General features: G+C 41.3%; 1 long non-coding RNA gene across 3 annotated transcripts; it reads left to right on the top strand.

Moving 5' to 3' along the window:
* The first annotated feature begins 30647 nt into the window (after positions 1–30647).
* LOC110148591 (uncharacterized) lies at positions 30648–134147 on the top strand. 3 transcript variants are annotated; one of them, XR_011482667.1, is made up of 7 exons: positions 30648–30822; positions 34133–34295; positions 40841–40904; positions 120874–120953; positions 126628–126717; positions 127482–127587; positions 130302–134147. It is a non-coding gene; the product is annotated as an uncharacterized lncRNA (long non-coding RNA). The 3 variants fall into 3 exon arrangements; XR_011482666.1 differs by lacking the exons at positions 30648–30822; positions 34133–34295; positions 40841–40904 and adding an exon at positions 116570–116957 and having other exon boundaries at positions 126628–127587; XR_011482665.1 differs by lacking the exons at positions 30648–30822; positions 34133–34295; positions 40841–40904 and adding an exon at positions 118109–118404 and having other exon boundaries at positions 126628–127587.
* The last annotated feature ends 10032 nt before the right edge of the window (positions 134148–144179 follow it).

The following is a 144179-nucleotide window of genomic DNA, read 5'->3' as shown; positions in this document are numbered from 1 at the left end:
CTTGACTCAGTTAAGCTGACATCAATGTTCTTCTTTTACACTTTCATAACAACCTGGGCATAACTTTTATTTAATATATACTGCTCTATGCTCCCAGTTTAAAAACCCCGATTAGGCCATTAGACTGTTTCCCTTGAAAGCAAGGTCTGACTGGCATTTCTATTCCCTACACCTTGAATGCTACCTGGGAGGCTTCTATTTCTTGAATGAATGAATGGCAACTTAAAAAGTTTTTATTTATTTTTTTATGGCCATGCTGCATGACTTGTGGGATCTTAGTTCCCTAACCAGAGATTGAACCCATGCCTCCTGCAGTGGACATGTGGAGTCTTAACCACTGGACCACCACGGAAGACCCCGAATGTCACCTTTTTGAGTGGCACGTTCGCATCTGATTCATGGGTCCTTCTTCCACGCTTTCCCAATTTTTCCTCCTCCTTCTTCTAACAGGGAGTACTTCCAGCTGCCCCATGATAAATAATCTGTTATGAATGAGTAGTGTCTTTGGATGCTTTGGGTAACAGTGAGTAGCATCTTACTTTCGTCTGCTTCCATGTCTGCCGGCCCTGGGAATCAGATCCCTTTCCTGTTGGGCCACCCACTAAGAGCTACACGTCACTCCAGAAGTGGTGAACGGTGACCCGATCTGAGGCTTGGGGAATATGGCTCCGTTGTAAGCCACAACACTGAATCATGTACTGGCCTTCAGCAGTTGCTACCCCGTCCATGAAATGAGGGCAGAGACCACTCCCTCTTCCTTTCTCAAAGATGTTATGGAGATGGATGAGGTAATGTCTGCAAAGCTAGCACATGGGCTAGAAGGAAAGGACTATTTCAAATCCTGAGTGTGATGGTCACAGGGCTTTCATCTGTGTTACCCATCGGTCTGAGTTCATCCGAGAAAGATGGGCAGGTACAGAGCTGCAGGAGAAGTTGAACTTGAGTGCAAAGTCCAAGGCAGATTACCAGTCCTGGGTGTTCTTCTGCTCCTATTTCTTCTGTTCACAAAAGGTTAGAACATGGCACTTACCCACAATCCATAGGGTGTATGGAAAATGAATGAATTCTTTTTGCTGAAGGGGATGGGTCCTGGGATAAAAAGCTTTGTCAAGCTACAGGATATTATTTCAATTCCAAGTTTCTGTTTCTCTTTCACTCTCTTGAAAGGATATCCCCTGAGGTTATCATTTTCTCAGAGTTTTTTTTTTTTTTTAATTACCCTTACCATAGTTTTTTACATACAGCTGCAGACTTCTGTTGAACTGCTGTGCTTCCCTCCAGAGAGGTTACTGTTTGGAATCTCCCACTGCGGTTTATCTGTTTATTGGCTTATAAACCAATAGCCCAACAAAAGGCTTTTGGACATAGTCTTTATTTATTTATTTATTTTAGCAAGGCATTATTTTTATAAGTCACCATCCCTTTGAACTGTATTTATTTATGAACTTATAAATGGCTCCCATCACACATTGCACCTGTGTGACATATTAATTTGAATAACAACGTGATGAGAAATGAATAGGCTTTTTGACTTGTGTGGTAATCTGAGGAAACCTAGTATATAGTTTGCAAGAACTGGCTGGTTTACTGCAGCTCAGAAGAGTTCACTAGAATGAAAACAGTCTACAGTATCCTGTGTCTAGGAAGATTTTAGAATTTTATGGGATAAATATCATTCAGAATTTATTAATACATTTTAAAGAAATAACTTTATATCAATTATAATTATAACTAGTGTATATATATATGTGTGTGTGTGTGTGTATGTATATAATTCTTCCTATGCAGTTTTTTCTCTTATAAGCAAGACAGTCAAGAGGCAAGGTCTGGGACTTCCCTAGTGGTCCAGGGGTTAAGACTCTGCACTTTCATTGCTGGGGGCATAGGTTCCATTCCTGATTGGGGAACTAAGATCCTGCATGCTATGTGGTGCAGCCAAAAAATAAATTAAAAAAAGAAAAATTCGTTTTAAACATGCTTACTTCACAACCAAAAGGAAACTAATATTATATTTGAAAAAGGCAAGGTCTGTCTATGACAATAAATGTTTTTAGTAATTTGGAATTTTGAGAATCTTAAGCAATAAGAGATAGTTGAATGCTTATTTTGTGCCTATGGATTAGCTATACTACAAATCACCAGACAATTACTCCACCAAGACTCCAGTGTTTCAGTGGAAAGGTGAGAACAATAGGACAAAGAAAGAATTAATTTGTCTGAAATTGACATGTTAAAGGTCTTCATTGATCAAAGCTGGATTCTACTTTATCCCTGTAGATGCAGACTTGTTCTGTACTCACAAGGGAAAGATTGCTCTTTTTAAGAATAAAATTATGTCTCTAACCCTGAAAACATATCAGTGTACTATTGATTATCTAAAGCAAGCCTAGCATTTTATAGAAAGGAAAACTGAAGTGCTGTAGTATTGTGAGGTTAAGTGATTGCCCAAGGTCTCATGACTAGTTAGTAACACAACTGGGACCCAAAGTGTCCTGGTTTCTGATTAGTAATAATAGATTTCAGGTGGAAATACCTGACTGCTATCTCATGCTTATGAGATGACCGTGTAGTAGAGATGACTGTGCTAGAGAACAGAGAGTAGGCACTGGATCAAGAGTGGTAACTTGGTTCCATCATGGAATGTTGGAATAAATGCTGAACTTGAATTGTTATCTATCGCTTTAGTTTTTCATCTTTCAAATTCAGGAATTTTACCAGTTAATCTCTAACTTCCCTCTTCACTCTGTAATTCTCTGCTTTTATGAAGGAAACAGAACTAGCAAAATGACATCCCAGGCATGTTTGCAAAAGAACTCATCTATCTACTGCCTTCTAATGTATTTTTTAAAAAATCAGTAGGTGTAAAAACGAATACAAGTCAAGTATTTCATGTCCCCTGAGCTGAGCTGTCCTTCCCAGAATCACATGGTATTCTGTTACAGAATTTGGTTATCAGATGCCCACCAGAAGACACATTCACCATTTGTAGGAGTTTTCCCAATGACTTAGCCAGTAAAGAATCTACCTGCAATGCAGGAGACATAAGAGATGTGGGTTAGATCCCTGGGTCAGGAAGATCCCTTGGAGGAGGAAATGGCAACCCACTTCAGAGAAGCCTGTAGAGAGGAGCCTGGTGGACTCCTCTGAAAAATCCCATGGACAGAGGAGCCTGGTGGGCTATAGTTCAAAGCGTCTCAAAGCGTCAGACATGACTGAGCACACACACCGTAAAACTAGCAAATACCCAGTAACTGTTATGTCCAAGATACCTTGCTAAGGGTAAAACTAATGCAACTGAATCAGATGCAATCACATCAACACTATTTTTACGGTCTTTCCATCTTGGATGTTTTTACATCGTCAAGCTGCAGTGTTTTAGAATAAGAAGAGACTTTTGTGATCTTCTATTCCACACCGTTCATTTTACAGTTGAAGAAACTGAAGTCTTTTATCTGACAACTCAGCTTTACTCCTAGCAGGATGTGTGTTAGAGTTATGATGTGTAAAGAGACACATTTCATAGTAACTGTTAAAAAGAGAGATCGTCTTTTCCGTCTGCGGTCCACACAACTGTATTTCATCCTAGATCTAGGTCTCCGTATTTGTGTCTTCTTTCAAAAATGCTTCTTATCTCTTGTGGCTGCCATTTTGATGAAACTCATGGCTGATAGAGGAAAATATGTAGAGGTCACTAATCTGTTTTGTTAAAAGAAATCAAAGGAAATTGTGTTCAAGAGGTTTCATCAAATATCTTCCATAAAATCAGTAGAATTTAAAAAACTGGTGATCTGATATGCACTTTGGTTGGAAAGAGTTCCCTGTTTGGAATATTTAACAAAGCATTAAGTACTTGGGGGTGTTCTGGTCTCAGGTACAGACAGTCCCCAATGTCCTCATACTGCGTTTGTATGCACAAACAAAATATGGCTTCTGAATTTTCTCCTGAGTAAGCTGTTTCTTTCCCCTTTAGTACTCAGTTCTATGGGGTCTCAGGAAACTTACACTTGTTCATTAAATAGCTCAGTGTCTTCTGGTTTTAACAGCTTCCTCTTAGTTCAAATTTCAATGCCCTGTGTTTAAATAGTCCCTGTATTTCATCTCTCGGGGAAGATGGCCAGACCTCCAGAAATCTGCCCCATTCACTGTCTTCAGCAGGATGGCACCAGAAAAACAGCGTGCGTGGTAGTGATGGAGGGGCCGACCCTCGCACTTCCTCGTTTCGGAGAGGCTGGACTTGGGCCCCTTGGCTGGTTGGGGCTGGCTCCCTGGGGACTGAGTGGGGCCCCGATGGTGGAGAGGTGGCTGCTGCCATTTGCATCTGGTCTCTGCACACTTTGCAGCCTCATGCCCTCATTCCGGGCATGAAGGCGGGTCCTTGGGAGCTCTCTGCACCTCGGGACCCTTGACGGCAGCAGGGAGAATGTCCGTCTTTCCATCTGCTCTGTCTCAGGGGCATTTATCTGTGCCTCCTCCCACCATCACCGCCCACACTGAACAACATGTCCAGACAAAAGCATTTCCAGGAGCCTGTCGTTTCCACCAACCCTGATGTTTTCAGGCTTCTTTATACCCGTCTTCATGTTTCTATGGCTGTCTCCGTAGTTCAAGACTTGGCGAGGGATATAGGACGTTTCTTTCTTCTTTTTTTTTAAAATTACTTATTTATGTTTTGGCTGCCCTGGATCTTGGTTTCTGCACGCAGGCTTTCTCTCGTCACGGCAGTCGGGAGCTTCTCTCTAGTTACGGGGCACAGGCTTCTCACTGTGCTGGCTCCTCTTGTCCTGGAGCGTGGGCTGTAGGCACGTGGGCCCCGTGGTTGCAGCTCTCGGGCTCCAGAGTTCAGGCCCAGTAGTGGTGGGGCACGGGCTTAACTGCCCTGCATCGTGGGGAAACTTGCCAAACCTGGGATCAAACCCACGTTTCCTGCATTGGCAGGTGATCTCAGACTCTTAACCAGTGGACCACCGAGAAGTCCTGTGGGCCATTGCTTTTACCTCTCCTTCCTGGCTGTTGACCTTTATATGATTGTCCCCAAGTCATAGCCTTCTGCTTCTGACTTTAATATTCTCATGGCTCTGTCCTAAAGGACAAATCATAGACCGAGAAGGAAGCCAGCACCTTTACCAGGTAACACAGTTGCACACTAGGCTTAGAAGATTAGTAGGAAAAAAGTGTGTAACATATCTCACTAATGGATTTTATTGATTTCGTGTTGAAAAGAAAATGTTTTGGATAGACTGTGTTAAATAAACTATGGTATTTAAATTAATTTTACTTGTAGCTATGGACTAAACATTGGTGTCTCCCCAAATCCACATACTGAAGCCCTAACCTCCAATGTGATGGTGCTTGGAAGTGGGCCTTGGGAGGTCATTCGATGAGGTCATGAGGGTGGGGCCCTAATGATGGGATTAGTACCCTTATAGGAAGAGACCAGAGCCTTCTCTCTCTCTACCACTTAAGGCTGCAGGAAGAACACTGCTATCTGCAAACCAGGAAGAAGCTTCTCAACAGACACCAAAACTCCAGAATTGTGAAAAATAAATGTCTGTTATTAAAACCACCCCATCTGTGGTATTTTGTTATGGCAGCCTAAGTTAAGACACTGTTTGTTTCGTTTTTTTTTTAATATGTGGCTGCTAGTAAATTTTACTTTGTTGTGTGGCTCACATTTGTGGCTTGCATTATATATTTCTTTTGGACAGTGCCAAGGTAGCACAGAGTAAACACTCAAAAATGTTCAGCTATTATTCTTAGGCATTTCTCACTGTAAACAAAAAAAAATACTGGTTTTACATGTGTCTTTATGGGCCAGCTGTCACTTTGACCACATTAAAAAAAAAATAGCAAAAAACTCATTGTGTTAGCATTATCAGTGGTGAAATCGAGAGTTCATTTGGTTTAGGGGGGAAGACGTCCTGAATTTTGCTCAGTGATAGGAATGCTTTTGGTGTGATCAAATTAAGGTTTTTCTCCAACAGTGGACTGAGTAATGATTGCAGACTAATTACAGCATGCATATTGCACTTTGCTTTGCAGTAACAGCTTTCTGCCAGCTGTTTCCTTTAGCAGTTGTTCATTTCAAGTAGGTACCAATGTTGTTGGAAGTGTACGAGGAAGAAAGCAATTTCAGTTCTTTGCTTCAGACTGAAATCTGTATATTTCCTTGCATTTTTTTTTCTTCCTTAAGGGCCCTTCAAAATCTACATAGCTCTAAGGCTAATTTCTTAGCACCTTTTCTGGTTCTTTTTCAGGAAAAAAAAATTGTTTGAAGATTATACACAGAATGATAGAAAATCTCAAGTTTAATTAAGCCTTAGCAAAAATATCCTTTAACTATTGCATTTGTTTCTTGCTTTATTCCCTCATAGCCTGCAACTCTTCTGAAGTATACTTTCAAGTAGAAATTCAATAGAACCATTTAGAGTCGTCATTACTGTGGATTAAATAACTATTCCCATCTGGCCCATGAAACATATAATCTGTATTCTTCTCTGGATAATAAATACAGTAAGTAACTACTTACCACCCCCTAGGCCATCACTTTTGTCTGTCCTGGTGGAAATTTTTCTTTGTTATCTATTGGTAACAACTTGAAATTATTAACTCTTTGCTTGCATAGAAACATGTCCTTGTGACATACAGGCTTTTTTTTTTTAAGATATGATGCTTTATTTTTTTTAATTTAAAAAATAATATATTTACTTATTTATTTGTGGCTGTGCTGGATCTTCGCTGCTGTGCTCAGGCATTTTCTAATTCCAATGCTTGGACTTCTCATTGCGGTGGCTTCTCTCCTTGTGGGGAACAGGCTCTAGAGCTTGGGCTTAGCAGCTGTGGCACACGGCCTTAGTTGCTCCACGGCATGTGGAGCAGTCTTCTTGGACCAGGGGTCAAATCTGTGTCCTCTGCACTGTCAGATAGGTTCTCAGCCGCTCCACCACCTCGGAAGTCCTATTAAAAAAAAAAAAAAAAAAATATATATATATATATATGTGTGTGTGTGTGTGTGTATGTCTGTATGTATATATAGGCTCTGCAGAGTGTTAGTCGTGATGATTGGGAGCTTCAGTTTTCATCGTGGGTTGGGAGATCTTCAGTTGCATCACGGGAGGTCTAGTTCCCTGACCAGGGATCAAACCCAGGCCTGCTACACTGGGAGCATGGAGCCTTAGCCTCTGGACCACCAGGGCAGCCCCTGGTCTCATGCTGACTGTAACTCAAGCCCCACCTTCAGACTCTGCCTTGGACAGTTTCTCGTGTCATCATTCCTAGATGCCTTTGGCCAATTGGTCACTGCAGCCTGATCCTGCTACCTGTTCTCAGGTCACCTCGGCTCTCTGCTGGTTTTCCTGCTGAGTTCCTTCGTGGAACTCTGAGATAGATAATCACCCAGGACACAGTGAGCGCTGTGAAGGTTCTGACTGAGGCAGAGAAGGCTGTGGTAACTTTTATTGCCTTGGGCTCTAGCTATCTCCATGCAACCAGCACAAAGTTGCTTTTTGTATAACAGCCTTTGTTAAAGGTTGGTGACTGAGGAGAAGACTAACGAGAGGCAGTAATACTGTAGGAAAAACCTGGCTTCTGAATCTATCTCCGGAAACGTTTTGCCTCCTTGTCTCACAAATCTCACCGTTTCCAGCCTCCTCTCCATTTCTCCCCTTTCCGCTTCCTTCAGAGGGGAATCCTTCATGAATCCCTTCCACCCCCTTGGAAAGCGTTGTCTTCCACTCGCTGGAATGGCCTCACATCTTCCCACTGTTAGGATAACCCATGTGCACAATAATTCACAGTCACAGATGTCCACATACTTGAGTCATTCAATCGAGAATTGAACGGAACAGTTCAAAGTGGGATTTATATTCTAACTCTGATTCTTTCAGCATCCTTCCATGAGTAGGAGGCAAAAGTTTGTGCCTGCCCTTCTTCCTGTGACATTTTGGTGTCCAGTAGAGAACTCATGGCTGCAACACACACACACACACACACACACACACAGAGACACACACACAGAGACACACACACACATATACACAGAGACACACACACACACACACACACACACATAGACACAGACACACATACACACACACAGACACACACACACACACACAGAGACACACACAGAGACACACACATACAGAGACACACACACACACACACATACACACACAGACACAGACACACACACACACAGACACACACAGACATGCACACATACACACAGACACACACATACACACACACACACAGAGACACACACACACATACACAGAGACACATAAACACACAGACACACAGACACATACACACACACAGAGACACACACACACATACACACAGACACACACACACACACAAGACACACACACAGAGACACACACACACATACACACACAGAGACACATAGACACATACACACACACAGACACACACAGACACACACAGACATACACACACAGAGACAAATACACACAGACACACACACACATAGATACACACAGACACACAGTCACATACAGACACACACAGAGACACACACACATACACAGAGACACACACACATACACAGAGACACACACACACATACACACACAGACACAGACACACACACATACACACACATACACACAGAAAGACACACACATACATACACACACACATACACACACACACACACACACACACACTCCTTCAGAGGACAAACGGTAATTCTCCAAGACAGTAGAATTTAAATAAACACTAAGGAATATACAGAGTTATTTGAAAACCATATACTCTGCAAAGATTATCCCAATAGATTGTTACTGTAAAAGTCACTCAGTCATATCCGACTCTTTGTGAACCCATGGACTATATAGTCCATGGAATTCTCCAAGTCAGAATACCAGAGTGGGTAGCTGTTCCCTTCTCCAGGGGATCTTCCCAACCCAGGGATTGAACCCAGGTCTCCTGTATTGCAGGTGGATTCTTTACCAGCTGAGTCACAAGGGAAGCCCAATACTTTGTGTTAGGATATTGTACTTTGCATTACTTGAAAAGCTGCTGAAGTCTCATTTTTTTTAATCCTCCAACTCTAAACCACACCTATTTCAATGGGGTCCATTTCAATTTTACCAAATTCAACACTATTAAGTTTTATTTTTTATTGAAGAATAGTTGATTTATAATGTGTTAGTTTCAGGTGTACAGCAAAGTGATTCAGTTATATATATGTATATGTATGTGTATATGTGTGTGTGTGTGTGTGTGTGTGTGTGTGTGTGAGATTCTTCTCCCTTATAGTTTATTACAAAATATTGAGTAGAGGTCCCTGTGCTATGCAGTAGGTCCTCTTTGGATATTTTATATTTAGTCATCTGTATACATTAATCTCCATTTCCTAATTTATCCCCCTCCCCTTTCTCCTTCATTTGTTCTCTATGTCTGTGGGTCCATTTCTATTTTGAAAATAAGTTCATTTGTACCATTGTTTTTTATTCCACATATAGGTGATATCATAAGTTACTTGTCTTTCTTTTTCCGATTTACTTCACTTCGTGGGATAATCTCTAGGTCCATCCATGTTGTTGTAAAAGGTAGTATTTCATTCTTTTTTAGGATTGAGTAATATCCCATTGTATAAATATCAGACATCTTCTTTACTCATTCATCCATGGGGGGACATTTAAGTTGCTTCCACATCTTGTCTAATGATTTTTTTTTTTGATACCTGGTTTGAGCCAAATGCAGAGATACTAAGTAAGCACATAGGTCAAGAAAGCAGTGCTTGTCCTCAAAAACCCAATAAACTAGGACAAGGATATAGACACATATAGTTACCTAAACATAACGTAAACAGTTATATGTGTGTTGTGTTAGTTGTTCCGTGTCTGACTCTTTGTGACTCCATGGACTGTACCCCACCAGGCTCGTTTATCGATGGAATTCTCCAAACAGGAATACTGGAGTGGGTAGCCATTCCCTTCTCTTGGGGAATCTCCCTGATCCAGGAATTGAAATTGGGTCTCCTGCATTGCAGACAGTTTCTTTACTAGCCACCGGGGAAGTCCAAAAAGTTGTATATTTACATGCAAAAGACTTTGAAAATATAGAAAAGGAGCAAGGAATTTTTCTTAGAGGAGGAGGAGATGACTTAAAGAGGAGAGAATAGTGGTGTGAGGCTTTAAGAACTAGGAGGATTTCATTAGGCAGAGGAGATAGTGCAGAGAACACGAATCAAGGGAAAGCTTGTTCATTGCTCGCATGCCCAACGCTTAAAATATCCATTTTCTTGGGACTTCCTTGGTGGTCCAGTGGCTCAAGCTTCACCCTCCCAATGCAGCGACCCTGGGTTCAGTCCCTGGTCAGGGAACTAGATCCCGCATGCCTCAACAGAGAGTTCACGTGCTATAACTAAGAGTTTGCATGCTGTGATTCAAGATCCCATGTGCTGCAGTTAAGACCTAATACAGCCCCCAAATATATATATTCCATGTTCTTTACCTTATGAGGCACAAATGACACCATCATGTGACTATAATTACAAATGGGGGGACAAAATGCTTTCTCCTTAATCTCTTCTTTAACATGTTTAACATAGTACAGAAAAGAAATACCCCGAGAGTTTTCTTACAATCTCATTTTCTATCCACTTGTCCAAAGTTAACCCGTTGAAAATGGCACTTTCAAACTGGAGCTTCTTTCTTAACCATACTGTTTGATAACTATGACTGTTTCATTCATTAGGAAGTTTTCCTATTTTCCCTAGCCTTAAAGTTGTGTTTCAATGTATATATCTATTTATCTCTCCAAGAGAAAAGATTATATGTAGATTTACACATTCATATGCATAATGACAGGTGACTCAGTGGTAAAAGAAACCACATGCCAATTTAGGAGATGCAGGTTTGATCCCAGGTTGGGAAGATCCCCTGGAGAAGAAAATGGCAACCCACTCCAGTGATCTTGCTTGGGAAATTCCATGAACAGAGGAGCCTGGCGGCCTACCATCCATGGGGGTCGCAAAAGAGTCAGACACAATCTAGCAACTAAACAACAACAACAACAACATACATATTGGCAAACAGTTCTCTCTGACCCGTCAGTTCCAGCACATGGATTTGCGTATGGTAGACGATGTTTAAACAGAATCTGTCGGCTACAATAAAGCCCGAGTCCCAGTTTGTGCAGAAAGTTGCATGCAGCATTGGAGAACCCTGAGGTTGGTGCCGTGTTTAGAAAGTACAAATGTAGAAGAGAGCCGCGTAACACACATGGAAATATTCCCCGTGTATGCTCACCATCAGCCTTCCTCTCTCAGGAATTTTGTAGGAACCACTGACTCTCACGTCTTTCATTTCAAGGCCGTAAAGATGCAAGCCATTGCTTCCTCCTCCTTCCTAAGGAGTTTGTCATGGACTTGAAGGGGATGCTGCGAATAGGGACAGGAGCTGTCATAGACCAGGAAACTAGCATGAGGCACTAATACGTGTTGGTCTTCTAGGGCTGCCGTAAAAGAGGACCACAGAGGAGGTGGCTGAAACCACAAAGACTTACTTCCTCGTGGTTCAGGAGGCTGGACGATCAAGATGTTAGCAGGGTCGTTTCTAGTGAGGCCTCCCAGCTTGGCCTGTAGACGGCCGTCTTCTCCCTTCTCCCCATCTTGTCCTCACACGATCTTCCCTCTGTGTGTGTCTGTGTCCTAACCTCCTCTTGTTCTAAGGACACTGTTCCTACAGGATTAGGATCCATTCCAGGGGTCCCACTGAAGTCAGTGATCCCTGTAACGAGCTTCTGATTCAGTGGGTCTGGAGCAAAGCCCGAGAGTCTGAATCTCTGACGTGCTCCTAAGTAACACTGATGCTCCTGGTCCAGGGAACACACTTTGAGAACCACTGTTGAAACACATGATTTTTCAACCCTAGAGGCACGTTAGAATTATCTGGGAAGTCAAAAAACAAACAAACAAACAAACAGCTCCATGCCCAGGGTGCATTCCAGACCAGTTAAACCTAAATTACTAGAGGCTGGTGCCCTGACATCAGAACTCTTTAAAGCTACCCAGATCGTTCTAATGCAGCCATGTTTGAGAACAAGTTCTTTGCAAGCTTTCTTAGTCCATGTCCTGAGTTACTGGGAATGGATTACATTGTCTTCCCTTAGCTACATGCATGCGTGCATGTGTGAGTGTGTGTGCAGAGTCACTTCAGTCATGTCCGACTCTTTGTGATCATATGGACTGTAGTCCACCAGGCTCCTCTGTCCATGGGATTCTCCAGACAAGAACACTGGAATGGGTTGCTATGTCCTCCAGGGGATCTTCCCGACTCAGGGATTGAACTTGTGTCTCCTGCGGCTCCTGCATTGGCAGGCGGGTTCTTTTTCCATTGAACCACTGGGGATGTGCTCTCCCCCTTAGCTACATTCACATTTTATAGCTGAGGAAACTGGATATGATTTTACCATCTTAATTGCTCAACCACAGAGATAAAGGTATTTTAATGGTCTGAAGCTAAGAGTTGTGCTAAGTTTGGTTAAGAAATATTTAGGCTGGGATGTTGATAATAATGGAGTAGGTAATACTGCTTTCAAGGGTAAAAATTAGATGGAGTGGACTAACTTGCATATTAATTCAAACTGCAATCTACTGCCAACATTCATTCACAGTGTGTGATGCAACTTCATCTGAGGGTGGGAATTTTACAAGTTTGCTTTCTGTGTGTGCAAAAGTGACGTCGTATTGGTGGAAGGCATTTTGGCTCATGGAAAAGTAATAAGTCAGAGTACAACACATCCTGCTAGACGAAGACTGTTTGGACATTGGCTTAGCAGTGATTATTACGTAGAGAAAATGCTACTAAGTTTAGTATCTTACACTATCATGTAAAGTTGACTGTGAGATGGAAAGAGCCGCCCATCCCCCATCCTACACATCAAGGCAATTAGAAGTGGAGGAAAAGCCCATGGCCATTTACCAGCATTGAACGGTCATGTAATATGCTCCGCAGAGAGTAAAATCACGACCAATTTCAGCGATGAGGAAGTTATTTGCTGCCTGGCACTTACTCTACAATCACTGTGCTGCAAACCAAGAAATAAATACGGGTTAGTGATGTAGAGAGCAGTAAATAGCCACATAAGGAGTGAGAATTGCTTTAATTTCCTCTGTGCTGAAAAGTCAGCAAATGTTCTTGAGCCCCTTAAAGGGGGCAGAGGATTTCAAAGACTGGCTTTGGCGGCTGGAGTTTTTCAGTTTGATTTGCCTTTCCTGGTAGAAAAGGCCCCTAGAGACAGGTATTCATGTGAAGGTAACACAAAAACTTAATAGAACTTAGGGAGAGAGTTTCTTTTTTGCCTGGTGTCGCACTCACTTTTGGCTTTCTGCTGAACTTCCCTTCCCTCCTGGTCCTTCCTCCTTCCCAAGAGAACCAGCTTACTTCACATCTCTACACTTTTCTTGGCCACCTGCTAACAAGAGCTGGTTTAGGTCCACTATGTTGTTCTCATTTCTCCTGTGAATGAATTATATAGATGTGGGCAAATGAGGGGAGTCTGGCTTGAGAAACGTGAGAAGTGTGATGGGAAAGAACGCTTGACATAAAGGAGACAGTCAGAAAGAAATGGGAGCTTCTCCCCTGGATGGGGTCACAGTGCCACACTCATGATCTCAGAGTTTTGTCGGGTGCTGTTCTGAGGACAGATGCCTGATGGGAAGAAGATGATATTGAGCCAAGGAATGAACAATGTCTGGAGAACTTCTTGTTACTTGAGATAATATAAGCACCTTCTTGTTTAAGTCAGCAGAAGCAGGGTTTCCTGTTCCTTGCTGTTGAAGGCACAACTGGTGCGTTAGGTCGTTGAGCATATTCGTGAAAGTTAAGCCTTCCCTAGCATTTGCCAAGATGGAAAGATATAGAAAAACCAATGTATCATATCGCCACGCTGCTTTATAACTCCTTATAGAAACTGCTCTTAATTTAAAAATAACTTCTCACATTTTACTTTTATTTTCCTTTCCATTTAGCTTAATCTTAGCAATTATCTTGACAGATTTAAGGTAAAGTACCTCATTCATGTTATAAAAGTTGATTGACAGTTTTAATGCATGGAAGAGGTTAAGATGTGACTTTAGCATTAATAAGCTTTTAAGCTTTACATAGTTCAGCCAAACACACATTTAGAGAGAAAAATGGTTGCAAAACCAATAAATGCTCCCTAATATCACTGAGAAAAATGGCCCGCCAAATTAGTTTTAGTTGCTGTTGGTGTTTATTTAAAATTTTTTTCTTATTTATGCATCAGTAAATACTTTTTCCAATGATAGTCATTTTATCTTCAGCAAAATAATTTTTTGAATCTTTTTTAAGGTGTTGTTTTTATACAATGAAGCATTGTAAGCATGAAGCATTGTAAGCATGATGTATATAGTTTGATAAATTTTGTTTTAAGTATATATTCATATAACCACCAACCCGATCAAATCATCTCAGAAAATTCACTTTTGCTTCTTTGAGGCCGGTTTCTCTGCTCCACTCCCCACACAGCAAATAAACAGTGTAATCTATCACTGTAGATTAATTTAGCTGGTTCCATGACTTCATGTAATCAGAAAGCACTATTTTATGTCTGGTTTATGTCTGGGCTTCCCTTGTGGCTCAGCTGGTAAAGAATCTGCCTGCAATGCAGGAGACGTGGGTTCAATTCCTGGGTTGGGTAGATCCCCTGCAGATCCCTGGGTTCGATCCCTGGGTTGGGAGATTCCCTGGAGAAGGGAAAAACTACCCACTCCAGTATTCTGGCCTGGAGAATTCCATGGACAGTATAGTCCTTGGGGTCGCAAAGAGTCGGACACCACGGAGCGACCTTCACTTATTTCTCTTAGCATAACTTTGCTGAGATTTTTCCATATTGTTGAGTGTATTGTTAGTTTGTTCCTTTTAATTGCTGGTTAGTAGTCTATTGTATGAATATGCCAGAGTTTACTTATTCATTCACCTTTGAAAAACAGTGTGAGTTGATCCCAGTATTTGGTTATTATGGAAAAAGTCCTATACATTAATGTAATAGTTTTTATGGGCATTTTTTTTTCTGGGTCACATGCTGAGTCTATGTCTGACTTTGTAAGAAACTACCACACTGTTTTCCAATGTGATCCTCCCGTTTTGTATTCTCCGTGAGTTCTGACCAACATTTGGTGTGGTCCACTTTTTAACTTTAAGCTGTTCTAATGAGTGTGGTATGCTATCTCATTGTTTTAATTTGCATTTTACGGAGTGATGCACATCTTTCATGTTTTTATTAGCCATTCATGTATCATTTTTGCAGTCTTTGTTAAACTCTTTTGCCTTTTAAAAATTGACTTTCTTCTGACACTGAGTTGTAGCAATGCTTTATGTTAGATAGAAGCTCTTTTTTAAATATATGTGTTGCAAATATTTCTTCCAGCATGTGGCTTATTTTTTAATCTATTTTCTCACTGATGTCTTTTGAAGAGCATAAGGTCTAAATTTATATAAAGTCCAACTTGTAAGTTGAAAAAACAAAAATTATCACCTTTTGTGTTCTAAGAACATGTCTTTGCCTACTACAGTACTAAAGCCTACTACTTTGTTCCTAGAAGCTTTCTTTTAGAAGTTTTATAGGTTAGCTTTTACCTTTAAGTCTATTATCCATATCACATTAAATTTTGTGTATGTGATGATGTTAAGGTTTATTTTTTAAAATAGAAATATCCAGTTGTTTCATTACCCTTTGTTGACAGGGTCATCATTTCCCCATTGAATTATGTTGGCACCTTTGTCAAAATTCAACTGAGCATATGTATGTGGATCTATTTCTGGATTTTCTACTCTGTTCCATTAATCTATTAGTCTATGCTTATGCTATTACCACTCTGCCTTGATTAGACTATTTATAATAAATATTGAAATCAGGTGGTTCAATTCTTCCAATTTTGTTTTGGCTATTTTAGGCTCTGTACAGTTCCATTTCACAGAGCCTAAAATAGCCAAAACAAAATTAGAAGAATTGAACCACCTGAGCCTGGTGGGCTGCCGTCTGTGGGGTCGCACAGAGTCGGGCACGACTGAAGTGACTTAGCAGCAGCAGTTCCATTTAAGTCTTGGGATCATCTTGTTAATTAAAAAAATAAAAGCCTGCCGGACTTTGGATTGGGAATTCATTGAACCTATAAATCAATATGGGGAGAACTGATATCTTAATAATATTGTCTTTTAATTCATGATTGTGGTATATTTCTCCATTCATTTACATCTTTAAAAATTCTCTCATCAATATTTTTCTACTCCACAGTATATAAATTTATATACCTCTCATTAAATTTATTAAGTATTTTAAGTTTTTATGCCATTATAAAAATATTTCCAATTGTTTTTCTGCTTATATACAGAGATACATTGTTTTTTATATTGATCTAGTGTTCTACAACTTTGCTAAATTCATATTTTAATATGAAAAATTTTAGAAGGAAAAATGGAAATAAAGCTACATTACTCCCAAGTACTCACTACATAGTTGCTATAGTTAACATTTTGCTGTATTTCCTTTATCACATTTATATCCATCTACTCTTCTATTTTATCTTACTTTTTGATGTATTTCTAAGCTGCAGACATTAGTATACTTCACCCTAAACATTTCAGCCTGTATATCATTAACTGGAATTCAATTACTGTCTATATTTTCTGTAACTAAAATCTACTTTCAGTGAAATATGCAAATCTTAACTGTACAGTTGGATACCTTTTGACAAATGTGTAACACCTGTGTTGCCTTATGTTCCTTCCAAGCCAATCCCTGCTCCCATAACCTTAGAGGCAACTGCTATTCTGATTTTTTTTTTAAGTGATAGATTAGTTTAGCTTATTTTAGAACTTTATACAAATACAAGGGTGCAGTATATATTCCTTTGGGGGAAGATTTCTTTCAATCAGCATGATGTTTTAGAGTTTTATCCATGTTGTTACAGACATATGTATTTCTAAATTGTTGGTGTTATTTCATTGTATGAACATACTAGTTTGTTAATCCCTTCTCCAATTGATGGATATTGTGCTGTTTTCAATTCTTGTTACTTGAGTAAAACCATAAGCATTTCTGTGCAAACCTTTTTGTGAAATATGCTTTCATATCTTGTAGGTAAATACCTATGAGTAAAATTACTGGAATATGTGTATTTTGGTTATGTGATAAACAACCAGGCCTATTTTCTAAAAAAGTTTTAACACTGTACACTCCCATCAACAATGTGTGGAATTTGAGATTGCACTACATCCTTGCCAACATTTGGTATTTTCAGTCTCTAATTTTAGCCATTTCAGTGACTCTGTAGTGGTATGTAATTGAGGTTTTTTTTTTTTTTTCTTCCATTTATTTTTATTTGTTGGAGGCTAATTACTTTACAACATTGCAGTGGTTTTTGTCATACATTGAAATGAATTAGCCATGGATTTACATGTATTCCCCATCCCGGTCCCCCCTCCCACCTCCCTCTCCACCCCATCCCTCTGGGTCTTCCCAGTGCACCAGGCCTGAGCACTTGTCTCATGCATCCAACCTGGGCTGGTGATCTGTTTCACCCTAGATATACATGTTTCGATGCTGTTCTCTTGAAACATCCCGCCCTCGCCTTCTCCCACAGAGTCCACAAGTCTGTTCTATACATCTGAGTCTCTTTTTTCTTTTTTTGGTAATTGAGGTTTTAACTTACATTTTCTTGGTGACTAATGCTATTGAGCTCCTTTTCATATGCTCTTCTTTGTGAAGTGTCTATTCAAGTTTTCGCTATTTGAAAAAAATTTTGGTTGTCATTTTGTTATTGATTGTATAAATTCAGTATATTCTCTGGGTACCAGTACATTGTTGGAGATTTATTTTATAAATATCTTCTCCTGGTTTTGGGCTTATCTGTTATTTCCTTAATGGTATTATTTAATAAGCTGTTTTAAAAAATTTTGATGTCTGGTTTATCAGTTTTTTTTCTTTTATAGTTACTGGTTTTTGTGTTCAGTCTAAACCCTTGTCAGATCCCAAGTCCCAATATTCTCCTGTGTGTTCTTCTGGAAGAATATACATTTAGATTTTTATTTGGATCTGTGATGTCTAAAATATTTTGGTGTTCAGTTTGAGGTAAGGTTAGAATTTAATTGGGCTTTGCAGGTGGCGCTAGTAGTAAAGAACCCACCTGCCTGCAGGAGATGCAAGAGATGCAGGTTCAATCCCTGGGTCAGGAAGATCTCTTGATGGAGGGCAGGGCAACCTACTCCAATATTCTTGCCTTGAGAATCCCATAGACAGAGGAGCCTAGTGGGGTATAATTCAAAGAGTCGAACTTGAATGAAGCAACTTAGCAAGCAAGTATGTAGAATTTCAGTACTTTCCCCCCATATATGTGTATATATATATATACACACACACACACACGCACACATATATATATATATACATGGAATATATATATATATGAAATATATATATGGGATATATATATACATGGAATATATATATATGAAATATATATATGGGATATATATATTTCAGTTCAGCTTTATACTGGCACCAAGCCAGTGCAATAAGGCTGTGTAATTGTGGGTCCATGGGTCCATTCGGGGCTCTATATTCTGTTTGATTAATCTATTTATCTGTTGTTTATGCCTGTACTACACTTTTGATCACTGTTAATTTATAAGTTGTAAAGTTGAGTAGTATAAGTCCTCATATTTTAAAGAATGTTTTATATTTCTGGGTCCTTACCATTTTTGTACGAATTTTAGGATCAACTTGTTAATGTCTACAAAGTAGACTGATGAGACTGTGATTTAGATTGCTTTGACTATCAGATCACTATGAGGAAAACTGGTATCTTGATATCATATCTTTTCATTTACTTAGGTGGGTTTAAATTTGGTTGTTGTTATTCAGTCGCCACGTTGTGTCCGACTCTTTGTGACCCCGTGGAATGCAGGATGCCAGGGCTGTCCTGTCCCTCACCGTCTTCAGGAATTTTCCCAAGTTCATGCCCATTGAATCAGTGATATCATACAACCATCTCATCTTCTGTTGCCCTCTTCTTCTGCCTTTAGTCTTTCCGAGCATCAGGGCCTTTTCCAATGAGTCAGCTTTTCATATCAGGCGTCCAAAAAAGTATTGGAGTTTCAGCTTCAGCATCAGTCCTTCCAAACAGTATTCAGGGTTGATTTCCTTTAAGTTTGACCAGTTTGATCTCTTTGCTTTCCCAGCGACTCTCAAGAATCTTCTCCAGCACCATAGTTCAAAAGCATCAATTCTTCAGTGCCTCTGCCTTCTTTATGGTCCAGCTTTCACAGCCATATGTGACTACTGGAAAGACCATAGCCTTAACTGTACAAATCTTTGTCGGCAAAGTGATATCTTCGATTTTTAACACATTGTTTAGGTTTGTCATAGCTTTCCTGCCAAAGAAGCAATGGTCTTCTAATTTCCTGACTGCAGTCACCATCCACAGTGATTTTAGAGCCCAAGAAAAGGAAATCTGTCACTGCTTCCAGCTTTTCCCCTTCTATTTGCCATGAAGTGATGGGACCAGATGCCATGATCTTAGTTTTTTAATACTGAGTTTTAAGCCAGCTGTTTCACTCTCCTCATTCATGTCATCAAGAGGCTCTTTAGTTCCTCCTTGCTTTCTACCATAAGGGTGGTATCACCCACATATCTAAGGTTGTTGATATTTCTCTTGGCAATCTTGATTCCAGCTTTCAGTAGAGGTCTTATTGCTCTTTTGTGGAAACACTTATTTCTAAGTGTTTTGTGTTTTTCATGCATTGTATATGGTTTTAGAAAGATAATTTTGCTTTCAAATTGATGGTAGTCAGTACATAGAGATATAACTGATTTTTGTACATTGGCCTTACATTTATTTACTAGTTCTAGTTTTTTGTTTTTCGATAGATTTACTGGTTTTCTTCAGACATCCTTGTCATCTGCAAGTAAATACAATTTTGCTTATTATTTTCCATTCTGTATATCTTTTATTTCTTTTTCTTGCCTTATTGCTGTGGCTTGGATGCCAGTACAAAGCTGAATTGAAGTGGTAAGAGTGAGTATCTTTGCCTGCCTTTTCTTGATGTTAGCAAGAACTGTTTTATCTATTAGTAGTTAATTATGTTAGCAGTAGGATTTTTTTGTTTTGTTTTGTGTTTTGTTTGTTTATTGGAGAGTTATTTTTATCAGTGTGAAGAGTTCTCTTTTGCTCTTAGTTTGATTAGTTTTTATCATGAAGAGATGTTTCATTTATAAAATTGTTCTTTCTGGGATGATCGTAAGATCATATTTGTCTTTACTTGTTTGAATGTATTTTCTTTTAGGTCTTTGAATGTGTTTAAAATAGCTACTTTAATACATTTATCTGCCAAGTCAAACATCTGAGCCATGTTAGGTTTGATTTCTGTTGACTCTGTTTTCTTGACTGTGGGTTACATTTTCCTCTATCTTGACATATCACAGCAATTTTGATTCCATTGTGGACATCACACATGGAACTGGATTTTGTTGTCTTCCTCTGAAAGGTGATGATCGTTGTTCTAGGAGCAACTTCAATCATTGGCTGGTCAGCTTGGTTTTATACTTTGTCAGGCTTAATCTGTGAAAAGCCCAAGACATTTCCTAAGCCTTTATTAACTGATGGGACTCTCTCCGATGCAGCTCCTGCCAGGATTTTCTGTTATCCCGTGGTGGGAAGATCGAAAGTGGGACTTACTCTAGGGCATGCTTTTTACTCATTTGCTGATGTTTCAAATGGATACCAAAGAATACTCCGTGTGTGTGTGTTTAGTTGCTCAGTTGTATCCAACTCTTTGTGAGCCCGAGGACTGTAGCCCACCAGGCTCCACATGGGATTCTCCAGGCAAAAATACTGGAGTGAGCAGTCCTTCCCCACCCAGGGATCAAACTGGGCCATTGTGTAGTGTTAAACATATCTCTTGACTCTGATTGGGAAGGAACTTCAGCTTCCTAAGCATTACTCAACTTCAAGTGTGTCTGTTCTTCTCTTAGCCCTGCAGCAGCTGCTCTCTGGCAGGCGTCAAGTAATTCATCCTGTGCCCTTGACCAGCGACTTTTAGGGAAAGGCAGACCTTCGGAACCTCTCACTGGGCCATTGATCTCCTGTCTCTCACATTCTAGTTACTCCATGCTAGGCTGTCTCAGCTGTGTCTGTCTGTCTGGAGGTCCCTGCTCGTGGAGGCAATAAATACCCTAAAAACCATGCCATGGTAATGAGTGGAAGCTACCTTATCTTTGCACTATATATGAAAAAGAAAAGGATTCCAACAGGAAGCATTTTCAAAGTATAAAGATTGCAAAAGGAACATTTAGCCTGGCTAACTGCTTTCAAGTTTTAAAAATCCCTTTAGGCCACACTCTTTTGCAGTGTCAAATGTGCTAATTAGAAAAGATTTAGATTTACTAATCAAAAGATCTCTACTTGGCAAAATCACAAGTCATAAAGTTCCTCAAAAACTTCTGCTTTTTTTCATTCTCTTCCCCTAAGAAGGAGTAAGTACTGTTCTTTTGACAATTTCATCTGAATTTGACATAAAAATCTGTATCATTTTATAAATTAGTATTTCAGTGTTTTCCATCAGTATCTAAATAAGCACAATAAGGAGATGATAAAGTTTAGTTTCTAGACCAGTATATATGTTTAAACTGTTTTCTGATTCCTGTTTTGTTGTTTTTCTTTGTTAAACTGTGTTAGAGAAGATTTCTTGATGTTTCAATATGCCCTGTTGTTAACTATGCTTTTATTAGGATGATATGTATTACGTCATCTAAGTGCCCTATGCATGCGTGCTCAGCCGCGTGAGTTGTGTCCAACTCTCGGCAACTCCATGGACTGTAGCCCGCCAGGCTCCTCTGTCCATGGGGATTCCCCAGGCAAGAATACTGGAGTGGGCTGCCATGCCCTTTTCCAGGGGCTCTTCCCCACCCAGGGATTGTACCCACGTTTCCTGCATTGCAGGCGGATTCTTACTGCTGAGCCACCTGGGTGGAAAATGCAGAAAGGAAAGAATGTGAATTGGAACGATTTCTTAAAATGCCACCCATAGAGCCACAGCTAATGTAATTTCAAAGCCTTGAGACTTAAAGAACAACTGCACATCAGTTATCATTTTAAAAATACCCGCCATGTGCAGAGGACTTGGTATTTTTTAGAATTAAAGAATCTTATAAAGGAGAGAGAACATTAGGGAAAAAAAAACAGTTCCCAAGATCAATGAAAAATAAATCCTGTTCTTAAAAATATTTTAAAGCTAGGAATTAGGATCCCCTGGTGGCTCAGATGGTAAAGAATCTCCCTGGAATTCAGCAGACCTATGTTTGATCTCTGAATTGGGAAGATCCTGGAGAAGGGAATGGCAACACACTCTAGTATTTTTGTCTGAAGTCCATGGACAGAGGGGTCTGATGGGTCCATAGCGTTTCAAAGAGTCGGACTCGACTGAGCAACTAACATACGTGGTCCTTTATGAAGAAGACAGCTTTACTGAAGGACAGTTAGAATAAAAAAAAGGACAAGTACTTTTAGATGGGAAAGCTCATTCTTATACCATTGCCAGTTCCCTCACAATCAATTTTCAGGTGTAATGCAACTCAGAACGGAATTTAAAAAAAAAAATTATGTCCTGAATTAAAATCAAAAGACATCATCAACAATTAAAAGAAATGAAATTTGAAGAAAAGAATTACATTATCTTTGATGAACAACTGCAGTTTTTTAATTCTGAAGAGTCTTTGCAAATTTTGATGGAAAAAAATGAATCATTCAATAGAAGAAAATGACAAAGAACATGTACTACAGGCACCTTACAAAATGAGCAAAAAAGGAATTAAGAAAAATCTTTGATCTCAAAATTCAAAATAGACAAATTAAATAATAATGTAATAAAAAATGTCCAATGTTAATGTTGCTGAAAGTGAGAACAAACAACTGAATGTTGGCAGAAGTTTGGGGTAAGGAGTACTTTTCTCCTCTCTGTTGGAAGTGTAATTTAATTTGATATTATGACAATAAACCAGCTATTCCCTTTTACTTGGTAACTCAACTTGAGAATTTACATTAAAGAAATAGTCAGAGAAATGTCTTTGAAGATTTCAATACAAATGTGTTCATGACAGTTATTTGTAAGGAACTTGGAGAATTTTAAAGTAAGATGTGATATATTTATATATGCAATGTATTTATTTAATGGAATGCTAGATAGTCTTTAAAGTTATGTGAAGATATTTAAAAGATTAGAAAATGCTACTTATAAAGTTTTGTAATTAAATATTGCTAATTTTATTAAAAATATAAAAATTAATATGCATTAACTCCTAAGAAGTGCATCAAGCTTTTAACTGTGACTATCTCTAAGGAGTGTTTATGAATTTCCTTTTCCAAATTTTCTTCAAAGACATATATTAATTTTGCAATATTAATTTTTATGTGGAAAGAAAAGTTGCCTGATAAAAATGTGTATACAGATAAGGAGACCATAAAAAATACTTGTCTCACCATAATGGTCAGGATATAATATACATTCTTGGAGTGATTCAGTGCAGGCAGACTCATTGAGTGTAGTGATTCTGAACTGAGGTATGGTTTTTGTCCTCTGAGGACATTTTTTCTACGTCTGGAGATATTTTTGGTTGGAGGTAGCGGGTTGCTGGGCTTCCCTGGTAGCAAAGCTGATAAAGAATCCGCCTGCAGTGCAGGAGACCCCAGTTTAATTCCTGGGTCGGGAAGATCCCCCGGAGAAGGGATAGGCTATTCACTCCAGTATGCCTGGGTTCGATCCCTGGATGGGGAAGATCCCTGGGAGGGGGGCATGGCAACCCACTCCAGTATTCTTGCCTGGAGAATCCCGTGGACAGAGGAGCCCCGGGGGGTCCCTGGGGTCACAAAGAGTCGGACACGATCAAGCGAGTAAGACAGTGCAAGGGGTTGCTGCTGGTGCATTTCGTGGGTAGGAATCAGGGATGCTGCTGAACATTCTGTAATACCCAGGACAAACATTCATCAGCCTGGTATTTCAATAATGCTGAGACTGAGAAAGCCCAGTGGAAAGGTCAGAGGTCAGGGTTCTGAGATCTGTCTCTATCTTAAATCCATTATAGCTTGTTGATCTTGGGAAAATCCTGTACAGTATTTTTATTTTTTTATTTTTGATTGAAGTATAAGTTGGTTTAAAAAAAATTTTTTTTAGAGTATAGTTGCTTTCCAATGTTGTGTTAGTTTCTGCTGCCCAGCAAAGTGAATCAGCTGTATGTGTACATATGTCCCCTCTTCTGGGGATTTCCTTCCCGTTTAGGCCACCACACAGTAGAGTTCTCTGTGCTAAACTAGGGGTTTTCATTATCCTGTGCAGTCTTGTGTCTCTGTTTTCTCATCCACAGAATGGCACTAACGGTATCCTAAAATGGTGAAATGACTGAAAAGGAGGTTGTGAGACTAAGTAGGTAACAGATGTGTGAAAGTGCTTTGGAACTAAATCCTACTGGAGAGTAAGGAGCACTTACTTGTTTCTCTTTGCACTGAAGCAGCCTTTACGGCGGGGCTAAGTGTCCCATAAAGGTTTTGAGGATTGTGCATCTGACCGATTCAGCTGTATCTCCTGCTGTATGCATCACACACGTGAAAAAAAGAATTTCCAGCAGTGCTTTACAATGATCGTTCAAAATCTACGAAGAACTTCAAGCACAGACTGCCCTACTTTTCTCATTGTCGACTTGGAATATTTCTCTTGAAATTACAGAAAGAGAATTTCTATTCTACTTGGGTACATGGATCTCAGTTTTCTTCTCCTTCTCATTAAAAAATTATAAACTTCTGAAAAGAAAAACTGTTATCACATTATAATGGGAAATTTCTAGATGTTTTTTAAAAAAGGATTTTTGTGATTAAGTTATTTAGAAAATATGGAGCCAGAATTTTATGGCTCCATATTTTAGCTTATGATACTTTGAGCATTTGCTAATTCCACCTAAAAACCCTTAATCTCCGTTTAAGAAAATGGTGGTAATAATATTTACCTTGTGGTCATCAGGATTAAATCTAATAGCACAAATAGAATGTGTTAGACAGGATCCTGGTTTATAACCTGCTTCCCCTTGCCTTTAGGATCAGACTCTTCTTCAAAAAAACCTTTAATCATCTCTTTCACTCTGTTTTGTTTCAAGAGTTGTTCTTTCCTTTCTATCCGGAAATTCCTACTCATCTCAGTTACCACCTGGAGGTCACTCCTGAAAAGAGATCTCTTCCATTCTCAGGATTAAGTTAGTGTTTCTTATAAATGAGAACTTACAGGGAACTCTAATCAATGCTTTGTGGTAACCTAAATGGAAAGGAAATTTTTAAGACAGAGGGGATGCATGTATACATATATTGGATTAACTGTGTTGTACAGCAGAAACTAATACAACATTGAAAAGCAACTCTACTCCAATAAAATTTTTGTGAAATTAAGTTAGTCTTCTGCTCAAAGTGACCAAAATATCCTATTCTTCCCAATAATTGATTATTTGTTCAATACTTGTCCTCACTTCCTGACCATAAGCTAAGATGGAGAAAAAGGAAAAATGGGGTCAAATACAACTCACGTATAAGTTTAAATATAATTTAACTTCAGTGCTGTACACTCAGTCTTTTGATCCATGCCTAGTGCATAATAGGCTTCCCTGGTGGTTCAGATGGTAAAGAATCTGCCTGAGTGCAGGAGGCTGGGGTTTGATTCCTGGGTTGGGAAGATCCCCTGGAGAAAGGCATGGCAACCCACTCCAGTATTCTTGCCTGGAGAATCCCACGGACAGAGTAGTCTGGAGAGCTACAGTCCATGGGGTTGCAGAGTTGGACACAACTGAACGACTAACACACACACAGGTACCCCATGTAAGTGGAATCAAACAGTGTTTGTTGGCACCTGCTATATATTAGAATGCATTTTTAATTTAACTTAATATATATCCTGCAAACAGATTGTACCTTTCTCTTCCTGTGCTATATAGGAGGTTCTCGTTAGCTATTCAGTATAGTATTTTAAATTTTGTAGCAAATGTTTTTTCTTGGTTTATAAAAAGTGTAGGTGAACATTTTAAAGCTCAAGTGTACATATGCACTATTTGAGTAATCTGACATCTTAAAAATCTTTTGTTTCAGGTTATATCACAGGCACAAGAGCTGTTTCAACTGTGAAATCTAAACCCTAGAGTCTGAGGACTAAAGGGTGTTGACTGTTCTCCAACAAAACAGATATTGGTATTTAAAGATCACCCTATGTTCCCATCTAATGTATCATTCTTACAGTTCTGCCTATTAACAATTAAACCCAGCTAATACGAAAGGGTTATTGATGGTATAAACCACATCCTTTGATAAAATTTGATAGTAAAGAGTCAGTCTCTAGAGTTTTTATTTAAATCTTGATTCCATCTTTATCAGCTCTGTAACCTGGGGCAAGGGATTTGTAGTGAAAGAGTCTCACTCTTCAAATAAGGGAGAATGATAGTTATTATTAGGTTAAGTGAGATCGGTGTGTAGAGCATATTACTGTCACTATTAGTAATCATGATGGATTGAATTGTGTCCTCCCCTCCTTCCCCAAGGACATATTGAAGTCCTAACTTCCAGTACCTCAGAATATAACTCATTTGGAAACAGAGTCATAGTAGAGATCATTAAGATGAGGTCATAGTGAAGTAGGTTGCAACCTAGAGCCCGTTATACAGAGTGAAGTCAGTCAAAAAGAGAAAAACAAATATCATATATTAACACATATAAATGGCATCTAGAAGAATGGTACTGATGCACCCATCTGCAGAGCAGGAATAGAGACCCAGATTGGAGAATGGACTTGTGGATAAAGCTGGAGAAGGAGAGAGCGGCTTGAACTGAGAGTAGCATTGACGTATACCACGAGCGTGTGTGCAATAGACCGCTGAGCAGAAAGCAGCCATACGCCCAGGGAGCCCCGCTCAGTGCCCCGTGATGACCTGGGCGGGGAGCAAGGCTTAGGAGGGAGCGGGTGTATGTGTTCGTGATAGCTGATTCATACTGTAATACAGCAGAAACCAGAGCAACATCGTAAAGCAACTCTCCTCCAATTAAAAAAAGAATTAAAAAAAGAAGGAAGAGGATGTGGAGGCAGACCCACAGGGAGAAGGCCGTGTGATCAGAGAGGTAGAGATCGGGGTAGTGGAGCCCGAGGCAAAGGATGCCAAGGATTGGTGGCCTCCACCAGAAGCTGGAAGAGGCAAGGAATTATCCTTCCCAGAGTTTTAGAGGGTGAATGGCCCAGCTGACAACTTGATTTTGGATCTCTCGCCTCCAAAACTACGATAGAATACATTTCTGTTATTTTAAGAATTCTAGTTTGTAGTTCTTTGGTACAATAGCCATAGGAAACTAATACAGTAATGCAAAAATATAGATTTTATAAAACAGAAATCACATACCGTCTTTCTTTTTTTTCTGTGGAAGTCCAGTTCCCTAAAACTTCCTTGGCTTCCCATGTTCCTCTTGGTACTAGTTTATTTTTCTCCTTCCCTTCCTTGGTTTATGTTGAAAATAAAACATTGGCTTGGAAATATGGTTAAAAAAAGCAGTCAAACAACAACAGGACCAAAATGCAAAAATGATTATGTGAGAGGTAACAAGAATGAGTTTGTTAAGCCCAAAGGGATGAAGCCCAAAGGGATGGGGAAAAGCCTAGATGAAGATAAATAGAAGTTGGACATAAGAGCCGTTATTTAGATGAGTACAGAAATGAAACCTTCCCTGTCCAATTCCAGCAACCCTATGTTTAGAAAGGGAATTTTTATATTATAATTTCTACATGCAGAGTATAGTATAGAAACTAAATTTCTAATTTGTTTTTCAAGATAAGTTCCTAAATTTTGGTCACTTTGTTCACTTTGGAAACAGGTCAGTTTTTGCAGGACAAGTCTTAACCCTCTCATGAATGAACACATGAAGATAGACAGGCATTTTTTTTGGTCTGTCTCCCCAAGAAAAAGGACCACAAAGTCTTCTTACAAGGAGAAAGGACAAGTTGAAGCCCTCAAGCAAATGCTTCACACTCGCCCTCATGCTCCACCCAGGTCCTGAAGGGCGTCCCGGGGTCAGACTGAGGACTGGATTCCTTTGGTGTCTCAGAATGAATTCCAGGTGGATCCAGCTCTCCTCCAGCAACGAAATACAAAGAAACTATATGGGATTAAAAATAACTGCCTGCTTGCAGCAGTGAGGGCACATTCTGGGCCAAAGACACAAAAAAGACCAAAAACCCCACTGCCACTTTTGAAGAACCTGGAGCAAAGGCCAGGTCCTGCTTGTGCCCAGGCATGCAACTCACCTAAGGGGTGGGCAAACCGCCTAAGCCACCCCTCTGGCCCAACCCTTGAGCCCACCCCTACCTTCACCCTATGTAAGGAACACGCACACTGCCCACCCCCGCAGGGGTTGAGCAAGCTAGGGAAACTGTTGTTTGTTCTCCACCCTACCCCACCTCCATCTCCAGGATGTAGCAGTGGACCCAGTAAAGCCTCGCCGGGAAAAAAAAAATGAGTTCCGGAGATATGTTATTTAAATAAATAAAACGTATTTGCTTAAATTTTATTTTTCTGGTCATGGTAATATTTAGTCCAGTGCTAATACCAATTTATTGGAAACTATGTGTTTGGTTTCCCTTCTTCTTTTCTTTCCCTGCCCCTCCCTTCCATCCTTATGTTTCAAGTAATGATGGGAAAGGTTGAGGAAGTGGTTGGACAGACAAGGAAGCCCGGCTTGCAAACAAAATAAACGAATCCAACTCTGTGTTGTCACTAAAGCAAGCACCATTGTGCTGGGAGCCATGGGAAAACATGCTGCAATCCTTAAATATAAATATTTGTAGGAGTGTTACCTGTCATTGCTTATAGCAGACATGCTTAGAGTAGAAATCACCTGGAGTGCAGAAGGAATATTGTTACTGCTAGTGAGGTACCTTTTGAAAAACTGAAATATGGGGGCAGGTTTGAGAATATAAAAGATATATTCCCACGTTGAATCTTAACACAAACTCATGTAATTTACAAGTTTTTCCTAATTTCTGAAATAGATGTGTTAATTGAGCTTCACTTCACAAGCCGTTGTATGGAGCTTCCTGTGTATCAGGTACTGTTTAAGGGCTTTACAATTATGTGCTTATTTAATCCTTCCAACAATTCTAAGAGTTAGGCATTGCTACCCTAAACTCTCTTTTAATTGAGGAAACTGAGGGATAACCGAGGTCAGACACCATTATCTGTTCCACTGCTGTGGTATACTGTGTTTCACAAATCCCATTTTTGTTAGATCAAGCCTTTTATTTGTACTTTTTCAGTAGAAGAAATCCCATGGTAAATTTGAAATATGAAAACCCATTTTGTTAAGTGCAGTTTTATCCATCAAATTTGTCTTGTATGGAAATTTCTTTTTCATAAGCTGTTTTCCTTAAAATAAGATCTATGTGTAATTTCAAATGTTCTTTGTAATAAATATAAAATGTAAACGTATGGAATTTTTCCCTTTGAGGAAAAAAGGATTTGGGTAAATGTGCCTACTACACACCTTTCTGCCATAAAAATTCAGTCTTCTATCTGAAACTTGTGTAAGAAAATTCTAAAATTTCTTTCATATTTCTGTGCTTCATTTGAATCAAGCAATAGGTTATAAGAAGTGCTGGCTCTTGGTCTGGCCTTTCTTTATGAAAGGCAACCTTATCCACAGTTTTCTTTCTCCGCCCCTGCCCCTCCCGGATTATTTTCCAGAGGAGTAAGGAGGATGTGATGGAATATTGCCATATGGTAAGAGTGAGTGATGCCAAACACACCCATCCTCCATGACTAGGTGAGTTTCCACGCATGACCTGATCAGGACAAGTGCATAGGTTCAAGCAATGCATGTTGTAAATACAAATCGAGACCTTACTTTTGAATCCAGGGCAATTTTGACAGGTTTTTAAGTCTAAGACCTGAGTAGATAGATTTGCAGCAAGATGACAGAGATGATACACGTCCAGTCAGTCATATCCCTGTATGAAAATCCTTGTCCGGATAATTTGAAGAAATCACCCGAATTTTCCCACCATTTCCAGGTATTTTCTATGGGAAAACACGCAGATCCGTTTTGTTGTTCTTGGACCTAAAAAAAGTACATGCGATGAGAATAGGCGTGCTACTTTTGTTTCATTCACATGCTATTTTAATGATAAATTTAGTCAGAATTGCTAAGGATTGGTTTGTTGCTGAAAGTCTTCCAGAGTAAAAGGGGAAGGTGTTGCACGCAGAGATGGAGGAGTCGGTTTTTTTCATCCAGCCCCAAACTTTTCAAAACCTATTACCTGCTCCTCTCCACCTCAAATAAACAGCAGCCAACAACCACAAACTCTCATCTGCACTCCCCTAGGACTGTGGGTGTTTGATGACTCAGGTCATCTCAAAGACAACACAGCATCGCAGAGAGCAAGCTGTTTCTTTTTGCCGGGACAGCAGCACACTTGCAAGCAATAATATGTAATAATAGCACAGGTAATGAATGACATGAGCTCATGACCTCACTCCCAATTGTGACTTTTTTCCTTCAGGGCTTTCCGAGAGGGTCCCAAGAGCAGAGTTTTTGAGGAGCTGTGCACTGTTCTGCAGAAAGACCCATGTCCTTTACCCGCTCCTCTTTCATGAATGGCTCAGTCTTGGGAGGGGAACAATGGAGTGAGTGTATCATCTCCAGCAATCACAAACCTTTCACCATAGATTTCAAAGGCATATTCCAACCACAGTACGCTCTGAAATGTGAGTACTAAGGCACATTTATTGGATTTTTGAAAGGGCAGTTGTAGTTCTATGTGAAGCCGTGGCTTTGTCAGCATATGAAGCAAGTCAGTTCTCTAGGGATTTTAGCTATGACCTGCTCCTTCTCACTTCAGCAATCGCCCACTAGGAAACTCGGTTCAGTAGGAGGTTTGGGCTGAGTGGTTGATTGCATTGGTTAGATAAATTGATTAGAGAATGAGAGTGGACAATTCCAACTGCTGAAAAGATGCAACCTGGCCCGGAATAGACAAATTTCTTCCCTTTCCCCAGGAGACTGGTTATCGGGTCAGCTGTGGCTGAGAAGTAGAAGATGATCATCTCTGATGAGCCCTAGGGACCCCAGTAACATCCGGACCTCTTGGATAACCTAGGCCTTCCCACCCCAGGGCCTCTAATATGATGGGCAATGTGACAATGTCTGCATTCCTGGGGTGGCTGATGAAGGGAAGTCACACGGGTCAAAATAGCCTGGAGTTAAAACTCCCCCTGGGTCCTCCCCACCGTTCTATGCAAAACAAATAACTGTCTCACCCAGAGAAAAAAGTGGACATTAAGGTTGATTACGCCCAGTTCCCAGCTGGTCCCAGCCTCTGGCCGATCTCCAGAATTCCTTGCCCCAGCCATTTAAGAGATAACTAATCCGAACAACCTTGGAGAAGAACAGGCCCCCTTAAGACAGTAGATTTCCACATATATGCCTATATATACTTACTCTTTTCTTGGGTTAGTGCAGCAGCTTGCTAATCTGACTGCTGCCCCTTCCTGCCTCATTAAAGATGATCTGTTCCTGGAAAGTGCGGGTCTCATTCTTTCTCCAAACTCACTTTCTCTAATTCCCTTACCCTACAGGTGAGAGTCAGGGTTCTATAACTGGTCCCAGTCTGCTGATTAGGGGATTCCTGTGAATTCTCATCCAGGAAATAAATATAGATATTTTCTAGGTCAAAGATAACCCTCCTATCTGGAAAATCTGGCATAGTTATCTTCCTTAGCTATAGGGTCCCATTTCACAAAAAATGACCGTGTGAATTGTTCTGGATGATGCAGATTGGTTTTACGCTTCTTTTTCTAGTCTTTTTAAGGGGGAAGCATAGGTTATTTACTTGAGATCTTTATTCTTTTCTGTATGGGTGTTTCAGTGATAAATATATAGTATTTTCCAAGTCTTTTATTTCCTTGATTATCTTTAGTATAGTTTTTCTATCTGTTGTTAAATGTGGGCTGTTAAAATCTCAAATCATTATTGCTGAATCATCTGTTTCTTATCTCAATTATGTCTCAAATATGTTTCACATATTTCAATTTATGTGTGTCCTTAAATCTAAATTGTGTCTCTTATAGGTATCATATAGCTTGATTATTAAAAATCAATTTTGCCAGTTTCTGCTTTTTGGCTGGAGTGTTTAATCCATGTATATTTAATGTAATTATTGATAAGTTAGGGTTATGTCTGCCATTTTGCTATTTTCTTTTTTTATTATGCATTTTTGTTAATTTATTCTTTTATTACTGACTTATGTTAAATGCATATTTTCTAGTGTACCATTTTAATTCCCTTGTTTCTTGTTTTGGTCGCCTTGGAGATTAACATCTGTTAACAGTCTATACTGGATTAGTAAATACCTATTTTATTTCAGTAGTATACAAAATCTTTGCAGTTGTATAGAGTCTGTTCCCTCCATCCTTCTTTGTGTTAACATTGTCATACAAGGGATGGTTTAGCATGGTACTTAATATTGTCAATATTGTCAAATACAATATGAATTATATTCTTATATATTATATGCTATCAACATAGATTTATTATTACTGCTTTATGCAGTTGTTTTTTAAATCACATAGTAGAAAAATAGTTGCAAGCAAAAAGTATCTCAATATTGTTTTTCATATTTACCTATGCAGTTATCTTTACCAGTGTTCTTTAATTATTTCCTTTGAATGTAAGTTCCTGCATATGGGCCATACTTTCCTATTTCTTTACATGTCTTATAATTTTTTGTTGAAACTTGGATATATAAAATACTGTGGCAACTCTGGAAATCATATTAACACCCAGTCCAGTATGTTTTGTTCTTGGTGTTTGTTTTTGTTACCTTTTTAAAGTAGGTTTCCTGAATTAATTCCGTAAGTCTGTATTCTTTTTTATTTTATTTTATTTTTTAAAGTCTGTATTCTTTTACACTGTGGCCACTGAAGTCTCTGCTTGATAAAATTAGTAGTCAACTGATGTCTGTATAGAGATTCCTTAAATGCCTGGTTCTAGTAAGTTTTTCAGACTTTATTGAGCAGCTCCGTATGAGTGTTGGGTGTGCCTTATAATGTTCAGGCAGGCAGTTTACAACTCTGCCTGAGCCTTTACTTCCAGCTTGCACAGAGCCTCAAGGTTAGCAAGAGGTGAGAGTTTAGGCTGTGTCAAGCCTTTCATGGGCACCACACAGCCCTGGACATATACACAGTCTTGGATACTCGTATTGCATATTGATTCTCACGGATATGTTAGGGCTTTGCAAAGCATCTTATGAACATATTATTTTCTAGATCTTCATTAAAAAATTTTGGTCAAGTTTTGTTTGCCTCAGTCATTAATGCTGCCTTAGGCAGATGTGCTATTAAACAACTGCCAACTAATTGGTTTCAGCAAACATTCCTTGTTTCCATTGCTCAAGCTGCGAACTCCTGCATGTGGAGCTTTTTATAGATGGAGAGACGAAAGCAATGCTAGTCCATGGTAAAACCTGGGTACTCTGTGAGACGGTGGATGACTTGAGCTCATGGCAGGTGTATTCTTTCTCCTGATGCAGCTTGACCTTGGCTTTCACCTGTGCTCTTCAGGGTTACAAGTGAGCGGGGTGGGTCAAGGCCGGAGCGGGCTAGCAACACCTTTGAACAACAGTGTACAGAAGTAGAACAATGAGTGAGATTGGGGCAGAGAGAGTACCTGGTGTTGAAAGAAAAAGGATCTCATGGTGCTAAAAAGGATGAGATCCAAGGCACTAAGGGATTAACTCTAGCAAGGAGAAGGGATAAGACACTTGTTGAGTGCAAATGAAAATGTATCTTGTCTTTCAAGAACCCAAGTGATACTCATTTCTTCTGCTTATGTACCCATCACTTCCATTCATAATTAGAAGATTATCTGCTGAACAAAAATCTCTTGGATAAATTCTCACAAGTGAGATTTCTGAGTCAGTATGCACATTTTTAATATTAATTCATATTGCTAAATTGCCTTTTATAAAAGTTATTTTTTTCTTCAGCTAAACATATACATATATCTATTCTTTTTCAGATTCTTTAGAAAAGTTATTTTTTAGGATCAGTGCTATCTTTGACTATGGAATTTAACAAGATGGGAAGAAGGGTACTGGCTGCCTGAGGAAGTAGTGAGCTTCCTGTCATTAGGAATACTCACAAATAGGCTATTTTGTCTCTTAGCCACGACATTGTAAGAGGTGAGTCAAACATCAGAACGGTGGTTCGACTAGGTAACTTTTATGATCCCTCCCAACCCTGAGAGTGGAGGAGTTTGTGAGTGAGACAGATGTTTAATTTCTTGAAAGGCAAGCTACTGCATGGGTGAAAAACAAGTGAGGAATTATTTTCGGTCTCACACACACACACACACACACACACACACACCCTTGTGGGAGTGGAATAGCCTAAGCTCAGATGCCAACAAAAGGCAAGTGTGTGTATGTGTGTGCATGTGTGTGCGTGCATGTGTGTGTGCCTTTATGTGTCTTTATATATGTGAATGTGAGGAAGGGAGATAAAGGAGAAAGGTATGTGAATGAGTAAATAATTACATTTCAGTTTGTTGTAACATTTTTTAAACTGGGGTATAATTACTTTACAGTGTTGTGTGAGTTTCTGCTGTCCAGCGAAGGGAATTAGTTATAATATACATATATCCCCTCTTTTTTAGATTTCCTTCCCACTTAGGTCACTGTTGAGCATTGAACAGAGTTCCCTGTGTGATACAGCAGGTTCTCATGAGTTATCTATTTTATACACATTACTGTATATGTTAACATTTTTTTTTTCGGTGTAAAGAGCACTCTAGAGTGGAAAGTCAAAAGAAGTCTATTCACAAGGCAAAAAGGGAGATAGATGTACTTCCAGAAAAAGGAAAAACAGAAGAAAAAAACAAAGACAGTAAAACAAGTAAACAGTGTTCTCATATCTTTCTCCTCTTCCTTACATGTAATTTTTGAGTCATTGGGTAATTGTTCAGGTCTCCTTTGTCTAGTTTCAGAGACAGCAGTTACCATGGACATAAAATTGTTAATAGGTATAGAAATTGACCCAAGTGTACACAGAAATACATATATACACATGAATATTTTATTTCCCCAACTCTATGAAATAGAGGCTATAATTAACCCCACATACAGATAAAGAATGAGGCACAGAGAAGTTAAGTAACTTATCCAAAGTCACACAGCTAGCATGTAGCAGGGTCAAGATTCAAACTCAGGTAGCCAGGTTCTACAAGCCAGTATCCAACCGCCACGTGACACTGCCTCTTAGCAAGCAAGTGTGGAAAGCTGGCTTTGAACACCTGCCTTCAAATTCATGCGTCAGCGCCTAAAGGCTGTGTGATTTTGGAGGAACCGTTTCCCTGCCCTGAGCCACAGATTCCTCATTATAAGACGGCAAGGCTCTCTTTCTCACAGGGCAGTTGTGAAGATGAAATGAAGTCTTGTTGGAGTCTGAAACATAGGAAACCCTGATGAAATCACAGCGATTGGTATTTACTTGCTTCAGACTCAAAGGCCATAGAATTTTGAGGCAAGAAGCTTCCTAACTGCAATTAAACTGTGTTCTAAAGCCAGGCCTTTTAGAAAAGTTGCGAGCCGATCAGCAAAAATACCAGGGTGAAAATGAAACCTCCCCCAAGCCTTCCAGTGCTGTGAAGGTGATAAGACCACTTGCTACCAGAAGGTCCTGTTATCCTCCTCAGAGATCCCTAAGCTCTGGTCGGACTGGGTAATCTTAGGTGATAAGAGAGATGTAAGGAATTACAACTCCTGATAAAGCACCGTGGTTTTGTTTGCCCGTGCTTGGGTGAGATATGGGTGACAGAGATAAAGTGCTGGCAGAAGCCCCAGGTGGGTTGAAAATGACTCCTCATGCCTGGGAGGCTTGGTTGGGGGGGGGGGGGCGGGGGCGGGTGACCTGCTACTGTATTTATTCTGCTTATCTCAGAGTGTGGGCAGAGTCTTCCAGGGTGGATGCTCTTGAAAGACTGGAGGGGGAGCTTGAGGGCGTGTTAGTCAGCTAGGCTCTCTGCAGGGAGCTCGGCTCCCTCTGGCCTCAAATGCCAAACCATGTCATCATTTGACGGCATTCCTGTATGGAGGCTTTACAAGATATGACCTTCTTCCAACATACAAGGATCAGATAGTCATGTGGAAGGGTCAGGCATACTCCCAACTGGCCGGACCTCAATGCAGGGTAAATCAGACCAGATAGGGTGACTGGTGACATGTTGTGAGAATGCTGAAAAGGGGTGGTTAATCCTGCCTGGGTGAGATGCAGGCTGGGGAAGAGGGATGGGGAACGCCTTCTGGAGGAAAATGGCCTCTGAGCAGGTCCGTGAGTGAAGAATGTGTGGGATGTTGATAGGAGAGGAGGAGGAGGGATTCTCTAGGCTCCAGGGACAGCCACCCCACAAGTGTGGCGGCGTTAAATACCCGGATCCCTTCAGTAGTTCATGGAGAATTCATTCAGTGCTAAGGAAGCTGGTAATTTTACCAGATTTTTCTGGTCTCCTTTATCTGCTTCTTTCCAAACTACATACAACAGAAAACTACCCCTGCATATTAGTATATATCTTACTTAAAGAAGTGCAGATAATACAACTTGCTGAAAATTGAAAAATATTTCTAAAAATGATGCCGGCAAGAGCGAGAGGAAACAGGAATCTTAGTGGAAATATGTTATTGTTTAGTCGCTAAGGTGTGTCCGACTGTTTCGTGACGCTATGGACTGTACAGTCCATCCGGTTCCTTCTGTCCATGGAATTTTCCAGGCAAGAATACTGGAGTGGGTTGCCATTTCCTTCTCCAGGGCCTCTTCTTGATCCAAGGATCAAACCCTCATTTCCTACATTGCAGGGAGTTCTTTGCTGCTGAGCCACCAGGGAAGACCCATCAGGCGCTCAGTCATGTCCCACCCTTTGCCACCCCGTGGACCGCAGCACGCCAGGCCTCCCTGTCCGTCACCAACTCCCGGAGCTTGCTCAGACTCATGTCCATAGAGTCGGTGATGCCATCCAGCCATCTCATCCTCTGTCGTCCCCTTCTCCTCCTGCCTTCAATCTTGCCCAGCATCAGGGTCTTTTCCAGTGAGTCAGTTCTTCAAATAAGGTGGCAAATACACATCCAATACAAAGTATTGGAGTTTCAGATTCAGCATCAGTCCTTCCAATGAATATTCAGGACTGATTTTCTTTAGGATTGACTGGTTGGATCTTCTTGCAGCCCAAGGGACTCTCAAGAGTTCAAAATTTTAAAAGCATCCATTCCATTTGCTTTAATGCTCTGTTGTCCTCTTGAAATTCTTAATAATTTTTGAATAAGAAGCATTTACATTTTGCATTGGGGTCCTGCAATTATGTGGCTGCATTTACTTAGGGCACTGGGCCGTCTTTGGATACCTGAGGGTTGGGATAAACTTCACTGATTATTCCTGACCCAGTAGCACATGTGAATAGCTGGAATCAGCAGTCACACAGTCTGGAAAGATTAGTAGAGAGCTGCTACCCTGCCTGAGCAGAAGTGCCCTCCCCTCACATGATAAGGTTGGAGGAAAGAGTTGGGCTCAAGTATACAATCCTGAGGTGGTGCTAGTGGTAAAGAACCTGCCTGCTGATGCAGGGGACACAGAGATGTGGGTTTGATCCCTGGGTTGGGAAGATCCCCTGGAGAAGGGCATGGCAACCCACTTCAGTATTCTTGCCTGGAGAATCCCATGAACAGGGGAGCCTGGCAGGCTACAGTCTGTAGAGTTGCAAAGAGTTGGACATGACTGAAGTGGCTTAGCATGCATGCATCAAATCTTCTAATTTTTCAAGAAAAGCTGGAAATCTGTTTGTTAATTAGTTTTTATTGGAGTACAGTTGCTTTACAATGCTGTCCTAGTTTCTACTGTACCGTAAAGTGAATCAGCCTGATGTATACATATATCCCCCATTTTTTGGACTTCCTTCCCATTTAAGTCACCACACATCATTGAGTAGAGTTCCCTGTGCTGTACAGTAGGTTCTGTAAATCCAGCTTTTAAAAAATATTTATTTACTTGGTTGGTAAAGACCAGCCAAGTAAATAATTACTTACTTACTTAATTAATTGCAACATGCAGGGTCTTTTGTTGCAGCATGTGGGATCTTAGTTCCCTGATCAAGGATTGAACCTGGGACCCCTGCATTGGGACCTCTGAGTCTTAGCCACTGGACCACCAGGGAAGTCCCTGGAAATCCAGTTTTTAGTGCAGAAGTTCCAACTTTTAAATGTTGTCAAAAAATTTACAAGTAATAACTAAATGGAATATGTCCATACCAAATTTGTTTTCCAAGTTTCTAGATTTCAACTTGTGTTTTCTTTCCTCCAAACACTTGGCAACAATGACTGTGAAAGGGGGGGGATCTGTTGTCTAGGACTTTGTTTTCACATGAGCCAGACACAATGCTTGCCCCCACAAAAGGTGTGGGGGTGAACTAGCAAAAACTAGAGCAGTTGCTACAATCCACATGGGTGCCATGTTGACTTGTTTGGAAGGCCCAAGTCCACATGTGTCTTCTAGGAAATTCAGCATCTTACACTTACTTTTTAAGTTCTTTGCCTTTGTTTTGAGTGTTTCAGCACTATTGTTACAGGGGAACCTGGAGAATTTTGTAATTGCTTCCTATTTTCAGAAGGTTTTTCATTCATGATGTGAAAGCCAACCAAACAACAACAAACAAATGCTGGTGTTAGTTTGGGAGGTTGTATTTTTTGAGCAGTTTCATTAGAGAATTTCACAAAATGAGAACCAGTCCTTGGACGTTCTCCCATCATGTAATGTACTTTGCAACTCCAAACACTCAAAGAGTCTTTTTAGAATCAGAGGATTTGAAAGTAATTCTAAAATGAAGACCCACTTAGAACAAATAATTTAATCCATTTTCAATTCCTGAAATTTTAAATGAGCCTCATACATTTAAATCGTCTCTGAATGGGTTTCCCCTCCCCAACCCCAAGTTTTTCTGTTTTAAATCAGATCTTTCCTGGATTTGAGATTGTTTCTATTTTTTTTCAGGATTTAAAAAAAAATAAAAAAGCTTTAGTATCTCAAGATTGAAGACAGGACTTAGGGCCAGCAAGATGCTGTTGGTCTGTAAACTCCTTACCTGTCGGTGGCAGATGATACACATACATGTGCCTTGTACAAGTTCCATGTCTCTTTCCAACCCCAGTGTACCATGACCACCTTTACAGGGGACTCATAAAGATGGTCTTGGGACTCAGTGGTTGGTGGTTTGTTGAAATTTCCTTAGTCATCACTATGAACTCATTAAGTCCTCAGTGGTTGCCATAAACTTTAACTCTTTACGACCAGCAGTTCAAGTCAATCAGTTTCCAATGATTGTAACAGTGAAAGGATTAAGAAAACCATCTAAGGAAATTAGCTGGAGGATTATGGAGTTTCTTCTGCATTTAAAGAGGAAATGCTAGAGGTGTGGGGACGTTCTTTTCACTTGCACCCACATTATTGGCTAATGTTGCCTGTCTCAGGTCTGGGAACAAGTTCAGTGGATGGACTTACTGCCTTTGTGCCAGATACTGAGATTTTCCCAGATGCTTCCAGGATATGAAAGAAGAATCTTGCTTTCCTCCCCTTTTCTAGGGTTACATTTCACTGTTTGCAATAAAAGTGAGTGGTTAGCAGATCCATTTCTCTGCCTCCAGATCTGCTGATATCTTTCATTTTATGCGAGCTGGATTGCTTATGAGTTACCATACCTGAAATATTTGCAGTCACCATTCACATAGGACTGCGATGACTTGATTGCAATAAGCAACTTCTTTAGGTTCTTATCAGCATTATATTGAGGCTCAAGAGTTGTTAGACGAGAATGTGTAGTTTGATATTTTCCTTTTATGCCTATGTACACACAAGTAATCATTCTAGGGGCAACGCCATTATCTTGATTTTCCAGAACAAAAACAACCTTGCATGGAAAAAGCCAAATAACTGAATACAACGCAAACCTAACTTTCCTGAAGCAATCATGGCTTTTTGCACATTTGTTATTCTCTTTGACATACACAATAAATCGTAATAGTTACCAAATTACTGTTTGGTTTCAAATGATGTGCACACATCTATAATCTTAGTTAGCTGCTTGCTGGCCTGCTTCAGGAATGTCATTGCATCCTCCAGGGTAATTCTATATCAATGACTTTTCCAAATAAATCTAGTTGCTGGTTTATATTAATGAACTGTCACAGTTCCTATTGTTTTCCCATGGCCTTGCAGCTGTATTCCTTCACAGGTGCTTGGCAAATTAAAATGATGCTGGTTTGGGGTTTCAGCTTGATACAAAATCACTCCTTCAGCAGATTGTTCAGAAGTTATTCATGCAAGAAACACATCTTTACTCTAGACACTCAGCTTTTCTGCTTATCCAATATCCATGCTTTCATTGACACTTTGCATTTCAGTTTTCCTTACCAAATAAGTACAAAGAGATTGTCTTTCTTACTTAGAACATTTCTATTAAAGAGTTGCAAGCATTGGAAGCATTTTTTTTTTTAAGATGTGTTCTTTTCAGTCTATCCTAACACTGTGTTCACAGATCACAAACATCAATTACTGATGTTTGCAGATTATATATCTTTGGGGGTTGTTTTTGTTAACATCCATTACCCGAGGGATTACCAGGCAGAAAGAAAATTATTACATGCTAACTATCCAAAACCACATTAAATATTCCCTTTTGAATCTATTACAGGCTTTATTTAAAAATACTCTACTCATGACTAACTCCTACCAGTGCGAATGAGAACGTTTAGCATGTGAGTAACTACCCAATTAAATTATCCAGCCTTCTTGATTGTGCTTTCGTCCTGCGATGCACCTCCCTAAGTTTCAGTTTTCTTTTATCATCCTGAATTTCTGAGTTCCTCTTTTGACCTCTTGTTGGCTGCTCCCAGAGCATCTTAGCTCTGACCACTGGGATGTCCTGGGTTGCCCCTCCAGGGACCACAACGCTGCTAACTGCTTGGCTGCTCCAGCGCTGTATTTCCACACACCCACCCACCTCCCAGGGGGATTCTCTCTACACGTTTATATTTACCTTTTCCTTATGACTCAGAGGGTAAAGAATCTGCCTGCAGTGCAGGAGATCTGGGTTCAACCCCTGAGTTGAGAAGATCCCCTGGAGAAGGAAATGGCAACCCACTCCAGTATTCTTGCTTGGAAAATCCCATGAATAGAGGAGCCTGGCGGGCTACAGTGCATGGGGTCTCAAGAGTCAGACACAGCTTAGCGACTAAACCACCACCACCATGGTAGGGATGCCATAATGATAAACTGCAAATATGAAAACTGAAGGGACTTCCCTAGTGGTCCAGTGGTTAAGAATCTGCCTGCCATTGCAGCAGACTCAGTTTCCTTCCCAGGTAGCACTAGTGGTAAAGAACCTGCCTGCCAGTGTAGGAGACATAAGAGACGCAGGTTCGATTCCTGAGTTGGGAAGATCCCCTGGAGGAGGGCATGGCAACCCACTCCAGTGTTCTTGCCTGGAGAATCCCATGGACAGAGGAGCCTGGCTAGCAATGGTCCAGAGGGCTGCAAAGAGTTGGACATGCCTGAAACAACTTAGCATGTATGCACGTGTGGTAGGGGTGCACCACATGTTACTATTTTGGGGATGAAGCAAAGACATTTTTCTTTCCAGCCACCCTTGTAAACTAGGGTAGACTGCTGGTCGTCTACCCAATATTTAGTATTCAATCTGTTCATCCTCCAGTATAGAGAGGAAGAGAGGGAATTACATTCCCCAACCTCCCTTGTGAATGCAGTGGTCAAGGAGCTGTGAATGAAAGTGAGAACACATAAGCTGGCCCCTAACATTCGGAGGGACGGGCGCAAAAACACACGTGGAGGTTCACATGCCAGGTGTCTAAATATTTTAAAATTATAATCTAAGTTACCAAGCTCTTATATAAAATAGCTTCCAAAAAAAATAAAATAAAATAAAATAGCTTCCATACTGCTTCCTTGATCAGTGAACCTTCATAACATCTGGAAGGCTTGAGATAATTGGCTTCTTTAGAGATCCAAGCCATGGGGGGTCAGTCCAGGTGGTCTGCTTTCTCTCTTTCTACCCTCGGCTCCAACCCCCAGAGAAAGGGGACCGAAGCACACGCATGTGGACGTTCCAATCTTCGCATCCAAGCTCTCCGCACCTCCCTGCCTTCCCACCTCCTGTGTTCAGGTCTCTGGGTATAGAGACCAGTTGTATATTCTGCCTCCAGGAGGACAGCCTCATGGAAGAGGCCTAGAAGTATGATCAGGGCCTTTTGAGATGGAATTCCAGAGCTCTTAGAGCATTGTCTAGAAAGAGTGGGTGGTTTCTTGGTGAGCACTTTCCTTTGGCCTAGTGGGTTAGAGAATTCTTGATGCAGAGAGCACAGTTAGAGAGGGGTCAGAGCAGACCCTGTAAAGCCTGGGCCCGAGACTAATTCTATCACTTGGGGCTTCTTAACTCAGCATTCAGAAAACTAAGATCATGGCATAGAATCCCATCACTTCATGGAAGATAGATGGGGAAACAATGGAAACAGTGACAGACTTTATTTTTGGGGGCTCCAAAATCACTGCAGATGGTGACTGCAGCCATGAAATTAAAAGACGCTTACTCCTTGGAAGAAAAGCTATGACCAACCTAGAAAGCATAGTAAAAAGCAGAGACATTACTTTGATGACAAAGGTCCCTCTAGTCAAAGCTATGGTTTTTCCAGTAGTCACGTATGGTTGTGAGAGTTGGACCATAAAGAAAGATGAGCGCTGAAGAATTGATGCTTTTGAACTGTGGTTTTGGAGAAGACTCTTGAGAGTTCCTTGGACTACAAGGAGATCCAACTAGTCCATCCTAAAGGAGATCAGTCCTGGGTGTTCATTGGAAGGACTGATGTTGAAGCTGAAGCTCCAATACTTTAGCCACCTGATGCAAAGAACTGACTCATTGGAAAAGACTCTGATGCTGGGAAAGATTGAAGGCGGGAGGAGAAGGGGATGAGAGAGGATGAGATGGTTGGATGGCATCACCGACTCCATGGAGATGAGTTTGAGTAAGCTCCAGAAGTTGGTGATGGACAGGGAGGCCTGGAGTGCTGCAGTCCATGGGGTTGCAAAGGGTCAGACACGACTGAGCGACTGAACTGAACCTTATCAGTAGCGTTGAAAGAGTCAGCTGCTTCTAACAACTATTCTGCTAAAAGCTTGACATCAGTTATTTATTCCTCTAATTGCATGATGCTACAGCTCCATCACATCTATGTTTCTCTACTCAGAGCTCTCCCTTGTTGGCCTGGCCAGCTGCCTCTGTATTTTGCCCTCTGCAGTGTATTCTGTTCACTACAGAAGTGATAAAAATGGGCATCTGATATTGTTTTTATTTTTGACAAGAAAAGTGGCTTTCAGACTGAGTTTGAGATGGAAATGGATTTCTCATTTCAGGGGGAAAAAAAAAACATCAACATAGCCCGCTTGTGTTTATTAAACATTCTTCTTAACTTTAGCAGCTTGACCTATCCTTCTTTCAGTGTTTTCCTACCATTTCCATGTGGATGAGGTCAGAGTCTAGGATGGTCACTCCCATCCTTCCTTAGCCCCATCTCAGATGAGCAGCCCTGCAGAAAGCATGAGCTTCTGGTCCCAGGGCAGGTGGATCGCTCTACAAGAGGAAATGTGGGGCCGTTAAACGCTCAGTCATACCTTGAGCCCTGAGTGGTACCAGAGACCCAAAGTGGTGCCCACAGGAGTGTGGTAGGTAGTTAGAATTTAGGGCAAATGAGCTGGGAAGGGGAGGACTGGATGACTGGATGTGATTGAGAGGAAAGTGGGGGAGAGATGGAAAAGAGAAGGAAAGGAAGGAGAGAGGGAAGAAGAGAGGGAGGGGAGGAGGGTAACCGAGGAAGGGAGGGAGGGAGGTGGGTAGGGGAGGGGAAGAAAAGAGGGGGCGGAGAGCCAGGACAGGGTTCCAGGAATCATCCCCATGGCCTCTGGGGTTGTTTAACTTCATCTCCTGGCTTAACCTTTCTCCAGACATCAAACAGATCACATCAGCGTAAGTCATCTCTCTTCTTCTTTGAAAGATGATGATCGATAACAACTTTGTGAATCGTGGTGATGGAGTTAAGTGAGAGCAATCTGTGATTGACTAGAGTTCAGATAATAGACACCTATTCACCCAATTTTTTGAGAAAAAGCAAAGGTCAAGTTTTCGTTCTAATAATAATACAGTATCTCATGAACTTATGGAGAAGACTTTGAGGTTACCAGTTCAACTATGGCCTGCCTTTTTTCAACTTGTCAAATGGAAAGATGTCTATAGAGTCTTTTATGACTTGGATGAAGCCTTTCCCATGGACTTAATTGCTGGGGCTCTTTCATCAAGCTTCTTGCTGATATTCCTTGGAATATTCCCACCTGTTTTGAGGTCAGTCTGGCTCATCCATTACCCGTCAGGGATGCTGTTGAAAACAGGGCCACATTCGGCATTGTGGCAACCACTCTAAGGCAGCTGGAGATTTATGATCTGCCTCTGATTCTATTGTCTCAGGCCAGGCTAGTCCAGGCCTTTGACTCATTCACTATACATCTTGATAGTTTAATTGTATTTAAAAGTTTTCCTCCATCCCTGGTGGAGTCTAATTCCAAACAATGGAGAAGGGAACCATGAGGCCCGGAACAGACGCATCTACTATGGATCCTCCCAAGCAATTGGAACTCTGAGTGAACATGGAGCAAATTTCAGGAACAGATGAAACATGTGTGTGTATGTATGCGCATGCACATGCACATACATACACACACACACACACACACACACACTCCCTCCTCTTGTGTCTGTCTCTCTTTCTCTCTGTGTCACTTTCTCATCTCATACTTTGCCCAGATTTTAAAATAAATTCTGTTTTTTCCTTACTTCTTTCACACAACTTGAATCCTCAGATGCTATGAACTTATATTTCTCATTCTATTATCTACCAAGTCACTGATGTCAATAAGAATGTTGGTGTTTCATTGGGATTAACTCCTTAAATATATGCCACATAATTAATACAATCTTCCTATGAGTTAGACTTGGCGTCTTCCCAAAATGCTGCACATTCCTATGTTCTCAATGAAAAGAGATGGGCTGATCTTTTAAGCAAGGGTACGAAACGGCTTTTTAGTGTCTTCTATTTATCTTAGAGGACTGAGATTCAGTTATCCCTTACAAAATAGATACTTACAGTATTTTTTGTAAAATTGAGGTCCAGTTGATTTACAACGTTGTGTTAGTTTCAGATGTACAGCAAAGTGATTCATGTACAGGTTCCTCTGTCCATAGGATTTCCCAGGCAAGAATACTGGAATGGGTTGCTGTTTCCATAGGGCGTCTTCCTGACCCAGGGATCGAAACCATTGTCTCTTGCATTACAGGGGGGATTTTTTTAACCACTGAGCCACCAGGAAAGTCTCTCTCTATATTTTCTTTTTTGGATCTTCTTTTTCCATTATAGGTTAGTGCAGGATATTGAGTATAGTTCCTGTGCTAGATAGTAGTCTTCGTTGTTTATCTGTTTATGTGCGATAATGTGTGTCTGTTCATCCCACACTCCTCTAATTTATCCCTCTCTTCCCCCTTCGCCTTTGGTAAGCATAAGTTTGTGCTCTATGTCTGTGAGTCACTTCCATTCTAAGTTCAAACTCAGTTTTCAAGTCATTTCTTCGCCAGTGTAGCCATGCAAGGCTCTACCTGCTTTGTACAGAACCCGCATCACTTGTGTCTGAGCAGGCCGGGTGGAGGACTGCGCCCGTGTTAGACCCTCCGTATGTTTTGTTTCGATGTAGCTCCTCAAGAACGCGTTCCATCCGGGTGATGGTCTGCTGGCTGTTGACTCGGTCTCAGCTTCCCCCACTGACAGCCTGTCTCAACACTGTCAATACCCCTTCGCTGTTGACGGTGAGCAGGCGTGATGGCAGGCTGCTCTTGTCTGCTCACTTAATGACTTTGCTGATGACATGCAGGTGTGCACTGGTGTTGTACCTAGCCTTGAAGCTTCCGTGTTCTCCTGGGTAGAAGGAGGGCTGGCTCCATTAGCTTCTAGCCCTGTGAGAATATAGAAAACTGTTCTGGGCAGTTGCCAGCTCGAGATGAGCCATGTATGGTCATTATGAATCCCCGACATATAATTTTCAAGCTAGCATTATGAAAATGTTAGGTCACTTCATCTAACAGACTGAAATGCATCGAGAGTGTGCTTTCACTTGGAGGCATTTGAGGAAGCTATTCTACACCTGACACATGACAAGTATAACATTGTTCAGCCTTTAAAGCAAGGTATCTGAACATGATTCCAAACATTCAGTAATACATTGGCTTCAGTTTTACTCATCCTTCTAGAGCGAGAGAGACAATAAACCTGAGGGTTTATGCATATGAGCCCTACAAATAAGCTGTCCTGATTTCAAACCTAGCTTCGAGCAAGGTCCTTAACTTCCCTGTGACTCAGTTCCCTCATATATACCATTGGAACACTTAATATTACCTCCCTTTGAGAGCTAACATTAAAATCAAACCATGTCTGGCACATAGTAAGTGTTCAGTAATGGTGAGCTGTTATTAATGGGGATGAAAGCAAAAAGGAGGTGAAATCATTTTTCTTTAGACTAGAGAAAGGGTCTGAGACTGACCTGGGAATTCAAAACAGGCCTTGAGCTCACCTCTTCACAGCTGCATCCAACAGATAATATCCCCCGACAGTGCCAGCTATCGGTGGTGATTGAGTGATTGATCCTTTATAGCCACTTGCTTGTTTATGCTGCTGCTCACCACTTTTAGGGACCCCTTTCCCCTGGAGTTGTTTCTTCTTGTTCCTAACTGTCATCTTGGGTGTCTAGTGCTGACATTGCTGCTCAAGTCTTGCACTGATTGTGCAGACTGTGCGTCTGTCAACACAAAGCTTGATGTTGCCTCTGATGCATCAGTTACCAATTGCTCCAGAATGATAGGTGATGAAGGGACATTGGTGAATATATTAAATGCTATTTCGTTAACTGAGCCTACAGGACTATGCACACTTAAATATGACTAGACTTAACTTGTCCAACCATCAGATATTTATCATATGTCTATTATATGCAGGTTGAAAAGATTGTGGGGTTGGGGGGAGACAGAAGGATGACCAAAGATAGGAAATAGACATTTTTCAGGCCCTTGGGTGTTCTGGGCACAGTGCTAGACCCTTCAAATGAATTGTTTTATTCAATTCTTCTTCCATTTTACAAATGAAGAAGTTGAATCTTGGAGAAGTTGTGCCAGAAATAATCAAACCTAGCATGGCTGACTATAGAATTGACCAAGAACAACTTCAAAATATAAGATTGGTGAGCAATCATCCAGACAGAAAATCATTAAGGAAACATTAACCTTAAGTGATATGTTAGACCAGATGGATTGATGCTTTTGAACTGTGGTGTTGGAGAAGACTCTTGGAGAGTCCCTTGGACTGCAAGGAGATCCAACCAGTTCATCCTAAAGGAGATCAGTCCGGTGTTCACTGGAAGGACTGATGTTGAAGCTGAAACTCCAATACCTTGGCCACCTCATGCAAAGAGCTGACTCACTGAAAAAGACCCTGATGCTGGGAAAGATTGAGGGCAGGGGGAGAAGGGGACGACAGAGGATGAGATGGTTGGATGGCATCACCGACTCAATGGACATGGGTTTGGGTGGACTCTGGGAGTGGGTGATGGACAGGGAGGCCTGGCGTGCTGCAGTTCATGGGGGCACAAAGAGTCGGACACGACTGAGTGGCTGAACTGAACTGAACTGAGACCAGATGGACTAAACAGATAAATATAGAATATTGCATTCAAAAGCAACAGAACACATATTCTTCTCAAATGCACATAGAACATTTTGCATGATAAATCATATGTTAGGCCACAAGACAATTCTTAATAAATTTAAGAGGATTAAAATCATATCAAGGTTCTTTTCTGACCACAGTGGTATGAAACTAGAAGTTAATTACCTGAACAAAATTGCAAAGTCCACAAATTTCGGAGGTAAACAACATGCTACTAAATGTTTTAAAAGAGAAATAAAAAATATCTTGAGACAAAAATGAAAATATGACATGCCGAAACTTGTGGGATGCAGCAAAGGCAGTTCTAAGAGGGAAGTTCATAGCAACGAATGCCTTCCTCAAAAAGGAAGAAAGAAAAGAAAAGTCTCAAGTAAACAACCTAACTTCATACACCTCAAGAAACTAGAAAAAGAAGAAGAAACACAGCCTAAAGTTAATGTAAAAGGAAATAAGATAGAGTAAAAATAAAAGAAATAAAGATGAAAAAGCAAAAGCAACAAAAGCAAAAATCAACAAGTGGGACTGTAGCAAACCAGTCTCTGCACAGCAAAGGGAACCATCAAAGGAGAGGAAGTGGCCAGCAGGCACATGAAAAGGTGCTCAGCGTCACTAATCAGCAGGGAGATGCAAATTGAAACCACAATAAGATATAACCTTACGTCTGTTAGATGGCTATTATCGAAAAGACAAGAAATAGCGAGTATTGGCAAGGATATGAATAAACGGAAACCCTGGTGCACTGTTGGTGGGGGTGTAAATTGGTACAGTCACTATGCAGAACAGTATGAAGGTTCCTCAAAGAATTAAAAATAGAGCTACTATATGAACTACCCACTGTTTGATATTTATCCAAAGAAAACGAAAGCGCCAACTTGAAAAGATACGTGGACCGCCATTTTTAATTGCAGCATTATTTACTATAGTGACAATGTGGAAGTGTCCATGATGGATGGGTAGATAGAGATTGTTGCATATAAATATACAGTGGAATATTTCTCAGCCATAAAAAGATTGAAATCTTGACATTTACAACATGGATGGACCTCAAGGGCATTGTGCTAAGTGAAAAAAGTCAGAAAGACAAAACCATGTAATCTCTCTTACATGTGGGACCTAAAAAAGGAAAAGAGGCTCCTAGATACTGAGAACAGATTGGTAATTGCTGCAGGCAGCGGGTAAGGGATGGAAGAAATGAGTGAAGGGGGTCAAAAGGTGAAAAGAAAAAATCAAACAACAAATACGGTGTGTTTTTGTGTAATAAAAATAATGACAGATCTCACTGGTAGAAATTTATCTAGGAGATTCTTTCCTGAACAGATAATCAATGAAATGTACACAGAATATATTTGTGGGCATGTATTTATGTGTATATTCACACACATGTGTGTGTATCCATTACTGTGTTGTTATAGTACTGAAACACTGGGAATGATTTAAATGCATAAGTAAGCAAGGTAAGATTACACAATAGTATACTGCAGAGATATTTTAAATGATGTTTTATATATATGATGGTTTATATTTGATGTTTTATACATATATATAATATTTTATATATCTTTATATCTGTATCTATATATATTCATCAACAGGGAAAGATATCCAAGACATATTTTTGAGTGAAATGAAATGCCATGTTACAAAAAAGGGTGACTAGTATAGTCTCATTTCCATCAAATTATATGTATAAATATATCTTAATCCCTAAGATATTTCTTTCAAATATGAAAGAAATAATCATATGTATATATATGTATGTGCATATGTCTCACAGAATTGTTGAGTTGTAGTTCACATATCAGAGAGTTAATCATTGTAAGGTGTCTGACTCAGTGTTTCTAATATATTCACAGGATTGTACAATTGCCACTATTTGATTTTAGGACACTTTCTAAAAGAAACTGATCCCATTAATCCTGAAAGAAGCTCTGTGCCCATTAACAGCTGCTCCGCACCCTGCGAGTCTCAGCCTCTGGCAGCCATCAATCTATTTCCTATCTCTTAGGATTTGTCAATTCTGGACATTTCTTGTGAAGGGACTCATAGAGCGTGACTAACTTCTCTCTTAGTTTAATGTTTTCAAGTTTTCTCTATGCTGTATCATGGATCAATACCTCATTCCTTTCTATGGCTGAGTAACGTTCCATAATATGTATTTACCACATTTGGTTTATCCGTTCATCAGTTGGGCATTTGGGTTGTTTGCAGTTTGAGGCTATTGTGAACAATGGTGCTATGAATATTCAGGTACGACGTGTGGTGTGGACATATGTTTTCCATTCTCTTGAGTATATAGTTGGGAGTGTAGATGTTGAATCAAATGGTAACTCTATGTTTAAGATTTTGAGACTCTTCCAGTCTATTTTCCAAAGTGGCTGCACCATTTTATCTTCCCCACCAACAATGAACGAGAGTTCCAATTTTTCCACATCCTCTGTAGCTGTTATTGTGCGCCTTTTTGATTATGGTCACCTTAGTGAATGTGAAGTGGTTACATATAAATTTTTTTAATCAACACAAATCCAAGTCCAAGCCTCTGTCCTTCTGTGTTTGGGATGAAATTCAAACTCTTTAATTCTTGGGGCCACAGAGTTGTGTCAAGAGGAAAAGAATGAGAGAATTTGGATTAGGGTTGCAATGACCAGGAGAGAATACTGAAGAAATGTTAGAGTGAACCAGAACCAGAAAGGGTCTCTTTTGATTCTAGGTCAAAATACCCCAAATCAGTTTGCTCCGTGATCAAATTGCTGAACTTAAGATATTTAGCAAAAATATTTCATTTAACTCATTTATAGCAGCTCACGGAGAAGGCAATGGCACCCCACTCCAGTACTCTTGCCTGGAAAATCCCATGGACCGAGGAGCCTGGTGGGCTGCAGTCCATGGGGTTGAGAAGAGTCGAACATGACTGAGCGACTTCACTTTCACTTTTTACTTTTACGCATTGGATAAGGAAACGGAAACCCACTCCAGTGTTCTTGCCTGGAGAATCCCAGGGATGGAGTCGCACAGAGTCGGACACGACTGAAGTGACTTAGCAGCAGCAGTAGCAGTTCATGTTGAATGGGATGGTTTTAACAGATTCTGTTAAATTTCAGTTGTCATTCCATCTTCATAGCAGTAGTTCAAGGAATATTCTAAGTGTAGATTGCTAATAGACATAGGGTGGTTTAATGTTCTTGTGAATTATTTTGTATTCATAAAATATATTTATTAGGAACCAAATTTCTGTATTTCAAATATATAGTCATTCAGTTAGCATGGACTCCTTTGCGTGAAGGCAAGCTCAGTCATTCAGTTATGTCCGACTCCTTGTGACCCTATGGACTGCAACCCACCAAGCTCCTTTGTCCATGGAATTTTCCAGGCAGGAATATTGGAGTGGGCGCTCATTTCCTTCTCCAGGGGATCTTCCTGACTCAGGCATTGAACCTGCATCTCCTGTGTTGGCAGATGTATTCTTTACCACTGCGCCACCTGGGAAATCCATTGACTCCTTTAGGATCTTCAAAAAATATGTTTTTACTGTGCCAACACTTTTGCCTTTTTTTAGGTTTCTTTTGTCAACTTTTCAAACAATATGCTCCAATGCCTTTTTAGTTTATTTTTTAATTTTTAAAGTTTGGATTTTGTTTGTTTTACACATTGTTTAACACTTTTTGGATTTTAAAGCAATTTACTTTTAATCTTTTTTCTGTTAATTCTACAATCATTAATGTGTATCAAAATTTGAAATAATATTATATGAATCTTTATAGTAAAAGGAGCTTCAATTCCTTTGAACAGATTCAATTTCTTTCAAGTCGTATTTCCTTATATATTCTTAGTAAGTCATTGTATCCCAACTATTCCTTATTAGAGACCATTTTTTTTTTTGCATTTTATAAAATTCAAGAAAATCACAGGATTTGGTGGAATTTTTAAAAAATGTTTTATTTTTATTCATTTATTTGGCTGCCCCAGGACTTAGCCGAGGCCAGCAGCATCTTTAGTTGCAGAATGCAGGATCTGGTTCCCAGACTGGGGCTTGAATCGGGCCCCCTTCACTGAGAGCCCAGACTCTCAGCCACTGGACCACCAGGAAAGTCCCTGGTGGGATTTTGTTCTTTAAGCTTTAGGTTTAATTTGGCTTATTTTGGATTGAGTTTAAGTTCAGCATAATAATTTTACCAAGTGATTTTACCATAGATTTGTCAGACACCTTAGCAAATTTCAGACACAGGCCATTCCTCAAATGCTTGAAATATATGCAAAATATCCACTTTCTTAATCAGATTTATGTAACCATAAATTTTAAAAGGCACAAAAGGCAATGTGCCACGCATTACTTTGTAAAATAACTTGACTCCTGAACACCTCAAATTTGTTGTTCTTTAGTTGCTAAGTCCAGCTGTTTGCAACCCTGTGGCCTGTAGCCTGCTAGGCTCCTCTGTCCATGGGATTTTCCAGGCAAGAAGACTGGAGTGGGTTGCCATGTCCTCCTCCAGGGGATAGACCTCACCCAGGGATCAAACCTGCAATCTCCTGCATTGCAGGTGGATTCTTTACCACTGAGCCACCTAGGAAGCCTCAATACTTCAAATAGTTAAGAGTTAATGATTAAGTGTCTACCCTATGAATTGCCCCCAGTCTATTAAGAAAAATAGTAAACATTTTTGAAGAAAATTACAACTTGATGTATGGTACTGTAGGGGATTCCCGGGCTGTAAAGGGTCTGCCAGCAATTCAGGAGATACAGGAGACATGGGTTGGATTCTTGTGTCAGGAAGTTCTCCTGGAGGAGGGCATGGCAACCCACTCCAGTATTCTTGCCTGGAGAATCCCATGGACAGAGGAGCCTGGTGAGCTACAGTCTATAGGGGTCACAAAGAGTCGGACACGACTAAGCACGCATGCATGCATCTCCTAATTTAGCACATCTTTCTTTGGGATCTATTCTCCCCAGATTCTCTTCCTGACTTTTCACTTTTGTTTCCTTATACATCTTTTTGGCCCTTTCTCTGCGTTGTTTTCTTTCTTCCAAATCTAGAACTAGCTATGTTTTTCCAGCTCTGACCTCAGCACAAACATCTGACTTGGGGTCTGCCGAAATCAGAATGTTTCAGAGCCTGTCTGAACAAATGAAATCCCCTATGCTTCTAACTTAGAGGAAGATGACACTCATATAAAGAAATAACAGCACTTCACGGGTTATTTCAAAACCTAAAATATAATAAATCTGTAATTCTGCGCTTCAAATTGATGGTATCCACATCTCATCCAAGGTAGCTGATGTGTTTGGCTTGAGTTCCTGGCAACTGCCAGACTGAATCTTTGATATCCAGGTTATTTCTGGTTGATTCAGGAGTCTTATATCTTTTCAGAGACTGCAGGAAAGCTTTCAATCATTCCGTAAGAGTGCAAGTGGCCAGGCTTAGGGACAGAAAGGTTGGGAGTATCAGCTTTCAGCCTTTTTCCTTATGAAGAATGTAGAAAATCAACAAACCTTACAGCATCAATTTTCCCCCAGATTTCTTACCCTGAGTGAGACTTCAGTGACCAGAACCCTGCCGTACCATCAACACTCATGACATTCCAACTGTAGGGCTCGGTCCTAAGAGAAGAGCCAGCAGCTGGGAATGTGTGAAGTACCTGGAATTTTGCCTCCGCATCAGCACTGTGCCTCTTGTCTAGGTGGTTGCTGTCCTCTGGAATTGGGCAGTGTGCAACCTACACAACCATACATAGCAGCTGTCCTCCGCCTGCAGTTTCTGTGCCCCAGATGCTCTCTGAGCATCTTCCACTGACTTCCTCGGCCCTCCTCTTGCTTCCTGGTGGCCCAGACCCTGTCTTAGGGAACTTCCCGTGGCTTCTTAGCCCTCTGGGCAGGGATCTGAAATCAACTCTTTGTGTGATCCTTAACCCTGTCTTGTTTCATACACCCTTATCTGTCCTTTAGCTGTTGGCTTTATAAAAGGTTGAGCTATCATGAAAAATCAATTTCTCTGAAGTGGGAAATTCCTGCTGCTGACATTTTATTTATTATATATTTATTTGTTATTTGTTATATATGTATGTGTGTATATATATATACACATGTATATATGTGTGTGTGTGTGTGTATATATATGTATATCCATTGTGTGTGGTCTGGGTCTTTTTTTTTTTTAATTTGGACTTGTTGAGTCTCAGTTACAGCATGAGGGATCTTTACTTACAGCATGTGAACTCTTAGTTGGGGAATGCAGGATCTAGTTCCCTGACCAAGAATCGATCCCAGGCCCTCTGCATTGGGAATATGGAATCTCAACCACTGAGCCACCAGGGAAGTCCCTGGCCTGGCTCTTGCTAAGAATTCAGTAACAGTTGTTATTTTTATTTTATTGATTCTCAAATTATAAATTTTTACTGCTTACTGCCTTACTAATGACTTTAAACAGAAAATTTTAGAGTAACCTATTTTAACTAAAGAAATTATTCTCTAAGTGTAGAAATCCCAGTGTCAAAGAAATTAGTGTTGCGGGAAATTTTTAACATAAGGATGATATTAAAAGAACTGCTTAAGCTAAAACAATCACATCTATTTGGTCAGTTACAGTATCAGGAATTCCATTATCAGGCAGTCGGTTCTTTTAAGAGTGGGAAGCTTATGCAATGCAGTCATTCTTAAACTGGAGGAAGCATCAGGATGAATCCTGAGCTGCACCCCTAAGTTTTTGCTGAAGGGCATTTGAGATGGGGAGAGAATTTGCATTTCTAACACTTTCCCAGGGGACATTGATGGTACTGGTCTGGGGGCCGCTTTGAGGACCTCAGGCCGGGGAAATAATAGTGAGTCAGGCAGAAGAGTTATGGTTTCGCTGGTCTTGGACTCCCGAACATGTGAGATCTTGAGCAAGTTTCTTAAATGTCCTGGCCTGGGTCTTCTCACCTGTAAAACAGGGGGGTGGCCTGGATAGTCTCTAAAGTTTCCCTCCAGCTCAAATGCCTTTCGAGCCGAATTCTAAGCTGATCACATCAGATGCCTGATGTCTCTCCAAAAGGGAGTGGGGACCAGTCATGGCCTCGCTGGGGGTCGGCTTTCTCTCTTTGCAGGGACCCCTGCTTCATCCTCAGGCACAGCTCCCACTTTTTGGTTCAGAGGAGACATTTCTCAAACCCTCAGACTGAATGGGTCCTGGGAGCACAGAGACAAGAACTCAGGAGCACTAGATGCCTCACTGCCAGCTTCTCAGCTCGCCCTGCTCACGAGTCCTGTCCTGTCCCTTCTTTACGGCAGAAGCAGTGCCCCCCGACCTGAAGGAAGGGTGGGGACCCCCCCCCCCCCAAGCACATTGCTTGCAAAATAGAAAAGATGCAGAGCCTGGAATCTTCCCTCCTGAGAGTGATGTGGCCACTATGCTTTGTCCAGCTGATTCACATATTCCTGTGCAGATTGAACTTGAGAATCTTTGCTTTATTCCAGGAACTTTGTTTATCTGCTCCGAAATAGAACCAGGTTTTCAGGGGACCTGAAGCTTACAGAAAGTTGGGAGCACCTTCTTTTAGAAAAATAATACAAAGTACGAATATCATGTAGGTTATAGGATCTTAGAAGGAATTGCTACAAGTGAGAGACCTTGAAGTTTAAGTTTTATCTACTTGGCTGTAAATCCTCCCTTTTGAGGATGCTATTGCTTTGTCCAGCTGATTCAAATATTCTCATATAGATTGATTTTGAGAATCTTTTGGTTTATTGAAGAAATTTTGTTCATCTACCCGGCACCGGGACCAGGTTTTAGGGGACCTGAAACTTACAGAAAGTTGCGAGCACCTTCTTTGAGAAAAATAACCCAAAGTGCAAACATAATGTAGGTTATAGGACCTTAGAAGGAATTGCTCCAAGTGAGAGACCCGAAGTTTTCAGCTTCGTCTGCTCTGCTGCCTCCACCCGCTCATTCATTTTCCTTCACTGTGTCCAAGCACTTACTGGGCGTCTACTCGGCGCCAGGCTGTGATGTTGCTGCAGAACCCTTGGTCCTTCTCAGCAGTGAGGAGCGTGGGAATGAGAAAGACAGTTCAGGGGCACTGGCAGCGAACTCAGTGGGCAGACTGCAACAAAGTGAGGACATCTGGGATGTGAAAGGGGGAAGGAAACGGAAAACAACAAGAATGGGTGTGGATCAGATAAGAGATCAGTTTGGTTCAGTTCAGTCGCTCAGTCGTGTCCCACTCTTTGCGAGCCCATGGACTGCAGCACGCCAGGCCTCCCTGTCCATCACCAACTCCCGGAGTTTACTCAAACCCATGTCCATCGAGTCAGTGATGCCATCCAACCATCTCCTCCTCTGTCGTCCCCTTCTCCTCCTGTATTCAATCTTTCCCAGCATCAGGGTCTTTTCCAGTGAGTTAGGTCTTTGTATCAGGTGGCCAAAGTATTGGAGATTCAGCTTCAGCATCAGTCCTTCCAATGAACACCCAGGACTGATCTCCTTTAGGATGGACTGGTTGGATCTCCTTGCAGTCCAAGGGACTCTCAAGAGTCTTCTTCCACACCACAGTTCAAAAGCATCAATTCTTCGGTGCTCAGCTTTATAGTCCAATTCTCACATCCACACATGACTACTGGAAAAACCATAGCTTTGACTAGACAGACCTTTGTTGGCAAAGTCATGTCTCTGCTTTTTAATATGCTGTCTAGGTTGGTCATAACTTTCCTTCCAAGGAGCAAGCATCTTTTAATTTTATGGCTGCAGTCACCATCTACAGTGATTTTGGAGCCCCCCAAAATAAAGTCTGTCACTGTTTCTACTGTTTCCCCATCTATTTGCCATGAAGTGATGGGACCAGATGCCATGATCTTAGTTTTCTGAATGTTGAGTTTTAAGCCAACTTTTTCACTCTCCTCTTTCACTTTTATCAAGAGGCTCTTTAGTTCTTCTTCACTTTCTGAAGATAAGAGTATAGCGTTGGATAATGTTTTCAGTTTTGCCTGTAATCTATATCAGGAAATAATTTTTGCACCATTAAGGCACAGCCCACAACCTGCATGTAAGTAACTGAAACAGTCTTCCATGGAATGGTATTTACTTCTTGTGACATACTCTGATGCTTTTTTTTCCATTTCTATTCCTTTATATTATATGCTACTTTTTTTTTTAATTTGAAGTGATGCTGGTTGAGACCAACTGAACTGACTTTGCCTCCCATTTGTAACAAGTACAGGATGGAGAGTATCTGGGCACGGGGTGGATTGCCTGTTATCGCAGGGTCCAAGAGGAGAGGGCGATAGGAATGAGAACAGGACAACTCGCCCCACAGATTGGAAGCTAGAGGGCCAAGGGGAGAAGGAACGATAGAAAAACCAGGTATGGATAGCATTGTATTGGCTTTTTGCCTTTCATGACCTATTTTGGAACTGTGACAAAAAATGCCAAAATTCAGATCAGAACCAAAGATGTGAGCAAGAGGAGGTGGGAGAAAGGTTAAATGCAAAGAAGCAATATGTAGACAGTCGGATATCCTCTGCCTGGGGACTGAGTAAATAAACACATGGGTGGTTTTGGTGGTTTAGTTGCTAAGTTGTGTCCGACTCTTGCGACTCCATAGACTGTAGCCCGACTCTTGCAACTCCATAGACTGTAGCTCGCCAGGCTCCTCTGTCCATGGGATTTTCCAAGTAAGATAACTGGAGTGGGTTGTCATTTCCTATTGCAGTGGATCTTCCCCACACAGGGACTGAACCTGTGTCTCTTGTCTCCTTCATTGGCAGCCAGATTCTTCACCACTGCGCCACCTGGGAAGCCCAAAGCCCCTATACCTTTTCTCAACTTTAGACTTTTGAGCAATATGAATGCATTACCCCCTGAAAAATTTAAGCTGAATTGTAACTGGACATTATTTTCTCTATGAATTATTTAAAAATAAACCTCTTTATGCCATGAAAAAAAAAGAAGTAACATGTGCCAGGAAATAACATTTTTTAGATGACTTTTGGCAGGGTTAGGGATAAATGAGGGAAGGAAAAATTATTGTTTCTTAAAAAGAAGACTGAAACATAAGAGATGTGGCAGAAATCACGGAGTAGAGAGTGTGGAAGAGAAGGAGCACAGTCAGAGAGAATGGATGTGGCTGCAGGAAAGCACTGGTTCTCAAGCCAGAGTTCTGCCAACCATGGATGATGGAGGTAAGGAGAACACAGATGATGAGTCTTGTCTTTTACATAAACACGTGGGTGCGTTTATGCAGTGTAGCTAAGAGAAGAGAAAATGCATGAACCTGGAACGTCACAGCAGGAGGCCATCTGTTGTTAGGGTGCATGCAGATAAACAGCGAGAGGGAGTTTACAGAGGAGAAGAGAGACCTAACGCACAGGCACCGTCACATGCACACAGCATAGAAAATCTACAAATTAAAGGTAAGAATTAAGCAGAAGAAAACAAAAAAAACCAGAGAGCAAAGAAAAGCTGAGGGAAGACACCCTGTTCTTGCCCTTCTTTCTTTCTCTCTTCTTGAACTCTTTTCCTCTCCTCTTTCCCTGTGTTCACTATACACTCCTTCCTTCTTTCACTTTCTTTTTTAGAGCAGTTTTAGGTTCACAGCAAGATTGAGAGGAAAGTACAGAGTATGGGAACTCCTCCCCTGCCCCCCCACCTACACACACAGGCTCCCCCATTATGCACACCCCTACTAGAGTGGTACATCTGTGATAGTGAACCCACATTGTCACATCAGGATCACTCTAAGTCCATCGTTTACATGAGGATCCACTCTTGTTGTACATCCTATGGGTTTGGAGAAAGGTGTAACGACATGTCTCCACCTTTATCATATCATGCAGGGTGGTTTCACTGTCTGAAAAAATCATCTGTGTTCTACCTTATTTTGGGCTCCCCTGGTGGCTCAGCTGGTAAAGACTCCGCCTGCGATGCAGGAGACCTGGGTTAGATCCCTGGGTTGGGAAGATCCCCTGGAGAAAGGAAAGGCCACCCACTCCAGTACTCTGGCCTGGAGAATTCCATGGACTGTATAGTCCATGGGGGTCTCAAAGAGTTGGACAGGACTGAGCGGCTTTCACTTCACTTCTGCTTATTTGTCTCTCCCCTTCCTCCATCCCTGGAAACCACTTATCTTTTTATCATCTCCATAGTTTTGCCTTTTCCAGAATGCCCCGGCGTTAGAATCAAACCATGTGTGGCGTTTTCAGATAGGCTCGTTTCACATTTAAAGTCCCTTTGAGTCTTTTCATGGCTTCTTGGCTCGTTTCTTTTTAGTGCTGAATAATATTCCCCTCTCTGGATGTTCCAGGGATTATTTACCCATTCACCTACTCTGGGAGATCTTGGTGGCTTCCTAGTTTGGGTAATGATGACTAAAGCTGCTGTCAGCTTCCATGGGCAGGTTCTTATGTGGACGTAAGTTGTCAGCTTCTGTGGATCAATACCAAGGAGCACAGGTACTAGATCATAAAGGAAGAGGATGTGGACTTTTGTGAGAAACTGCCAGACTGTCTTCCAGGTTGGCTGTACCATTTTGCACTCCCACTCTGGACCTTTGCCAGAATTTGCTGTTTTTAGTGTTCCATATTTTGGCCATTCTGACAGGTGTGAAGTTAGCATCTCATCCTTGGATTTACGTGTTCTTAGTGAACCCAGCTTAGCCCCAGTAATTACTGCTCTTTAAAATTATTCTCTTCAAATCAACTTTTAATAAATTCATGGCTGTGGTTTAGTTGCTAAGTGGTGTCTGACTCTTTTGCGGTCCCATAGTCTGTAGCCTGCCCGCCTCCTCTGTCCATGGGATTTCCCAGGCAAGAATACTGGAGTGGGTTGCCATTTCCTTCTCCAGCAGATCTTCCTGACCTGGGGATTGAAAACACATCCCTTGCATTGGCAGGCAGAGTCTTTACCCCTGAGCCACCAGGCAAGCCCATTAGATAGTGTTCAGTTCAGTTCAGTTCAGTTGCTCAGTCATGTCTGACTCTTTGCGACCCCATGAATCGCAGCGCACCAGACCTCCCTGTCCATCACAAATTCCCGGAGTTTGCTCAAACTCATGCCCTTCGAGTCGGTGATGCCATCCAGCCATCTCATCCTCTGTCATCCCCTTCTCCTCCTGCCCCCAATCCCTCCCAGCATCAGGGTCTTTTCCAGTGAGTCAACTCTTCGCATGAGGTGGCCCAAGTATTGGAGTTTCAGCTTCAGCATCAGTCCTTCCAATGAACACCCAGGACTGATCTCCTTTAGGATGGACTGGTTGGATCTCCTTGCAGTCCAAGGGACTCTCAAGAGTCTTTTCCAACACCACAGTTCAAAAGCATCAATTCTTCGGTGTTCAGCTTTCTTCACAGTCCAACTCTCACATCCATACATGACCACTGGAAAAACCATAGCCTTGACCAGATGGACCTTTGTTGGCAAAGTAATGTTTCTGCTTTTTAATATGGTATCTAGGTTGGTCATAACTTTCCTTCCAAGGAGTAAGCGTCTTTTAATTTCATGGCTGCAGTCACCATCTAAAGTGATTTAGGAACCCCCAAAAATAAAGTCTGACACTGTTTCCACTGTCTCCCCATCTATTTCCCATGAGGTGATGGGAACAGATGCCATGATCCTAGTTTTCTGAATGTTAAGCTTTAAGCCAACTTTTTCACTTTCCTCTTTCACTTTCATCAAGAGGCTTTTTAGTTCCTCTTCACTTTCTGCCATAAGGGTGGTGTCATCTGCATATCTGAGGTTACTGATATTTCTCCCGGCAATCTTAATTCCAGTTTGTGCTTCTTCCAGCCCAGCGTTTCTCATGATGTACTGTGCATATAAGTTAAATAAGCAGGGTGACAATATGCAGCGACGTACTCCTTTTCCTATTTGGAGCCAGTCTGTTGTTCCATGTCCAGTTCTAACTGTTGCTTCCTGACCTGCATACAGGTTTCTCAAGAGGCAGGTCAGGTGGTCTGGTATTCCCATCTCCTTCAGAATTTTCCACAGTTTATTGTGATCCACACAGTCGAAGGCTTTGGCGTAGTCAATAAAGCAGAAATAGATGTTTTTCTGGAACTCTCTTGCTTTTTTGATGATCCAGTGGATATTGGCAATTTGATCTCTGGTTCCTCTGCCTTTTCTAAAACCAGCTTGAACATCTGGAAGTTCTCAGTTCACATATTGCTGAAACCTGGCTTGGAGAATTTTGAGCATTACCTTACTAGCGTGTGAGATGAGTGCAATGTGTGGTAGTTTGAGCATTCTTTGGCATTGCCTTTCTTAGGGATTGGAATGGAAACAGACCTTTTCCAGTCCTGTGGCCACTGCTGAGTTTTCCAAATCTGCTGGCATATTGAGTGCAGCACTTTCACAGCATCATCTTTCAGGATTTGAAATAGCTCAACTGGAATTCCATCACCTCCACTAGCTTTGTTCCTAGTGATGCTTTTTAAGGCCCGCTTGACTTCACATTCCAGGATGTCTGGCTCTAGGTGAGTGATCACACCATTGTGATTATTTGGGTTGTGAAGATCTTTTTTGTACAGTTCTTCTATGTATTCTTGCCACCTCTTCTTAATATCTTCTGCTTCTGTTAGGTCCATACCATTTCTGTCCTTTACTGAGTCCATTTTTGCATGAAATGTTCCCTTGGTATCTCTGATTTTCTTTAAGAGATCTCTAGTCTTGCCCATTCTGTTGTTTTCCTCTATTTCTTTGCACTGATCACTGAGGAAGGCTTTCTTATCTCTCCTGCTATTCTTTGAAACTCTGCATTCAAATGGGAATATCTTTCCTTTTCTGCCTTGCTTTTCACTTCTCTTCGTTTCACAGCTATTTATAAGGCCTCCTCAGACAACCATTTTGCCTTTTTGCATTTCTTTTCCATGGGGATGATCTTGATCCCTGTCTCCTGTACAATGTCACAAACCTCCATCCATAGTTCATCAGGCTCTCTGTCTATCAGATCTAGTCCCTTAAATCTATTTCTCACTTCCACTGTATAGTCATAAGGGATTTGATTTAGGTCATACCTGAATGGTCTACTGGTTTTCCCTACTTTCTTCAGTTTAAATCTGAATTTGGCAATAAGGAGTTCATGATCTGAGCCACAGTCAGCTCCTGGTCTTGTTTTTGCTGACTGTATAGAGCTTCTCCAACTTTGGCTGCAAAGAATAGAATCAATCTGATTTCAGTGTTGACCATCTGGTGATGTCCATGTGTCGAGTCTTCTCTTGTGGTTGTTGGAAGAGGGTGTTTGCTATGACCAGTGTGTTCTCTTGGCAAAACTCTATTAGCCTTTGCCCTGCTTCATTCTGTACTCCAAGGCCAAATTTGCCAGTTACTCCAGGTGTTTCTTGACTTCCTACTTTTGCATTCCAGTCCCCTATAACGAAAAGGACATATTTTGGGGTGTTAGTTCTAGAAGGTCTTGAAGGTATTCATAGAACCGTTCAACTTCAGCTTTTTCAGCATTACTGGTTGGGGCATAGGCTTGGATTACTGTGATATTGAATGGTTTGCCTTGGAAATGAACAGAGATCATTCTGTCGTTTTTGAGATTGCATCCAAGTACTGCATTTCGGACTCTTTTGCTGACCATGATGGCTACTCCATTTCTTCTAAGGGATTCCTGCCCACAGTAGTAGATATAATGGTCATCTGAGTTAAATTCACCCATTCCAGTCCATTTTAGTTTGCTGATTCCTAGAATGTCAACATTCACTCTTGTCATCTCCTGTTTGACCACTTCCAATTTGCCTTGATTCATGGACCTAACATTCCAGGTTCCTATGCAATATTGCTCTTTACAGCATCGGACCTTGCTTCTATCACCAGTCCCATCCACAACTGGGTATTGTTTTTGCTTTGGCTCCATCCCTTCATTCTTTCTGGAGTTATTTCTCCACTGATCTCCAGTAGTATACTGGGCACCTACCGACCTGGGGAGTTCCTCTTTCAGTATCCTATCATTTTGCCTTTTCATACTGCTCATGGGGATCTCAAGGCAAGAATACTGAAGTGGTTTGCCATTCCCTTCTCCAGTGGACCACATTCTGTCAGACCTCTCCACCATGACCTGACCATCTTGGGTGGCCCCACACAGCATGGCTTAGTTTCATTGAGTTAGACAAGACTGTGGTCCTGTGATCAGATTGGCTAGTTTTCTGTGATTATGGTTTTAGTGTGTCTGCCCTCTGATGCCCTCTCGCAACAGCTACCATCTTACTTGGGTTTCTCTTACCTTGGACGTGGGGTATCTCTTCACGGCTGCTCCAGCAGTGACAATCAACATTAAACTCAGCAGTCTGACAGTTCCTGAAATGTGCCTTTTTCTTCTCCCTCTCCCATGTCCCCCTTCTTTCCCTGAAAGACAGGGCAGTATTTTCTTGTTTTGATTTGGTATCTCTCCTCCTCCTCCTCTTGGCTATTTTTCAAAGCCTTTTGACCATTGCAGTTACACTTGCAAGTACTGTGGGCATCCGGGAGAGAACTCACTTGGGCCTGGAGATCTGAGTACAGTCAGCATGGCTGCTTGCAATCATTGCTCCAAGCTTGGGTGCTCTTCTCTCTTAATGAGATGAATTCTGTCTTTTTACTGATGATCATGGTCCTATAATGAGCACAGGAGTAAAGCAGGAGTTAAATAGTGTTGCTTTTATTAAACTCTTTTATCCAGGAGTATTAGTTAACCTATTCTCAAGCATGTGGCAGGAAAATGAACAATAATTAGAATGGATGCTGGTGATAGGAACTTTCCAGGGGTGCTATTGGTAAAGAACCCACCTGCCAAGGCAGGAGACGTAAGAGACTTGGGGTTTGATGCCTAGGTCAGGAAGATCCCCTGGAGGAGGGCACGGCAACCCACTCCAGTATTCTTGCCTGGAGAATCCCATGGACCGAGGAGACTGGTGGGCTACAGTCCATGGGGTTGCAAAGAGTTGGGCACGACTGAAGCAGCTGAGCGCTCAGGCGTGCACATGGGTGGTACAAGCTCAGGAGACCTATTTAGGTGTGCCTGGTTGGACGGCATGTTACTTTTATCTCCCAGCAGATCTCAGTGGCCACAGCTCTCTCCGGTTCTCATAGAGCTGTGGACCTAAGCCTTATGAGTGTTGCCCTGTAGTTAGTTCCACTAACAACGCTGATAGGAACCTGTTGGAGCTCTGGCTTATCTTTTTCTGTATTTGTTTTTAATTCTGCAGTCACATTGTGAGCTCATTGAAAACAGACTCTTTCTTGTATCACTTTGTGTCACAGGTCATCTTAGTTCCCAGCAGCCTGTTTGTTATTGAGAATGGACAAGCCTGTACAATTTCCATTAGATTATTCTTTAGGGCTCACACGGTAAAGAATCTGCCTGCAATGAGGGAGACCTGGGTTCGACCCCTGGGTTGGGAAGATCCCCTGGAAAAGGGAATGCCGACCCACTCCAGTGTTCTTATCTGGAGAATTCCATGGACAAGAGGAGACTGGCCAGCTATAGTCCATGGGGTCACAAAGAGCTGGACACCTCTGAGCAACTAACACTTTCAGTTTCTTTCATTCTTTAAAGAAAAAAGAACTAAGAATAAAAATAAAAAGACATTAGAGGTTTGGCCTAAACTTCTGTTTATATAGAAGCACATCATTAACTGTTGCCATTTTTCTCCATTTCCCCAACAACCTCCACCCTCAAATATCTGCAATTTCTTCCTGGTCAAATAATATTTTAAGAGCTTAAGTGAAAGTCCAATATCCTGTCTCTGTTACTTCTCTGGAAACTTGTGCAAGGGAAAAGTCTGCATCGGGAGGTCACAATTAGTCTCTGACGGGCACTTAATTCTCAGGAAGATTTACTAAACATTCAATACTTCAGATACAGTTATAAAATTGCAGCTGAAATAAAGATAGGGGGTCAAAGAATCAAAGTGGAAAGGAAAAAACAACAACCTTGGAGATAAGAAGCTCAGCCTGTTGTGTTATCATATTTGTCTTGCAGAAATGAATGGTTTAATGGGTCCTACATCTCAGGTCAGCAAGCTTGGCTGGTTGATGGGGCTCTGGCTGTTTTTAGGCTAAGCCAGCTCACAAGCAACCTGCTAGTTTAAGTTCTAAAGGTCTCATGAGTCATATTCCTAATACATTCCTGGGGAATTTCATCGTGCTGCTTTAAAAGCAGTTTATGTGCGCTGCAGTAATGGATAAACTAGCTATTTTGACACATTGCGAAAGAATGTTTTTGAAAAGAGAAACACTCAGTAGTAAAAACAGACAAATGATTGAGGGACATTTCATTGTAGCTCAACTCCGTGTTGATGTAGGTGTTTAAACAGCCAGTTCCCAGCTCGCTATTTAAATACCTATATCCTGAATTAGTTATTCACCAGGGGGAGATGCTGAAGAGAAGCAAAAATGATACAATTAAGTTACAAATATAGGAGATCCAGGCCCAAGTATCCCAACCGTCCTCTTTTTCTTCTTTAACGAGTGTCATTATATTTGGATGTGTTTAATAATACAGCAGAGGTTAAATGAAACATGAAAAAGGGATGTACATTAAAATGGAGATAACTCTTCCTTCAGTGAAGTGGAACCCAGCAGATGTAGCCGCACACTGTAATTGCTGCCTGTTTCCTGTCAGTCTGATTAAGTTGCATTGTCCCAGCTCCAAGTGTAGGAATCAGTGGCTTCCCATAGGGCCCAGCATGGGATGAGGGCTGCAGCAGCGGTGTAACCACACGCACCTCCTGCTTCTCCTGGTAATGGTGTAGACATACAGTATACATTGATGACATATAAAATCAATAGGCTGTGGAGTGTATTAAGGGCACACTGTCATTCATCTTCCCAGTTACATCCCAGGAAAGCCAAAAAAGCACTCACATCCTGAATTCTGAGGCTCAGCAGAACCATCTCCTAGCTCCAGGGCCAGACACTGGGGTGCTCATTAAAAAAAAAAAAAAAAAATTTGTTCGGCTGCGTTGGGTCTTCGTGTTGGCACAGGAGTGGACTGCCTAGTTATGGCGCACAGGCTCAGTCATGGGCGCAGGCTTAGTCACTCCACGGCATATGGGATCTTCAGTTTCCCAATCAGGGGTCGGACTGGAGTCCCCCTCTTAACCACTGGACCACCGAGGAAGAGCCCCTGGGGTGCTCAGTTTTAAAGAAACGTAAAGGTTTAGGTTGAATTTGCATTTGAGCGGCTCTGAGGTCTGCCTGCTGCTTTTCAGTCTTCTCCTGAGTCAGCTGTGTACTGGTGGCTTTTGAACTGACCAGTCAATGGACAGACATCTGGGGGGCACGAAAGGGAGTCCGGCAACCCACTCCCGCATTCTTGCCTGGAAAATCCCACGGACAGAGAAGCCCGTCTGGCTCCAGGTCCATGGGGTCACAAGAGTCGGACACGGCTTAGCGACTAAAACACCATCACTGCCAAAGGAGGTCCGGTGTTTCACTAGGATGTGCAGCAGATCGGTACCAGAAAGTTTTAGATCCTTTTGGGGAGACGACATCAGCCATGCTCACACTCAGTGGCTCGGTTGTGTCCAACTCTTGGCGACCCCGTGGACTGTAGCCCATCAGACTCCTCTGTCCGTGGGATTTTCCAGGCAAGAATACTGGAGTGGGTTGCCATTTCCTACTCCAGCATCAACTATAGCATGGAACAATAAGAGAACTGATCAAGATTTCAGGGAAGGGACAACTTAGTGTAGCCTGGAGTAGGGGGAGAGGGGTTTCATGTAGGTGGAACTTGAAACTGGTCTTGGAGGGTGGGAAGACATACCAAGCTGTGGAATCCTGGTGACCACAATGCCCAGGTCAAAAAGAGCTTGGCGGGGACTTCCCTGGTGGCCCAGTGGTTAAGACTTTGCCTTCCAATGCAGGGGGTGTAGGTTTGATCCCTGGTTGGGGAGTTAAGATCCCACATGCCTTGTAGCCCCAAAAAACTAAAACGTAAAACAGAACCAATATAGTAACAAATTTAATAAAGACTTTAAAAATGGCCCACATTAAAAAAAATCTTATAAAACAAACAAAAAAACAAAAGGAGCTTGGGAGACCTTGAATGGCTATGTTTAACCGGATGGATGATATAGAAATAAAGTTATTTTGTGAATAGCCCAATAAAGCCACCGTCCTGCAGCGATCTTTCCCCTTCTATAAAAATAGAATAGTGACCACTATCAATAAAAGCATAGAATAGTGATCGCTATCAATAAAAGCTCTCAAACTGATTTACTATCACTGAGAAAGTCTGATGTGCCTTTAAAAAAATCCAATTTAACAGAAGCCTAGTCACAATAGAAATAGTTGATAAGTGAAAGAAACGACATCGTTTGAGTTGGATATGTGGTCCATATAAAATGATTTGACTAATTTTTTTGCTGACTGTGTTGAGAGATGTGTTGATCTCATATAAACATAGCCAACACTGATATATGTCCAGTGAACCAAAATATGCTATATTCTGTTGGTTGTAAACAATTTGGACTCCTCACCTGAAAGGGGATACAAGGACATCCAGTTCAGGGATCTGCCCTTAATGTGCTCCCTTAATAAGGTGTGAGTGAGGAGATGAGAACGAGGGGTGGGATGGAGTTGGAGGTGGGAGAGAGGTTCAAAAGGGAGGGGACATATGTACATCTGTGGCTGATTCGTGTTGATGTAATGCCAGAGACCTGGGTTCGATCTCTGGGTTGGGAAGATTCCCTGGAGAAGGGAACGGCTACCCACTCCACTATTCTGTCCTGGAGAATTCCATGGGGTCGCAAAGAGTCGGATCACGACTGAGAGACTTTCACTTTCATAGAAGAAACCAACACAATATTGTAAAGCAATTATCCTCTAATTTACAAAAAATGAATTATAATTCGAATACCACCTAGACAGGGCTAGGAGGATATAGTCTAAGGAAATTCTCAGGAGAGAGAGATGACTTAATAGCTGCCAGCAATCAATGCTTTGATTTCTAACCATTTCCTGTCTGTAGGTTAAACTGCAGCTTGACTTCAAGTTCATGTCATTAGGTAGTATGTTTCACTTGGGGGCCCTGCAATTAATTCCTGGATGTCAACAGAGGTTTGACTTAATAACTTGCAATCTTGTATGAAAATTTCAGACCTTGCAAAGAAAAAAAAAAGAAAAATCATCCAGTTAATTACTGGTATGTGTGTGAATCCTTGAATTAACTTTGGAATAATTGTCATCCTTTATATGTTCATAAAAAGAATATTTCCTTTGAGCTGCTGTAGGCTCCATTGACTGATTGAGATGGAGTTGACTGGATTCTTCTGTACAGTAGCTCAGATGGAGAGGAGCCCAGCTGTTTTAGATACTCTTAACAACTGTAACCTGTTTCCCTGGGTCTCACTGTTTCCCCAGCTCATCCTCCTGTGTGACTGGAGGAATTCCGGAGATCCTTCAAAAATGTCAAAGTCCCCCCTCTTAAGAGTTCACTGTGCTTACGAATACAACACTGCCAGCTCAGTGGTGTCCGACTGTTTGCAGCCCCACGGACTGTAGCCTCCCAGGCCCCTCTGTCCGGGATTCTCCAGGCAAGAAGACTGGAGTGGGTTGCCGTGCCCTTCTCCAGGGGACCCTCCTGACCCAGGGATCAAACCCAGGCTTCCTGCATTGCAGGCGGATTCTTTACCATCTGAGCCACACCGGCTTCCTTGGGGGCTTGCCTTTTCCTTTTCCAGGACTCCAGGGACTGGCCTGGTGGTTCTCTGTCTGCAGCAGACTGCTCAGCAGTGGACGGATCTGAGTCGTGGGCAGGGGACATGGGTCAGCTACAAGCTCTTAGCCTCTGGGATGTTCTCTGCTCCTTCCTCAGTCTCAGTGCTTCCACTGAGACCTGACGGTTACCTCCTCCGCCAACGCCAGCTTTCTAGAAAGCTCATTTAGATTTGTGGTTACCGTCTTTATTCCTTGGCAGTCTGACAGAGGTCCTTGGTGAGACTGGTGGAACAAAAGGACACCACCATCAGCGAGTTCTGAAATAGCTCTTCCCCTCACACAACGCTTGGGTGAAGGAGACCGGCTCCACCCTTTCCTCCGCAGGCTGTACTTTCGGTGGTATCTTGGTCCTTCCTAAAAATATGTGTGTATGACATAACAACATACTCCGCTGCCCATAGAATCATCTCCACTTTTTTTAACATAATGCTATCTTCTTAAATTAAGTGAGGATAGCATGTGTTAGAAGAATCTCCCTCTTAAACCCCAAAGCACGAAAAAGGCCAGTTGTGTGGTCAGTCTTTCTGGTGACCCGCCCTCATCCTCAAGCTATCTGGAGGTCTGCTGAGTTTACCTCATTAGCATAACAAGGACACTCCTGTGGCTCCTTAGATTCCAAGGGCTTTGACAAAGCCCAGACAAATTCCTTATTATACTGTGGGTAGACAGGGAGAGTTTAACTAATGGGCTTTCCAGGAGATTCAAGGGTAAAAAAATCCACCTGCCAAGCGGAGACTCGAGTTCACTCCCTGGGGCTGGAAGATCCCCTGGAGAAGGAAATGGTCCCCCACTCCAGTCTTCTTGCCTGGGGAATCCCACGGAGAGAGGAGCCTGGTGGGCTACAGTCCATGGGGTCGTCAAGAGTCGGGTTTGACTTAGTGACTAAACAACAGAAAGAAGAAGGTACCTTTACTTTTTTAGCAAGACAGTTGGCAGACTATCTTTCCATGTTGGTGGAAAATATATAGAAATGTTGGATGGGTAATGATATAATCAATGGAATTAATAGTTAAATAATTATATCCAAAGGATATTATATAATGGATTAACCTGGAGAAATAAAAATTAAATTGGGCCACAGAAGATATGCCTATCAAATTTCCAGATGACAAAACTGAGAGAGTGAACACTATAGAAAGCCAAACAAAAGCTCAGAAGCATTGCACCTGTGCAAGAAATACTAATACATGTGTCTCCACAGTCACCGAGGACTGGGGCTCGCTTCTATTTTTCTGTGTCCATAGGGCCGGTCACACAGAGTCGGACTCGACTGAAGCGACTTTGCGCGCACACACGGACCATTTTGCTTTCCATTCTCAAGATTGCTTCATGGTCCAAGATGACAGCTGGAGCTTCAGCCACAACGTCCATGTTTTAGGCAAGCGGAAGAAAGACAAATAAAGGAAAAATGAGTATACCTCCCAGCTGCTTTAGTTTCCTTTAAAAAGTCATCCTAGAAGCTTCTACACACTTTCACTTTTAACTCATGGGCTTTAACTTGGTCACTTAGCTGAAAGAGAAGCTGGGGAATATTAATTTTTTGGAGGGGCTAAGCATAGTGCTGTTTTACCTCCAACACCAATCGAGCAACCTTCTACCCACCCACACGCCCATCCACCCAAACAATAAACTTTGCCGTCTTAACAGGCTGAAATAGGACACAGACTAACAAAGTGAAATCACCAAAATGAATGTCATCTTGATTTTCTATTAAAACAAGTCTAAAAATGATAACCAATCTCAGTTTTAAGTACAGGTGAGGAAGTTTACTAAATAAAATACCAACAAATTTAATCCAGTAGTTTAGTAAAGGAATATTTACCAGAATAGGAATTATTGAAAATGCAAAGATGGTTTAATATCATAGTCCAGTTTGTCTTCTCTCTTGCCTCAGGCTTTTTTTTTTTTTCTTGGTTTTCATTCTTCAAAATGAAAAGCAGTGCTGCAGTAAGTTTACAGACAGTAGTGCAGTAAACATCTTTGTATATCTCTGAGGACAGTTCCTACTTATAATTCTTAAAAATGGGATTGGTAGATCCACATGCAGTCACACGCTGTATTCCATTTGGTTAAATCTGACCATTTGTCCAACCAGAAGGCAGTGTCAATTCACATCTCCTGGCAGTGTGTGGAAGTGCCTGTTTTTTCATAAGTTTGCTTGATCCTGGTGATTATGATTGAAAAAAAAACAAAGCCTTTAATAATGAGATGATAGAAGGAAAGTAGTTTTTAATTGTAGTTTTAATAGTATTTCTTTATAAGTAAAATTATCTTTCAAATGCCTTTTGACTATTTTCCACCCCTTTTTCCATTGTTGCATTTTCTGGTCCTGTTTTGTCCTATCTTGCTGATTTGCAGAAATACTTTCCACATTAAAGATAATTGCCTCAGTTTGCTATTTACCTGTTACTATTGTTTTTAGTGTGTTTTCTCTTAGTTTTAAAAATTTATAGGTTTAAAATTTATTCCAGTTTTTCTACTCTGTGATTTGTAACCTTTGTGTCATGTTATAAAAGGTCTTCTCTACAATCAGATTAAAATACCTCTTCATATATTTTCTTGTAGTATCCTTTCCTTCTTCTTCATTTTTTTTTTTTTTGTTTAATGCTAAATTCATATGAGTTTTGCATTCATGAGTGGTATGAGATGAATACATGTTTTTCCCTACCTCAGTGTTTAGGCATTTTTCTGATACTTATAGAAATGCCCATTTTATAATGTGTTAAAGTTTCATATATCTAGAAGTAAATTTTATTATAAACTTATAGGACATATATGAAGAAAATTATAAAACAACTGAAAAGTGATTCATGAAATTGGAGTAAATGGAGAGTTCTAGTTCTAAACTGGAAGGATAAATATCATATAGATTCCCATTATTTCCAAGTTCATATATAGAGTTGCATGCCAGTGTGCTTGGTCGTGTCTGACTGTTTGCCACCACCTGTAGCCCGCCAGGCTCCTCTGTCCATGGAATTTCCCAGGCAAGAATATGGGAGTGGGTTGCCATTTTCTTCTCTATGGGATCTTCCTGGCCCAAGGATCGAACCTGCATCTCTGTGTCTCCTGCATTTACCACTGCTTGACCTGGGAAGCCCATATGTATAATTAATGCCCTTCAAACAAAAGTCAATAGACTATTTTGGAAATTTACAAATGATTTGAAATTTCATGTGAAAGATTTGAAATCTGAAATTTAACCAAGGAAAATTGGAAAAAGGAGGATTTTGAAAGGGACTTGACCTACAAGAGATCAAAATACATCATAAAGGTAGAATAAATAAAGTAGCAGGGTGAGGTCTTCAAAGAGAGACAGATAAGTATATGGAACAAAAAGCCAAGAAATAGTCTCTAGTGGTTAGTAACTGATAAAAGGGCACTTCACACCAATGAGGAAAATATACATTATTTTAAAAACGGGATGGGGGACTGGAATATTTTGATCCAGTTATTTTGGTAAAAATTTAGTTAGAGCTTTGCACCATACCCATGGATAGCACAGAGAGTTAAATAAGAGTAAGTTAAATAAGAGTAAAACATAAGAAAACAATAAACTAGAAAAAAATTGTAGATAAGTGTGTATTTGACTTTATAGAAGATAGAGCCACTCTAAATATTTAGGTAAAGGAAAAAAATCACAAAAGAAAATTTATATAATTTATATTATATAAAAAGTAAAAATTCCAAACATCAAAATACCATAAGCACAAATAAAAAGCAGATTACCAGCTTGGAAAAATATTCTTACTATATAAAGGTTAATAATTAGGTGCCTGGCCAAAATTAAAATGGGCAAGACAATATATTTGAAAACGAAAGACAAATGACCAATTAAGGTGAAAATGTTTTTCTCTTTGCCAGTCAAAAGAATTCAAGCTAATACAATAGGGAGATACAACCTGTTTTTACCTAATTTTGCAAAGATTTAAAAAATGCTGATGGCATTGTTGGCAAGGGCAAGGTGAAACAATTACTTGTATGCTTCTAGTGGGAAAATAAATTGTTTCAGACTTCCTGGAGGACAGTAAAGCAGTATATATCAAAAAATTTAAATATGTTTTCTCATTTATACCTAGGAGTTCTATTTTTAGCAAATCATTCCAAAGAAAGAATCAAGTATATATGAATGTATGAATTGCTTACTGTAGTATTATTTTTTAAATTTATTATGAAGCATTTAAAAGATACAGAAAGCATAAAGATTAATGCAGTACCCATGTACCCAACATCCATTCTTTATCTGCTGATGAAGAAATAAATCACTATCAGTACAGTCATTTGGCTGAGTCCCTTTGCCGTTCACCTAAAACTATCACAACATTGTTAACTGGCTATCGCTGTTCAGTGGCTAAGTTATGTCTGACTCTTTGCAACCCCATGTATTGCAGCACTCCAGGCTTCACTATCTTCCAGAATTTGCTCAAAGTCATGTCCACTGAGGCGGTGATGCCATCCAATCATCTCATCCCTTATTGCCCCCTTCTCTTCCTGCCCTCAGTCTTTCCCAGCATCAGGGTCTTTTCCAATGAGTTGGCTCTTTGCATCAGGTGGTCAGAGTATTTCAGCTTCTGCATCAGTCTTTCCAGTGGCTATTCAGGGTTGATTTCATTTAGAATTGACTATACTCCAATGCAAAATAAAAAGTTTAAAAAAAAAAGAGGTGAAACTCTGTGCACATCCTTCTCCTCATGCCTTTGCCCTCCTTCATCTCCAGAGGTGAAGGTGGTATTTTTAATTCAATATGGCATTATTCAATTATAAACTTCCTATATGAACAAGCTTGAGGGAATTAAATAAATTACGATAACTTACTGGTGAAATATTATGTTAAAATAGTGAATACAAATTTATTTTTAGTATTATATATATGATACATACACATCATTTGACATTTGAAAAATAGCTTCAAAATTAAACAAAACTAAAATCACCCATAATTCCATCAGCCAGATACAACCATTATAACTTCTGTTGTAGTATCTGTTGTGTCATTTAATCTTTGTAAATAGAATTCATTTTGTTTAAAAATTAAATCATGCTATACATACAGCCATATAGTTTGCTTTTCCTGTTAGGAATCCTTAAGAAAACTTTTCCATTTTATAGAATATCCTTTTAAAAATAATAGCTCTGTGGTGTAGATGAATATTTACTCAGTATTTTTTAATATTTTGTGTTATTCCAATTTTTCCTTGTTATAAATGACAGTGCAGTAAATTTCTTTGTTGCTAAATCTTTGCTATACAATAGTTATCTATTGGGTAATTTCCTAGAAAGGGAATGTTTGGCCTCAAATTCTAAACAAATACAGTAATTCTTTAGGAGAATATGTACTAATGTGATATATTGTTAAGTGAAGAAGTAGACTACCCCGTAATATATGCAGTATATTTGCAAATGTTAAAAAGATGTATACAAGTGAAGATGCTGAAAGGAAATATAGTATATTAAAATGTGAACAAGGTATCTCTGGACAGATGGATAATGACTTATTTTTATTTTTCTCTTTATGTTTTTCTGTTGCTAGTTTTTCTACAGTAAGCCTATATGGCCTTATGATCAGAAACAAAATAATAGTTTTTGAAATAATTGAATAAATACTGAAAAGTTTACAGAAGTACAAGGTCCAGGAAAGAAAACTTCACAACTATCCTTGTGAGAAAGACCTGGGGTTCATAGTGAACCACAAGCTCAAAGTCAACAAGATGCTAAAGCTGCTTAAGAATAAAATGTAATATTACATTGTGTGGAATAGAGCAAAATAACAGTCCTTCCACAGTCTACATCTGTGGGACTAAAGATGCCACACTATATTCTGTAGAGATGATATGGTGTGTCTGCACAAGTGGCACGAGGTTGTTAAAAGGGGTCGGAAGCTGGTACAAATTACTGGGCCCAGTCATCCAGAAAGGCACCAGGGGCTGATTATATTGTATATCAACACAAATCCACCGTTGCTGGGGATGCCTGAAAACAATTTTTTTTAACATTAGGGTTCTAACCCCCTTCTTGGAAGCTTTCTCTTTTGAAAGTGAAAGTAGCTAGAAGTCTGAACCATGGTGTTGAATGAAGAATGGTACACTCAAGTTGAATCAAGGCCAGTGTTCAACTCCAAAGGAATCCAGTCTGGGGAAGGGGGCATTCAGACTTTCAAGGGGATGATTAGAGAGAGGCAAGTGACTGCTCCGTGACTGTAGCTGACATGCTATTTTTGGAATAAGCATTGGGCAAGGGCTCAGTCTCTGGCAAGAGCAGGTTCCCTGTTCAGGGCAGGGCAGGAGTCCAGTCCTGGAGACACGCTATGGAATACAGAAGGTTTGCACTCCACAAAAATGCCCATGCCCAGGGCCTGTCCTCGTGTCTCTGTCACAACCAGGATGGTAAGAAGTGTCCAACGTCTATGTCTCTGGTGGTGGTGCTTTAGTTGCTAAGGCGTGTCCGACTCTCAGCAACCCCATGGACAGAGGAGCCTTGTAGGCTACAGTCCGTGGGATTCTCCAGGCAAGAATGCTGGAGTGGGTTGCCATCTATTTCTCTACTAAATTAAAATTTTTACCTTGAATCACCATTTTATCTAGTGGCAGAAGATGCAGTCTGGTTAATCTTTGCTTACTGGATCACTTTTTTAAAAAAAACTCACTTTGGGTCTATTCTCAGACACTTCAGGGACTGTTTCTCTCCCATGCTCCGTGGTGAGGAGTACTTGATTCTGTCCTATCCTTCTTTCTGAGAGAGTCTTGCCCTGTTGGCAGCCTCATGGTTGGCATTCACTTGCCAAACCCTGTGGTCCTAACTGCCCCTTGAATTCCTCCCCACTTGTTCTATCCTGTGATGCTCTGACGCCTCTCCAAAGTCAGACCTCTGTCCTCCCCCAGGGAGCATGTCATCCCAGATGTCAGATCCTGGCTGGATCATGATTCCCTCACCTCCTTGTCTCCTCTGGGTGGGCTGAGTAAAGCAACAAGTCTTCCTTTATGACAGCAATTGTCCTATTGCCGTCTCATTCTTATGCAGTAATGGAGTTTAATAGACGGTAAAGAATCTGCCTGCAATTGCAGAAGACCTGGTTTCAATGCCCAGTTGGGAAGATCCCCTGGAGGAGGGCATGGCAACCCACTCCAGTATTCTTGCCTGGAAAATCCCCATGGACAGAGGAGCCTGGTGAGCTACAGTCCATAGGGTTGCCAAGAGTCAGACAGAGTGACTAAGCACATGGTCTCTTGGGGGAAATCACAAAATCTGGTTTCCTTCCTTAATTTCAGAAAGTTCAATAACCCTAACTGCACAGAAAGTTTGATAAAAATCAAATTTCTGCACCAGTTTCTCTGGAAGCTATTTAAATGATTTTAAAGCAAAAGGAAAGGTAGAATATAAAACTGGGACAGTCTTCCGTTAGAGTTATCATGAAAAAGAAAATCCAGACAAGAAATGTGAATCCACTTCAAAAGTGGCAAATATCAAATTCTTTAAGGAGCGAACTGTGGGAACAGATGGGCAAAGGAACGACCCAAGTTTGTCAACCTTTTAAATAAGCGAATTGAATGACTGGCAAATGTGATTTGTGTCATATTAGAAGAGGGTGAGCTGACCAAGATCATATCTCAAAAAACAGTGACAGTTATTTTGATGGAGGGAGAAAGATCTGTCATTAAAAAAAAAAAAAAACCCAGGAAATTGATACTACTACTGATGAATTTCACTGAGTTCAGGGCATTTTTTGACAATAATAGACGAGAGAGAGACATTCTAAAATAGTGTCTGCCATAGTAGAGGCTGTGTTGAATGAACACAGTGGGGTTAGGTTAGTTTAAACTACAAGCATTCCAAATGAAAGTCACACAACAGTCTTAAACCTGTTAAACAAAGAGGGGAGGGATATTTCAGGAGCTTGGGATGGACATGTACACACCGCTATATTTACAATAAATTACCAACAAGGACTTCCTGTATTTAAAAAAAAAATGGACAAGGGGCAAGAGAATGATAATACGTGAGACCAGATTGGCCATGTGTTGATAATTCTTGAAACTAACAGATGGATTCACGGGGATTTTATTACACTACTCCTTTCACTTTTGTGTGTGTTTGAAATTTTCCATAATAAAAAAGTTAAAAAGAGAAAAGTTAAAGAAGATCAATTCAGTTCTTTGAAAGGAAACTTTTTGCTGTTGTTGTTCATGTGGGAGTTTCAAAGGTCTTTTTTGTAGGGCTGGTCCTCCGCTGGGATGCATCACTGGCCAAACCTGAAGCTCATGATAATTGGTGTCTGTTCCCATTGCTTGGTGCCCCTGGAGTCCTGGCAGTTTACTGCTCTATTCTGACTAGCATCTCTGTATCTGTATTAATCAAAAGAGGTCTTTGACGCAGACTCACAGTGAATCAAAGGGAAAGGGATGGATGTTGAACTGATGGTACTGGAAAAGCGGCCTAATATTAGGGGGAAAATATCATATATTCATCTCCCAGCACAATAAATTACAGAAGCAGTAAAGTATTAAATATTTTTAAAAGTATATGAAAATAGAAGTAGAAAGAAAATAGGTGATGACCTGATTTTCTGTATAGCAACAGAATACAAAGGAAATAACCATCAAGAAATGCATGATACATTTATCTAAATAAAAATGTAAATTTTTATGTCTCAAAAATCATAAAATTAAGACACAAAGAGTAAAATGGGGAGGAAACTGTTCCCCACAATTACAATAAAGGACTGTTACAAAGGGTTTATGTAAAGAGGTTATAAAAGCATTAAGGTCTCAATAGAAAAATGGGCAAAGAACATTAATAGGCAATTCACAGAAGAGGAAATGGCTGGGGAAATCTGAAAAAGCTCTTTAATGACAGTAGTCCCAAATAAATGAAAATAGAACAACAAACTTATCACATTAGGAAAGATTTTTTGGGCAATGATACTAGTCGTTACTAGGGACATTTGCAGGAGGCAGCATTCCTCAGGTGTTGCTGCTGAGACTGAAAATTTCTGTAACTGCTCCTAAAAATCAATTTGATCATATATTTTAAGAGCCTTAAAAAAGACTTATATATATGGATCTAGTAGTTCTAAATATAGAAGTCTACCCTACAAAATAGTCTTCAACTCAAAGATTTATGCACACAGATTTTCATTTTAGCATAATTTACAATAGCAGAAACCAGAATCTACAAACATTCAGCAAGAGAGGTAGGTCACACTGGTAGGATGCAAAATTAGCAGTCATTAAAAATGAAGTAAATTAGGAGTTTGGGATTAACATATACACACTATTCTGTATGAAAGAGATAACCAACAAGAACCTACTGTATAACACAGGGAACTATACTTAATATTTTGTAATACCCTAGAAAAAGAAAGACTTTGAAAAAGAAGTGTGTATATATATATACATGTATATATACATGTATGTATATATGTATATATATATGCATGTGTATATATATGTATATATATGTGTATATATATATAATATTATGTGTATATGATCACTTTGCTGTGAAACTAACCTGAAACTAACACAACATTGTAAATCTATTTCAATAAATAATAAATAAAAACAACTAAAAAATGAAGTAACAAATGATTTTTGGTGACATAGGGGAAAATAAGTAGAAAAAGCAGAATGTAAAATTTTATACACAATAGTTCAAGCTAAGGTTATTAAAAAAAGGAAAACACCAAAGTATCAACAGTGGTTAACTCTTATGGGTGGGAATAAATACTTATTTTCTTCTTTATAGTGTATTCTCTCATTTTATACTGTCTACAATGAGCATGTGTTACTTTCATAATCAGAAGAGAAATCATTATTTTAAAAGAAAAATCTCTAGAATTATAGATTTTACCTGGCAGAAAATATCAGAGGAAACCATATTGATGAATTGTTTTGTAACATTTTTTAAAGAAGAATTTCACAGTTCTATTCAAACCCAAAGTAATACCCCCCTTTTTTTTTGCAGAGCAGTAGTAAATAACAACTAGGCAAAAACTATATATAATTAGTTTTTACAAAAATGTTTAAAATATCTTTGTTAAAAAATTGAAGAATAAAATGTCCTTAACTGCTCAAGGTTTAAGTAAGAACACAGACATTTTTGTCTTATGCCATCATTACTAACTAGTGTAAAAATTTCACAGTGGCATTTTGTTTCAGTCTTCATTTCTTGCAGTTTCTGAAAGTATTGTTTGATCTCAAGATCAAGACAATTTACGCTGTGGAAAAAACTTGCTCCAAGCTTTTCATAATCAGTCTCCACCTTCTCAGACCTCCCTGGCTTGCTTTTGTAGTTATCTGTCCCCTTCCCAGAGTCTCAGTAGATTCACACAGGAGTGACAACCCAAGTCTTTCCCCCAGAGCCAGCCCCAGGCAAATTTGTCAAGGAGCTGAAGTTAGTGGCACTTCCTTTCTCCAGCCCCACGTCTGGTGTGTTCCCACCCTCTCAAAATCTGCTCTCACATGCTTTAATCACACTAAGCTACGCTAACGCTTCTGAGCATCTACTCTACACCAGGCATCCTGTTAAAGGCTTTCGCCCATAATATTTTATTTTAGCCTCATGATAACCTTGCAAAGGTTTATTTGCCTCATTTTACTGAGGAGCATGCTGATGCCCAGAGAGGCTAAGAAGACCGCTTGTGGTTACACAGCTAGCCAGAGCTCACATTCACACACAGCTTAGGTTGATTCAAGAGTCGTGCTGATTCGCAGTTGGGGCCAGCACTCTGGACTCTCAGGACCCTTTTCTAAGCTTTTAAAATTCGATTTTACAGATAGTTTTATCTGTTTCCCAACTAAAATTCCAATTGTTCTTAAATTAGAAAGAGTCTAACGCCTCACAGTTTGCTCCTCAGAATAGTAGGAATTTCCTAAAGAATAAGGACATGTGCTTAATTATAGCTAATAGACCCATTAGTTGAAAAGAACCATACTCTGGATTTGGGCAGCACTGAGTTGTCTCAAATTGTCACACCTTCCCTGAAGCCACATAATGGGGAAACAAGAAGATTCATGGGCTTGTCTTTCTTAACATCATTTCCCCCTGGAATCTAAAGGTCATCCCAGAAGGTTATTAATGTCCCATTTCTCTCTATAACTAATCAAGATTTGAAAACACTAATTCTCAAGAAATTCTTCCTTATCCCTTAATCAATTGTAATTCTGCTCCTCACTAACTATAGGCCCTCAGGCAACTTACCTTGGGTCACTGCTACAGATTTCTCCTTTGGAAAAGGAGGATTGGATTAAAACTCATACCCTTCTCCTAAAGTTGTGGAAAGAATTAAATGAGATAATGCCAGTGAAGTTCTGGATAGATAGGTGGCTCAGGAAGGTTCACTTCCTCATTCCACTCCCCCTTCTCCTTTGTATCTTGATATTTTCTCTGTGTAACAGTCACTGTGTCCTTCTGAAGGTTTTAACCTTTTTTTTTTCCTCCAGGATACTAAATTCCTATCCCTTAATTCTTTTCCAAGAGACCTTCTTTTCCAATCGTGTACTTACTGCAAACTCTCCATTCCACATCACGTGCAATACAAGACCTAACAGGGTTTGGATAAAGCCAGACACAAATCTCTTTCCCAGTTCCCTTTAGCCCCTCTTTCTCTCCCCGCCACCAAAACCCTCCCCACCAAGCAACAGCAACCAGAAAACCCAGAGTGGCAGAGAAAGGAGGCCCTCAAAATTATCAATTAAATGATCTTTTGGTGGCCAAAGAAAGAATGTTTGGCAAAAGGGTAGCTTGAAAGGAAGAAAAAAGAAAAAGATGCTTTTCCTCACCAGCTTCCTAGTCATCCTCTGTCAGCAGCGGCTGTAGGGATCCCTTCTCTGCACAAGGGCAGGGTGCTGTGGGGCCCGTTAACACCTGGCCCCAGCCCCGCTGAAAGCCTGGCCAGCATCAAACACCGTGCATCACAGAAATGTTTATGGTGATTATGATACAGTGGGCCGGGGGAACGAAATATTTCCCACCCAGTAATATTTAATGGAAATGCTTTTGCTGACTTGATGATAAGGAATCTCTTCCTGGTGGTCAAAACCAAGGAATTAGGAACCTAAGATTTTACAGCTGGAAGAGAGATGGAACTCCCACTTCCCGCGCTTAAGGAATATGAATTGTGTTCAGAAATCTTCCCACACTCCCTGGTTAGTACATCCACTGATTTAGAAAGTCCCAGGGGCTCTGGAAGTTTCTGATGATGGATCATCTTTTCTTTTCTTTTTTTTTTCTTTCTCCCTTTCCTTCAGGGCTCTAGACAGTTGGTGCTTAAGTGTCTACAATTTAACGTTTCACATATCTTCCTTGGGCTGTCATATGTCTAACTATCCCGCCCAGGACATCTCCCTAAATAATCTCTGAGTGGAGAGGAACGATCCTCTCCTACGAGATTTATCTGAGAAGGGAGGTGCGCGGGGCCGTTCGAATTCCGAGGCTCGGATTTCGTTCCGGGCAGGTCAGATGGTGCGGTCGGCGGGCCCGAGGGATGCGCGCAGCTGTCCCCGCAAGAGGCGCGGCGCACAGGTGCTCGGCCTCCCGCCCCCGAAGTCGCAGGGAAGCTGCCGCACCGACACGTGAGTCGCAGGCAGTTAAACCTCGGGTGTTTCGACCCTGGTGGACAGAAAAAAAAAAAGAAGTCAACCACACCCGGGGCGACTGTCGCGATTAAAGCCCCGGCCCTCTGTCGCCAGCCATCCGTCCAAACCGACGGAGAGCCTCGGACTGGCACCTCGCGGCCCGAGCCTTGCTCCGCGGGCTGCGTCTGCGCCATCTCCCCGCGTGGTCTGCACCGGCTCGGCGGCGGGGGCCGGGCGGGTTCCGCCGGCCGTGGGGGTCGGGGCGGGCGTGGGGGCGGGCGCCCCTGACCCCACCCGGCCGACGGTGTCCGCAGCCCCGCGGGCCGCGGCGGGTGCGTCCCTTACGTGCGCCCCGCGCGCTCCCGGGGCGCCGGCCGAGCGCCACGCGGTCTTCGCGCAAGTCGGGCTCGGAGCGCGCTCCTCGCGGCCGCCGGCCGCCCCGCCCGGTTGCCTTCGCCCAGGCGCTCCGTGTGGCTGCCTGGCCCGGCCTTGTCCGCCGATCGCGCTGCGGCGCAACTCGGGGGGCACCGGGAAGGCGCCGGCTCCTCAGCTGGTCCCGCGCTTTCCGCGCCGTTCCGCCGCCTCCCACCCGCGAGACATCTCCAATTTGATAGGATCTTTGATCAATCGCAGCGTTTCCCCCAAGTGTTAGCTGCCTCAGTTTGTAACTTTTCTGCATTCCGTATGATTCCTTCTTTTCTTTCCTCTTTAAGGTTGTGGATGGTTCCAAGTTTGGACCTGGCATGTTAAATAAATAAATAAATAAATGTTACTTACAGTTTTACAGAGGGATGCTGAGTGGGTTTTTAATTTACTGACAAAAATCGTTCCACAGAATGACCCCAGGCTCTTCATTTTCCTCTCTGAATCTCAACTATACTTCATCTATAAAGTAAAATTTAAATCATTTTTATCTCACCTGCCTTCAAGTAGAGGGTTGGTGAGATGACCTCGTGAAGGATCTTGCAGGGATCGCTAATGATTTTGCGATCTGTAGATTTGAAATGTAGGATTAGAAATATATCATTTTCTTTTAAGCGGTGAGTAAAGAGCATTTTCTGTGCAGTTAAGTGTCAGAAGCAGGGCGTCTTTCTCTCTCCCTCTCACCAGCTGGGGCATGGGGCTCTCCACACTCAGTGTCTGTCTGTGTCACAAACACGGAATCGGCGAGTCAGACCTGAGGATGACAGGTCTGTCCTGCAAGGATTACAGGTTAGTCCTGTAAGATCCTTTGTGCCATTGATTCTTTCCGCTCATACTGATAATAGAATATTTAATTGTGTCTTTTGTGTATTTTGAACTTCTCCTCCTTTCATGTTTTCAGTCCTGGAGGGAGGGAGACTGAAAAAGAGAGAGAGGGGAAGAGAAAGGCAACTAGCTCTCATCTTTAAAATACAAAAAAAAAAAAAAAAAAATCAATCCCATTGATCAATGTGGAAAACCAAAGGCCCAAATCTGTTCCATTACCCTCCACTGTGATTAAAATTGAAGTGTTCTTTAAAAAAAAAAAATGTCATTTCAGATTGCAAGGAAGCAGAATCTCTTTCTCTCTGCCTCCCCCACCTTCTTTGCCTCTTTCTCTCTCTCTCTCTCTTTCTTTTAAGGGAGACATAGGAGCAGCTTAGGGATGTTTTTCTGACTCGGGAGTTTTTAAGAGGCCACCTCTCAAAGCAGCTGAGACGACTGAACGCTGACTTTAGGGGAGCCAGTATCAGGAATGTACTGCAGAGCTCTCCGAAAGAATCTAGACTATTTTTTACAGGATAAATCACCTGTGTGTGTGCGTGACTGAATTATTTCGTGTATGTTGTTCCGACCCACCCTTTCCCTAGGATGCCAGGGCGACCTTCTGAGAGGGGGAGGAAAAGAAGGAAGATGTGTGAGCTCCCCCTGGTGCTCGTCTGTATTCAGGCGGATTGAAAAGAATTGTCAGGAGCACCGTCTACACAAGCAGAAGGAAAAGTCAATGATCTGGGTTATTTCTTTGTAAGTGGCCCGCTTCCCCGCTCACTGGCCGAACATTTCAGATCAAGGTCTCCAGGCTTGGATTCTCTTGGACCCTTTATGTCACACTGTCCTTGTAGACCTGCCTTTGTTAGAAAATGTCATTTCTGTCAAGAGTTGGAAGAGGAATCCATGCCTTGTCATAGCACAACTTGAAGTGGGAATTTGGCAGCTGTGGATGGGATTGCTCTTGGAATCAAACTGGATTACTTTTTTGTCCAGGGTTGTTCTCTTTTTGGATCAATAATTTTCACACACTAATTTGTGTCTGTGTTTGTGCGCCCAAGTAGATATCACAAAGATATCATGGGGCTCTGGTGCAAACCACCTTGATCAGTAAGTCCTTTAATTCTAGACCGTGTCTCCGATCCCAGTAATGTCCTTACTTTTACGAACTTTTTAAGCACCTGCAGTCAGAGACCTCCGAGGGCTCTGGCTGCCAGTAAAGGCAGTGGAGGCAGTTCCATGCAGTCTACTGGATAAATCCATCACAGTGGCCTTCAACAATTTGTCAGCGTGTGTTTAGTTAGTCCTGCATTTGGTCCACACTATGGGGAGTATGAGAAACACTGGGCTGGAAGAAGCACAGCTGGAATCAAGATTTCGGGGAGAAATATCAATAACCTCAGATATGCTGATGACACCACCCTTATGGCAGAAAGTGAAGAGGAACTAAAAAGCCTCTTGATGAAAGTGAAAGAGGAGAGTGGACAAGTTGGCTTAAAGTTCAACATTCAGAAAACTAAGATCATGGCATCTGGTCCCATCACTTCATGGGAAATAGATGGGGAAACAGTGGAAACAGTGTCAGACTTAATTTTTGGGGGCTCCAAAATCACTGCAGATGGTGATTGCAGCCAAGAAATTTAAAGATGCTTACTCCTTGGAAGGAAAGTTATGACCAGCCTAGACAGCATATTCAAAGCAGAGACATTACTTTGCCAACAAAGGTCAGTCTAGTCAAGGCTAGGTTTTTCCAGTGGTCATGTATGGATATGAGAGTTGGACTGTGAAGAAAGCTGAGCACCAAAGAATTGATGCTTTTGAACTGTGGTGTTGGAGAAGACTCTTGAGAGACCCTTGGACTGCAAGGAGATCCAACCAGTCCATCCTAAGGGAAATCAGTCTTGGGTGTTCATTGGAAGGACTCATGCTGAAGCTGAAACTCCAATACTTTGGCCACCTGATGCAAAGAGTCGACTCATTGGAAAAGACCCTGATACTGGGAGGGATCGGGGGCAAGAGGAGAAGGGGACAACAGAGGATGAGATGGCTGGATGGCATCACCGACTTGATGGATGTGAGTCTGAGTAGATTCTGGGAGTTGGGAATGGACAGGGAGGCGGTGTGCTTCAATTCATGGGGTCGCAGAGTCAGACACGACTGAGCGACTGAACTGACTGACTGAACTGATGGGGAGTATAAGGCTTCCCTGCTGGCTCAGATGGTAAAGAATCCACCTGCAATGTGGGAGACCTGGGTTCAATCCCTGGATTGGGAAGATCCCCTGGAGAAGGGAATGACTGCCTACTTTGGTATTCTTGCCTGGAGAATTCAAAGGACAGAGGAGCCTGGCAGGCTATATAGTCCAGGGGGTCGCAAAGAATCAAACACAACTGAGAGACTAACACTTCTACTTACGGGGAGTATAAAAGATGTAGGAATATAATCCCTACTGAGAACTGGTTAGATTAGCTAAGGGACAAATTTCAGTGTTCATGAAAATAGATTATTAAGATTCATTGACCTCGTAAGTCAAGGCAGAGCTTTGGGTGCATTTAGTTTTCTGTGTGTGATTCTGGCTGCATGAGGGTCTTATCAAGCCGAAAATGGACCTGAAGACCCCAGCTCTCCTGATGGCTCCTGGTCTTCTCCTTTACTCTGAGCTTAGTCACGGAGCCCTGAAGCCCACTCAGAAGACTGGCAAGCTTTCATTGATCTATCAGTTCTTTATGATCTTAAATGCATTCTCCTCTCTGGCTTTTATTTCTCCCAACGCACCAGGCTCACTCCCCTTTGCTGGGCTCTTCCTCTTGTTTGGCTGCTTTCCTCCTCCCTGCCTCCAAGCCATCCAGTGCCTACATTTTAAAAAGTACTTATTTATCTGTTTGGCTGTGCTGGTCTCAGTTGCAGCATGCAGGATCTTTAGATGCTATATGCGAACGCTTAGTTTCGGCTTGTGGGATCTAGTTCCCCAGCCAGGGATTGAACTGGGGCCCCCTGAGTTGGGAGCACGGAGTCTTAGCCACTGGACCTCCAGCGAAATTCCCAGTGTCTGCTTTAGAGTGAGAGGCATCTCTTTCCTGACAATTCTCACCTGGACAAATTGCTCTCCTGACTCTTTCTGCACTTTTTGTTTGCACCCCGCAACGAGCTCTTCTTGCGGACAGCCCCTTCCCTGATCTCCAAAACCTCCGTGTGTATGTTACTCCTGGCCCTGAACCGGTGGTCATGGCTCTTGTTTCTTCTGTAGCATCACGCTACCCAAGCGCGCCGATTTATTTAAGGAGTGCTCTGTTCAATGAGTAAATTGAAATAATAATCCTGAGGGATTTTTTTTAATCTCAAAAAATTCTTAAATCCCATGTCTCTTACATGAAAAATTGTCAAATTAAGGAGCCATTTCCAGGATTTTAATTTATGTATCAGTTGTGCTTTGCCTCCACCCCAAAAGGATTTAAGGTGGGCTTAAAATATTAGGAAAACTAGACAAGATTATTAATTCTGTCCCTGCAAGCTCTAAAATCACATAGTCCTGGGCCCCAATTTAAACAATGGAGAAATTTTTTTTTTAAGGTAAAAGGTGCACTTTCTAATATCTCTCATTTTCATGTTAAGGAAAAAAAAATCACAGATACAACATTTCAGAAATATTTTTGCGTCTTCTTTGCATAGCACACACACACACATACACACTCACACGAGAACTGTACTGGCAGTGAACATGGGTTGTTTAAAGTATAGCTATTCAACTGTCATATAAAGTGAAATCTATATTTTCTCTCCCTATATGACTATATATTTAACATCTCTATGCATATGTGTGTGCATACATATGTATATGTTATATACACACACTCCACATTATTATTTCAAGGGGGATTTTGCTCCTTCTGGCTACCAGCAATAACTAGTCAATATTTACACTCTTGAATATCGATGATGTCGTGCATACACGGAAAAGCTGTGGCAAACATCTCCATTTTCAAACAGAGTTTTAATTATTTGTGAAGACTTTGATTGTTCACTATCTAATGCCATGGATTGGTCCTCACAGTGTCAAGTGCACTGTCCAGAACTCCCACAGTATTATAAATAGGCTTCTAAAGCCGGGTTGATTGATGTTTGGCATAAAACGCTATTCCTCTGAGCACATATATTCCTTCTGTTCACCATTTTCATAGAAAAATACCAGGGCTGATTTTTTATTCAAATCTCCAATTTATGCAGGGTTTAAACTACTAAATACCTAAAGCCTTTTTTTCAGATCTTTTTTTCTCCCTTTTCTATTAGGTAGGTAACTAAATCTTTTGCTTCAACACAAGTAAGAATTGGAGATTTAGCAGATTCCTGTGGGGGAGAGAAAGAGTTTATTAATTATATTGAGAATCAAATAATATGCTTCTTTGACACTAATGTTCCATCTTTCTCCACCCTGAGTACCCAGAGGGACAACTTTAAAGCCTTTATCAGGGTCTAGATTACCGCATTTATGGTTCCTTAGAAGAAGAAATTTAATGAATGGCGTTCTGAGTTGAAGAGAGAATTCGAGATGTTTTAAGATTTAAGCTGCAACAATGGAATGAGTTTTTTCCAAGTATGTCCCAGAGATTGTAACATAAAACATCACCCAAAAAGTACAATAATGTACATTTTCATGAGTTTTGATAAATTGTTAATACTGATGAAATGTAAATTTTCCCTTCATGGCCCTTATCTGGATGTGACAGAGTCCTACAGGATCCTTTAAGTACCCGTTTAAAGCAATTTACAAGATATTGTAGAGATTCCCGGCAATAAAGAGTGATTAGCGATCTTGTTAAAAATTTTTATATTGACAATATTAAACCAAGTGCCTTATCCGGATTGAGCTGGTTTTGGCTGGTGTCTGTACTGGTACCTTTATCAAGAGTGCCCTTTTACTTTATAGGCTCGGTATTAGAAACAAATTTTACTTGAATACAGTTCTCTTACTTGATGGACAGCATAATATTTCAGTTCAGTTCAGTCGCTCAGTCATGTCCGACTCTTTGCGACCCCATGGACTGCAGCACGCCAGGCCTCCCTGTCCATCACCAACTCCAGGAGTTTACTCAAACCCATGTCCATCAAGTCGGTGATGCCATCCAGCCACCTCATCCTCTGTCATCCCCTTCTCCTCCTGCCCCCGATCCCTCCCAGCATCAGGGTCTTTTCCAATAAGTCAACTCTTCGCATGAAGTGGCCCAAGAATTGGAGTTTCAGCTTCAGCATCAGTCCTTCCAATGAACACCCAGGACTGATCTCCTTTAGGATGCACTGGTTGGATCTCCTTGCAGTCCAAGGGACTCTCAAGAGTCTTCTCCAACACCACAGTTCAAAAGCATCAATTCTTCGGCGCTCAGCTTTGTTCACAGTCCAGCTCTCACATCCATACAGGACCACTGAGTGCTTGTTATGTACCAGACACTACACTGGGTTTATTCCATTGACTGTCACACTAGAATTTTATAGCTATTTTTACCATATAAGGAAGATACATGATTACCACCCTTCTGGTGGCTCAGAAGGTAAGGATCCGCCTGCAGTGTAGGCGACTTGGGTTCAGTCCCTTGGTTGGGAAGATCCCCTGGAGAAGGAAGTGGCTACCCACTCCAGTATTCTTGCCTGGAGAATCCCATGCACAGAGGGAGCCTGGCGGGCTACAGTCCATGGGGTTGCAAAGAGTCAGACATGACTGAGCGACTAACACTAAGCTTCACTTAAAAAAAAAAAAGGATGAGGAAAGTTGAGGCATACACAGTTAAAAGTGATTTTCCCAAAGTTTCCTGCTGTCTTAATCTCTTTGGACTACTGTCACAAAATACCATAGGCTGGATGGCTTGTAAACAACAGAAGTTTATTCCTCACAGTTCTGGAGGCCAGGAAGTCCAAGATCAAGGTGCCGACAGATTCCGTGTCTGGTGAGAGCCCACATTCTGGTTTGCAAACAGTATTTGCTAGTTATAACCTCACATGGTGGAATTTACAACAAAGGGTACTGTCTCAGCTGCTTTTATAAGGGCACTAATCTCATTGCTGAGGGCTCCACCCTCATGACCTGTCCCCTTCCAAAGATCCTCACCTCCTGATACCATCACATTGGGGTTAGGTTTCAACGTATGAATTCTGGAACATCAGACCACAGCACCTGCTTGGTAAATAGTGAAGGTAGGGACTAAACTGCAGTAGTACAACTCTGCTATCCACTATCTTTAAGGGGCCAATTAATGGACCTTAGGCTTTGCAGGGCATACGTTGTCTATCACAGCTACCCACATCTGCTGTTGTATTGCAGAAGCAGTTCTACATGATATGTAAATGAATTGTGTGGCTCTGTTCCGATAAAGCTTTATTTGAAAAAAACAGGTGGTAGGCCAGATTTCTTCTATGTCTGTAATTTGCTGAATCCTGCACTGAGCTATTCTGCCAGCCTCCTCAGTGCAAAGAAAACCCACTAAGTGCAGCTAGCTTTAGGTCTCCATCCTCGGTGAATCCTCTGAAAAGGCAAAACCAGTGTGAACTAAGGGCCTTAGAAACTACCTCCAACCTTGACACTTGACCCTAAACGTCGTTGTTGGAGATTTTGGAAGGCTCCTCTTAGAATGTAATATACTTGTAGGAGTGGAGTCTTGAATTAACTCTTGAGTCCCTATTATTGTTTCAATGTGAATTAGAAATACCTAGAGTGAAGCTGGAGTCTGTATCTGCCTGGATTTCTGAAGAACCCTTAGCCTTGTCTACAAGACAGCCTTGCTTCATCTTCCAGGGATTATTGGAGCCCCAAATTACTCTTCATGCAGTCCTTGTTTTGCTTAATTGGACTTTTTTAGCATGTTCCTGTGGGTCAGTCTCGGCTGATCTGATGACTCACTGGTTTTCCAGACCACTTAGTACTGAAGGTGTGCCTTATACTTCCAAGTCTTTAAACCAGTAGCCCAGGGACTAGGTCCTGCCCAGCAACTGGCCAGATACCTCTCTGAAATTCTATTTTCATCAGTTCCTAGACCATCTATTAGTTCAGTTCATCCGTGACTGTGTGTAAGAAAGTAGATACTGTCTCTCCCTGCCAGTGTGGGATTCATTGTCTTCCCCATCAGATCTGTATTCTGCAGGACATATTGAGCTTCTCAGTCACTCAGCTTTTCACTGGCTGCCTCCCTGCCCCAGTGGACAGGCACCAGTCTACTCCTGGGTCTTCTCAGTTGGCTCCATTTACGGGCAGGTTGTTGATTCATGTTTGGCCATGCGGCAGGAAAAACTACCTCCCTACTCTACAGCCTTGCCAAAAGTGAGACACTTCTTTTCTTTCATACTCAAAAGGTAAGTAATATGACCATAGAATATACTTATTATAAGAGAGTTGCACAAGGGTTTGGCCTTACATTTCTCGAAAGTAGCAAGATAATGGGAACACAGTCTTGGCCTGATTGGCAAAATGACAGATGCAACTGGGTGAAAGAAAAATAAAAATGATAGCTGATGATTAAGAAGAGCCGAGATTAAACTTCAGATGCCGTGTGACTAAAGATGTTTTCTCTCCTCTTTCCACTCACACATCTTTCTTAAAACTCAATTTTTATCATTAATCTCAGTGATGATTTTTGTATTAAAGAGCTAAGTGGAATTTTTAACTAAGAGGAAAATTCTCTGGTGTTGGATTTAATCCTTGAAATCAATCAACAAGTCATTTGAAGTCCTTTAAAGCATCACAGGATGAAAGACCTCTTTGAATTTAAAGCCTGAGAAGTAATCCCCTGTCTCGGGGGTGACCAAAAAGAGTGATTGTGAGCAGTGATCCCTGCTCTTAAGTAGATTATGGTGTCATTGCCAAGATAAAATGAAGACGTAAGAGACCATTAGACCAACTAAACAATATGGCGCTTCTAGTCTGTAAGCTTACAGTGGAGAAAGATGATGGAGCATCAGAGTAAGTGCTGTGCGGAGAAGGTTGGGTTTGAGGTGTGTGTGTGCGTGTGTGCTCAGTCACTTCAGTCGTGTCCGACTCTTTGCAACCCCATGGACTGTAGCCCACCAGGCTCCTGTGTCCATGGGATTCTCCAGGCAAGAATACTGGAGTGGGTTGCATGCTTTCCTCCAGGGAATCTTCCCAAGCCAGGCATCGAACCTGCGTCTCCTGTGTCTTCTGTATTGTAGGCAGGTTTTTTTATTGCTGAGCCACTGGGTGAGCCCTGGGTTTGAGATAGGTTTATATCAGGTAGCCACTGATGGTTTTTATACCAGAGAACAAGTTGAATGTGAGCTCCTTGAGGTTAGAGGTGGCTAACTGTCTTTGCTAGCTCAAGTCTAGGTCACACATCATGGCACACAGTAGGTGCATAAAAAAGTTTATTTAGTATAAAAATCAAATTTTAGTGGTGCAGACTATGTGTTGGAGAGCTTGGAATCAGGAAAAAGATGGTAACCTCTTTGATGACCAGAGGTATGCTAGATTATTTTTGCCAGCTAGGACCTGTAATAGCTAACAATAGTGGGTAAGTGCTCAAAACATTTCCACTAAAATTGCAAGTTAGTCTTGGACATCAATCAGCAAGTTTTCAAACTCTTTTAATTATTAAAAAAAATGTGAGCTTTGAATTTAAGGCAAAGAAATAGATCCCATTTTTTTGAGTGAAAACCAAGAAAGGATCTTAAGCTTAATTTGCAAGGGAAGTAGCATGGTGGAAAATTTTATGGGTAAGGGAGTCAGATCACATCACATCCCAGTCACATCCCAGGGAGTAATGATTGTTCGTACGTGATTAGCTGGGGGATCTTTGGTAAGGTCATTGTTCTGTGCCTCAGTTCTGTCACTTGAAAAATAGGGATGAGGATGTCTTTCCAGATGGATTGTGGTGAGGATTAGCATATGTAAACATCAGCACAGACTCTGGTCCAGGGCAGACCATTTCCTGGTGCTCCTTTTAGTTTCCTTCCTCCTCCTACGGAGTTGAATTAAATGAGAGCCTCGACTCAGGTGAAGTCATGGAGTCCTGAATGTCCTGGGTTCCAAAGACTGGAGTGTCACTGGGTGATAAGGCTGAGTGTCCTGGATGCCTCCCCCTGCCCCCAACATTGTGCAGGTCGGACCACAAGTTCTGAGCACAGACAGGAAAACTCTGAGCACAGAGTTAGGCTTGTGGGATATTCTTGCTACAGCTCAGGAGGCAAAATGAGAGAAGTGGTAGTCAAGAAAGAAAAAATTTATATGCAATGGAAGGCAAACGAGTTGACATTTGCTGGTTATTAGTAACATCTAAGTGCTTTTGCTGGGCTTCCTTGGTGGCTCAGTGGGTATAGAATCCACCTGCAATGCAGGAGACCCCAGTTCGATTCCTGGGTCAGGAAGATCCCCTGGAGAAGGGATAGGCTACCCGCTCCAGTATTCTTGGGCTTCCTTGGTGGCTCAGCTGGTAAAGAATCCACCTGCAATATGGGAGACCTGGGTTCGATCCCTGGGTTGGGAAGATCCCCTGGAGATGGAAATGGCTACCCACTCCAGTGTTCTGGCCTGGAGAATTCCATGGACTGTATTGTCCATGGGGTCGCAAAGTTGGACACATCTGAGAGACTTTCACTTTCAAGTGCTTTGGATTTTTGTGAAATTATTTCCTCATATGTTCACTGATGGGTTAATACAAGAAATGAATCCCAGTGGAAGCTTTCAGTGAGTCAGCTGTGTTCAGCTCAGAAGGAGTCCTTTTTCTTCTTGGTGTGAGCCAGCGGAGTGGGTCTGTTTAATTAAGGAGAAAAGTACTGGGAAAAATTGGGCCGCACTTTGATTTCTGCAGTGGTGGAAGCGAGTTTACTCAAGAATTGAAAGTGAAGCCTCTGTCCTGCCAGTGGAGGTTTCTCAAGCCTTCATGTGGGGAGCCTGTATCGTCCCGGGGATCACAGGCGCTGCCCTTCCATGCTGCCAGCTTGCTCTCACAGACCACAGTGGATGTAACAGGAGACTGAAGTCTCCGTGGAGGCTGCTGCCCCACTAGGCCTGCCTTTTCATTTCTGGCTTCTCCTTTTGTTCCGATCACCAGCCTTTCCTTGGGTGCCTCGTGGTATCGAGTGAAGGGTCATCATCGCAGCCCCTGAGACACTCGGGCGTACCGTATGTTGGTTTGTCCTTGGCTGGTGTGGCTTATCCTGGAGACGGTTGTTGGGCTTCCCCTAGTCCAGATGCCCTGGTGCAGTTTATGGGTGCGTCAGGCCTGTTGAGCACCACCCACGTAGGCTCCATCTATTCGTCTCCATGAACACCTCTTTCTTAAAAATGAAACCGCTGAGTAATTTGCCCAGGCTTTGTGGACTAGCAGATAAGAGATCCAAGATTAGAATACAGGTCTTCAGGCTCCAGGGATTTTTTTTTAGGCAGACCACTGATCCTCAGATAGGGAAGCAGCTTTCCCATCCCTCTGCCCCCACCAGAATGGCAGATCATAACGAGGGGGATGAGAGCATAGCTTGAAAAGGCATAGTTAGATCATTCTAAGTACCTGTTGTTTTCATGATCAAACTGCCAAACAGAATTTTCAAAGAAAATTCTTTGAAATTTTCTTTGAAAATTCTGTTGAGAATTTTCTCAGTTAGTGAGTAAACAGCTGTGGTGGGTGGTACCAGTGCCCATGTGACACAGTGATTAGAGCTTCAGAGACACAAAGGAAAGTGAGGACTGTTGAATGTGCCTTGGATTTGAGGTCTAGAAAGGAATGGTGACCTTCAAGAGCGTTGCTCCAGTTCCACAGTGAATACAGAAGCTGGGTTGCAGGGATTAAGGAAGGAATGGGTAAGCAGAGAGTGCTGACAATGCAGGCAATGCAGAAGTGGGACTATGGAAAGAAATGGAAGTAGAACTTTTGACAGGATCAAGGCACCTTCTCCCGCTAGACTGGACCAAAGTTTCAACCTCTGTGTCTTCCAACCCCAGTTCCTCTCTCTCTTATTTAACACAGTATGTTACTTGGCAGTTTATGTTAAAAAGCGAGAGGCATTGTATTTTAATATATTAATATAGTTAACACATTGAAGATGTGTCTGGGTCCCTGAGGTAAGTACATTTCCTCACTTGTTCTCTGAGGATGCCGCCCCCGTCTCCTGCCCTCCGCAGCCTTCCTCTCCTCGTCCCCACCGCTACCCTCCCACGGAACTAGACAGCCAGACAGTGAATCACCCCAAACAAAGGCTGAACATACTTGAAAATCCTCCCGTCTTAGTGTAAGTCAGAAAGATTTGGATGCGTACTTGTTGAGCAAGTTTTTCTGTCTTCAGAGACTTAATCTAGTTCAGAACTTTGATTCTAGATTCCCAAGGCAGGGCAGGGCTGGGGGAGAAGGTACCAGGGAAATGGAGAGCAGGAGGTGAAGAAACCGCAGGTCTCCACTGGGGCAGGAGCTCTCTGTCCCCCCACTGCACTGGGGGGCACGGAGGTCCACTCAGCACCCAGTGGTCCTCACTGCCAACCGGGGAGGGCCTCTTTGGCAAGGTACTGCTGCAGAGTTGGTTGGTGTGTTCCTCAAAGTTCTTTCCAGGCCCATCTGATTGATTATAAGCCTAGGTGGTGGGGCCTCAAGTGGCAGTAACAAGCAGAGGGACCTCCTCCTCCTTTCCCGGTGCCATTATGGAACTGGATGGACATCTTTCACAAAACGAAGGACGTGTAGAGCCCACTGCCCTGCGGTGTAGGTGTTAAGGAACTCGTCTTCCCCGCTCTACTGGTGAATCCTTGAGGGCAAAGACCATCTCTCTTTTTTTTAACCTCTGCATACTTGATATGTGAAATAAATCTTGGCACAGAGCTTGACTCATGTTTGTTGAATGAGTAAATGAGTGAATGGCTGATTGATGAATAAAATAAGAGTAAAAATGTTTAGAAGTAGACATCAAAAGAAAGCAGAGAGAGAGAGAGAGAGAGAGAGAGAGGGGAGACTGGTGTGTGTGTTAGTTGCTCAGGCCTGTCTGACTCTTTGAAGATGCTTAAAGAGGCAAGGATGATTATTTGAACAGAGCTGAGAGTGACTGGGAGAAGAAGGATTATAGGTAAATCCAAGTTCTTTTGGAGCCTAGTAAAAGGGATGAGATGATAAATGGTGAGCCTCTGATATGTTGGGTTTAACATTTTTTTTTCTTTAATAGCCATAGGTAACACTAAACTTATCTTCTTCATAGTTCTAGTTCTGGCCATAATGTTTGTCTAGTAGCGTTGACAGTTAAGAATCATCAAGATGGTCTAAGAGTCTATAAAAAATAAAGTCATGGGGTCATATTTTAAGTGTTTCCATATTCATATTTAGAAAAGCATGTTACTGGCATCCTTGTATCATTCTGTTTATCATCTGAGAACAGAATTTGCTGTGAGACCATGTTCCAAATGCCAGGGATAATTGTGTGTTCCTAGCCTGGCAGGGTACAGTCCACAGGGTACAGGAGACCCAAGTGTGATCCTTGGAGAAGGGAATGGCAGTCCACTGCAGTACTCTTCCCTGGTAAATCCCATGGACAGAGAAGCCTAGCAGGCTACAGTCCATGGGGTTGCAAAGAGTTGAACACGACTAACATACACACACACACACACACACACACACACACCTTCAAGCAAGTTCCCATTTATTCATTCACTAATTTTTCACTCTGGTTCGTTCATTCACTCATTCAGAGGCATAAATTAAGCCCTCAAAGAGATGCTTTGTGAGTACCAAAGATCAATAAAAAAGGAGTTCCCAGCCTAGCAGGGGAACCAAACTCCTGAATGTATATTTAGGGGCCATGTGGCTATGTCAATGTTGACACATGAGACATAGCATTTCTGACCCCTTCCTACCCTCTCCTGAGCCATCTCAACCCAAGACATTGGATTGACTGCCTCCTTTTCCACCTAGGCTGCCCTTGTCTGGGCCCTTAAGTGGAACCCCAAACTCTAGGAAGGAGGGGAGCTCTGAAGCTCTCCTTGGTTTTTTCCAGTCTCCCATGAGCTTCGATCTTGCCTCCACCCCAGCAGCCATAGCTAGACCCCGTTTCCTCCTCTGGCCTTTGACCCATTACCACGTGGTTCCCACGGCTGCCCCAGCCACACCTCCTCTTGCCATGGCCTTTGCACACACCTTGAACTAGCTGACCCCTTTCCTTGGGGGCTGCTCTTGGCGTTGGCTCAGATCTTCTTCTCCCTTCCTCCTGGCAGCTACCCTCTTTTGTGTAATATCTTGTTTCAAGGTCTGCTGGCAAGATTCAGGTCAAAATCGGCTCAAGACAGCCCCTCCTGCCATGCTCTACCACAGGCCCCGTACTGCCATGATGCTCATGAATACCTCTTTCGGCAGAAAAACTTCCTTTGGATGCACTTCAGAAGGGAAGAAGGAGTTCTTGCTTCTGCTGGGGCTAGCCCAGATCCTGGACCTACTATACGGCCATTTGCAGATTTCACCCTGAGGACTAAAGAAAGTCCAGTGGGATAAGACTTGACATGGACTGATTCATTAAAGAAGCTGAAAGCTCTGTGCCCGCTTCACGGGAAAGTGTAAAACTGTGGGTTCAATGACTTGATAGAATATGTATATATAGTGTTAGTGGATGAGTTGGAAAAGGAAATCAGTATTTCTCCATCTCTTACGTTAATCCCCAGATCATGTTAATAAATTCTGACATAGTAGACTTTCTGGTGTGAGAAGATATTTCATTTGAAATATCACAAGGTTTAAAAAAATGTTCTTTATATAATATCACTCCTTAATTTAACGAAACTTTTTAGATGACTTTGTTGTTAAACTGATTTGTCAATTTGCCTCATAAGGTTGTATTTCTCTCTGCAAGAATAACAAAAATATATAGAGATATCACAGATAAGGAGGGGAAACCCTTCAAACTTATATTTTGGAGAAAAATGGTCAGCTTTTTTGAAATCAGAGTACTGCAGTCTTTATTTCCAGCCTTCAAGTCTGTTAAAAAAAATTCGAATATATACATATATATATTTTAAAGTAGGCAAAAATAACTTATTTATCGTCAACAGAGCATCATTGAAAATGCAAATTTTTGAGCTGATAGAAAAAAAGAATTGCAAATCATCAGTTTGTCAAACATCAACATCAGCTCAAACAAACCTGGGTTGACTTTTCAATAGGTTTCTGAAAGCTGGAGCAGTGGAAATTGCTAAAAGGGGAGGAGTCGGCAAAGATGCGTTCCCAGTTCAGGATAACGGCATCTCGCTGCTGAAAGAAGCTTCACACGTTAGCCGGCAATCATTAGGTTGGTGACTTTCCTGATACCCGGGAGATGCTTGCTCGAGGAATAAATTTCTATGTTGAAACATTTGACAAGCCTCGGTTCCTGATGTCTCACACTCAAGCCTCACTTTATAGTCACATCTGTTAGTTTAAAGCATTTTTAGTTTATTGAAGAAGGCTTCACAAAGAAAAAACAGATGATGAAAATCTCATCTGTCAAAACTGTTATTAAAACCAGTAACAGTGTGAAATTTTGTTTAAATTGAAAGCATCATTTATTTTTATCAAACATTTTATAAACAATCACATTTGAGAAAGATTTTAGGGGACCTGGAGAGCCCTCAACAAGACGCAGCTCATTATGTTGCTTTGTTGCTCAGAGATAGACAGAGCCTGCTTTCCTTTAACTCGGGGAGAGACCACGGGGGTCAAGACATTACCCAGAGCGGGGCTCTGCCATCTCGAGGAGGGAGAGAGAGCAGGAAAGAGGATGCACCCAAGTGGGAACTGGAGACCTGTATCAAGCGGCAGACATAGGGGCCACCTTCCTTGTCCTTTTCGGATGGATTAATTTGGAGCAACGTGGCCTGTGCCTCACAGTCTCTGAGAGGGCTTAGATGAAGAAAGGAAAGGAAAGAAGAAAGGATGCTCATGGAAAGAATGAGCAAAGTTTCCTTTCTTTTCTTCTGTGCAGACCGTTGATTTCATGCTCAGATCTGCTCCTAATATCAAAGGGTGCTTTCACAGCCAGGAGGAGTCCCAGCCAACCTCAAGACAGGGAACAAGACGAACATCAAGTCGGTTTAGCTGAATCTTCATTCAATCCATATGTCTGGCAACGTGGAGACAAAACATCCGACACTTCGCTCTGGTGTAGACTCAATCTTAGAATATACAAAAGATCCAGTTTCATGTTCTGAACTGTGTCTCATGCTTCTTTGGCTATTTGCTGTTAGCAGCTTTGACAAAGAAGTCATGTCTGAGGCAAAGTAGAACCGTGTCAATCTGAATGATTTGTTCAAGGGGTGACCTTTCTCTCCTTTCTCCGACAATACTGTGCTTAATTTTGTCACACTTTGAGATCTCTTCCTGGGAGCCAGCAAAGGTTTGTCAGGGGGCCTGGGGCATAGGAATTGGGACTTACAGAGTGGGAAGGGCCCTGCAGATCATCAGCTTTCTATATCCATTCTTTTCTGAAGCTGACTGTTCTAAGAACGGGTCTGGTTCTCCTTGGATATCACTCCATTCTTAAGCCCTCCTTCCATTTGTAAAAGAAAATCTTACCTCTTACTCATCATTACCTCACTGAAGAATGCAGCTCCAGGGCATAAAGACGCCCCCCCCCCCCAACCCCCCAGCACTTTAAAGAAAAGGATTGTTGGGATCTTGCAGTGCTAAGGAACTTCAGTCACTTCCGAGTCTTTGGGACCCCACAGACTGCAGTGCACCAGGCTCCTCTGTCCATGGGATTCTACAGACAAGAATACTGGAGTGGGTTGCCATGCCCACCCAGGGGTTGAACCCACAACTCTTACATCTGCTGCATCAGCAGGACGATTCTGTTAGTGCCACCTTGGAAGCCCACTAAAACCAGGCCTTCACTCTGTGTCCCAGCTGCCTGTTTCACACATTTTCCAAGAGGTGAAAATTTCATGTTTACTTCCACAATAGCAGTATTACATTTTCTGGAAATGAACCTGGTATTTAGTGTTGCATTTTAGCTAAGTTAGTGTTTATATTTCTTGACCATTTATTCAGAGTTGCAGGAAAAAAAAAAACAAAACATTTTCATTAACTTTTGCCAGATGATTATATATTGTCTGTGTTAAACATAAACACAAATGTCTTGCTCACTGGTAAACTCTTTTCTGCTCATTTATTTTTGCTGTGTGCTTATTACAGGAATGGCTTGTAAGTGCCACTCTTAAGAAAATTAACAACGGGAATTAATGCACCTTTTGTAAGCTCTGAACGTCCTGTGGCCCCAATCATGTTTTTTTTCCCTCTGAACTCTGTATTATGATGTCCTCTGAACCCAATATCATTCTAGCCATAAATTACATTCATCCATGGAAATATAAGCTAATTGGGAGAAAAACTCTATTGTCATTAAAAGATGCATTTCCAATGAGAAGTTTATTTGTTACATTCAGTAATTTTAACATCAAAATGTAAGATATAGTTACATTATTTGAGCAATTGTGGCTTACTAACTATGATGATAATTCAATCCAGAAAAAATTTTGGTAATAGTCTGAGAGTTGGACTATAAGGAAGGCTGGATGCCAAAGAATTGATGTTTTCAAACTGTGGTGTTGGAGAAGACTCTTGAGAGTTCCTTGGAAAGCAAGGAGATCAAACCAGTCAGTCCTACAGGAAATTAGTCCTAAACATTCAGTTGGAAAGACTGATGCTGAAACTGAAGCTCCAATACTTTGGCCCCCGGATCCAAAGAACTGACTCATTGGAAAAGGCCCTGATGTTGGGAAAGATTGAAGGCAGGAGGAGAAGGGGACAACAGAGGATGAGATGGTTGGATGGCATCACTGACTCGATGGACTTGAGTTTGTGCAGACTCCAGGAGATAGAGAAGAACAGGGACACCTGGCAAGTTGCAGTCCATGGGGTTGCAACTGAACAGCAACAACAATTTTTCTTTCATGAAACAAGAACAATTTTAACTTTTCATATTCATATGAAATATGTATTCATAAATACATATTCTTGTTGCAGAGAAGTGTGAGTCAACGACTAGTAAAAGACTTTCAAGTATCTTCATTAAGATACAATTCCAGGAGAAATTAAATAAAATGGAAAAATAAGGTCAAAGTGAAAGTGATATAGACTTTCTGTTAGAGAGGAGTTTGTTTATATGGTGGTGGATGTCAAGTGAGGACGTGGGTCATTCAAGGGCTTGGTGGGAGCTGGATGGCACACTTCCACCCAGGAAATTGACCTGAGTTTATTAAAGGAGTTTACAGGTATTTCAGCAGTATTATGTGAAACCTAACTGGGGGTGAAGGGGCACGGAGGAGCCTCGTCCTAAGGGCGTAAAGGGTGAACAGTCACTAGCCAGAGAAAGTGACTTTATCTCAGGAAAGAGCTGCTCTGGGGCAGCTGTGGTCTTGGGTAGAAGATGGAGCAGACCCGTGTTCTAGAAGGATGGAAACCAGGAAGATGCGATGCCCTGACCTTACTCTTTTCCTGTTGTCCAGTCTTTTGCCAATGCCTCCCATCGGTCAAGGGCTTCCCTGGTGGCTCAGATGGTAGAGCATCTGCCTACAATGCGGGAGGCCTGGGTTCGATCCCTGGGTCAGGAAGATCCTCTGCAACCCACTCCAGGACTCTTGCCTGGAAAATGGCATGGACGTAGGAGTGTGGTAGGTTACAGTCCATGGGGTCGCAGAGAGCCGGACACCACTGAGCACCTTCACTTCACTTCTCCCGTTGATCAGACCCCACATAGGTAGGGTTCTAATGCTAGAAGTGATGACAGCCCTGAATCTTTCATTGTTAATGATGTTATGATATTAGCTTTAGGTTTTGTGTGGATGTCTATCATCAGATCAAGGAGCTTCTTTTTTTTCCTTTTTTTTTCCACTTAAAAAAAACTCCTTTTCTTTTTTTAAAAAATATTATTTATATTTATTTATTCATTTGACTGTGCCAGTCTTAGTTGAACACGAGGGACTTTAGTTGCCACACGCAAATTCTTTAGTTGCAGCATGTGGGATCTAGTTCCCCAGCGAGGGATCAAACCTGGGTGCCCTGCTTTGGGAGATGGAGTCTTAGCCACTGGACCAGCAGCAACGTCCGAGGAGCTTCTTTTGTATTTATAATTTTTGAGAGTATTTGTCATGAATTTTGTGAAAAACTTAACTGCATCTACTGAAATAGCTATGTTTTCATTTTTATCCTATAAATAATAATATTGATATATATTATATTATACTATATATAATATAGTATATATTATATAACCTTATATTTGTTTTTTTAAAAATCTCTTATGTATTTTTTAATTGGTGGAGAATTGCTTTACAGTTTTGTGTTGGCTTCTGCCTTACAGCAGCGTGAATCAGTCACAGTTATATATATTTATTCCTTCTCTCCTGAGCCTCTCTCCACTCCCCACTACCCCACCTCTGTAGGTCTTCACAGATCACAGGCTGGGCTCCCAGTGTTATTTAGCAACTTCCCGCTATTTTACACATGAGAGAGTATATATGTCAGTGCTACTTTCTCAATTTGTCCCACCCTCACCTTCCCACACTGTGTCCACAAGTTCCTTCTCTACTAGGTTCATCATATAATGCAACGATTTTACAACGCTATGTTTCTGTCCCCTGTCACTTATCCTTTGTGCTATTGTTATGATACTTATATTTCTTCATTGTTATAAACCCCATCATGAGTTTTTGTTGTTTCTGCTTTAAAGTTTTTTAAATTTTTTTTTTAAATCAGAAAAAAATAGTTCTTTATATTTCCCAACAAATTTATCATTCTCATTGTGGGTGGTGGTGGTTTAGTTGCTAAGTTGTGTCTGACTCTTATGACCCCATGGACTGTAGCCTTCAGGCTCCTCTGTCCGGGGGATTCTCCAGGCAAGAATACTGGAGTGGGTTGCCATGCCCTCCTCCAGGAAATCTTCCTGACCCAGGGATTGAACCCACATCTCTTGCATCTGCTGCCTTAGCAGGCAGGTTCTTTACCACGCGTGCCACCTAGGACACGTCCCTTCTTGAGTCTTTACTGATATTCAGTGACATGTTTCCACTGTAACCGAGGGGAACAATTAGTCCTGGCCCTTTGTAAGCACTGGGAATTTTTGAATCTTACAACTCCCTGGTATTGTTTATTTCTCCACATATTGTTCCTCCCCCAAATTGTGGAGTTTTATCATATATACAGATGGTTAGCACTCAGCTAAAGACTCAAGACACCCATTCACATGTCTGGAGCCCTTCTCTGTGTAGCTTTGTTTCCTCTGATATCCTCCCTTGAAAATTTTGGCTGATCTGTGACTCTGAACTCTCTCCAACTCAGCAATGCTACGAAGCTCTTCTTGAGCTCTCACTCTCTGGACTTCAGGGTTACGAATTACCTCCAGGTGCCCACCCCAGTGTTCCTGGGCTTCCCCTGAGGCTCAGCTGGTAAAGAGTCTGCCTGCAATGTGGGAGACCTGGGTTCAGTCCCTGGGTTGGGAAGACTCCCTGGAGACGGGAAAGGCTACCCACTCCAGTATTCTGGCCTGGAGAATTCCATGCACTGTAATAGTCCACGGGGTCGCAAAGAGTCAGACACAACTGAGCGACTTTCACACTTTCCAAGTGGTTGAAAGACCCACCTTATTTTCTCTCCCCCCTACCCCCAGGGGTCACAGTCCTCCGGTGCCACTTAGCTGGTGTCCTCAGACAGCTGTCTCATATTTTCTTCAATTTTCTGGTTGTTTATGGCAGGACAGTAAATCTGGACCCTCTTACCTTCTTATGGTTGGAACTGAAAAGTTCTGTGTCGTCTTTGATTTTTCTTCTCTTACCTCCACATCTGTGTTGTTTGCATTCCCTCCCAGGTCATATCACTGCGATTCCTCCCACCAGCCACCTGCTTCCCATTGCTTCAGTCCACAGTTCCTTGCTTCCTCAGTAATCAAAAAACTCTTTACCTCGTCTTCCTGCTTCTGGACTCCATCTCCCAATCCTGCCATCACTCCCTTTGCCAGAATGATCTTCTTGGAGCTCTTCTAATTGTGATTTTTAAATCTCATTTAAAATCTTCAGTGACTCTACTTGGTAGCAGAGTAATTAAGCAGTTTTTTTTTTAATGTTGGTGTTAAAGCGACTTTATGCTCTGCTCTTTTGCTTTCATCTGCCACTACTTCCCTTCATTTACCTCTTTATATAACTTTTTGTACTAGATTTTCTCTTCCCTACATAGTAACATTCTTCCTATCTTTGTGATCAAGACAAAACTGAATGTCTTTCGTGATGCCCTGCTGGATCTTGTTTTATAAAGTGTCCCCATCCTTCTCTGAATTCTGAGAGTAATTTGTTCATACCTCTCATGAAACTTTTGACTTTGTCCACCTCTATTATAGCTCTTTATGACTTAGTGCTGTGGACATCAAGTATTGTTTACTGTGATCCCTCCCTCCCCCCCGCCATTTTCTCTCTTATAACAAGTGATAAAAGTGAATTTCCTTAACTTAAGGCCACATAAAGTGTTGCTGAAGATATTACTGCCTGACTTAACATCTTGTCATTGAAAAGTCCTCTTTCCTTCCAGCTGGCTTCTTTGACTTCAGAACCAAAGTCTAGTGTTGACCTTTCAGCTAAGATTGAAAACAAGCCTTATGTGGCATAGTCTGTGTTATCTCTATATTACCATTTGGTGTCACATATCATGTATCACATCACTAATTTGATATGTTGTTCTTGTTCCCACCTCTTTTGTGTCCTAAGTTGTGTCCACCTCTTTTGTGACCCGTGGACTGTAGCCCACCAGGCTCTTCTGTCCGTGGGATTTCCCAGGCAAGAATACTGGAGTGAGTTGCCATTACCTTCTCCAGGGGATCTTTCTGACCTGTGGATTGAACTCACATCTCCTACAAGTGGATTGCAAGTGGATTCTTTCCCAACTGAGCCACCAGGAAGCTCCTTCCTTACTTTTATTCTGTCCATATTTATGCTGTGAGATGTGTGTATTTCTCACTAGATTGTCAGCTCTACAGAAGTAAGGCTTTTATTAGCCCTTTAGTACAGTGTTTTGTATATACAATTAGATATAATATAATAGAATTATAAGAACTCTATTTTCTGAGACATGCACGCTTTCACACTTTGGTTTACTGAGTGAGCATGGACCATCACATTTTAACAATGTGATGTGTATATGATTTTAGCTAGTGCTCAATATGTATGAAATTATATACAAAATTTGAATGTAAAAATGCTAAGGTCTCACTGACTGTTACCTGCTTCATGTTAGAAAATAATATCAGAATATTAGTTCTAATACGTATAGCCTACATCTGATAGAGATACTTTAATTTTTGTTTCTCAAATTAAAAGAATTCAATTTTCTCTAGAAAATGCTTGTTTCTCTCAACCTCATTATGAAAACATTTTCTGCATACTTTGCCTAAAATTACCTTGTTTTTCGTTTTAATCACACAACTCCAAATCACTTTTGCTCATTAGTATTTGATAACTATAAGCAAAGCAGCAAATATAAGGACAAGAAGCACATGAGCAGTGCAGTCATGCATTTTCTCCTCCTCTCTGTCGATAGCACTGATGAAGTGCATTTAATTTCAATCTGCTGAATGGCCACATTCATAATTCGTGTTCATTTCCATTTCAGGATGATTTCTTTCCAATTTGATTCAATATACATAATTTTTCCTTAAGCATACATGTCCACATTCCTTTAAACTTGTTTTTGTCTAGGGAAGGAGAAAAGAAATTAACACTCATTTTGTATCTCCTTTTGACACAGACTGTTTTTGGCACTTGACACATATTATCTCATTTGATTCTGTGTATAATCTTGGGAAGCTGGAATTATTATTCTTATTCTAAAGATGAAAAACTGATGGCTATAAACCAACATGCCCAAGATTGTTTAATTAGGAAATGGCAGAGCCAGAATTCAATAAAACCATTCTCTTTTGGTTATTGATTTTAATGATACTCTGTTGTTTATTTTCAAGCAAAGATTTTGCAAGAAATTCACAGGAATCTAGAAAGTTGTGAACTTAAAAAAAAATCGGTTTATTTAGTAGTGTGGGTGAAGTCCATGTGTTAAAATGCTTCTCAGAACATGACACTTGAACACGCTCCATGCTAGAGTTTCGTGATTTCTCCAGATTTGCTGACATGTAAAGATAGACTTCAAAGGGAAGCATTCTGAAATCACATTGTGAAATTATTTCTCTCTATGTGGGCTCTTGATTTTTTTTTTTAAAGACAGTGATCAGTCAGTCAGTTCAGTCGCTCAGTCTTGTCCGACTCTTTGCAACCCTGTGGACTGCAGCACACTTGGCCTCTCTGTCCATCACCAACTCCTGGAGTTTACTCAAACTCTTGTCTATTGAGTTGGTGATGCCATCCAACCATCTCATCCTCTGTTGTCCCTTTCTCCTCCTGCCTTCAATCTTTCCCAGCATCAGGGTCTTTTCCAATGAGTCAGTTCTTTGCATCAGGTGGCCAAAGTATTAGAGTTTCAGCTTCAGCATCAGCCCTTCCAATGAATATTCAGGACTGATTTCCTTTAGCATTGACTGGTTGGATCTTCTTGCAGTTCTAGGGACTCTCAGAGTCTTCTCTAACACCACAGTTCAAAAGCATTAATTCTTTGGCACTCAGCTTTCTTTATAGTCCAACTCTCACATCCATACATGACTACTGGAAAAAAAAAAAGCTTGACTAGATAGACCTTTGTTGGCAAAGTAATGTCTCTGCTTTTTAATGTGCTGTCTAGGTTGGTCATAATTTTTCTTCCAAGGAGCAAGCATCTTTTAATTTCATGGCTGCAATCACCATCTGCAGTGATTTTGGAGCCCAAGAAAATAAAGTCTGTCACTGTTTCCATTGTTTCCCTATCTATTTGCCGTGGAGTGATGGGACCAGATGCCATGATCTTAGTTTTCTGAATGTTGAGTTTTAAGCCAACTTTTTCACTCTCCTCTTCCACTTTCATCAAGAGGCTCTTTAGTTCTTCTTCACTTTCTGCCATAAGGGTGGTGTCATCTGCATATCTGAGGTTATTGATATTTCTCCCGGCAATCTTGATTCCAGCTTGTGCTTCATCCAGCCCAGCATTTCTCATGATATACTCTGCATATAAGTTAAATAAGCAGGGTGACAATATACAACTTTGACATACTCCTTTCCCGATTTCCCAATTGGGAAAGGCAGTGACAAATTGATCTTAAAATCCAGCTGAGAATTCAGCTAGGTGGAAACCATCTGTGCATTTACCATCACCCACAAGTGTGTTAGGTTTGGGTGACAGTAGTGGAGACTGTGATCACATTCATTTCCACTCCCGGCAATTTAGTTTCATCGAACAAGCCACAGGTTTCCCCAGGGAGTTTTGCTTAGCTGGGTTGTAAGTTGCTCCTTTTAGAATTATTAAGTCTCTAAGCATCCCACTAAGAGGCTATACATTGTGCGCTATGATGATACTTAGGGTTGCTTTTGTCTTAGTGACAACTTTAAAAGTGAAGCACTGCCTAGGAATTACTGGAATCAGGTCTAGAAAATATAAATTATAATTTCAAAGTAGTTACGTGAACTCAGGTCACTTAACCCTCGATTACTAATCTTGGCTTTTTCTTCCACAAAATAAAGAAATTGAACAATAGCATCACCAAAGGAAGTTTCCATTTTTAAATTATTTTTTTCCCCAAGGGAAAAGGTAATAATGTAATGAAAAAAAAATTTAAATCGTACAGAAGAAACACGATAAAAAAATAATTCTTCCAATCTGGTCTCCTAGCCCTTTTTTGATGCAGCCACTATTAACAGATTGTGAGTGTGTTGATGCATATTTTCTATGCCTATACAAATATATACACATATGGCATATAGTCATATGTGTGTGCTCTGTACTGTTTTTTTTTTCTTTTTAATCTCAAATGGGAATATACTGTACTCACGGTTCATCCCAATTTTATAAAATGGCATACATCTTGAAGATATTTCCATATCATCATATTTAGATCTATTCTGTTACTTTTAGTGATTGCATACTATGTCTTTGTGGATATGCCTTGATTTATTTAATCAGTTTTCTACTGATGGACATTTAAGTTTGCCACAGTGGGCATTCTTCTATATATGATACTGCAAGATTACAAAGGCAAAAAGATACATAAAACGGACTCCTAGAAATAAAATTACTGGTTCAAATTCTTCAAAAAATGATTTTAAGATATTACACAACAGATTTTTTAAAACATAATAACCTCTTTTGAAAAAAATTCACAAATTTATAAAAATTCAAATAAGAATAAAATAATAAAGCTGTTCTAATTCACAACCATTTAGAAATTACTGTTTTTTACATTAGTTGAATAACAGATATTTATTAATGTTTATGTAGAAAGCTAGATAGATAAAATTTAATTGAAAAGGACCATGATATATGTGCTAACTTTAGAAATGTGTTGCGTGCAGTTTTTATTTGAATCTAACAGAATAAAATAAAACTGTGGTAAAACTGAAGGAATTTCTAAATATTAGATAATTGTTTCATTACCATGAGAGATATTAGTTTCTTAAAATTCTCCCTAAAGTTAAAAAGGAAGATTCCAGAAACACTGCGGATGGACTCTACTCTGAACACGGTATTCCATTTTGCTTCCTCAGAGGCACCTGGCTCTAGAATTTGTTGTTTAAAAAAATTTTGTTGAGTTCTGTAACTTCACAGTCTAGTCTGTAATAATCATTACCTCACTTTTTGGCCATATTTTTATATTTAATGGGTTCAGAACTCATATTTTTAAAAACCATGGCTTTTCTATTTTTGAGTTTTCTTTTTTGATTTATTTCTTGATTACCTGGATTTAATTGGCATTATTACTTTTTCAAGAAGGAGTCAAATTACTATTTTTCTAGGTGTTTGAATGCTTGAGAACATGACTGAGTTGTTTTTATAAACACAGGACAAATTGGCCAAGTGTATTATTCTTACGTTCCTCATTTTCCCTCAGAATTTTCTAGGCACTACTGTCTTACAGACTAGAGGGTTGCAGTGGAAATGGTCTGACTTCCCCTTTACTTTTTACCATGAAAATGACTTGCTTTTGCTGTGTACATGCCTGAGCTTTTTTTTCCCACACTAAAAAGCCTGAGTCTATGAGCAAGAAACTAGCACATGCATTTTAAAAAGCTTTCCCTGGCTGAGATTCACTGGACCTTGATTGTGTCTACTGTATTGATATCCTCAGATAGGAAAGTAACAAACATTTTGTGAGGGCAAACGTGCACTGCAGGCATTAATTTAAAAAAATGTATGTTTGCAGTTCAGGACTTCATAACTAACGTACAAAGATTTTATAAAGTACAATTTATTTCCACCGTTGAAAGAAAAATGGTAAAATTTAATGATCTCCTTTGTTGGAAGACTTTGTTGAGATCAGACTATCAGAAAAAGATATCCAGAAGGACAAATATTCTTTCAGAGTATTATAAAATATTTGGAGAAAAGCATGAAACAAGAATGAGTTCTTCCTAGACTGGAAATCAAGCATATCAAAGGGAATAGAAAGGGAAGAAGGGGGAAAATGAATATTTACTGGAGCCTCATTGCCACTGTTATCTCAGAAACACATTTTATCAAAGGGGAAAAAAAAGGGCTTGGTAAAATGACTACAGACATGTGCCATCCCATCCTCTGAAGCGGTTCTATTAGAATATCCTGTAGTTCTCGAGGATGTTTCATAGACAGGATATCGTTTCTGTTCAAAATGATAAGGTGGAGAACATGTAGCCAAGTGAAATTAGCCAAGTGGCAGAACATTCGCATATAAAATAATTTATAGTTCACCATGAATGTTGTGAAATCTGGGACGTGTACAATGCTGAGTTATGAATTCAGCCCTTGTTAATGTTTCCTTTGCAAGATGTGATGGGAAACAGCTATTAAAAATACTAGCGTCACTATTTATTCAAAGATTCCACATCATCAGAATAAATTGCCTAAGAGGAAACATCTTGTTCATAATGATTTGGAATACAGAGCTTAAAGTTTCATGCGCGGAATGTTTAGCTTTATAATAAGGAAGCATTCATAATATGTGTGTGATATTTGTTAGCGCTAAAGATATAGCTAAATGTTTTATGAAAGAACTAGTGTGCACTTGATTTTACAATAAACAGTTAAAACTCCTGGAGTAGATTTGATGCAAGTGGAATGTTTGCTTAGATTTAGCAGCGAGGAGTACTGTAAATAATTCATGGGGTGTAATTTGACTCGATATTTCTCTGGCCTTTGAGGTCTGTGGATCTGCCTCTTTTCCCCATGTAACTGTTTTCTCCTTCAGGTAGCAGTCCTTATGGTTTGCAGTTCAGCTCTGGGGCCAACTGGAAAGTAAATTCAGATCAGCTGATGAAAATGTGTGTGATAGATCAGAGGGAATCTTGTGCCTTCCTGTGTACACAGTCATGAAGGCCTTCAGAGGAACCACCTACTCCCTTGTTTGAGAAAGATGATGAAAAACAAGAGGTGGAGGGCTGCTCTCAGATGGTGCCCATTGGTTCTTGTTCTTTAGTGGCAGAGGTCTCTGCCTCCGACTTCCTTTCCAGCAAATCAGGCGTAATTAGGTGAGAAGTTTACAGTGAGACCAAAAAAGTTAAAAATCTGGTGACTTAGGGCCATTGCCCCACATCATTGCGACTGATGTGCTCAGTTGTTCAGTCAAGTCTGACTATTGCGACCCCGTGGACTGTAGCCGGCCAAGCTCCTCTGTCCATGGGATTTTCCAGGCAAGAATACAGGAGGGGGTTGCTGTTGCCTACTCCAGGGGATCTTCCCAACCCCGGATCGAAGCCCCGTAATCTCTTGTGTCTCCTACCTTGGCAAGCAGACCATGGCAAAGGATTAATTGTACATTACTAACTTGAACTATGATGCCCAAGGCCATCTCTAGGGAGTGAAGGGCTCTACCCTCCTTCCCTTGGCAATTATATTAAGGCAATATCAGGTCCCAGAGAAGACCAGGGGCAGCCTTGAAGGGGAAATGGGGAAAATGTGAAGGGAGAATGCAACCATTCTCCTTAGTGTGACTGGGGGCTTCACCAAGCTTTAGAGTTGCCAAGGCCACCTTCTTCTCAGCCACCAGCTTCCTTTGGGAATAATTCTTGGCTACTTTCCTTACTTTCACTTAAGTTATTAGGAATCTAAATATTTTTTTTTCAATTTTAGTGATTTAGTCACTTCAGTTGCTCAATTGTGTCCAACTCTTTGTGACCCCATGGACTGCAGCGCACCAGGCCTCCCTGTCCTTCACCATCTCCTGGAGTCTGCTCAAACTCATGTCCATTGAATCAGGTGATGCCATCCAACCATCTCATCCTCTGTCATCCCCTTCTCGTCCTGCCTTCAATCTTTCCCAGCATCAGGGTCTTTTCCAATGAGTAAGCTTTTCGCATCAGGTGGCCAAAGCATTGGAGTTTCAGCTTCAGCATCAGTCCTTCCAATGAACACCCAGGACTGATCTCCTTAGGATGGACTGGTTGGATCTCCTTGCAGTCCAAGGGACTCTCAAGAGTCTTCTCCAACACCACAGATCAAAAGCATCAATTCTTCAGCGCTCAGCTTTCTTTCTTTTAGTGATTGTCAAACTCTAATGAGGTGCTTGATTATTTTGTTTCTTTGATTTGTTTTTGATGTTTCTTTAGGCATTGTTTAGAGATAACCTATCCATTACATGCAATTTGAGTCCACAGATGTTTTTCCTTTCTAGTATGAGTTGTGTTGAAATAGGCTTCTGAGAGGGGCTTCCCAGGTGGTGCCTGTGGTAAAAAACCTGCCTGCCGATGCCACAGATGTAAGAGACGTGGGTTCAATCCCTGGGTTGGGAAGATCCCCTGGAGTGGGGCATGGCAACCCACCCCCAGTATTCTTGCCTGGAGAATACCGTGGACAGAGGAGCCTGGCAGTGTACAGTTTGTAGGGTTGCAAAGAGTGGAACACCACTGAAATGACTTAGCATGCAGGCAGGATTCGGAGAGGGCAACTGCCAGGCCATTCCTCTCCACTTCAGCCTCCACCACAAACACACAGAGGGAAGAATACTCCCCAAGCCCTGCAGGAAGGGAATAACCTCCACTAAGGGATAATTCAGAGGAGAAATAATCATTTAGAAAGACGTTCATATCAAGGGCACTAAACCTTTAGTAAGAATAGTGCATAAAGCCTTCCTTACCGGCCTTCACGTGTCTGCAATGGAGAAAGGTGGACTGGAAAGTGTGTTTCTTCCCTGAGCATCCTCCAGATAGGATGCAGTTAGCAACCGCTCTGGGAGCCAGGCGAGGGGAAATTCTCACCTTGGCTCCAACACCAGTTAGCTTGTGAAGTTGGCCCTTCCGCCCTCCAGCTTCCTTAGGCATCAGCTGATTCTAGAATCCCTTCCAACTTCAGTCTCCTCTTGTTCGAGGTGAGTGTTTCCTGAATTGCAGTCAGACGTATCCCAAAACGGTCAGAGGGGAGCTCCCCCTTTTCAGTGGAAGAAAATGTGTTCCTTTTAATGTGGACCAAGGTAATAGTTTCTATACCCGGATGTGGGCCTGTAGAGAACAAAGAATTGTGAGGAGGGAAATCTAGGGAGTGGGGTTTTACTGAAGTATAGAGCCTAGAAGGGACTTCCCTGGCGGTCCAGGGGTTAAGGCTTCACCTTCTGGGGCTTCCCTGGTGGCTCAGTGGTATAGAATCTCCCTGCCACTGCAGGAGACATGGGTTCGATCCCTGGTCCAGGAGGAGCCACGTGCTGTGGAGCAACTAAGCTCTTGTGCCACAACTACTGAGTCCACATGCCACAACGACTGAGCCCGAGCACCCTAGAGCCCGTGCTGCACAATAAGAGATGCTACCACGGCGAGAGACCCGCGCACCGTGACTACTGCCAAACAAACAAATAAATAAAATTACATGTAAAAAAAAAACTCCACCTTCCAATGCAGGGGGTGTGGGCTCAGTCTGTGGTCGGGCAGCTAAGATCCCACATGCCTTGTGGCCCACCCCCCCAAAAAAAAAATCAAAACATAGAAAAAAAACCAAGAGGCACTATTGTAAAAAATTCAATAAAATCTTCAAAACATGGTCCATGTTAAAAAAAAAAATCTTAAAAACAGAATAGAGCCTAGAAGAGGAATGTATCGGTACCATGATATTATCATGGTGCTCCTACATGGTGGAAGGCACGTTACATTGTATCATACCAGAAGGGTCTCACAGGCCACAGGACGACCCTTCGGTGCTTTCACGCTATGAATGTCAGGACGACCCTTCGGTGCTTTCACGCTATGAATGTCATTGTTCCGCTGCCTTCAAGAAATGACCTTCACATGTGTTGACCTGCAGACCACCTCAGCTCAGCCAAGCCACCCTCCACAGCACCCCCTTGCTCCTTCAAGACCCGTAGAATTCCCTCTCCCGGTCTTGACTCCTAATCACGCGAGTGCAATCATCTAACGCAATCAATCAGACCAAGACCAAATTCCTTTAAGTAAATGAAAAGAAAAAGATGTTTAAAAAGAGAGAGAGTGAAGAAGGATTCAGCAGGTAAATCATCATTTCAGGCCAGGAACCAAACTAGAGGCACTGACATATTACAAAACCCAAGGCGTCAAGAATCTGCATGTTATCTCCAGAATCCTTAGGAATGTATTCATGCTTGGAGAACTCTCTGCTGAAAGCAAGGTATTTGCCCAGACAGGGCCACCTGCGGCTCTGCTTTGTAACGTCTTCTTCCAGAAGCCAGAAACTTGGGTTCTGAAGCAGTGCAGAGGCTCACTGGCCTCTTTGAGCCACTGCTTTGTAAGACAACGCTGTGATTTTTTATGGAGCATGTCCACTGGGGCGCTGACCAGGATGGAACCTATTTAGCTCACAAGTCCTGACAGTTTCATAGCCAAAAGGTGGGTTAAAAGGCAGTTCATCAAAGTTCAAATCATGATAAGAGCCCTAGCATGAAATGGGAGGCTGGACCTGCCATAAAGAGAGGTATTATTTTGGGAAAGGTTGGCATGTTTATGATTCTTGAGGCTATGTGAGTTCAATTTTTCCCCTTAAACATCTGCCACAGGTGCTGGGGAAACACTGCTGTATTTTTGTATGAACATGGTGTAAATAATGTCCACTTTCAATAAACCTTTAAAACCAAAACAGCTGCCATTTGGGGCTTAAAAACAACTTGTGACTTCCCGTAAGTCTGAGTGACCTTATCACCGTTCTCTAACACTGAAAAATGTTATCCTCATCCCCTCCGCACCACCCCACCTTTGGTCTGTAGCCCTGTAAAGTTCATAGCACTTCTCTCTGTTTTTCAGAATACGTGGCGATGGTTTTAAGAAATAAATAAACTACTTGTCGTAGATCTTTAGAGGGGGTCCTGAAGCTAGAGCACGTACTGCTGTCTGGGGAAGAAGGCACACTCTGCTTTGTGATTAAAGAAAAAAACAAAACCAGAAAACCAACTCTTTAAAACACTCCGGTACTCAGAGGGGCTTTAGAAAAACGCGTGTGACCCTTTGTTTCTATGTGTTTGTTATATGTTGTAAGTCACAAGAACTTGGACTTTACCTTCTAAATTCTTCTGTGATTTGCTAAAGATTTGACCCAGGACAGGAAGCAATGTACAAAGTCGATGCATGTAATAAATATTACCTCTGAGTTTTCAGGCCTTTATATGTGTTCTCTTTCTTAGCCACAGCAGATTTCCTTTTTTCAGCTGCAGTTGATTCAAAAGTTCTCCCTTCAGCAGTTCTTCTTGTGCCGTGGGAGCAGGTTGGTGACATCCAAAGGGATGATGGATTTCTCCTCTCACTTCTAACACAAATAATGCAGTTTATCTCCTTTAAGATTTTACTTATTTATTTATTTTTTACAACTTTATTTCTGAAGATAAAATGGGAGGGACTTCCCTGGAAGTCCAGTGGTTGAGACTCCATGCTTGCGGTGTAGGGTGTACGTGTTTGATCCCTGGTTGGGCAGTGAAGACCCCTGCATGCCGCCTGGCACAGCCAAAAAAAATCTGTAACAGTCAAAAGTAAAAAAAAAAAAAAAAAGATAACTTGTGAAATGATGGAAAAAGAGAATCCAGAACATTTTTACACATTATGGGATTTGATATGTGTCCAGGGACTCTTTCATAGCTTAATACTCAATAGATAGTTGGGACGTCACAGGTGCTGCTGGTGCTGCTGAGTCGCTTCAGTCGTGTCCAACTCTGTGCGACCCCATAGACGGCAGCCCACCAGGCTCCCCCGTCCCTGGGATTCTCCAGGCAAGAACACTGGAGTGGGTTGCCATTTCCTTCTCCAGTGCATGAAAGGGAAAAGTGAAAGTGAAGTCGCTCAGTCGTCCGACTCTACGCGACCCCATGGACCGCAGCCCACCAAGCTCCTCCGTCCATGGGATTCTCCAGGCAAGAGGACTGGAGTGGGCTGCCGTTGCCTTCTCCACTTCACAGGTGACTCAGTGGTAAAGGATCTACCTGCCAGTGCAGGAGATGCAGGAGATGTGGATTCGATCCCTGGGTTGGGAAGATCCCCTGGAGGAGGAAATGGCCCTCCAGTATTCTTGCCGGGGAAATCCCATGGACAGAGAAGCCTGGCGGGCTGTGTCCGTGGGGTCACCCAGAGTCAAGACATGGCTGAGTGAGTGAGCGCAGCACACCCATTAGGTCCTTGAGTGGAGACATGTTAACTAGGATCACTAGTTTACCTGGTCGAGATCCCTGGTCCTGCTGATTGAGCCTGGTGGCCTCCGCTGGGGTAGTTTTGCTCCCCTGATCCCAGGGGACACTCGGCAGTGTGGTTTGTTTGTGATAATATTGGGAGAGGATGCTCCTCCATCTGGTGGGAAGAGGCGAGGGAGACCACTGAGTGTCCCACAGCATGGCTCTCACAACGAAGAATTCACTCATTAAATGTCAGCAGTGCTGGGGCTGAGAAGTTCTGGGGGAGAAAAGTGATGCTGGGGTAAACATGGGGTTAAAGGTGAAGAGTTAAAGAGGGTATGAGAGATTAATTTGAAGATTGCTATCTTCACACGCCAGGTCCTAGCCCATCATCATACAAGAAAGAGAATCCTTCCTCAAGGCATCAGAGGAGACGCTTATGCAGGGGGGGACTCGGGGACCAACCCCAGGGAGTACTCTAGAGCTCCGTGTTGTTTTTCCCTTTCTCCCAGAAATCGCTAAGTGGCAGAACCGATAAAGGATATTTGTGTCATTTGCAGAGCATCTCCATTGCCCACTCCCTTGTTTTTTTCTAACTTGTTACAACACTTGTTTAATGTATAAAATATAAGCGAAATGGTAACCATTTAAATATTAATAATATGAAAGTTTCTACAGTAAGACAACTTCTTCTCCCCCCCTTCAATCAAGACCCCGCTTTGCTGATGTCACATTAAATCAGCTGTAGATTCTGTAGAAACTGTAGATTCATGAGTGGAATTTTACCTTACGCTCTGCCCCCAAGTAATGTATTACTCTGAATTTATTTATTTTTTTTTTCATTTAACAAAGATGTGGTAGATGCTTTTGGAATTTAACTCATTTGAATTGACCTTGTAATTTTTAAAATTGGCTGTGTAATTATTCATCCAACCTTTCCTCCCCTCTTTTGATCAACTTTCCCATTGTTTCTAACTTTTTGCCGTGGCAAACAGTGCGACAGTGAATACCTGTGTACATATAGCTTCAGTACTTGTATACTCACCACTTGGTATCCACCTCTTCTCAGATAAACCCGTGAATGTTGAAGTCCTTATATAAAATGTTACCTAGTATTTGCATGTAACCTCCTCACATCCTCCTGTCTCCTTTAAATCATCTCTAGAGTACTTATAACATCTAATACAATATAAATGCTATGTAAATATTTGCCACCAATGGCAAATTCAAGTTTTGCATTTTGGAATTTTCTGAAATTGTTTTTTTTTTCATATTTCCAATCCATGTTTGGTTGAATCCCTGAATGTAAACCCCAAGGATACAGAGAGCCAACTGTACTCTTATTTACTTAATAGTATTGTTATTTCTGTTGGATTCAAAATGGGATGGCTAAGAGAAAGGTAAAATATTTTTTAATCTAAAAATTACTGCTGTATTTCTTTAGATGTTTTAATAATTGACATCAACGAGGTATGAGTGCTTATTTCCCCATGATTTTGCCAGTAAAAGTTGTTAGTAATCATCTTAATTATTTAATAGGATCTAGTATGCTAACGGAGAAGGCAATGGCACACCACTCCAGTACTCTTGCCTGGAAAATCCCATGGATGGAGGAGCCTGGTAGGCTGCAGTCCATGGGGTTGCTAAGAGTTGGACACGACTGAGCGACTTCACTTTCACTTCTCACTTTCATGCATTGGAGAAGGAAATGGCAACCCACTCCAGTGTTCTTGCCTGGAGAATCCCAGGGACGGGGGAGCCTGGTGGGTTGCCGTCTATGGGGTCGCACAGAGTCGGACAGGACTGAACCGACTTAGCAGCAACAGCAGTACTATGCTAACATCATATATGTGCAAAGATATCCTAATATCATAAAATAGTCACTATAGTTTTTTGTGTTATATTTGTGTATATATATATATATATACTCACATATATATACATATATATATATATCTTTAGTCTAGACTTTATGTATGATGTGAAATAAAAGCCTAATTCTATTTTCTTCAAATGGAAAGCCAGTTGGCACAAACTATTGTATAACCGATCATGTTCCCATGGATTTAAATATGATCTTTATCACATACATTATTTCCATAGTAGAAGTGTTTGTTTCCGATCATTTAATTATATTACACTGGTTATTTTCACCTCTGCCGTTACCACACTGTTACCACACGGTTTAACTCTTATAGCTTTATAATAAATTTTTATATCTAGTAAAACAAGTTGCTCTTTTTTTCTATTGCTTCAAAATACACATAATACAAAATCGACCATTTTACATTTTTAATTGTAAAGTCCAGTAGCCTTAAGACATTCACATTGTTGTGCAACCATCACCAGCGTTCATTGCCAGAACTTTCTCATCTTCCCCAACTGAAACTCTGTCCTCATTAATCACTAACTCCTCGATTTCTCCCTCCCCCAGCCGTTGGCAGCTATCATTCTGCTTTCTTTCTCTATAAAACAATTTGACTACTCTTGTTGTTGTTATTTAGTCGCCCAGTCCTGTCCGACTCTCTGCGACCCCAGGGACTGCAGCCCGCCAGGCTCCTCTGTCCATGGGATTCTCCAGGCAAGAAGACTGGACTGGGTTGCCATTTCCTTCTCCAGGGGATCTTCCCGACCCAGGGATCAGACCTGGGTCTCCGGCACTGCAAGCGGATTCTCTGCCACTGAGCCACCAGGGAAACCTTACTACTCTAAGGAACTCATATAAATGAGCTCACATAAATGAAATCATACAGTATTTGTCCTTTAGTGACTGGCTTACTCACTTAGCATGGTGCCCATGGGCTTCTGTGGTGGTTCAGATAATAAAGAATCTGCCTGCAATGCAAGAGACCCAGGTTCAATCTTGGCACCTTATAAAAAATCATTTGACCATATCTGTGAGTATTTATTTCTGGGCTCTGTATTCCATTCCATTGGTCTACATGTCTATCTTGATGCCAGTGCCACTCAGTTTTGATTACCATAGCTTTACAGTAAGTTTTCATCTTGTTATTAAAATTTATTTATTTTCCAAAAATATTATGCCTTTTCTTGCTCACTTTCCCTTCAGATTGAAGTGTGGAGTACTGTCTCAATTGATATTTTGAGCATTAATGTGTAGACTAATTTGAAAATAACAGAGTTTTAGTTTTACAATATTGGTTTTTACCATTCACAATTATGGTAGTTTCTCTTTTTAGTGAGATTATTTTTTGGCTCTGAATAAAAATTTTAATTTGCATCCTTGTCTGGCATATTTCTTATTAGTTTTATTTCATGTATGAGTTCGTCTTAATTTTATCTTCCTTAGGTCTGTTGGTTTTTAATGGAATTTTTTCCATTACATTTTTTATTGGTTATTGTTAGTGTTGAGAACAGATTATTTTTGAATTTTGTTGTTTTATACTGATAATTGAATTCTCTTACTTGTTTTAATATTATTCCATTGCTTCTCTCTCTCTTTTTTGGTAGGTTAGATAATCATATTGTCCACAAGTAATGAAATTTTACTTTTTCAATTCCATTATTTGTATCATTTATTGCTTATTGTCCACAAGTAATGAAATTTTACTTTTTCAATTCCATTATTTGTATCATTTATTGCTTATTGTCCACAAGTAATGAAATTTTACTTTTTCAATTCCATTATTTGTATCATTTGTTGCTTTTATATCATATTGTCTTCTGGTGCCCAGTCATGGCAAATATTTTTGTTTTATTTTTGAATGCCAGTGTATCTAATATTCATTATCAAGAGTAATAATAGCTATAGGTTTCTGATTGATCACCTTCATAAGTTAAGGAAGTGTTTTTCTACATTTGGAAAAAGATATTGAACTTTAGTATATAATGTGTTGGCATAGATTGAAATAATAATTTATTTTTAATTTATTAAGATGCTAAATTATGTTCTTATTTTCTTAATTTTGAATTATCCTCATGCTCCTGGGATAAACCTTTCTAGGTACACTTTGTTTTCTGTTTTAATACCTTGTTAGGTTCAATTTAGCAATGTGCTATTTAGAACTTTTTCATTTATATTCATGAGTTAACTGATGTCTAGTTTTCTTTCTTAATTTTGATGTTGGGAGTTTCTTACCTTGTGATATGTTTTAATACTTTCATTTTTAGCTTCCCGGTGGTGCTAGTGTTAAAGAACCCACCTGCCAATGCAGGAGACAAAAGGTGTGGTTGTTTTCCCTGGGTCAGGAGGATCCCCTAGAGAAGGGCATGGCAGTCATCTCCAGTATTCTTGCCTGGAGAATCTCTTGGACATAGGAACCTGGTAGGCTATAGTCGATAGAGTCACAAAGAGTTGAATACAACTAAAGTGACTTAGCACATGTGAGTATTAAATAATAGAAATCATCTAGTTTTTAAAGTTTGAACAACAAAACTGGAGGAGGATTAATCTTTGACTAAATTTTCCATTTATTTTATGGTTATTGATTTAGTCAGATTTTTTTTTAGCCTTTCTTGACTCAATTTTGAGCATTCACACTGTCTTAGAAAATTATCCATTTCACCTACATTTTCAAGTATGTGTGCATAAATTTTATAAAGTGTTTTCCTAAGGTTTTAACATTTATTATTTCTATAGCTAAGTACCTCTTATTTCTACTGCTATTTGTATTTTCATTTTTTCCTGATTATATTTCCCTGCTTACTCTTTAAGCAACACTTCTTTGCTTTTATTGACCAAGTAAACTAATTATTTTCTTTTCTATTTTATATCTCTATCTCTATTTATATACTCACATCTGGTTTTTATCCTTTTTTGTGCATGTGGGGAGGCTCATTTGTTCTTTATTTAGCTTTTAGTATGAGTGCTTTAGTTCACTTATTTTCAGTCCTTTCTTGTTTTCCGTAAGATTCTGTGAACCCCTAAATTTTGATGTGTGATGCTCTCAGTGTTACCACTTTATAAATGGTCTGCAATATAAATCATCAATTTCAAGACTAATTAGAAAACATTAAAAAATTTCTAGTGGATAGACTTTAATTTGACCATTATTTTTTGTTTTTAATGTTTAGCTTTGTTGCATCATAGCTGTGGGATATGGTTTGCGTGATTTCTACTATTAAAAACTCTTCTGAGAATATTTTTGTGGCCAAATATATCATCAGTGTTATAAATGGTGTTTGGAAAGGATGTTTATTCTGCTTCCTTTATTACAAAATTTTCCATATATTTACTAAATCAATCATGTTAATTGTGCTATTCAAATTCTCTCTTTTTTGGTGTGTTTTTTCCTATCAATTTCTGAGAAGTATTAAATTTTCCATTATGATATTACATTTGTCAATAGCTTTTTGTATTCAGACAGATTTTTTTAAATGCAGTTTGATAGTTAGCTGTTAGATGTACTGCTTTCCTTTGTGGAGTGGACTGCATTTGTCTTATTTCTGCTTCTTGCCTTGACTAACTAAATTGTTACTACTTCTGCTTTATATTGTTAGTATTTGCCTACTATATCTTTGTCGATCACTTTATATTTGATCTTTCTGAATCGTTTTGTTCTAGGCATATCTCTTGGAAACAGATATACCTGGGTTTTGCTTAAAAACCTAATCTGAAATTCTGTCTTTGAATTGGGAAATTTATCTGTCGCCATTTACCAGGAAAATGGAAACATTTGGTCTCACTCTGATATCCCTGGTTGGTTTCCTATTTTTATGTAAATTAGTTTTTTTACCTTTTCCTGGAGTGATTTCATTTTCTTTACTCTTATTTTTTTCTTTACTGGTTTGAAAGATATACATACTACCACTGTTATCTAGGGCTTATGCTTATTTCTTAATAACATGTTTGAACGTATTCCCTTTTGTCATTTTCTAACATGAGTTAGTGTCTCTCACCTCCTCCTTAAACAAGATAAAAGTGTGAAGCTTGGCCTCTTACCTCTTTTCTTCTTTAGTTCCTCCTCTGATTTGATAAAAAAACCATTTCATTTTCATGTTTGTCTTTTTTTGCCTTTATTTTGTAAGGATTATTTCCTAATAATTGAATTAAGCTTCAAAACACCATTATGAAAAATTATTTTGCTCTAGTTGGAAATTTTTTGTGGTCCTTAACTTAATCATCACTTCTTGAAGCTCACGTATTTCTTCTCCTTGGATTTGTTTTTAATTTTTCTGACACAAAACTCTTGAGTAACTTTTTAAAAAAGGCTTTGTGGGTGGTACTGATTTCTGGAATATCTGTAAATGGCTTTATTGAATTATTGGGCTTAAGAATCAATAGCCCCAATTTTTTTCCTTCTAACTTTGAAGATATTTTTCCACTATATTTTAGGATTCCAAGTTTGATTATTTTTCAAGTGAAAGAATGAAAAACTGTCCAGTCAGTTGTTTAGTCCTCCATCTACTTTTATGTTTTAGGCACAATATTAGGCTACAGAAATTTAGAGAAAGTAATACTGATCTATAAATGATTGTCTGTGGAAAGAAGAGGAATCAAGTAACTGAATTTGCTTAAAATAATTTCCTTTGCAGGGGACACATTTAAACTGGATAGTGACACAGAAGCAAACATTTTTGCTAGAGAATTTATAATCTTATCTAGTCCACATTCTGATTCTTATATAAAAATGTTAGATGGAATTTGACTAGATAAATCTGGACTAGATTAGAACTGCATAGAATTCAAGGAAATAAATATATTGCAACAGCTATGTTCATTGCAACAGCTATGTTCATTGATTTCTGTGCTGTCTGTGGCTGCTTTCATAATACGGTGGCAGAATTGAGTATTTGCAACAAAGATTACATGGCTTCCAAAATCTAAAATATTTACTCTCTGGCTCTTTACAGAGAACATTTTCTGACTCTGGTCTAGAACACGTGTCAGCATGAATCAGCGCTTCTGTTAGTACAACTCCACGACCACAAAGGTAGGTTAAAACACCAAATCTTGACTTCCTTAGGGTGGTTGATGAGATTAATAACAAGTTCAGAAACTCGGTTGGCCTGTGTGTTATACAGAAAGAGTGGAAGCTTACCTCTCCGTCTTGTACTATTGTTAATAATCACTTGCTCTTTAAATTATTTCCTTTTTTCAGTCTTGTTTTTTTCTCATGTTCTGGGAGTTGTGCAATTCAGCACTGCGATTTTCATTCTCTGACTGCATGATGTGAGCGAAGCTGGCATATTTGCTAATGTGCTGTTGTGTGGGCTCCGGCTGCTGATTGCTTTTGGCCTAGGTGCTGTGCAGAGCTCCAAGGTTTGGCTTTGTGAACACTGCCTGGCAAAGCGGAAACATTTTGTGAAATTTCACAAATGTCACACACACCCGCACACACACACATTTCCAATGGCAAAATTCACCCCCTTGGCACACAGTTTTCCCCAGGTTTTTGTTCTTCATAATAAATCTTTAACCATCGTTCTTCCTACGGGGGCATTTTAGTGGGTAGACTTGCTTTTGCTTTGATAAAACTTGCACTTAAAAGTCCTTGGTTTCCAGGGTGTTCTGATGATTTTCCCTTTCTCAAAAATTTAATGTGATCTTTTATTCCAAAGAGAAAGCAGCTTTATTTCAAGCCCAACTGTTCCCTCAGACAAAGATTCCCTGATTTAATTTCCAGCAAAAACCGTTTTTCAAGATGGAACCCATAGAAACCAATCTCTCAGATTCACCACCCTGAAGTCAGAGTGAGACACAGGGAGTTGAATTCAGAGAAAAACTGGGCACGTTTCATTCTTCTTGTGCATGAATTATAGCATCTAAAAAAGTATAAGAGTGCTTAATTCCAATAAAAGTGCTTCTTGGTATATCTTTCAGTGTTTCCTTCACGGGTAGCTAAGAGCTCTTTAAAAACAAAACTGAGGTCTTTAAAAACTTTAGAATGAGGGGAGGGATGTTATTGTCAGTGGATCACAGATGACGTTAAACTAGGGAGAGGTAAACTTTTCTCTTTTTTTAATTAAATTTTATTTATTTATTGGCCATGCTGCGTAGCACGTGGGATCCTAGTTCCATGACCAGGGATCAAACTCATGCCCCCTGCACTGGAAGTGCAGAGTGCTAACCATTCGACCACCGTGGAAGTCCTAAACTTTTCTTGAACTCAATCAAGATGTCACTGGGGGCTGAGCAGACTATTAAGTTTATGGTGTATCTGTTCTGAGCATTTGCCGACTTTAGGATATGCCTCTGGTTTAAGAAAGTTCTTCCAATTCAACTCTCTAAATTAGTGTTTCTCCCTGGTCTTATGGCTCTGGTTTACAGTCTCCTAGCACCCTTACTGTTATTACTGACAATGACCCCTCACCCTCATCCGTTCCTCTTGACCACAGGGTCCTTGCACCTGTGAGCTGCCATCCTGGCAGCCTTGATCCGATGGGCTTGGCTCTCCACTATGCTTGCCGTGCCCTTCTTGGTTTAGACCTTTTCTGGTAACAATAATTGGGCAGTTGTCTGGATGCAAGGGATTCAGGTGCAACCAAGCCAAATGGGACGGCCTCAGCCACACCGTTTGAAACACACTATATTTACTGGAGAACAGATGGCGCACTTGAGAAACTCTAAAGAGAAAATTAATGTCTTTATTTTGTCAAGTTATAGATCCGGCCCCAACTGTTTAGGGGGAAAAAAAAAATGTTTCATCCAGTGCTCAGTGTTCTGGGATAATTGTTCAGAATTTGTCATGGAAATGTTAAGAGTTAAAAGTCTGTGCTCCAGAGTTATACTGCCTGGGTTCAAACAATGACTTTGCCACTGAGTAGCTCAGTGACTTTGGACAAATTACATAGCTACTCTGCCTCAGTGTCCTCATGTGTAAACTAGGAAAAATATCTGCTTCTGTGCCATCCAATTCAGTGTAGACTAGCCCTGTATGATTATTTAAATTTAATTAAAATTAAATGAGGGTAACAATTTATTTCTTCAGTTGTACCAGCCACATTTCAAAGGCTTAATAGACAACATATAGTTAGTGTCTACTATATTGGAGAAGAGAAAGTAGAATGTTTCTACCATAAAGTTCCATTCTATATCAAAGGGTTGTTGTTGTTGCCCGACTCTTTTGCAACCCCATGGACTGTAGCCTTCCAAGCTCCTTTTTCCATGGGATTTCCCAGGCAAGAATACTGGAGTGGGTTGTCATTTCCTTCTCCAGGGGAATCTTCCCGACCCAGGGACTGAACCCGTGTCTCCTGCGTTGACAGGCGGATTCTTGATGACGGGGCCACCAGGGAAGCCATATCGAACGGTTGTAATGAGGAGTAAATGAGTTAATAGATATAAAGTGCTTAAAACAATGCCCAGCCTGTAGAAAAGGGTCAATATATCTATCAGCACCATTATTTCTATGCTTCTCTCCTTTCCTAACGCTTCTTCAAAATGGCAGCTGGGTCTACTGCGGAAGAGTAGGTTTACTTCACTTCCTGGTTATTAGTTTTCTAAAAGTTTTATTTCCTGTACCATCTTGTAAGTTTCCACGGGGCAGGGATTTCTTCTTTCTTAAAGAGAAGTATTGTCATAGAGGTGATGTGAGGGCTATTTTCTGCCTGTTTTCTGCCACTTAGTAACTGTGTCCTTATGCAAGTTATTTACTTTTTCTCAATTTCTACTAATGTGAGATAATAATATTTAATATAATAAAATCTTCGAAGGTTGTTGAGAGAATTAAGTGAATTAACATAAGTACTTAAAATGAGACCTGGCTCTGTTAAGTTCTCAGAAAGTATTACTTCATATTCATATTATTATTTCTGCTCTGTCCTTGACTCTTTTTCAAAATGGCATGGGATACTAGTGGAGAAAGTGTTTGGTTCACTCTTTACTGGTGGGGGGAGTTGTGGGAGTCTTACGGCTCTTCTTGGCCTTTGGGATGATATCTGTTTGTCCCTCTGCTGGGAATGGAATTGAAAGTGAAAGTGAAAGTTGCTCAGTTGTGTGGGTAGCCTTTCCCTTCTCCAGGGGATCTTCCCAACCCAGGGATTAAACCCAGGTCTCCCATGTTGCAGGCAGATTCTTTACCAGCTGAGTCACAAGGGAAGCCCAAGAATACTGGAGTGGGTAGCCTATCTCTTCTCCAGCGGATCTTCCTGCCCCAGGAATCAAACTGGGGTCTCCTGCATTGCAGGCGGCTTCTTTACCAGCTGAGCCAGCAGGGAAGCCCCGGGAATGGAATTGGTGGTTGACTTAATCTGTGGTTCAGTGTCATCAGCCTAGCTAGGCATCTACAATCCCAGCTTGCTGGTATGGTCATCCTTTGGGTCTCAATGATACCAAGACCCACTGTGTCTCTGCCATATCTTGCTTTTGGTTACTGATTGGTAGTCACTCCCAGCCTCCACTGCAAAGTCAATTTCTATCTCATCATGGCTGGTTCCTGGGCGTTCCACTCTTCTACACCAAGCTTTCAACCCCATTTGGAAGAGTTTCAGAAACTTCTGGGCATCGTACACATTGGATCCACAGGTTGATTTCACTACAGGTAGTCTGAAATAGGGTTCAGGACAAAATGCCCTGCCCTTGATACTCTCTTCAATTTGCCAGAAGCTGCCCCCAGGGAATTCAGATGAAAATTATCCCTGTCGTACCCTAGTAGTTGGTCTCAGCCTGTTTAGATCCTCTTAGAGGATGAGGTCATCCAGGGCAGGTCTCGGTGAAAATGAAATTTCTTATTCAGACATTCCTTAAGACTGACAGCCACTCCAGAGTGCCTTGAGGAGTTTTCGGATCATTATCTGACTCAGCCTGGAGATGCCTTGATAATGACTCTGCTCCCCAGCACTTAGTCTTGACTTGAGGTTGGAACCTGGCTTCGGGCTCCGGATTGTATCCAGACATAGCCAATGACCTTATACTCATGGATTCCATCCTTAACTGGTAACTGGAATTCTGGATTAGTGGGGTGAAAAGTTAATGAAGGAGGGCAGGAGATATACATGCATCAAATACTGTGAAAGTAGAATTGGTACTTTTGGCCACTGGTTGGGTGTGGGAAGTAAGGAAGAGAAGATTCGAATTTTTAACTTCAAGGTGTTCAACTTTGTGATTGGGAAGACCAATCACATGGAATTGATTGGAACTCATGTGAGTTCCAAAAACATGGAACTGAAATATTAGCTATATAATGAATCTTGGCTGACTGCTCCAATGGAATTACTTGTTTTTGTTTTGTTTTGTTTTTTTAGGTTCTGAGAAAGTAGGTCCAAGGGCCAGAAGTAATGCTGACATTTATGAGATTGTGTCTGATATATAACTGTGTTGAAAAATATAATAGATAATAAGTTGGATATCTTATCATAATATCAATAACTGAGCTTTTCAAATAAAGCCATACATGATTGAAATAAAAGATAAAAGTGATTCTCCTCAGGAATAGTCATTTTTCCTTCATGACTTGGTGATCTGAGTAAGATACAACATCATTATTGGAGTTTAGTGTGTATCTCAGAAAGAAGAAGTTGCCTTTCTCTTTCTTAAATGAAAATTTGCATGGTATGTAAGATTTTGGGTGCTGTCATGGGAGAGTAATATACCCCCAAGTGCATATGAGTATTATTTAATGATGATGAGTACTTGATCATTGATTTTCAGAATGGTGTTTATACCTACCCTGGTAATAGTAATTATTGATCCAAAGGCCAAAAAAAAAAAAAAAAAAAGCCTAACTATTAGATTTAAGAATAAGAAGTTCTGCCTCCTAGAAAAGTGATCATTTTTAGTGGTTGTGGAGAAAATGTTGAAATAACTAAAAGAACATACGGGGAGCTACCAGCAGACCAATTCATGTGTTGCAGCTATTTAACTGAATTACAAATGCAAAATGCATTCTTTTCCCAGTTTCATTCCATTTAAACCCAAATGGCTATGTGAAATGGTGTCATACACCTGGTGAAAAGCTTTGCTTTTTAAAAATCTTATCGCTTCACCAAAGCGCCTGGTGTTGAACCAACAACAACATTCTTTCTGTATTTTTTTGAACGAGTTTACATTTTTCAGAATATTCTCTCTGTAAGAAGACTAAGCATCAAAATAAACTTAGCTTAACACCCCACCCCACCGCCCCCCACCCCTTGACTCTTTTGACATCAGTCATGTTGCTGGTCCTGTCAGGAAAGAAAATGAGGAGGGTTTGGTTTTTTTTTTTTACCTTAAACCCAGGAAAAACAAGGAGTAAAAAATATTTTTGTTGTTTTTAAAAGTGGAAGACTATGTTGTAAAACAGTAAGAAGCACTCTTCCAACTGCTAAGAGGATGTAACCAAGAACAGAGGATCAAAACCCACAAATTAAAAACTTGGAACTAGACTTGGGAGGGCAACATGAAGAAAAACAGGAATAATGTTTAGTTGAGGCAGAAAAAAACCTTGAGCTCTCTTGTAAAAACAGATTAAAAATAATATTTGATGTATTGGGGAACATAGGCTATATTTAGTTACAACGAATTATATAAATTGGACACTGCAGACTGTTGGCCCTTGAGCCACATCTGGTATACAGTTGTGTTTTCTTTGATTTACCCACTCTTCCAAAAAATTCCTATTGGCTACCAACATGTAAAACTTGGAGCATTCACATTAAAATTAAGATCTCTCTCTTTTTTTTTTTTAGTTCTTTGGAAAAAGAAGACTCTGGCAGCATTGGGCCTGAGTTTCTGCAAGGTGTCAGCTGGCAGGAACAAAAACCAACTGCTTCCTTTAGGTGGGGTGCATGTCTTCCGGCTGATCCAAGCCCCACCACCCCCTGTTGCCTGCCTTATGATGGGCCTGTTTCTCTTGTTTTTTGTTACCTGGCCAGTCTCATTGGTCTTCCGAGCTTGTAACTCTTCTAGGTCGTTTATTCATCTTGTCATGATGGGATTATGCATGCCTATGAAATACCAGGCTGTGACTGTGAGATTTATACAAGTGCCAGGACTGGCATGCAGTCAGATACAGGGCATTTGGGGGTGGTTCTGGGTGAATTCCTCTCTGCCCTGCTATGGTTTGCTGCACTTGATTGCTCTAGTCTGCTCTGACTTAAATATCAGTGGGATTGACTTTGGCTTTCTGTGACTGGTCAGTCCATTCAGAACGGAGCCAGTGATTCCAGAAATATCCTGGTTCTTGGTTGGCTTGATCTGTGTGATTGGATCTGGAAAATACTCGCCCACTCACCATTTCCCTGGGAGAGTTCAGTTCAATCTCTCAGTTGTGTCCGACTCTTTGCAACCCCTTGGACTGCAGCACGCCAGGCCTCCCTGTCTATCATCAACTCCTGGAGCTTGTTCACACTTATGTCCATTGAGTTGGTGACACCATCCAACCATCTATCCTCTGACATCCCCTTCTCCTCCCGCCTCCGATCTTTCCCAGCATCAGGGTCTTTTCCAGTGAGTCAGTTCTTTGCATGAGGTGGCCAAAGTATTGGAGTTTCAGCTTCAGCATCAGTCCTTCCCATGAATACTCAGGACTGATTTCCTTTAGGATGGACTGGTTGGATGTCCTTGCAGTCCAAGGGACTCTCAAGAGTCTTCTCCAACACCACAGTTCAAAAGCATCAATTCTTTGGTGCTCAGCTTTCCTGGAGAAGGTAAGGACTTTAGCTTACTCCTTGTTGAAAATGAGGACTCGGTGAAGGATAGAGTTAGTCAGTGGTCTGTATTCAAATATCCCTTGTTATAGGCAGTGGTATCACAGGGTGTTAAATATAGAATGCCACAGTCCATATAAACAATGCCAGAATGAGTTAGTAAACTGGCACATAGGTTAGAAACATCAGTGAAGACATTGTGGGATATAAAAAAGTTTAATTTCCCCATCATACTTTTAAAGTGTCTTCCAAGTAAGAATCTATCTTGTAATGGTTCTGGCCTTCAGGGTAATTATGATTTAGCTGAGAAACTGGGACACATGTGTTAATGAGCAGTAATAATATACCGCAGCATGTATGTGCCAAACAAGTGTTACAGATGGTACGTGGTGTAGGGGTTCGGAGGAAAGAATTTTTGTTGCGCCCTACATCATTTGGGGAGAACTTACTGGTTTTGCTTATTTTTTTAAAAATTTTTTGCTGCACGGCATGGTGTGCAGGAACCTAGCTCCCCAACCAGGGAGCCAACCCAAGCCCCTTGCTTTGGAAGTGCAGAGTCTTAACCACTGGATCGCAGGGGAGTCCCAGGGAGAACTCGTTAAAGAGCTGGCTCGGCCTTAACATGTATTCAAGAGCAATTCCGATTTCGGGTGTATCAACAGTCATTTAGAGTAATTATTCAAGGGGGTGGTTCTGAAGCAAAAAGACTGTCTCAGAGTGTAGAAACCGTCAACGTTCTTCAGTAAAATTCAAAACTCTTTAAACTCACTGGCTCCTCAATCAAATGAAATACATGTTAGAAAAGAAAAGAAGAACCAAGCCAGTCCATCATCAGCTAGTCTTTCAGCCTAATTCTCTGCTTGGAGAATCGGAGGTTTTCAACTAGACACTGTGTTTCTACTTCAGTAATCCTTCAACTGCCTTGTTTTAGAAGGAGGAGACGGGTGTGTTGCCGGCGGTCACAGAGCTGGGACGGTCTCGGAGGAAGTGCTCCGGGTGGGAGGTGCATCTCCCTGATGGAGCTTCCGCCTCCCGCACAGCCTCCCAGCTGTCCTCATGCAGCTGTGGAAGTAGGAGCGAGCCATCCTGGTTCCGAGGCTCTCACCGGGCCACGTCTGCCTCCCCTGGGTGCCTGGGGCAGCTCTTAAAGTCAAACTGAGTGACACACATCAAGATTTACAGAGAGACAGAGCTGGGCAAACCTATTTTTGATTTTCTCCAAGTAGATTTTTCTCATGGTGAATTACCTTCAGCGATGCATATTTTAAATTCTTTTTTGATAGAATTAAACAATCCAATCATGTCATTTGATGGCTCTATTCACAATTTACTTCTGGACCCCATGAAGCCCCCAGGTGGCCTTTTAAGCGAAAGCACTTAATTAGTTCCTGCAACCTTAGGGAATGTGGAATTACAAATACTGCTAGATTACTAAAGCACATGTCTGGTTCATAATTTGTCTCTTCTGCTCATTTCCATCATGCAGTCAGTGCAATAGTGTAGAAGACAGAAATACAGACAGCAAGGGGGTGCTTTTACCGTATTCCTTGAGTCAGCTTTTAAATAAGGTCCATTAATTTATTCCTAATGTAGAATATTTAGAAAATGATGAAATGCATTATGGAGCTCATTTTTGTAATGTGGCTCCATCATTTTTTTGAAGAATTATAAATTTCTAGAAGTTAAGATACTCCAGGAATAAACAAGACTGTGGAACCTCCCACTCTTATTATTTGCATCCCCAGACAATCGTATGCATAACTAAGAGATGGCCAATTAGTATTAGGAATTCATTGGTACCTAAGCAGAGAGCTTATTCATGTACTTTAACATTTTAAATATCACTCTTTCAAATACAACTTGTGACTAGTTTGTTATGAGAATCTGAGGGCATAAAAAGTTCAGGTTTATTTGAAAAAAAAAAAAAAAAGATTTTTGAATGGAGAGAATTCCAAAAGCTGAGGAAGTTAAAAAAAAAAAAAAGTCTGAAATATTGCATTTTCATGACCTTTTCTTTCATGAGTAACTCAGAAAATTTGATTCAAACTTTCCAAAATAAATGTTTTTTTGGCTTGAGACTAAAGCTTAATAATTTTCGGTTCAAAAGGAGCTGTTGGTGGACTCTTTTTTGACAACATGAGAAAGGAAAGAAATTAGGGCCCCCAAAAGAGTGCTAGTTTTTGCCTTAATTAGGGAACAGGGACAGTGGCACCGTAATTACTGGAAATGAGGCATCCACATCTTCCATGTTATTTTGCCAGTAAATTTTTGACTTTCTCTTCCAAGGAAAAATGTGTATTCTGAAATGAAAAATCCCTTTTGATGTTACTAAGCCTACTGTCCATCTATGCTTTGTCTCTGGGGAGGAAAGGGACGTGGGGTGAGCGAGATAGAATATATGTTTTAAATCATGAGATGGAAATCCAGACAGAAAGGTTGGAAGGGAGCAGAGGGTCTTTGGAAGATTAGAAGAGATCATGAAGAGAGTGAGAACTTGGGAGGTCACGGCCACTTCAGATACCTCTCCACACTCTCCAGCTCCAAAAGCAAGACACACTCCTGAGATCTCATGGATGGATGAGAGCATAGGAGGAGGACGCAAGAGGAAGGAGTTTTCTGGAAGCTCTGCAAAGAAGGGGGAGGGAAAAGGGACTGGAAACTGTTAGCAGTATTCTGCTGGAGTTGTGTCACTTAGTTCCGTCTTGTCTCCCCAGCCCACCAGTCTGGAACAGAAGTCAGCCTCCAGCGCCCCAGCAGACACTGGTGAGCACTCCAGCTCACCGCAGCATGGCGCGAGGCCTGAAGGCCGGCCCCAGGAGTCGGAAATGCTGCAGGGCCTGCCAGGGCCCACGCTGGCTCCTCGCTGCCTCTGAATGAACTGCTAAAAGACCAAGGATGAGCTGAGAGATGAGAAGGCCAGAGACCTGGGCTGCAGGGGGCGTTGGGAAGCCCAGGACACGTCTCTGGCCGTGTGGGGCTGGTTCCTGGCAGGAGGAGCGGTCCATGACTCAGATCTGCAGGCGGCTGGTGGATGGTGGGCCTCTGATTTTCTCCTGGGGGTGGAGGAAAGCTGAAGCAGTCTGTTAACTCTTCAGCTTTGCACCGTTTCCTCAAAACTGCCCCCCACCACAGGCAGCTGGGATGGTGGCTGGGTCTCCACTAACTACACAGTATGAGTTAGGAAAGGTTAGTCACTGTTCATTGTGTGGTTCCCTTACTGCACGTCCATTAATTAATTAATTGATTTTTAAAATATTTATTTACTTGACTGCATCAGGGCTTAGTTGTGGCACATGGGGTCTTCGGGGCATCACACGGGACCTTTAACTGTGGTGCAAGGATTCTTTAGTTGTGGTGGGCGGGCGGGGTTGTAGCTGCCCCACAGCATGTGGGGGTCTTCCTGGACCAGGGATCGAACCCATGTCCCTGCAGTGGCAGGTGATTTCTTAACCACTGCTGCTGCTGCTGCTCCTAGGTCACTTCAGTTGTGTCCGACTCTATGCGATCCCATAGATGGCAGCCCATCAGGCTCCTCCATCCCTGGGATTCTCCAGGCAAGAACACTGGAGTGGGTTGCCATTGCCTTCTCCGTTAACCACTGCACCACCAGGGAGATCCCTCTTTAATTTACATCAACATAGTCAGCTGAGTGTCTGCCCATTGCCAGGGACATTGCCACACATTGAGAGGAGACAAAAAACACTGGGTTCTTGACCTTGAGATGCTCACTGCTTAGTGTGGGAAACAAAAAATTTTGATATAAAGTATTAACCAGAGGGACAGAGCCTTGCCTGAGAAGACCTTGACTCCAAGGAGGGGCCTTTAGCTCAGCCAGGCTCGTGGGAAGACAGTGACTCATGAAATTGGCAAGTGATGAGAAGAGGGTGGTAGGTCTAAAAAAAAAAGGGGGTTACTTAGCTCTTCATTTCACCAACGTTTTAGCCATCTTCTGCACATGCCCTTGCTTTGACTCAATCAAAATCTTGGAGTTGGCACCACCAGTGTGATTAATCCCTGTCCTAAATTCACTGGGAATGACCCACTCCTATCAGACTGCTTATTACTACCCAAGCCAGAAGCTCTCAGGGCCATCCTAACCCCTCTTTCTCTCTCACCCCACACCAACTGGTGAGTCTGTTAGTCACCAAGTCCTGAGTCTCCTTGCAAACACCTTTGGAATTGGATGCTCACTCTGCCCTGTCTCTGCTGTCTCCACCTTTTCCCTAGTTCTCATCTGCCCTCATTGACACTGCCCTCCTTAACTGACCCCTCGTCCCACTCTCACTTCTGTTAACCGCTGCTGTGAAGGTGATCTAGAAAGAAATTTTACCATGAAATCTTACCATGTTACTCTAGTGCTCAAAATCTACCAGTGGTTTCCTTCTGTAAATAGAATAAAAATCCAACTCTTTAACCTGATCTAAAAGGTCCATTTAAAATAGTTGAACATGTGTGCTCAGACTCTTTGTAACCCCATGGACTATAGCCCACCAGGCTCCTCTGTCCATGGGATTTTCCAGGCAAGAATACTAGAGTGGGTTGCCATTTCCTTCTTCATGGGATCTTTCTGACCCAGGGACTGAACCCGAGTCTCCTGCATTGACAGGTGGATTCTTTACCGCTGAGCCACCAGGGAAGCCCATCTGATGAAATACAGCAATGAAAAAGAATATGGACGTTTACCATGTCATAGTTATATTGAATGAAAGAAACCAAAAAACAAAACCAAGAGTACATACTGTATGTACTGGTTTGCTAAGGTGGGTACCACAGGCTGAGCTACTTAAATCATAGAAATTTATTTTCCTGCAGATCTGGAGTTTAGGAAGCTGATCTCTAGGTGTCGGAACCGTTGTATTCTTCTGAGCCCTTCTCCTTGGCTTGCAGGTGGCCGTCTTCTCCTCCCTGTGTCCTCACTCTATGTCTGTGTCCAAATCCCCTCTTTGTAGAAAGACACCAATCATGTAGGATTGGGGCCCACCCTAATGACCTCATTTTAATTTAATGATCTCTTTAAGGATTTGATTTTTGAATACGGTCTCATTCTGAGGTACTAGGGGTGAGAATGCTTGGAGAAACAAGATTCATCCCATAACCCTGCAAGAATCAGTTTATGTAAAAGTCTAGAAAATTTGAGCCAATCTATAGTGAGAGATGGAGAGATGGATTCTTCAGTTTGGTTCAGTCACTCAGTCGTGTCCAACTCTTGGCGACCCCATGAACCGCAGCACGCCAGGCCTCCCTGTCCATCACCAACTCCTGGAGTCCACCCAAACCCATGTCTATGGACTCAGTGATGCCATCCAACCGTCTCATCCTCTGTTGTCCCCTTCTCCTCCTGCCCTCAATCTTTCCCAGCATCAGGGTCTTTTCAAATGAGTCAGCTTTTTGCATCAGGTGACCAAAGTACTGGAGTTTCGGCTTCAGCATCAGTCCTTCCAATGAACACCCAGGACTGATCTCCTTTAGGATGGACTGGTTGGATCTCCTTGCAGTCCAAGGGATTCTCAAGGGTCTTCTCCAACACCACAGTTCAAAAGCATCAATTCTTTGGTGCTCAGCTTTCTTTATAGTCCAACTCTCACATCCATACATGACCACTGGAAAAACCATAGCCTTGACTAGACGGACCTTTGTTGGCAAAGTAATGTCTCTGCTTTTTAATATGCTATCTAGGTTGGTCATAACTTTCCTCCCAAGAAGCAAGTGTCTTTTAATTTCATTGTTGCAATCACCATCTACAGTGATTTTGGAACCCAGAAAAATAAATCAGCCACTGTTTCCACTGTTTCCTCATCTATCTTCGATGAAATGATGGGACCAGATGCCATGATCTTAGTTTTCTGAATGTTGAGCTTTAAGCCAACTTGTCCACTCTCTTTCACTTTCATCAAGAGGCTCTTTAGTTCTTCACTTTCTGCCATAGGGTGGTGTCATCTGCATATCTGACGTTGTTGAGATGGGTTCTTAGAAAGTACAAAAAAATTTGGGGAAGGTGATGAGTGTTTTCATTATCTGGTATTGGAGGTGATGTCATGGGTGTATCCTTATGTCAAAACATTGTACACTTTATTTCTTTTAAACACTGTTTGTGCTGTGTGGCTTGCAGGATTTTAGATTCCTAACCAGGGAGTGAACCTGGGCTGCGGCAGTGAACAGAAGTCCTACCCACTGGACCACCAGGGGATTCTGATTATATTCTGATTATATTTTCCTGACTGTATTCCACATTAAGTTCTTAGAAGATAGTGAGTATAATCCCTTCTGTTCCACACTAAATCCTTGTTGCTTATCTATCTTGTGTACAGTAGTTTGTGTCTGTTAATCCCATTGTAATTTGTCCCTCTCTTCCTTGCTAACCATAGGTTTGTTTCTTATGGCTGTAATTCTGTTTTGAAGATAGATTTGTTCATATTATATTTTTGATTCCATGTATAAGTGTTATAGTATTTGTCTTTGTCTTACTTTGATAAGTATAATATTCTCTGGTCGATTCATTTTGCTGCAACTGGCTGAGTAATATTCCACACACACACCACATTAAAAAAATAATTTATTTATTTTTGGCTGCTCTGGGTCTTCATTGCTATACGGGCTTTTCTCTGGGAGCGGCCGGGGGAGCTGCTGTCTAGCTGTGGTGCGGGGGCTTCTCGTTGCGGAGGCTTCTCCTGTTGCCTAGCACGGCCTGTAGGGTGCGTGGCCTTCCGTGGTTTCAGCCTGCGGGCTCAGTAGCTGTGGTTCCTGGGCTCCAGCGCACAGGCTCAAGAGCTGCGGCACAGTTGCTTAGTTGCTCTGCGGCGTGTGGGATCCTCCCGGATCAGGGATCGACCAGGGGCCAGTGCACGTTCCCTGCATTGACAAGTGGATTTTTTTTTTTAACTACTGAGCCACCAGGGAAGCCCTCTATTACATTTTAAACCAATTGGCAAGACATATTTATGACAAAGAAATGATTGGCAATGATGAAATATTTTTACAGGGATCATGAAAAACTCCCAAGTCTGTAATGACTGGAAATCAGCTGAAGTGCTACTGAAAAGCTGAAAGCAAACTCAGCGTGTGCCCAGTATAGTTTAAGGTGTGCTTTGAACAATGAAATTGGCAAGGCAGGCTCACTGACCTCTCTCTGGACACCTTTGGGGAGTCCTTAAAATAAGATGTACTGTTATTTTCCCCTCCAGAACATTTCAGTGGATCATCAAAGCTGGGAGATCTTTCGGAAGATCTCTCCAAATCAGGTGGGTGGTGAATCGAATCAGTTTGCCGTCCATTGTCCAGGGCACATTAGGGCATCCATCACCCTGGTCCTCCTCATTCTGGAACTGAGGATGAGACATGCTGGGAAGTGGAGTTTAGGCTTAACCACCTTTGTTATAATAAATGCAGGGATTTGGGGTTGTAGAAATACCTGATGGTTCACAAAATGTCATTTTTACTATTTCCCCAGGAGGCTTCTCATTAACTCTAATTACCATTTCACTACAGCAACATTCAAAGCCTGTATAGAATTTTGTAAGCCTGGAACAGAGTTTAACCAGGGCGTTTGAGCAGTTTTGCCTTCCCTTGGCTCTCAGGGCTAAAGCCCTGTGGATATACCACGGGAGCAATGGTATAGGCTTGAGGATGTCTGCTAAGACTTCTGTTTCCTCACCTCCTTCAGTGCTGAGGGCGCATGCTCCATGTGACAGCTGTGGCTGTCCCAAGACACCCAGCCATTGAAAGAAGGGCAATTACCTCTCTTCTCTTTCCATTGCCAATTTCAGTCTCTGGAGGATATGGAACTATTACAGCCCCTTCCTGACTGTTGCTCAATAGGAGAGTAGCTGCCTGGGGCAGAAGGACAAGGAAGGAGCATATAAAAGTCTCTTTTTCCTGTCCTTAGAAAGTCACATAGCAATCTACTGCACATAAAGTAGGGTGAGTCTGATGTGAAGTTTTCCCCACTTTGATCTACTTTGCGGAAACAGTAAAGATTCATTGCATCCTCTGAGCTCTTTACATTAGATCACGGGTTGGCCAACCTTTTCTTTAAAGGATCAAAGAGTAAATAGTTTATACTTTTGCAGGCCAACTGGTCTCTCTCAAAAGTGCTTATTTCCACGGTTGGGTTTTCACTGTAATGACAGTAAAAACATGAAAACAGCCATAGACAATACATAAGTGAGTGAGCATGGTTGTCTTCCAATAAAACCTTATTTCCAAAAACAGGGGGTGGCTGGATTTAACTCACAGCTCATAGTTTGCAGGTACCAGCCTTTAGTAGATGACAGTAAATAAGATTCACATATTTCTTCTCTTTGTAGCATTGTCCTCTGCTTTGCCATCGATGTTTCTAAAGTTAGTTCTTGATGAATTATATTGTGGGACACATTGTATTAGTATAATAATTAAAACTTGGAAAGGATGCTGCATTTAGGTAGGATGTTATTTCTACAAAATAAAACTCAATTCCATCAGAGCTTAACCTTATTTGATGCTTATGTGAAAAAGCCCAGGGAAAGTTAATGCGAAATTTCCTCCTTGGATAATTTAAAATGTAATTATTCAGGATTTTTCACATGTGTCATATTTTTCCTTGTCAGTCTTCCCAATGCTCAGCCAACTAATAATAATACTCTTTTTTCCAATTTTTTTTACACGGATGATGACAATCATGATAGTAGCTAACGGTAATACTCTCACTTCCTTATTCCTGGTTATGTCTCAGGAATAATCTTTAGAACCATTTCTTCAGGATCATCAGGTGTGACCCAAATCTTTTCCTGAAAATTCAAATGAAGGTTTATAAAAATCTAAATGACACGGTCTATCTGATAACATAGATTAATGGGAACCAAAGAAAGAAGAGAAACATCCTTTGTAAAACACTTGTTAGGTAAGGGTTTCCCTGGTGGCTCAGACGGTAAAGAATTCACCTATAATGTGGGAGACCTGGGTTCAGTCCCTGGGTTGGGAAGATCCCCTGGAGGAGGAAATGGCAACCTACTCCACTGTTCTTGCCTGGAGAATCCCCGTGGACAGAGGAGCCTGGTGGACTAGTCCATGGGGTCACAAAGAGTCAGACACGACTGAGCGACTAAGCACAAGGTAGTCTCCATTTGGCAATTCTGAAAACTAGCCAAAGCCTTTGACTGTGTGGATCACAAACTGGAAAGTTCTTCAACAGATGGGAATGCCAGACTACCTGACCTGCCTCCTGAGAAATCTGTATGCAGATCAAGAAGCAACAATTATAACTGGACATGGAACAACCGACTGCTTCCAAATTGGGGAAGGAGTACATTAAAGCTGTATATTGTCACCCTGCTTATTTAACTTATATGCAGAGTACATCTTGAGAATTGCTGGACTGGATGAAGCACAAGCTGGAATCAAGATTTCTGGGAGAAATATCAATAACCTCAGATATGCAGATGACACCACCCTTATGGCAGAAAGCGAAGAAGAACTAAAGAGCCTCTTGATGAAAGTGGAAGAGGAGAGTGAAAAAGTTAGCTTAAAACTCAACATTCAGAAAACTAAGATCATGGCATCTGGTCCCATCACTTCATGGCAAATAGATGGGGAACAGTGGAAACAGTGACAGACTATTTTTTTGGGCTCCAAAATCACTGTAGATGGTGACTGCAGCCATGAAATGAAAAGACGCTTGCTCTTTGGAAGAAAAATTATGACCAACCTAGACAGCATATTAAAAAGCAGAGACATTGCTTTGCCAACAAAGGTCCATCTAGTCAAAGTTATGGTTTTTCCAGTAGTCATGTATGGATGTGAGAGTTGGACTATAAAGAAATCTGAGCACTGAAGAACTGATGCTTTTGAACTATGGTGTTGGAGAAGACTCTCGAGAGTCCCTGGACTGCAAAGAGATCCAAGAAGTCCATCCTAAAGGAAATCAGTCCTGAATATTCATTGGAAGGACTGATGCTGAAGCTGAAACTCCAATACTTTGGCCACCTGATGTGAAGAACTGACTCGTTGGAAAAAACCCTGATGCTGGGAAAGATGGAAGGTGGGAGAAGAAGGGGACAACAGAGGATGAGATGGTTGGATGGCATCATCAACTCAATGGACATGAGCATGAGTAAGCTCCGGGAGTTGGTGATGGACAGGGAGGCCTGGTGTGCTGCAGTCCATGGGGTTGAAAGGAGTTGGACACGACTGAGCAACTGAACTGAACTTGACAATGAGCTAGGTTCTTAAAGCCCCAGTGCAGACTCTTTCCTAAGCTCATGTACCCACGCAACAGTGGATGCCCCACTTGGGTGTCTAATGCATGTCACCCCAATAGTAACTGAGCTTCCCTGGTGGCTCAGATGGTAAAGAATCAGCTTGCAATGCAAAAGACCTCGATTAAATCCCTGGGTTGAGAAAATCCCTTGGAGAAGGGCATGGCAACCCAGTCCAGTATTCTTGCCTGGAGAGTCCCACGAACAGAAGAGCCTGGTGGACTACAGTCTGTGGGGTCTCAAAGAGTCGGACACAACTGAAGTGACTTAGCATGGATGCATGCACCCTAGGTTACTGCCATCATTTGATACTACTGATGATTCTTAATCCTGAAATCCTCTGAAAGTTGATGAATTTAAGCACATCTATGGATTTATGGAGAAGGGCTCAATTTCTATAACATTATTATTTTAATCCTTGCTTCATTCTTTTGCTAGTGGAAGCAATTATAATTTTGTTTTCTTGGAATGTTATATGAAAATACAGTTTTCACAGTGAGGGAATCAGAGGTAGATCCTGTTTTCATGAGCTTGCCGTATTTAAGAGGAGGTAAGGCTAATGATTCTGGGAGGGATTGGGGGCAGGAGGAGAAGGGGACGACAGAGGATGAGATGGCTGGATGGCATCACCAACTCGACGGACATAAGTTTGAGTAAACGCCGGGAGTTGGTGATAGACAGGGAGGCCTGTCGTGCTGCGATTCACAGGGTTGCAAAGAGTTGGACATGACTGAGCAACTGAACTGAACTGAAGGTTAAAGAAGTAAACAAAAATGATTAAGACAGTGTATCGGTATTATTAACATGTTTCTTCAGATGTAACATGCATTGGGAATTCAGGAGAGGAGAGGTCAAACGTTGGAGCCAGAAATTAAGAGGATGAAGTTGGGAGATGGGGAGGATTCTTATGGACTGACTCTTGGGAAAACACTGGATATCCCATGTCATGTGCATGGATAGCCACTTACCGAGCCTTCCACGTTTTGTCTGAGTGGCTTGTCGTTGTGTGAATGAAGGATAATTAGGCTCTGGTTTGGGGGATATTTTAGTTCTTTTGCCATATAAATTCACTTTTAAAATTCTGTGCTCACGTTGAGGGCATTTCATGGTGACTTCTAAACTTTTTCCTCTTTTTTACTAATAATATATATTGTTGGCCCTTTATTTATTTTTGTCATTTTTCAGCCTGCATAGCACCAGTGTAGGTAGGTCAAATAAGGAAGGATGATGACATAGGGAGGCTTCTTCCAACAGAAGTGGGCATCGGAATCTTCAGGCATCAGCTCTCCCAGTGCGTGGCCGTAATGATGAGCCGCAGGACAGAGCTCGCAGGAAGAGGAGGAGGAGGGCAGCAGGCGCTGGAGGCTCTGTTGTTTCACAACCGAGAGGATGATGCTCTGCCAGCTGGGTGGGGTGCCAAAAGAGGACCAGAAAACCAGCGGTGATGTCATCACGAAGAGAAACGGAAATGGCTCACCTCTTGGGACATTTCATCTCCACGGGAGATGGAGTTCTCGGGACCTCCCTGGCCATCCCGGGGTTAAGACTCTGCCTTCCAATGCAGGGATTCATCAGGGAGCGAAGATCCCACAGGCTTTGCAGTCCCCAAACCAAAACCAAAAGTATACTGTAATATGTTCAATAAAGACTTTAAAAATGGTTCATATCCAAAAAATTAAGAAAGTAGTTCTCCCTGACAGCTTGTGTAATCCCCCGATGCTTTCAGGAAACTGAGGCACTTGAGAACAGGATTCCCAGGGACCTTTGTCCCCAACACTCTCCTTGCTACTCCCCATGTATTTTTTAAAGTACCAGGAAACCCAAGAGAACCATAACTTACAGTTGTGTGAGTTTGTGCAGATTAGCCATTTGGACAGGTCAGACTGGTATTTGAAGCTGTTCCGTGGACAGACGTCACGGGGCCCTGGGTAGGAGCTGGCACCCAGAGTCTTGGAATGACAAAGCTCAGGTTGTGCCGGATCCTCACCTTATCTCACTGTTAATCAGTTTCTGGCATTATTCTACTAATGACTTTCTTTAGAAAATGGGAAACGAGCTGGACTCAGAAGCATGAATGACAGCCCACGAATGTCACTGCTTTTCAGAGCCCACATGATATTGTATGATTCTATATGTCTGGGGTGCAGAGAATTAGCATCTCAGTTGAGCCCAGCACCCAGTTTACACATTCAGCTCTTTAACCTCTTTTCCAAAACCCTGAGTTCATATGGGTTCATTATCAAAGTGTTCATTATGTCTAATTATGCCCCCCACTTTTCTCAACACCGCAGTCACAATGATAAAATGAAATAATAGATGTGAAACAGATTCATGCCATCCCTCCTTTAGAGTGCCTCCTTCCACTACCTCAGCAAATATTCATGGTGGGACATTTGGAAACCCCTCAAAAATTATATGGAAGGAAATAAAAATTAACTGCTGTGCCTTTACCTAGTAAAAAGCACTGGTGACAGTTTGATGTGTATGCAGTACAGTTTTGTATCCTTTGGATAGTTTGCAGTTTATCTAGATGATAAATTGGTTTCTATTGTTCTAAGTTGTGTATATCTTATTTCTCCTGTTAGAGTGGAGCTCTTTGAAAGAAAGATCAATTTCCTGCAACAACTAGCATTGTATTTTAAGTTAATTTGCATGAGTGGTTGCGATTGCTAATTACTACTGAGTATCCATTCTCCCCTTCCTTCTCAATAAAGAATGCTATTAGACAGCAATAATCCCAGTTTAAAAAACTTTTTAAAAACCAAAGACACTCTATTTCCCAGACATCCTTGTAGACGATGAAGCCATGAAAAATATTGGAGTCATTGGGTAGAGCTTCTGGGAAAGTTCCTTAACTCAGGTGGAAGGCAGGTATTTTTCATTTCCTCTTTTTGTTTCATCTTGCCTGAATTTGAATGTATTGGCTGGAGCTATAGCAGCTGTTTTGGGATCATAAGAGAAAGGTCAAGAAAATCAGAGGGCCTTTGACCCTGACACTTTGAACCATTAACTGAACTAACATTAAAATTGTTGACACAGACCTTTAGTTACATAACAAAAATATACTCTTGTGTGTTTAATCCACTGTATTGCAGTCTAGCCAGCTGCTGAACTCAATTCCAAACTCATACCATCATACCACTTTATTTCAAAACAGGTTTTGACCGCCTATGCCTCTTTATACATCATTGTATTTTCCAAAGCGATAGGCATTGTGTATCTTCCCAGTGGTAAGTGTTCTATAAATGTGTCTTGAATGAACTCTAGAGAGTTTAAATTCAACTTCACCAATAGCCTCATCTTCCTCCAGTGCCTGACTTTACCATTTTTTTGAACCCAAGCAGTTACTTTTTTTTTTGAATCAGAAAAATATAATGGTTCGAATCTATAACAGGTATTCATTCTGGGAAATGTCCACCTAAGTTTTTATTTATTTTGGGATAGCCTTTCTTCTGTAGCATCTGATGTTTTATTTCTCTCAATTTGACGATCATTAAGCACTACACCATGAAAATAATACTGTACAATTTTCAATATGTTTGACATATCAGAAACTCAGTAACTATTTTGTTCTCATTTTACCCACACTCTAGCATGGGATAAAAATAGTCTAAATGACTTAGGTTCTAAAAATAATATTGAGATGGGAAAGAAATGTCTTGCTTCCCATTGCTAAGTAGCCTATATCTTCAAGATGTATTAAAGGTTTTATTTGGTGTGACAGCTCTGCTTAGTGGGTGGAACACAGTTGACTGTCTGGAGAACTGTGTTAAGTAGGATTCTGCAGCCACATTAAGCCTCAGCTGTCAAAAGGGCAGTAATTGGATTAGCTATCCTGTTGTAGACAAGAGGATAGAGCTGTCTGTGGCAACTCATGTACCTGGTATTTGCCATCCCACATGTGTGTATGTGCGCTAAGTCGCTTCAGTCACGTCTGACTCTTTTGAGACCCTGCCCATGGACTGTAGCCCACCAGGCTCCTCTGTCCACGGGATTCTCCAGGCAAGAATACTGGAGTGGGTTGCCATGCCCTCCTCCTTCCTGACCCAGGGATTGAACCTGCATCTCTTGAGTCTCCTGCATTGGCAGGCAGGTTTTTTAACACTAGTGCCACCTAGGAGATCATCCCACATACCAAGATAGATTTGCTTATACACAGATGCACATGTGCATACACACACACACACACACACACACACACACAGAGCTGAAAGGCATCACGTTCTTTAGAAGGAGTTCCCTAATCTCAGTCTTTCTCTGCCAATCTTTTCCTGCCCTTTTAGATGTATTCAGTCTAATTTTTGTATTCATGTGATGTATATACACATACTGTATGTGTATATGTGTGACACATGTGTATATATATATATTTTTTTCCCAATTTAGATCAGATTCCTTAGGCTAAATCATGCATCTATTCTGAAGTTTGTCATTTATAGAATTACTAGAATCACAACATGGTCACACTGTATGCTAGGGTAAAGTTTCCTGATGACAGTACGCTTCTGAATTCACTGGATAACGACCAGTGTGGTATTGTTTATATTTCATCCTTTCTAGGAGGAGGAGATGGTGGATGGCATCTTAAAGCCCCTTTCAAATATTCAAGTGTACAAAGGCTCAGGCCAGGGGTTGGCAAACTTTTCCTGTAAAGAGCCAGCTAATAAATATTTCAATCTTAACAGGCTACGTAGTCTGTCACACACTATGCAGTTCTACAATTGATAGTTCAAAAGCAGCAGTAGCAGCAGCAGACAATATGGAAATGAGTGGGCATGGCCATGTTCAATACCAGTGGGGAGGATGGGAAGGTTTGGCCCCTAAGTCTAATTTGCTGACCTCTGCAGAGGGAGTTCGAAGACTGGGAAGGTTCCCTACAGGGCACTTGTGTGAACTTCAGTTTATGTCTGCATGTCCTTTAATTATCTGTGACGTGATGATGATGATGGTGCCTATCTTCTAGAGGTGCTGGGAGGATTAGATGAGCTGATAGTAGGTGCGCTTAAATGGTACCATATCTGGCCAAGAAATGGACCTCTCAGTTGATCATCTGGATGTTTTATCCCCACCGCGCTCTCACCTCACCCACCTGCAGGCTCAGGTGAGCGGAGCGTGTGAGGAGGCAGAGCTGATAGAGATGGAGAGCAGTATCCCCCATTAAGGAGCATGCTGATGCTGAGCCCCAGGCCAGGGCTCATGGAGACAGGGCTCTTCTTATCGCCAGATCTTCTGAGTTTTCAGGAGGGGGCAGAAATCTGTGTTTCAAGTAAAACATTCCACTTTCAAGACTTTTGCAAACTATTTAAAATTTTAAAACATGGTAGGAGCTTAGAAATGATCATCCAAGTGTAAGGGTCAAGAGATGCCGTTATATGACCTTTGGTGCACGATTCCCAGGGTCAGGATACTAAGTAAACGGTATAGTTCAGGGACTTGGAAACAAGGTAATGTCAATATCCAGCCAGGCCTCACAGATCCCGTGCTTAAGTGTAAGCTCTCAGTGCTTCAATTAACCATCATAACAACTGGATTCATTTACTCGGTAGATATTAAAGACTCTGTCCTCTGTTTCAGGCACTGGTCTGCACAAAGGACATCTAACAGGAAACGGGGCAGAAAAAAGTCCCTGCCTTCATGGAGCTTTTATTCCATGAGATCAGTAGGTTCATAAAAACACATGTAGAGGATGAGCCTTCCCCGGGGTCCAGTGGTTACGATTTCGCCTTCCAATGCAGGGGATTCAAGTTCAGTCCCAGGTTGGGCAGCTAAGATCCCACATGCCTCATGGCCAAAACCCCAAAGCATAAAACAGAAACAATATTGTAACAAAGTCAATAAAGACTTTAAAAATTGTCCACATCAAAGAATCTTAAAAAATAAAAAAGAATATATGTGGAGGAACTAGTAATGAAGAGTGACCTTTAGAGGAAATGACGCTGAGAGCAGAATCATTTCTTCCTGGAGTTGGAAAGGGTGACAGAATTATCAACAAACATGAAGGATTATAATAGGAAGACTACAAATTAATGACATAGAGGCGTCACTGACTGGCTCTGCTCTGGGTTCCCTGAGGATAAGTAGGAGGAAACCTGATCCATTTCCAGGGCAGGGGTTTAAGTAAGATACCAGGAAGGACTTCCCAAGAGCATGGTTGTTAAAGAGAAGCAGGTGGCTAAAGTTGATTGAGATCTCTCTTCCCTGGAGAGCTTTAGGAGTGGCCAAGCCAACATTCATCCAAACATAGGGTCTTCGTGGAGGCCAGGAATTGGACTGGAGCCAAGAGGCCTGAGAACCTCAGTGAAAGATTTTACACTTCTAAATTTCTGACTTAGGTCTACAGAGTCATCGTCTTTAAAATGAAAA

Source organism: Odocoileus virginianus, chromosome 22 (genome assembly GCF_023699985.2).
Source record: "Odocoileus virginianus isolate 20LAN1187 ecotype Illinois chromosome 22, Ovbor_1.2, whole genome shotgun sequence".
Taxonomy (NCBI): domain Eukaryota; kingdom Metazoa; phylum Chordata; class Mammalia; order Artiodactyla; family Cervidae; genus Odocoileus; species Odocoileus virginianus.
Note: the sequence above shows the minus strand (reverse complement) of the source record. Positions and strands in the feature narration are given on the sequence as shown.